The 144,179-nt window shown below is 41.0% G+C and overlaps 1 protein-coding gene and 1 long non-coding RNA gene across 2 annotated transcripts; both read right to left on the reverse strand.

Moving 5' to 3' along the window:
* Positions 1 to 35,374: 35,374 nt before the first annotated feature.
* Positions 35,375 to 90,439, reverse strand: LOC132656654 (uncharacterized). Its single transcript, XR_009594374.1, has 5 exons — positions 90,322 to 90,439; positions 56,731 to 57,012; positions 55,887 to 55,939; positions 36,266 to 36,359; positions 35,375 to 35,660 (listed from the first exon to the last, which is right to left on the reverse strand). It is a non-coding gene; the product is annotated as an uncharacterized LOC132656654 (long non-coding RNA).
* Positions 90,440 to 116,879: 26,440 nt separating this feature from the next.
* Positions 116,880 to 121,206, reverse strand: Spry2 (sprouty RTK signaling antagonist 2). The gene is made up of 2 exons (XM_021645692.2): positions 120,695 to 121,206; positions 116,880 to 117,939 (listed from the first exon to the last, which is right to left on the reverse strand). Exon 2 carries the CDS (start codon positions 117,886 to 117,888, stop codon positions 116,941 to 116,943), a length of 948 nt encoding a protein of 315 aa, XP_021501367.1. The 5' UTR covers positions 117,889 to 117,939; positions 120,695 to 121,206; the 3' UTR covers positions 116,880 to 116,940.
* Positions 121,207 to 144,179: the final 22,973 nt, after the last annotated feature.

Genomic DNA, 144,179 nt, shown 5'->3' on the forward strand with positions numbered 1-144,179 from the left:
ACTGAAGTCTGGTAGGCCCAACAGTAGCTATACGATTAACAGTGTATGTACACAGAGTGGTCCCTTCTTCCAGAATCTCTCAGAGGTGAAGGGCAGGGCCTCGAGAGACGCTTCCCCTTCTGTGACTTAGGGTTGCTAGAGCTGGTCTTATCTGTAGGTAGCTGTCATTACTGAGATTTAATGATTTTTTTTTTTGGCAATAGTTGTGTCACAACTGAAAAATCGGAAAAGCAGATGGGCGCAGGGCACACGCCTGTAATCCCAGCACTTGGGGAGGCATAGGCAGGCAGATCTCTCTGAGTTCAAGGACAGCCTGGTCTACAAACTGAGTCCAGGACAATAAAAGATACAGGAAGAAACCCTGTCTCAACCCCCCCCCCCAAAAAAAGACGTTTATTCATATTCTCCCTCTCGTTCACAAAATATTTTCTGTGTATTTACTGTCTCTTGTTGTCCGGTATTAATTCAGCCTGGCATTCAGATACCACAGTGAATGAGCACCAGACATTCTGCAGACTTGTAGAAACTGTCTAGCAGATATGTCACACACCTATATCTGTGAAAAAAAAACATATGGGCATAGATAAAAATAAAAGAAAAACTTCCAAATGAAAATCAGCCTTGAGGTGGAAATGGGTGAGGAGGTAGCAGTACATCTGAGAGGGTTAGGGGTGAATGTGATCAAATGCATTGTATTAACCCCCCAAGTATTGATATATATATATATATATATATATATATATATATATATATATATATAGTGTGTTTTTATATATGTTTATATATATTAAACAGAATGCTTTTAGGGAGAGGGAACAGGCAAAACAAAAGAATCAAAGAAAGAGAAGACTTTGTCTCTCATATTCTCACTGTAGAAGCTGGTATAAAATAATACCCCCCACCGCATTTCCAAGCAGCCAAACCTGGGTATGCTCTATCTTGGGAATGAGTTTTCAGAGTGTGTGACAACAGTTCAGAAGCACAAATATTGCATGGGCAGGCTGTTTTCAGGCCACCTCCCTACTGTTCTACAGATGACAGTTTCTTATAGTCTTTTGTCTCGTGGCCCTGACTGGTTGTCCAGCGTTTTACCACCTCAAACTCTTAACATCCAGCAATGTGGCCATGCTTGCTGTTCTCACATACTGGGTTTGTCCGTGCTTTTGTGCCTTCCTCACATACTGGGACCTTCCCTTCTGACATCCCTGTTCTCTCCTAAATAGTTTTAACTCAACATTAATGTGTGAACTCTGATGTCAGCTTTGTTTTCAAACACTTTCCTTGATTGGATGAGGCGCAGCAATGGCAAGTTTATATATTGTTATCATAACACTATACTGTGTTAGCATTTTCTCTTAATGTCTTAGTCTTACCCATTAAAGTATTAGTCCTTTGGAAAAAAATCTGCACCTTATTTATTTTGATATCTCGAGCACTCAGCAAAGTTCCAGCCAAAATTCAAACTCTTAAAAATGTTGAATTGAATTATGTAGATGATGTTCTCATTGGCATCAGTTATTAGATTATAAGATATGCCTTTGCTGAGGAACTTGGATTAGGTAACATTTATTTCTGCAAATCTGGATCTTCTAACCTTATTTTGATAATCTTAATAATCAATAAGATCTTACCAGAAAAAAATGACAAGACATCATTAGATGTGTTAGAGAAAACAGCAAGATAAGAAAAAAAAAATACAAGGGAATGAGGCTTTAGAAAAGATGAGTCACAGGCAGCCATTTGTGGCAGGAAGAAGGACATAGGAGGCTGAGTTCTAGGGCATGATTCAGCCACAGCTTACACTGTCCCATTTTACTTCTAGTTCCTTCGCTTCTGTTTACACTGTGAAAATCTGGTTTTCTGGGGTAATTGATTTCCAGCAATGTATCAGGTCCTGATGTGTGTGATTCCTGTCACAGAGCACAGCATCCTGTAACAGGGCTGAAGAAGCACGTCCTAGACACAGTGCTTTTCAGGGGCATCAGCCTGGTCCCCCTCTCCATAACTCTGCTGTTCCCCTGTGTCTTCAACAGAAGAAAGAGAAGGAGGAGGAAGAAGAAAAAAAAAAGGATTAAAAAACTTTAAAACTGGAAGGTTCTGATGCTAGGCCATCCTAGGTTAACCCCTTCTGTGCCCTTAGTTTGTGCAGCCTTGAGTGCATTGCTTAACTATTCCAAGCTTGATTCCCTTTTCTACAACACGGGTAAGCTTAATGCCTAACTTCCAAAAGCTTGGGAGAAAGGAAATGTTCATGCATTTGTGATGTCCTTAGCACTCTATCAGTAACAATAAATGATACATGCTGATTAAATCTTACCAGCTGCAGGACGTCAACCTGGCCCGTGATCACTCAGTAGGTCATATAGTGTGAAAACAGACATCCGTCTCCTTTAAGCCTTCTAGATATCTTCCAAGTAAGCAAGTGTTCAGCAAGATCCTCCACAGGGCCTTAGTCATACTCTTGGGAGATCATGACTCTCTGGCCTGCCACATCACTTTCTTCCTAGAACGCTGGAATGGTCCTGTTACCAATCCAGAAAATGACTCTTTGTAACATTTCCTACCTCCTACCTTTGAGAGGGAACATATGAGTGTTGCTATGTGGCTGGTGTGCTCCTCAGCCAGTGAATAAGCCAGCCTGATTGATATTTAGCCGCTACAACTCAGGACTTGTGAACTTAGGGTTTCTGCAAAGTCTCAAGATGTTTCCTTTGCAAATGTCAAGGGAACCATATATAGAGTACAGGTTTCAAGAAAAGTGTCATGAGTCAAATACAACCAGATGTATCTTAACCAAATGCAGCTGACAGGGTCCCGAATGAGGTGTCCACAAATATTCTGTGGACGTAGTCACTTTAAGCACATCTCAAGTGCCATTCCTGTAAAGTTTTCTCAGATTTTTCTCAAACAGTATTTGGTATCTCTCCCTCTGTGCTTCCTTCCACACACTGCCTTATAGCACACACTCCCTATTCTCCGGTCAGGTAGGGCTACAGTAATACATTCCACGGGCTAGGAAGTTCCCCAAAAGCAGAAATCTATTTCTCATAGCTCTGGAAGCCAGATATCTAAGATAAGATGCCGGCATGCTTGGACTCTGGTCAGGGCAGTTGCAAAATGAAGACTTTTCATTTATTCTCACACAGGGGACAGAAAGCTAGAGTCTTCTCTGGGGCTCCTTGTATAAAGACACTAATCTCATTTGTGAGGTCTTAACCTTTGTGACCTAATTACCTCCTTAAAGGCCCCATCTTCTAATCAGATCACACTGGAGATCATGATTTCAACACACAAATATGGGGGGAAGGTGCAATTAATCTTTATGTGTCCTTAACTGACATTATTTACTTGAGAAGCAGCTTTGTGTCCCCACTGCACAACTATGGTTCTGGAAGAGTTATTTCTTAGTAATTACCCCACTACTGGAATGAATGAAAGATATTAGTAATCTTGTTTTCTCCAACTCATTCACCAGTGGAATTGGGCAGTGCTTGCTATATTCCACTAAAGAGAAGGTGAATTGATTGCTTGTCCATATTACAGTTGCAGAGTGCTTTCTGGGCTCTTCTGTTCTTTTAAGTACAACTGCATTCACAGCCTACTCTGATATGCTGTAAGCTAACATCTTCCAACATTTTAATTTTTCTTATAAAATCTTTCCCCGAGTCATTACAGTTTTAGGCCTTGTTGCTTTTGGTAGATACATAAACTTAGCAAATAGCCAAGGAACACATGACCTTGGCTGCCAGGAAAGGATCTATTTGGCTGTATTCTCAAGAATGGAAGAAAGGGCAAGTACACCAATATCCCAAAGCCTGTAGCATCCTTGGAGAGTACACAGGGACTCCTAAATTCTGGATACAAGTCTCCAGAATAGATTCCTCAGGGCTGCCAATGGAGACATAGGATCCTAGCCCTTTCCTTATACCATCAGGGGTTAAGTCTAGAAGCCATATGACAGATGCGGACATAGAACTGGTTCTAAGTGCCAAGGCAAGTGCCACGGCTAGGGAAATAATCATTTTAGGGTCCAAACTATATAACGGCAACTACCTAGGCTGAGCGATCAGTGGCGTAGTTTGTACCTCAGCACTCAGAGTTGTAGGAAGAGCAGCCCCTTTCCTCTCACAGCCAGGGCACTTGAGGTCACAGCTTACACGGCCTGGTGGGTAGTGACTGTGCTTCAGCACTTCAGGCTGTCAGGATTCACTTCATGAATTGATCAGCTCCTGGAAGAAGGAAATCCTGCTGCTAATTAGCGCTACGACAGGCAACCCCGGCTCTCTCCATTTTGTCACTGCTCCTGCAAACTAAACCTCCGGCCTGGTGCATGCAGGTCAAGCACCACCACCGAGTTACAGCCCCCAGTGATTCAAACCTTGATCTGTGAGTGGACTCAATCAGTCTACATGTTGCCCTAATGCATTAGCATCTAGAAGTGGGTCAGTTCAATCAGACCGAATTACTTCATGTAGACAACATTCTTCCTTCTGAAACTGAGAATGGCCATTGAGCACAGGAAGGCAAGTACCCCTAACAGCCATCACATCCCAAGTGCATGTGCTACTGCACTTGTTGAGTGGATGAAGGAATGAATCTTTAATTATAGAAATTAGACTTTTATCCTGTTGACATTACGTGAGGCTCAAATGTGTTTGTTTTCTAAAATCATGATCCTGACATAGCTACAATAAAGACTATCATTTTAAAGGATCACCCTTTCTTTATAGCAACCCTGTATTCATCCCCTCACCCAATACTTCAATGTTTACTTTCTGTCATATTGAAAGTTTTTCTATAATAAATGGTCATGGCTTTAATGATCCCAGAAGTTCATGAGCAAGAATGAACAGGTAAACACACACACACACACACACACACACCATTGATTGATCAAGAATGGAAGTTACCAGTCTTGAAAATTTAGTTTGTTCTTCTTAACTATGTCCTTATCTCCTAGTAAGAACAAAAGCAAGAAAAGGAAGAGGAAGGGGAAGAGGAGAGGGAAATGGATGAGATAGGAGGCAGAAGTAAGGAAGAAACCATTCCTTTCAGACTGGGTCACAGTGTCATCCTTCATTATTAGATACCATTATTGGCTTAGCACAGCCAGGAGAAGGTCCTGTCCATCTACATACAGGGATATAGGCTTTAACTTTTTAGGCTTTAACTTTCCCTTGTTGGCATTTGTTTTCCTGTAATATTTCCACTGCATTTCAGCATGCTACTGACCTTAAGAATTGGCTCAGAGAACCAGAGTAGAGAAAGCATGTTAACCTGGAACCTGGGAGCTCTAAGTTCCAGTCTCATCCTGTCACTAAGCAATGATGTGGGAAACCTTTCCAACTTGAGAACTCTAGCCTTTATTCAGATGGAAACCGTTCTAAGCTTTATGCTAGAGTTGTATATTGTTCAAAACACTCCTCTACCTTAATATTCTTCCTCACATTAACATCATTCTGAAACAGAACAGGGATCAATCTGGTGCCTTTTGTTTCTAACTAGTGGGGATGAGGTAGAAGTGAAGCTTTGCTATTGCTTCTGCTGCCATTTCGTCACATGGGTTTGGTTTATTGAATTATAAATATGGTGTATATCCAGCCCTACTTCTTCTAATGCCATAAAAATGTGAGAATCAATATGTAAACTAATTAGTAGAATGAATCATACACAGTGAGAAGTCCACTTATTATTTCAATATTTAAAATATTAGCTGATCTAATAAAGAATTTACAAATAGAAACCACATGACAGAGATTTTTCCCATATTTACTTTATTCTTTATTCCATTCAGAAATTAGGAGAGGGAGTGATGGTAAAGATTGTAGTAATTCTGAAGATTCAAATGTGGTTTGTATTTACAAAGATTTCTTTTGGTAAGACTAATACATTAACAAAAGTTTCTCCACTGATCTTTCTAAATTGTTCAAATAATAAGCAATATTCCCTTTGAATGTCTAACCAAACATTCATTAATTCTTTGCTAACTGTTCAGGAAGAAACTTGTCCTTAAATTATCTTAAGAGCATTTAGCAATAGAGGGAGAAAAAAAAATCTTTCTTTGCTTTACTTCCACTTTCAAAGCCAATTCCCCCCTCATAAAGGACATCATCCAAAAGCAGAATTCTCAAAAACAGAGGGTTTTTGAGAATTACACTGATCTCTAGTTCCTTCGCTTTTGGGTCCCATTCTTGAGCAGAAGGAGCCAATGCGTACTGAGAAACTGATTAAATAAAAAGCTACAGCGGGAACTATGCCAGGTGAGTCTACAGCATCCGCTAGGCTAAAACATAATGGAGGAAAAAAAGATGGGGTCGTTTCATAGAACAGAGGAGCAGGGTGACATGTGATGTCAAGTGCTTATAATTCCACTGTGAGTTCCAAGCCAGCTTCAACTCTACAGTAAGCCTCTGTTTTTAAAAATTAGAAAGTGAAACTCACAGACCAATTTAGAAGTTTCCCATGGCCAAAGCTCTAAGATATCTAGCTTAAAGTACAGAGTAAGTATACAGTAGTTCTTATAACTAATCAACTAAAGGTTAAAAATAAGAGAAAAGACACGTATTCCTTACAGAAGAATTTTAAATAGTTGAATAGTGGACAATGACTACTTTAAAAAATGGTATTAATGATCCTCTCATTCCACCCTCTTGAGTAGCATGTACTCAAGAGGGTGGAATGAGAGGATCATTAATACCATTTTTGGTATTAATACCACTATTTCTGAGTTACTTTTCTGTTGCTGTGACAATACACCATGACAAAAGCTCTGAATAGAAGGAAGTGTTTATTAGGGCTTACGGTTTTAGATGTTAAGTCTGTGACCATCCTTGTGGTAGTATGTTAGCCCCCATGACACACCTCCTCCACCAAGCCCATACTTCCTAATCCTTCACAAATAGTTTCACCAATTACAGACCAAGTATTCAAGCATTAGGGCCCTTCTCATTGAAATTATCATAAATTATCATTAAATTATCAAAGGGTGCAAAATGCACCAAGTATTCAAGCATTAGGGCCCTTCTCATTGAAATTATCATAAATTATCATTAAATTATCAAAGGGTGCAAAATGCACCCTTTCCTATTTTAAAAGTCCCCATAGTCTTTCAGTCTCAAGACTGTTTAAAAACCCAAAGTCTCTTCTGAGACTCAAGGCAGTCTCTTTTTTTTTAATGTTCACTTTTTTTAATTTAACTTTTATTAATTACACTTTATTCATTTTGTATCCCCAGATAAGCCCCTCCCTCCTCCCCTCCCGGCCCCACCCTCCCCCCCCCCCTTTTCTGCATGCATGCCCCTCCCCATGTCCACTGATTGGGGAGGTCCTCCTCTCCTTCTTTCTGATCTTAGTCTATCAGTTCTCATCAGAAGTGGCTACATTGTCAGGGTTCTAGGTTATCTCCATGAATAGTCCTTGGTTGGAGTATGAGTCTCTGGGAAGTTCCCTGTGTTCAAATTTTCTTGTTCTGTTGCTCTCCTTGTGGAGTTCCTGTCCTCTCCAGCTCTTACTATTTCCCACTTCTTACATAAAATTCCATTCACTCTGCCCGTCAGTTGGCCATCAGGCTCAGCATCTGCTTTCACAGTCTGCATGGCAGAGGCTTTCAGAGGCCCTCTGTGGCAGGTTCCGAGATTGTTTCCTGTTTTCTTCTTCTGGCTTTCAGAGGCCCTTTGTAGAAGGTTCCTAGGTTGTTTCCTGTTTTCTTTTTCTTCTGATGTCCATCCTCTTTGCCTTTCAGGATGGGGATTGAGCATTTTAGTTAGGGTCCTCTCTTTTGCTTAGTATGTTTAGATGTACAGATTTTAGTGGGTTTATTCTATGTTGTATCTTTATATGGGTGAGTATATACCGTGTGTGTCTTTTTGCTTCTGGGACAACTCACTCAGGATGATCCTTTCCAGGTCCCACCATTTACCTACATATTTCATGATTTCCTTATTTTTCATTGCTGAGTAACATTCCATTGTATAGATGTACCACAGTTTCTGCATCCATTCTTCAGTTGAGGGGCATCTGGGCTGTTTCCAGCTTCTGGCTATTACAAATAAAGCTGCTACAAACATGGTTGAGCAAATGTCCTTTTTGTGTACTTGAGCCTCTTTTGGGTATATGCCTAGGAGTGGTATGGCTGGATCTTGAGGAAGCGCTATTCCTAGTTGTCTGAGAAAGCACCAGATTGATTTCCAGAGTGGTTGTACAAATTTACACTTCCACCAGCAGTGGAGAAGGGTTCCCCTTTCTCCACAACCTCTCCAGCATGTGTTGTCACTTGAGTTTTTGATCTTGGCCATTCTCATGGGTGTAAGGTGAAATCTCAGGGTTGTTTTGATTTGCATTTCCCTAATGGCTAATGACGCTGAGCATTTCTTTAAGTGCTTGTCTGCCATTCAATATTCCTCTACAGAGAATTCTCTGTTTAGCTCTGTTCCCCATTTTTTAAGTGGATTACTTGGTTTGCTGCTTTTCAGCTTCTTTAGTTCTTTATATATCCTGGATATGAGTCCTCTGTCAGATAAAGGGTTGATGAAGATTCTTTCCCAATCTGTAGGCAGTCGCTTTGTTTTGATGACAGTGTCCTTTGCTTTACAGAAGCTTTTCAGTTTCATGTGGTCCCATTTATTGATTGTTGCTCTTAGAGCCTGTGCTGTTGGTGTTCTGTTCAGAAAGTTTTCTCCTGTACCAATGAGTTCTAGGGTATTCCCCACTTTTTTTTTTCTAGCCAATTTAATGTGTCTGGTTTTATGTTGAGGTCTTTGATCCACTTGGACTTCAGTTTTGTGCAGGGTGATAAATATGGACCTATTTTCATTTTTCTGCGTGTAGACATCCAGTTGGACCAGCACCATTTGTTGAAGATGCTATCTTTTTTTCATTGTATGGTTTTGGCATCTTTGTCAAAAATCAAGTGTTCATAGGTGTGTGGGTTTATTTCTAGGTCTTCTGTTCGGTTCCATTGATCCACCATTCTGTTTCTATGCCAGTACCATGCAATTTTTATAACTGTTGCTCTATAGTACAGCTTGAGATCAGGGATGGAGATACCTCCAGAAGATCTTTTATTGTAGAGGATTGTTTTAGTAATTCTGGGTTTCTTGTTATTCCATACGAAGTCGAAAATTTTTCTTTCCAGGTCTGTGAAGAATTGTGTTGGCAATTTGATGGGAATTGCATTAAATCTGTAGATTGCTTTTGGTAAGATGGCCATATTTACTATGTTAATCCTGCCAAGCCATGAGCATGGGAGATCTTTCCATCTTCTGATATCTTCTTCTAATTCTTTCTTCAGAGACTTGAAATTTTTTTCATACAAGTCTTTGCCTTGCTTGGTTAGGGTTACACCAAGGTACTTTATGTCATTTGTGGCTATTGTGAAGGGTGTTGTTTCTCTAATTTCTTTCTCATCCCTTTTGTCTTTTGTATACAGGAGTGCTACTGATTTTTTTTTTTTTATTGAGTTAATTTTGTATCCGGCCACTTTGCTGAAGGTGTTTATCAGCTGTAGGAGTTCCCTGGTAGAGTTTTTGGGGCTCCTCATGTATACCATCATATCACCTGCAAATAGTGATAATTTGACTTCTTCCTTTCCCATCTGTATCCCCTTGGTCTCCTTCAACTGTCTTCTTGCTCTAGCAAGGACTTCCAGCACTATGTTGAAGAGATATGGAGAGAGTGGGCAGCCTTGTCTTGTCCCTGATTTCAGTGGGATTGCTTTATGTTTCTCTCCGTTCAGTTTGATGTTGGCTATAGGCTTGCTGTATATCGCCTTTACTATGTTTAGATATGTGTCAAGGCAGTCTCTTAATTGTAATCTCTTAACCTCTCCCCAATAAAATCCAAAAGGAAATAATATATACTTTCATCACACAATGTCACAAAATACATATTACCATTCCAAAAAGAAGAAATAGGAACATACAGTAAAAATACTGGACCAAAGCAAGATCAAAACCCAGCAGGCAAGTTCCAAGTCCTGTAGCTCTATGCCTAACACCAAAAGACTTAGGTGGCTCAGCCCCTGCAGTTTTGCAACACATTTTTCTCTCTTGGGTTGGCTCTACTCCCTGTCTGCAGCTCTCCTTAAGAGGTGTTCTTTGACTATGGCATCTTCAACATCTTGGAGCCTCTAAGACACTGCAAGGTTCACTTTCAAAGCTTCACATGTGACCTTTTTGGCCACACACCCTGACCTCAATGGCCCTCCTTAACCCTGGAGGAAGATTCCTCAACCCCTTTACTCCTGCATCCTTCAGACCCTAAAGCCAGACCTTGTGGGTGATGACAAAAAGTTCTGGCACCTCCTTAGGATGCAACTTGGTCCTCTTTTTGAATTAATTTTGCATTAAGTTTTTATTTATTGTTGCTCTTAATTCTTTATGCCTTTCCTTTTCACAAGTTGCAAGGTTAGTTGGGTGAGATCTCCCCCAGAGTGCACCGCTCACATTGTTTCATTTCTCCTTATCTCTTTCAGCACATGCCAGGGCTCCAATGTTAAACTTTGTGTCCACATTTCTCCAAACAGCATGGCTAGTCTGTTCACAGCAATGGCTCGCTTCCCTGCTGCTCCAGTGGTATGCCTGTCTGCTGCCATGTTCCCTGCCACGATGGGCATGTATTCATACTCAGAAACTGAAAGCCCTAATAAACACTTCCATCTGCTTTGGTCATGGTGTAGCGCCATGGCAATAGAAAAGTAACTCAAATGTTTAATGAATAATATTAGTTTAATTGAATAAACATTTAGTCAATATAATAATTTAAAAAGACATTAGCTTCACAGCAGAGAAGCCTGGAAGCATTACTGTGGGGCCTGGAGGAAGACTTGAACGATTGTGTATTGTTGAGATGAGAATATACTTGTCAAAGGCCCCAGCACTTCAGACCCACAGCAAAAACAAAGCCTTTCTCAGGTCCATGTACAGATGTCCCAAATGATTGACATTTAGCTAAAATAAGTGTATGCTGAAACTATTAACCACAGCTTCCTTATCTTGGATGACTGCATCCTGAAACTGCTACCATAAAAAGCTAAAATGTTACGCTCAGGATGCGAGGCTAAGCACTGCACTCAGGGTCAGCCGCTTTGGACCCAGAGAAGAGCATGTCTGGTTGCATGCAGGTTGATGCCCCAGGTCCCACCTCTGAGAAAAAGGTATCAGACGGGTCTGATGCTCTTTGGGTGGATGACACCTAAACGAACATCGGTACAAAGTCCCAACTTATTTCTAATATCAGAGATCAGACCTCTACTCTTGCCTGATGCATCTAAAACAAAAAGGGGGAACTGTAGAGAGCTGCGGAATGCTATGCCTTAAAGATGGAGCTGGTTTCCGCCTTCCACCTTCCCGATGGTGAGTGCTCTCTGTCACGAACAATTCCACATTTGGCTAAGGCCGAGGATCTGGCTTGCTTCCATGTATGTGGACCTATCTGCATTGCCCACGTGGCACGCCTGGGTTGGCTACCCAGAGGCTATTTAAGCTGTGGGCTGGCTTTCCCCAGGGTCCGAGGATTGTTCAAGGTTTCTGAATAAACTGCATTAAAAAATAAAAATAAAAAAATAAAATAAAATAAAATAAGAGTTTGTTGAATCTTAAAATATTAAATTGTAGTTGATACTACTCAAGGAGAGAAAAAAATGTTTTCATTTACTAAAATTTTCCAAAAGATATTTAAACCAGAGATAATTTCAGGAAATTTGCAGAGGGGCTGGCATATGCAATCAGTTAGAGGGCGTCCCAGCCAAACGGAACATTGCTGTAAGGGAAAATGGAGAAGATCTAATTAAAAGTAGGTGTGTTTTCTTTTGTGAAATTTAAAAATGGATACCATCTCTTTTCCATCTCTTGTTTGTGGTGGTCATCCGGTCTTCTTGTTTTCATTTCCACAGTATACTGTTTTCCTTGTGGTCTTTCTCACACTTCCTTTTATTTTCTTTCTTACACGTCTGATGATCTTCTGTCCTTCCTGTCTACTTTGTAGGATCTGGCAGCCCCAGACTCAAGGTTGATCGGTGTTCACATCAAATGCTCAGCAACTTTTTATCCGTCCTTCCACCTAGCCCTGAGCAGGCCATCAGATCTCAGCATTTTCCTCCGGACTCTTGAATGCATTTATGAAATACTTGGTGATTCAGTCCACGTGTGCTGGCTACATCAGCAAACACATGCATCTCATCACCATCGTTAATTCACAAATGTGGAAAACATCATAGACTTCCATGGCAGAGCTTATTTCCTATGAACAAAGTGATAAAACACTAATTTTTAAAATCCCGAGAACAGAATTTTGTAGGAAAAAAAGATTACTGTGCCAGACATTTTTTTTTTAAATTCCCATGGAACCCTCTAGATTTTGAATGTTATTTTATTAGCTTCTGGTGTTCTACCTGGAGGATTCTAGACAAATTAGTTAATCCCTCATGCCTTCAGGTATATCATTGTAAAAATGGAAATATTCTATAATACCTCACATCATCCAAGAAATAATCAACTCCAGTTGCACCCACATGACCCTCTCAGGAAGCCAGTGTGTTTTCAGTTTAAATTACTGTGCTTAAGTGATCTATAAAACAAAATGCTTCTAACCTGTAAGCCCCATTTCCCTTAGGTCAGATAACTTCTGGAATGCTGGGGGTTGTTGTTTATGCCAAACAACAAGCCACATGTTTTCACTTTTGTAAACAAAGTTGGTTGCCAAGACTGGGCAGGATGTGCTGGGTCGGCTGGAAGGTGGGAGGTAAGCGGGCCGGAAGCACATTGGGATGTATGCTGGCCCCTGATTGGACGAAGGCGGGAGGTCTGTAGTCTTGTGGGATTTGCCTTCATCAGCTCCTGACTAATGTAGTTTGTTGTCATACTCTGGGACTTTCAGGTATGGACCTGGCCACTGTCCACCATCCTGGTCAGTATTTCATAAAGCTTGCTTCAAATTTGGCTCAAAAACTGTAGAATTGTTATTATTCTCACTCAGTGGGATCAACAAAGCTTACAATTCTAAATTTAAATCTGTATTCAAGGGACAAATTTTAGGCATGTTTTATTAGAGCATTGAAGAAAAATAGAAATACAAGACATAATCTCTGCCTTCTAGGAGTTTTTTTGTTTGGCTTAGTAAATAAGGCGCTCAACATCAAGTACCTCGATCTATAACTGATTGACTGTAGATACACTACAGAGTAAAGGTTACAAAGCTTCAAGAAGAGATCAGTGGAATGGTTCCTGAGAATATCCAGAAGTTGAACAGATTCGCTAGTACGCAAAATATGTATGACCTTCACTCCCAGGTAGAATTTATTTCAGATATTAGTATCTGAAATGTCAAATGACCCATGTGTGGAGTTCGGCTAATTACACTTTTCCTTACAGTCATGAAAGCTGTGATAACATCTTACTTTGTCATAAACACTAAGAAATACTGTGATAGACTAAGAATTGTTTATCAAAAGAGTTGACAAACATTCTCTAGTTAAAAGTAGAGGATGAGCCAGCTATGGTGACATACACCCAGCCACAGTATTGGGAGGCAGGAGATAGACAAAAAAAAAAAAGAAAGAAAGAAGAAGAAGCCATCAGGATCTACATAGTGAGTTCCAGGTCAGCCAGAGCAACATATTGAGACCGGTTAAAATAAACAGATAAAGTGAAACGTACAAGAAACAATCAAAAGACCAAGCAGAATGGTTCGCACTGCTACTCCAAGGCAGGGCCTTGGAGACGTTTGGCTAACTGGTATTTATAAACTGAAAACCAAACCAACCACATTTTTCTTAATGGGAACTTATAATCACTTTTTCCAGTATTCTATTCTCTCTTCATATCTCACCTCTCCTTTCCCTCTCTTCCTTCTCACTGAGTTGAGCATGTTGTCACTGTCACCTTTCTCGGCTCATTTTTCCTGAAGCATCCCTAAGAACCTCCAATGAGATGGAGTCTAACCCAGAGGAAAGAGCATCTGTCTCTGAAAACAAGAGGTACAAGGGGTTCAAGCCCACCCCACCCTGTTCATCGCCCTTAGATCATTACCTTCTATTCCAATCATACTTTCTCACAAAGGTTTACTTCACACCAAGTGCAAACAATGCACACATAGGCTTTAGCATCCCAGCCCTTGGGAGGCTGAAACAGGAGGATGAGAAATCACAAACCAACCTGTGCTTCACAGTGAGACACTGCCTCAAAAAATGAAGAGAAAGCAAAATAAACTAAAAAAAATAAACAAAAACCAAAAACGGTCATTTCTTTGGGTCTTCACTTTTTTATGAAAGTCCTTGTGTTATGCTTTGTATTGTTGATATGTGTTTCTTTTATTGATCTAATTTTTGCATGCATGTCTCAGCAATGAACCTTGATCGCTGAGAGCAAGGCGTTTGCAAACTCCTGTACTTACTTCCCATTTTCTTTAAGAAAACATTTATTAGAAAGGAAGATGTCTGTCTTACTCCTGGCATGATCTTACACATGTCAAGCCCTGAACAAATTCTTCTGAAAAAATAACTCAATGGTTTAAAATGCAGACATATATGCAAAAAGTTGGAAATTTCAGCAAGCAGGAAATACGAGACCCTAGGCCCTGGTGGCGCAGAGATATCTGAGCAGATGGCACCCACTGTCTGGAAGTGCAGAGGACCTATGCTGTTTCTAGTAGAAACAGGGGAAGCCTTGCCCTGGGAGACGGAGCAGAAAACCCGAGCTTGCTTCAGAAAAAGATGGGAAATGAGCAAACACCTTGCCTTGGCATGCAGGATGGCACATTCCGGAAGATATAATCAAGTCAGTGAAACTGGAAATGAGTCAGAAAGCAGGCAGATGAACTGGCTGAAAGACTCAGAGATCAGGAGATACTGCGCCCCAGGAAACAGCCCGCTAACTCCGTACCTTTGTTTTCAAGGACGGGGAAAAAAGCCAGACCTTGGTTTTAGTAGCAAACTAAAACCAGGGCCACGGACCACACAGTAACAGTGGAACCCACAACAAATCTTTCTATCTGTCCAGTCTCCAAATATGTAGAATGAGGACAGTGGTGAAGTCAGAGATACGGAGAACTCAACCGATCAGATAGGACCAAGACCCCGAAGCAGCAATTCAGAGAATGTCCTTGCTGGGGGCCAAAAAGGCCGGATAAGAGCGCTGTCTCCTTTGTCTTTGTTATCTCCTAATGGGCACCCCTGCCTAAAAGGCTGTCTGTGACTAAACGACTGAAACTAAAAGGAGACGCCTAGACGTGTGGTTGGGCCTAATGGACTGACCATTATACGCTCTCTCCCTACCTCAGCCTACGTACTGGCATAAGTCCTTTAAAAAGATAGCAACTCAGTAGCACCCTATTTCCTGGGGACTCTGGGACTCTGCTGCTGCTGCTACAACTCTCTCTCTCTCTCTCTGTCTCTCTCTGTCTCTCTCTGTCTCTCTCTCTCTCTCTGTGTGTGTGTGTCTTTCTCCCCCTTTATTCTTCTATCTCTCTTTAATTCCTATGTATGCAGTCACAACAAACTTCTTTCTAAAACTCAGCATGTCGCCTATGAGTTTCATCAAAGACCACTGGCTCAGAGAAAGTTCTGGGTGATTGTCTAGCACCACAACTCCTGAGCAAAGCCTACCCAAAGGGCAAGAAGAGCACTGTCCCCCCTCAAAGCCACTCCAATAGTCCCATTATCAATAATACTTTGCAAACTTGTAAAAATTAAATTAGTCCTTGTAAGACACTCAGAAGATGGCCTGGTATGATATTACCACTATATAGAAGATTATTTTAAACACATACACATATATATACACAAATCTATGTAATCATATATTTTTAAATACTTATGAATACAAAGTAATTATTCTTAATAAGGAAAGGATATCATCAGATTTTTACTTTAAAGAGACTATTCTGGAAAAAGATGTACGAGCATACATCAGTAATCCCATTAGTGGGAAGGCTAAGGCAAAAGGATCATGAGCTCAAAACCAGCCTGAGTTACACTGAAGGACCCCCACCAAGTAAATAAAAACCTGTGACTACACTTGAGAGGATGCAAGCCAGACAAGCATCTACTGTAGAGGTTTTTCTGGAAGGGTGCTGAGACTAGCACAGTGGGATAGAGAAAACCAGGAGAAAGCTTTGAGAGGAAAACAGGAAGGAGTAAATGGTTGATTTATGTACTGTAGGGAAAAGTGAAATCATAGGGAAATGTCAAAAGAAAAATGGTCTCAAGCTACTGTGTGTTGTCATTCTTCTGGTGGTATAAGAGGAATCATAAAATTGAGGATAAGGTTATGAGTTCAGTTGGTAATGGAGGTGATTAATAAACAGGAGTTACACTTGACTGGACCTTAGAAGAAATGGGAAAGGTAAAGATGTGATTTGGAAACCACTAAACACATCAGATATACTTGGAACTCGAGCCTTGAACAGAGTACAGGACTGTAAGGAAAGGTGAAAAATGAGAAGAGGACCTTTGTCTTGTGGGACTCTTGCTACCAATGGTCCAAGAGAGGAGAGGGGTTCAGATATGGTGTGTCAGTAAAGACATCGAAATCCCCAGCAGTTCAGAGTAAGCTAAACATAACAATGAAAAAACCATTGGTCACACAACATGCACCAAATTGTGGGACTGTGCCTTTGCTCCGACTGAAAGCACTATAGCTTTCTCGAGGCACCCAAATGCAAACTGCAGCTAGAACTTTAAATTGAAGGCAAGATAACGCCCCAGGTGAATTAGCTACACACCATTTGAGTTTGTTGATAACAGACTTCTGTACTCCCTGTTCCACAAATGTTCCTACAAGCAGAAACCTGTTGTTGCTGGTTGAAAACTGGCTGAAACCTAACTCCAATCATATCATTTTCAACTCAATTCATACATTTATGTCTCCCTCCAATTAGAACGAATCCTTGATTTCATGGCTTCTGTTAGTGAGAAACAGTTGCAAAGGTGAAACCATTTTCTCTACCAATCTATGATCTCATCTGTTACTCAGAAATATAAATGTGTGGTGTAACTCAAGACCCACAGCCATAAAGCAACTTCAACCAGTATATGTTTATAACATTACTATTTTCAGCACGTTGCATCCCAAATGATAACTGAGTGTTTCATGCATTCTTTAAGTTTCCTTCCCTTCTTTCCATGAGAGTCTATACATACTATGGAGGACTGAAAGACAGGTTATATGAAAGTTTTGTGTTCTAAATATTTACCAGTGACTCTCTTACTAGTTAGACAAGTAGGCATATAAAGGAACCACTATTCAGTAAGAGCAAAAGCAGAGAAGAGAGAAGACTGCCTGAGGCTATGAGAGAAGACTTCCCAGGGCTGGGTCTCTAAATCTGAGTATGCAAACAAGAGGGGAAAAACATTCTGTAGATAAGCATCTCTAATGAAAAGGCACTGAGAAGAAAGGGTGTAGTGACTTATTCGGGGAAACAAGAGAAAGTTTGTTGCAGGTGTAATCAAAGAGAGATAGGCAACAAAAGGCTTAGAGGAGGAGTAATTTGCCAAAGGCTTCACAGACGGTCTTTAACTTGCTGTTATTGTCTTTCAGTGGAGGGCTACTGTTGTTTAAAGTGGTTGGTGTCCAAAATGAATTTACCCTGTTTGTGTTCAGAACTAGAACCTGAGCAGTATGTAGGAGAAATAATGAAAGAGAAAGGAAAGAAAGAGAATGAAAGGGAGAATGGGGGAGCAAGAAGGAAGAAAGACAGAGAATGAGTTCAGAGAGGAACTACTTAGGAAACTTGCAACAGCCTACTGAAGTGTTATTGTAGGCTTTTCTAAAACAGTGGTACAGCTGACACACGCACATACACGCATTACATATGTATGTGTATGTGTATATATATGTGTGTGTTTGTGTGTATGTGGAAATGGTTGGCTTTTATGCCCAATTAGCAAATAAGGAGGCTTTATTCATAAGTATATACATATATACATAAGCCCATGACCTTCAGGGCACCAGTATTCACATTTGTTGACTTAAAGGAAGATGCAGACATTAAGTCCCATTCTCCCTGGTCCATAGTGCTGCTCTGTGGCTGAATGCAGAGTCCAATCTCAAGGAACGAATTGAAACCTGTGGTTGATTATTCCATTATGTTGCTGATCCTGCATGGCCACGATTCACTGCCTACTCCCAGAAACCAGACAAGGCATTTTCATCTTCGCAGAGGGAAATGCCACTGAGAATATGAACGAAGGAGAGAAACTTGAGAGGCTGTGAGTGTTAGAAGACGAGAGGCACTCTGTTACTCCTGTGACGTTCTCCAATTAGCCGTACCAATAACATAGTTCAAACAGTCAGTGGGTATGACCTGCCAGGTAATGCAGACAAGTAAGATCAGAAACCGTTAAATCTATGTGTAGGAAGGAAAATCTCCAATCATCCCTCTACTCTTGTGAGTAATTCGCATCAAGGTTTTAGAGAAGACCTCAATGTGCATTAGTTGGTGTTAATTTAGTTTTGGCCATGCAGTTTATTACTGCTAAGATTTATGTCTAAATAGGCTGGCTGGCAATTCATCCATTTAATGTATGCTTAGAAGGAGTGGAACCTTAGGTATTTGTTGTCCCTAGTACAAGAAAAAGAACAAGTTCAGTAAAAACATTAATCCTAAGCAAAATAGACTCGTTTATTTTCACAGAAAAGTGATAGCTCTCGCTTTATTTTCCTTCTGTTTCCCGTACTCCAATTACACTCTGTAGTGGAGATTGCAAGGAAGCATTATGTACTTATAGATTAGGCTGGAAGTTTTACTCTGTAGCTTTATGATAACTTTGAGCTTGAGATCTTTCTGTCTCAGCCTCTCATGTGCTGGATTATAGTCCCGGACCCCCACATCCAGCCACATAGAAAAACCCAGGACTCTCTGTCTGTGGAATAAAGTGTAAGTAAGATCACAACAGCATAGCACAAAGTGACTATGCCATTCTACCACTGAGTCAAATTTCCTTCTAAACGGTAAATGATAGAAACACATTGCTTCCCCACATTGTATTTGCTCAAGAATATTTTAGTCATTCTCTACACAATGCTCATCTTAGGGCAAGAGAACCAATGCCTTCACCTCCATTCAACGAAAAAGAAAGAGTTTTGCGGAGAAGTAAATGACTGATGAAAAGTTGTAACCAACATGAACTTTTTAACTTAAAGGAGTCGGCAAGTCTTTGTTAGAACGCCACGGTCATCAGCGAGTAGTCCATGGGGGTGGGGGGAGCTAGTAGGGGCCTCAGCAGGCAAAAGTGTGTGGCTTGTGAGCCTGGAGGACCTGAGTTCTGTCCCTGGAACCTACGAAAAGGTAGAGAGAGCAAAATGATTCTACAAAGTTGTCCTCTGATGTCCATTTGAATGCCATGGCACATCTGTGCACCCCCTCATACAAATAATGATGATGATGATGATGATGATGATAACAGAGTAGTACATAGAAATATAGTTGTGACTAATGACTGCACTGATATGACAAGATGTTTCCAATATAATGCTGAGAAAAGAGAAGATTATGAAATTAGGTTTCAAGCAATCAGTCTTCTACTCTCTCCCTTTTGGTAATGAGCCAGTTTTCTTTTTATTTATTGCTTATTTTTATCCAGGGACTCACTAAGTTACCAAGGCTGGCCTCTAACTTATTTCTATTGATCAGGTAGGCTTTTGAACCTACTGTAACCTCTTGCATAGATGGAATTACAGCCCTTTACCTGCTAGACATGACAGGATGCTCTGTTTTCAAAATACTTATTTATGCAGGGGCATATATGTCTAAAATAATGATGTGACTTGCAACAGCAACAAAAAGAGACAGTACGGAAAATGGGCTTGCTTTGAAAGAGATGGAACTATAATCTCCTGGTCTCACTACATAATCATTGTCTACATCATTTTGAGGCAATTAGTTGTCTCTCTAAGCCTAGGTCCTGCTCTATAAAACACAGATAGGCTAATGCTATTTGGGACCAAGTGAGGTAATGCATGTAAAACCCTGATAGTTTTTGCATATCGCAGTCATTCAATAAACTTTGCTGTGCTGACACATGTCCCTGAGTCACTAGGGATGATTTTTCTTCTTATTCCTTAAGGTGATTTACCACTTCTAATTTATCTTGTTTTGACCAAGATAAGAATGAGGCCTGAGGTATCTCTCTGACCTCTGGCTGCAATTTTGTTTCTGTTTCGTCCTATGTACTCAGTTATAAAGGTGACTACAGCATTGGGTCAGCAAAAGCTTGGAGCCTTGGGTTTAGCCCAGTGGTAAAGCACTTGTCTCGCATGCACACGGGAGGCCCTAGTTTCCATCTTTAGTATGAGAGAAGAAGAGAACTTCAGCTCTGCAGCCACCTTTCCTTGATTTTATAACTTGCTTAATTATAATTACGTCATTTCCATTTCCTTTTCTTCCTCCAATCCTTTACATATACTCTTACCTTGCTGTCTGTCTTAGACTTATGGCCTCTTTTTCTTTAATTAATCTCATATGTGTGTGTGTGTGTGTGTGTGTGTGTGTATACATATACATACATGTATACATATACAATACATATAAACATATACATACATGTACAGAACTGTGTGTATGATTATACATTGCATACTCAGAAGTTGAGAGTTAGATTTCTCTGAATGTTCCATGAACCCCTAAAGTAATAAAAATCATAGATCTAAATAATAATGTTCATATAACAATGATATAAATCCCTGCCTCTTACCATTTTGAGGTACTCAGTCAAGCACAGCTACATTCTATAATACTCAAAACTACAGACTCCTGGGGAAATTTAATCGAAAGGAAATAAAGAAAAAATGAAACTCATTGTTTAATCTTTGCATCATGTCAGCTACTTGTAGGCTCTGGGTAGCTGTCTGTGCAGACATGCTGCCGTTTTGGGGGACTCCTCATTTCTTATTGCTTGGTTCCGTCTGTTCTGAAAGTTTCCTTTGGCTATAATAGCTGCAGATCTCATAGAGGTCCAAAGTGCTTTCAGAGCCTTTGCCTGTGAAGTTTTATTTAATTTCAAATATTATGTAATTCAGGGCTAAAATAGCTCTCACTCTGATTCCAAAATATGCCTAAAATCTTTTGAGTATTGTAACATTATGTTAGCCGCTGGTGGAAAAATACAAATTAAAAAATTATGGCTTATATAGCTTCTTGCCCGTGGGTTGGATACTCCCTTCTGTCCTGCTCTTGAACTGGTCTTGGTTTTCCCAGGCTTGTACTTAAAACCAGAAATTTAGAGACATTTCAGATATTTAAGTGAGCTAGAAATACTTAAATAAACCCCCACACACTCACACACAACACATACATCATGAGCACACATGTTCTCCCCCCTCTCCCATGGACACACTCAGGAAGTTTTCTGCTTTGACTAAAGCTATGTGACATAGTTCTTATGAGGAACTTCTTCATTTCATCTGTCACTACTGTGCCACGTTCAGGCCATCATAGCTCTACCTGCCTCCACTATCCTCCAGAAAAAATAAAAGAAATCTGGGAGTAAGCTGAAGAGTGACTCCACGTCCCTTTGCTTCAGGGCAGTGCCTCAACTTAAAGAAAAGTGAGGGACACGGTCTTTTTCTTTCCAGGTCCCACTGAGAGTATCTAGATAATTATTTATGCATTATTGGCAATGGTTAGAAATGTCACACTTTTACCCCATCTGTAACTTGTTTTCTTTCTATGAAAATTTATGAATTAAGTGTTGGTAACCCAAAATGGTTCTGTGCTGATATATTAACTAAGGAAAGAGTAGACTAAAGGTCTGTTCATTCTGTTAGTGCTTGCTCTAGACATAACCCTAACAAGTTTGGTTTCCTGGATTCTCTGCTCACAGCACTTAGAAATCACAAATATGAAATGAAAACAGAAGATGAAATAAGCTTGCTGAAATGTAAAATTACAGCCTGCCTAAAGGAAAGGGATACATCACAGTTAGAAGTTTAGTTGGGCGTGGTAGCACATGCCTTTCCTCCCCACACTTGGGAGGATTTATGAGTTTGAGACTACCTTGGTCTACAAGGTGAGTTCCAGGACAGCCAGGGCTATACAGAGAAACCTTAACACACACACACACACACACACACACACACACACACAACCAAGCACACAAACAAATAGAAGTTTAATGTCATTTTATGCCAGGACTATGACTTCTCTCAAATAATGATGAGATCTTGAAAGTATCATAGAGCAACTCAGTAAGCTATCCTATTAGGGATTGATTCCCTTAGAGGAGACAGGTGAGTTTGAAATGTGCTGGAGGCTATGTCAGCCTCTCTCCTGCCTGTAACCTCTGCTTCCTGCAACCAGAGGCCCACTTCTGAGATTAAGTTCCTCTCCTCAGCACTGATCTAAACTGCTTAGCCTGCTGCACAAAGCTACTGACAGACTACAACTGATGTTTCTGCATTAGGCTCTCACCTCTCCGGATCCTGGCCCATCCCACTATGTTCCAGATTTAAGGTCTAGAGAAGGCTCTGGGAATAATATTTATCATATTTCCACCCACTGAGCACTTGCCATGTTTCAATCAGGACACAGAACTTTTGGCATACTATATTCTTTATGTAGTTATTGGCCCTGAGGGAAGACCCCACATATCGTGTTATATTCAAGCTCACTGGCTAGCACATTATTTTGCATCTAATCAATAGCAGAAGTCAAGGTTAAAGCCTAGTAGGCAGAAGCCTCAGGTCTTACCTGAGAACCTCATGTAGTCATCCCCTGATACACTCCTGCTAACTCTGACAGGGATGTTTGTCTATATGTGTGTGTGTGTGTGTGTGTGTGTGTGTGTGTGAAAGTTCTAGCTTTAAGGAAACTTGCAAATGCCTTTCTGAACTGAGTCATGCATTAATTTCAAATGTAACAGAACATCCTCATGAGAGGATGGCCTCCACCCTTGTCAATTGTGTTTGGAAAGAGAGAGAGAGAGAGAGAGAGAGAGAGAGAGAGAGAGAGAGAGAGAGAAAGAGAGAGAGAGAGAATGTGTTTCTTTAAAACACATTTTATTACTGTGTGTTGTGTGTTCTGCACACTCGAATGCATGTGTGTGCATGTATGCTGATATGTGCTCTGGCACATGTGTAGAGATCAGAACAACTTTCTGGTATTGTCTTCTTCCACTATGAGGGTCTTGGGGATCAAACTCAGGTCATCAGGTGTGGTGGCAAACACCTTCACTCATGCCCCACCCCAAAATTTTCAAGTATTTATTATACATCTGAGTGCTCTGTCTTCAGAAAAGACAGTCAAATCCCATCACAGATAGTTGTAAGCCACCATGTAGGTGCTGGGAATTGAACTCTGGACCTCTGGAAGGCACTGCTCTTAACTGCTGAGCTATCTCTTCAGCGACTCCTCCCCCCCCTAATATTTCTATAGGTGAGATTAAGGTAATTCTTCATTTTTCACCTGCCTGATGAAAATTTTAAATTCCAAGAGTATTAGGCAAATGTGCACCAACATTTGAGGGAAGAGGAAAAGAAAGGTCCTGGTGCACCTCTCGTAATTAAAAACTCCATGGCACAGCTTAAAAATGGAAAAGCAAGAATTCCAGTGCCCTGACAAAACTCCAACCTACAAAATTATACATCCCACTTTTTAACTAATTTTTTGTACAGTTTTGTTTACCCTGGAAAACATTACTGCCTTTAATGTACCTTGTGAACTGTTGTTTCCTTAAGGTAAGTGACAGTTTTGTGTAATGGAGGGTACTCTCCCTAAAATGCTTTTAAACCGAATTACAGAAACCCTTGATAGAATCAATTAACACCAAAACATTTTGCCTTCTTTCTTCGGGCTGCATTTCTCACCAATAATCAGTCAATAACACTATTATCACTAGCATTATATTACATCACTATTATCAATAACATTATCATCACTATTATCATTCATTTTTGTCAATACAACAACAAAAAAAGCTTCATTTTCTCTGAATTCCTATTATAATCCTTTTTCAGTTGATACTTTCTGATAGAAAGATGCTGATTTTATTAACTCTCCACTTTGCCAAACATGGTCTTTTTGTTTTTTTAATAGAATTGTGGTTTGCACATTTTTTTATTTATTTATAGCATAACTGAGACAAGGCGCATACACCAAAACTTTGATAGAAAACTTGCTATCTGCTCTTTCATCTTACTCAGCCTCCTGCGTGGCACCTGGGTCTTGAACCACTTTAGAAAGAGCATGATAAGCACTAAATCATATCCAGAGACAAGTCTAGGAGGTCTGGGTTACAACCAAGATGTGTGGCTTACATTTCTCCCAGAATTTGCTATGGTGTTCCACCCATTCATGTTAGTCCATCAGATTTCATATTCCCAAGCAAAGGCATCTGTCTCTGCTATGATGCTAACCACACAGGCAATTCTTTACAGTGTGTGCCCTCCTCTTCAGATTATGACCCACAGAGCAGGGACTTGATCTCACAAAACTATCTCCCGAAGTGCTAGGTAATATCTGTACATTGTGTGTGTGTGTGTCTGTGTGTGTGTGTGTGTGTGTGTGAAGTGCTGCGTATCACAGTGATAAAGTGTTTGTTTGGTGTTCATAAGGCCGTAAGGTTCAATCCTCAGCATTGTAGAAGATAAGACAAAAAAGAACAGCGAGAAGTGAAAGGTTTGTAAAGACCCCTGATCAAAGGTGCTGTTTACCTTAACCAGTTTCCTCACCGCTTCCATTTCTGTTCTTCTGGTCTACAGCAGGTCTATATACAGCTGGAGAACGGCAGAAATAAAGCACAGAAAAGCCTCATGTCTCCAGGTGATGCAGGAAGGGCGGGACTTAACAGCCATTCCTTGAGCCCCTTAAATGAGAGTAGTCTGCGCCAGCTTGCTAAAGCTGCTTTAGGATTTTGACCAGATTCCTGAACTTTACCTGAATAGCCAGAATGGCAATATTTTGCCTTTTTAAATAAACCTCAAGGGCCTAGGATGTAATCTTCAGTGTTTGTTCACATAGCATGTTTGGAATCTCTAATCTGTCCCCTGCTCTTCCTGCATTTAAAATTTGTAAAGAAATCTTTCTTAGCAATCAATCACTGTTTCCACTGGCTATCACGAAATTTAAGGCTATAAACATTTATGCAGTGTTCCTTTCCGGTACTTTGGCTCTTTGGTTCCGTCTTTAAGGCCAGCCTTCTCTCATTTTTCTCCCCGTTTTATCTTTTCTCATTTGTTCATGTTTTGTTCTGTGGACAATAAAGTGCTGTGTAGAGTTCCAGGTGGAGTCACAGCTGGACCCTTGACCTGTCTTAAAATCAGTGTGGAGGACCCGCCTCTTTTCATGATGTGTAAAGAATGTCCTCAGTGGCCTGGTCTTCAGCTTGTTACTGCTGGACGATGGCAGGACGTTTAAAAGATGGCACGGAGACAGGAGAGGGAGCTCAGCTGCTGATGGGCTTGTTCTGTGAGCATCAGCATCTGAGTTTGATCCCTAGCTCTCTGCCGTGCCCCCCCCCCCCACACACGTATAAGGATCCACGCAAAGTGGGCTATGCTTGTAATTCTGGGAGGATGTAGACAGGAGATGACTTGGTGCTTACTGGCCAGCCTAAATGGTAAATTCCAAATGAAGTGCAGAGTGCTGTTACAAAAGGAAAAAAAAAAAAAAAAAAGAATAAAAACAAAGACAGGTGTGGTCTAGAAAGATGTTGTATGTAGTTATACAGTGATGTAATCCCAGAATCAATTATCTTATTAATTTGGGCTTCATAAATTTATTTATTTAAAAGATTTTTATCTTCCTTTCATAAGTGAGATTCACTCTAGCAAGAGATGGAATCTTTGATAAAATGGACAACTATTCCAATTTGCTGGGACATGGATGTTCCCTGGCACAAAACTGATATGGTCATGGAGAAAGTAGAATGCTTGGTCATTTACTGTCAAGGAGATTATTTACAGAACACAGTTGCACAGGATATAGGCAAATCTTCATAAAGCCTCAAAAAAAAAATCAGCCCATCTATATACCACCATATGTGAACTCCATACCTTCTGTCCACTCACAGGCTTCCTTCTGTTCATTTCTGCTCCTGTTCCCATAACTTCAATTACTACTAAAATGTAGACATCATAATCATAGCCTGTCTTTAGAGTCAGGCTATAAATTTTAATTCCAGGAGAATTTTGAATCAGCCATAGCCAATGAACATAGGAAAGTAACCAAACCCTGAGACTTTTGTAGAGCAGAGGCTGTAACTTCAGTCTTACCCATAAATGAGACCCATGCTTGGCTTTCCAATCCAAATCTGGCCCACCATTCTCCCTCCCAGTTACTATTTCAGTCATCAGAGTTCAGGCTCACTCTTAGAGACGAGCTCGTGAACAAGTATGAAATACAAGCACAGGACTTCTTACGCTGTAGCCAGATGCCCTTCAAGTTATCTTTTCACAGCAAAGCTCCAAAAGGCCAGGATGGAGCATCTGCAGCCTTCACCAGGTCTCTAGCCATCTGCTTCCTAACTTCATCATCTGCTCTTTGAGGCGTCCAAACTGCCCTTTTAGAAAGGAAATATTGCAGTCTGTCTGGAGTTTTCCCAATCCATTCACAAGACTTTCTGCTCTTTCACCAATGGGTTGATATATATATCTCAATGTTCTGATTTTATCATCTACAAGGACTTTGTTTCCAAATACTTCATGAAAAATGCAACATTGCTTTCAACATTTAAGCTTAAAACCTCACATTCCTCAAATTATCTATACAAAATGCCTAACTCATAGCATAAATATTTTAGGGTAAGTGGTTTTTAAGAATCCACAACTAAACCTTGTGATTTAGCAGCCACTTCTATATCTGAACTTCACAATGAAGCCAATCATTTCTCTTCTTAAAGCACTCTGTCTTTCAGCCAGGCAGTGGTGGTACACGCCTTTAATCTTCAGCACTCAAGAGGCAGAGGCAGGGGAATGTCTGAGTTCTAGGCCAGCCTAATCTACATAGTGAATTCCAGGACAGTCATAGCTACACAGAGAGACCTGTCTTAAAAACCAAGAGGGAAAAAAAGAGAATCCTGTCTCTCTTTTGCTTTCATCAAGTAATGCTAATACTCGTCCATGTTAGTCTTTAATCTCAGGACTTTAATTTGTTTATATTATTATTTTGATTAATCTTGAAAATAAAAATTTAATGATTATTATTATTTAGGGAGGAGTCTCACGCATCTTAGATTGTTGTCAGACTTGTTACATAGCTGTGGATGAGTTTAAACTTCTGATCTTCCTGCCATCATCCCTTGAGGGCTGAGGTTACAGCCATATACCACCACGCAGAAGAAAGGCAGAGCTGTGGGTCAAAAACACAGCTTTGTGAATGCTAGGTGAAAAGGTTTTAATAGAAATGCATTTCCATTGTATATAGAAAACTTTAGTAAAAAACATTTTTCCTGTATATTTTTAATTAAAATCTTATATTTTATACTTACAAAACCAATATATTTGTTTTCCAAAGAAATCCTTTGGACCAATTCTAACAAGCAAATATATTTCTACACAATAGTCTGAGTCCTTGAATACTTAGTGTAAATGATAACTTGCTGCAATTTTGCTACTCTAAGACAGTCACAGTAACCTTAATAAAACTCATGACTTATATTCTGGCATGCAATTAGAATACATTAAACCAAATGAGCGGAGATGACTCACTGATTCACAGAAAATGCCCTCTGACACATTCAGCCTTCAGATGTGCTCGTCCTCAGTCCCTGTCAAAGGACGTAAGTGAAGAGGAGCCTTCCCTTTACTGGCAGAATACACCACTCTCTGCAAACTCCTGATAGACTTTACAGACTCAAACCCACAATCCATAGCTTTTAAAAAGGATTTCTGAGCTCTAAATGAGAGTCTCCTGTCAATATTGATTTTACCACATAGCCATCCTTATTCGGTTGAAATTCAGTTTAGCTACAGAGTTAATATGTATACATTTCTCATACTTTTCTAATGGTTAACCTTTCCAAATTACCCTAGTGTGATTTTTCTTTACTCTCAATGAAATTATTTCCTCTATACAGATTAAATTTTCCTATAATCTCTTTCTCCACAATCCACATAATTTTCTCCATATTGAACTTTTTAACCTTGATTTTATTATACTATAATAACTCTGTTACCAACAGCCTCTAATTTTATGCCAAAAACAATTTTTTTTCTCTTCAAAAACAATTTTTTAAAAGTCTGAAAATAGTGGAATTATGACAATGACAGGTTAGAAGGAATCCTAGAGATATTTAGACTTTCTTCTAAAGCATTCACTCCATGTGACATCAAGCATACAAATGTTTATTGTGCATCTATTGTACTGTAGTTGTTGGGTAAACCTTAAACAGAATAGTGATATGCAAAGCAAAGCATAGTTCTGTCTTCAAATTTATCTTTCAAGTTAAGGCTGGGTGGGGGGTGGGGAGAGCTGAATGGAAAAAAAAAAGGAAAAATGAGACAATGAGAAGTATATTATGAAAACACAGTGTGCTGGTGTCTTCTTAGCTGCTCTAGAACAGGTGATCAGAAAAAGTATTAGTTTCCTAGGGCTGGCAAAGTAAATTATCATCTACCTGTGGGAGCTCAAACCAGAATAAATTTATTGAGTCATAGCTCTGGAGGCCAGAACCCAAAGTCAAGTTACCAATGGGCTCCCCTAAAACCCTGACCTTCTCTCTTCATGAGTTTCCTCTGTGGATTAAAGGGACATTTGGTGATTTAGAGCCATCCCAACATGTCTAATTGCTTCCTCAAGTATTTCTTCCGGGTAGGGTTATTATTACAATTTTCAAGAGGTAGGAAATGGACTTAATTTCTGTGGAGAATCAGTGCACATGGCACAAAGGGACCCTCTAAAAAGATGGAAAAGGGATGAGCAACATGACCCAGCAGCTGCAATCCCTTCCTTACAATCCTGACAACCTGAGTTTGATCCCCCAGAACTCATGAAAAGGAAAAGGAGAGACCCAGTTCCACAAAGCTGTCCTATGACCTTCACACACAAATTGTGTCCTCCTCCACAACACACACACGATGAATACACACATAAAAAGAACAATAAAATGATAGGCCCGTCAACATATGTAGAGGAATTTTAATCCAGCAACATGGCTACTCTGGCAAGGGATCACATCCAAAGACCTAAGTCTATGTGATCTGGCCAGAATAAGTACACACCTTTAATTCCTCTAGCTGGAATACAGACATGCCTTTCCTACACACCTTTCATCCCAAACAATGATGTCTAACTGAGGGGCAAACAATGCCCTAAATCTGAGAAAGATTTTACAGAATGAGTTAGAGGTAGGATGTGCCCAACTCTCACAAGAACAGACTAGAAAGAAAGGCTACTTGAAAGCAGGGAGACAGAATGAGTTGAATACAGTGCAGTTCCATTGAAGAACGTTGAGCTCAGTTGAGTTCATACAGTTCTATTCAATTTTTGCTATCAGTGCACTTCAGTTTGTGGAGTTCTTATGCAGTTTTTCCAAGCAGAGCAATTCAATGAGAAGCCAAGAGAAGCCATATTGAATTAGTCAGTTTGGAGAGGAGTTTGAGCCAGACAGATGAGTTGGACCATCAAGCCAGAGTTCACAAAGAGCTAGAAAGGGTGAGCTTATTTATCAGTACATCTCAGAGGCTGAAAACATTCTAGGCCTAGGCTAGCAAATGAAGGCTGGAATATGAAGCCTCAAGATCCCAACGTACAGAAGCTTCAATTGTACAGAGGCTAGAGGCTTCCAAGCCTAGGCCTAGGGATAGAGAGAACAAAGATGGAAATGCTTTGAGCTCAACCAAAGTCATGGATTTGTGAAGTTTGAGTTTGGCTCTCATCTCATCCTACCATCTGAGGAAATAAAAACGACAGTTGCAAACATATTTCAGAAAGAAGCCAGACCTGTGAAGATCAGAGAAAGATTAGCCAACACAGGTTTTCAGAAGTAAGTGAAAGTATGGTATAGTAGAAAGAATCCTACAAAATGAATAAAAAGTGCTAGGTTGGTCCTAACAATTTGGGCAGGTATTTAAACTTGTGCCAATATGGGGTATACAGTTTGTACATTTTAGTGAGAAAAGAGTCACTGTACAGTTGCAAGCAGAATGATATGATCTAAATTTTCATCCAGGCTTCTGTGTAGAGTACATATTACATGGATCCAGAAAAAAATGCAGAGACAAGTTTAAATAAATTTAAATTGTTTAAATAAATAGACTGAACAAGAGACAAATGTGGATTCTAGTAGGTTTGGTAGATATATATACAATATATATATATATATCATATACATATTATATAAATATATATCTACATAGGTGTTACAAGTAGGATTTGTAGCATTTGCTGGTTGACTGCATATAAAAAGATAAAGACATGAGCCAAACTTGACCTTTGTGATTTTAGTAGAATGTGTTGCTGTTTCCTAAAATGAAAGCCTGGGAAAGGAGCTTTTTTGAGATATAAAAATCAAGGGTTTGATTTTGGCAGTCATTCACACAGAAATGTCAATTAGTTGGATATGGGAATGTAGTGTCAGAGACAAATGTCAGAGATGTGCCCTATCTCAGGCAGTTCCCAGGTCTCTCCTTAGACAGTGCTGCTGAGGGCCTAACTTTCAGGAAGCTGGTTGTATCGCTAGAGTTGTAATTGGAGCCCATCTATGCCCGAGTACTCACTGCTTTGGTGACTGCATGACCCCTATGTTATACTGTCATCATCAACAAGAACAACAAAACTATATTAAATTCCTGTATATAATTTATTCACTTTCTTCCCTTAGCTCAATTTCCTCTTAAATAGCAATTGTGAAACTCCGAAAGTCGGACCTGCAGAAATAGTATGATAAACTACGAAGCACGTAGTTTCTCAAGGCGTGAACATACTCTGATATTACTCATTTTAACATGTCAATTTGTGAGATTTCTTTTTAGGTCTTTCTATGGTCATATCTTATAGGGGGTTGAGTCTACATATTTACAAATATGCAAACACATATGTTCATGTAATATAAGAAAGGAGATGACCTCCTCACTTCGGTGATCAAAGGTGTGTCACCATACCCCTAATTGATTTTTATCTTGGATTAAATCATTTCCTTTTCCAGGCTGAAGTGATCATTGTTAGACAGGTTGTATCTCCCTATCCTTAAAAATGTTAGTGATTCTTTTCTTGAGTGGCAAAAACATTGCTACCAATGAAATAATGAGGAGGAAAAAAAAAAGTGTTTTTTAGGGGAATTCATGAGTTAAGGTTTTGACATACTGGGCTTGAATTTAAGTGAGTGTGATAGCCAGGTAAATTTATTTATGTCTTTACTCATATACGGAACTTAACTGAGAATCTAAAGCTGGCAAACGACATGGAGCTTGTTACTTGCAGAGTGTTTTAAACTTTTCCATGATCGCCTGCTTTCTTTAGACTAACTCTTATTTATAACATGAAATGTAAAGCTACCTACATGCTCAGCCTCCATTCTCCATGTGGAAGGCTGTTCTGGTACGGTATGCCCTCTGCCTGCTGGAGATTAGAGCACAAAACAAATAATACTCAGATCCACACAGGCAAACAAACTGAAGTAAAAATGTTCTTGGGAATTCAAAAGAGCAGCCTGGGGGTTCTCTCATCCCTTTAGAACAATGAAATAATTTCATACTTGACATAGAAGAATCTTCCATGTCCAGTGTATGTAACTTATAATCCTTCCAGTTGCAAAGCATTCCTAGGGTTGCATCTAAACCCCCTGCTTTGGGATAGGCTTCTTCCCTGATATACTTAATTCAGTAAGAAAGAAGTGAATTAAATCTATTTAAATAACAGTTTAGCAATGCAACATTTTAAAAATATTTTAGTAGAAGCTTTTAAAAAATATTTATTTATTTAGTTAGTTAGTTAGTTATTTTTACCTGAACTTTCCATCAAATTCTAAGTAGTTCTCAATGGAGTCTAAAAGGTCCAGTGTCCTAGGAATGGAGGGTCGCTATCAACAGCAGAGTGGTTGAGACAGGGGAAAGGAGTACCAAATCGTAGTTATTCAATCAGACGCTCTTGAGAGCTAGTGGGCAGCATAGTGATGATAGTTAATAAAAATGTATTATGGTTAAGCATGGTGGCCGACACCTGTAACCCAACACTTGGGAGGCAGAAGCAGATTAGTGCATGTTCAAAGACAGCTCTCTCTCGCGCGAGCTCTCTCGCTCTCACTCCCACCTCCTCCCGTAACAAGACTATATTATGCTTGAAATGCCTTAAAAGAACTCACGCACTCACTGTATCAACAACAAAATCAAATGTTGCAACAGAATAGCTAACACCTTAAATTTTTAATTTTAATTTGTCAGCTATACGTTAGTAAAGCTGAAGGGCAAAGTAAGTTCTATTTTACTAAAACTGGACATCACATATTACAGGAATAAAGAATAAATGAAAACATATCTTTGTCTAAGTAACAACTACCTTCCATTATGTAAAACAATGTGCTAGAGAAGATTCATGATGGCATTATGTATTTTTCATCTGCGGTGCTATGTTTATTCGAATCCTGCCTTTGAGTTAACTACCAAGTGTGTATGCTTTTCTTTTATAACATATTCTTTACACATTTTAAGAAAATATTCTCTGGCCTTATTTTGAAGTCTTGGTCTTTGTAGCATTCAAATACTGGTGCCAAGGGCATGTGTAACAATCTCATGAAGGTTATTTTTGTTATTTAAAAATCATGTTATTTTAAAATCCATTGTGAGATTTTCATGTACAGGTTATGAAAACAGTGGTATCTTTTCTGACAAGAATCTCTTTGTTTTCATCTGTTAATGACAGAAATTTGACCAGATCAATTCAGTAGCTGTGGAAATGTATTTGTGTGTGTGTGTGTGTGTGTGCGCGCTGTGCGTATTTCATCATTCCTTTGACATTGCAGGCATCTATATCTACCCTGAATTTATTTTCAAACTGACTTCTATCACAACACATTCATTATTGTTATTATTATTTATTTTTATTTTTGACCTGGTATAGGGCATTCTTTATGGTGGCACAAATCAATAAGGAAAGGCAAGTTAGGAAAAGCTACCATGAGGCCCAATTGTCTCAGGGACAATATGTGATATGGTGAGCTTCCGGCTTTTGCTTATGTGGACTTCTGGGAGCCCAGGAGTTTGCCCTGAGGCAAATGAATCCCAAGCCAAGGAGGGATGCACCCTTCATATTCTGTTAATTGATTGAAAGGGCAAATGATCTATAGGAAAAGTTGCATCATTAACTTAATTGAAGGCAAAGCCTAATTAGAGGGGAAATGAAGTAGACGGAGCCAGAGACACAGCAGGCCTTCATCTGGGATGTCAACAAACAGACCTTGTAACTAGAACCAGACAGAGACTGCAGGCCTTCATTTACAGCTTCAGTTTCAATGTGAAACTCTCTCTCTCTCTCTCTCTCTCTCTCTCTGTGTGTGTGTGTGTGTTCAAGGGAAAAGTAAAAGTTTACATACTTAGATAAAAATCAGTTTTTTCAAGGTGGGGCTGCTCAGTGGGAATCAATTTTTTTTTTTAAACAAGTTAACTGAATTGTATATATTTGAAGGCATAATCTGAAACACATTTAAGCTGCAAATTTGGGAAGCATCTGGGCTGATTCCATTCTCATTTATAGACAGGGTTTAGAAGTAAACCAACCAAATAAAACATATTTTACTCTAGTGTAGCATCAGCACTGTGGGGCTTTCTTTGGGCTTCAATTAAATCATTAGAAAGAAAAGTGAAGCATTTGAGCACACTCAAGTCACCACTCTATTTTATTCCCCCTCCCCCTCCCCCTCCCTCTCCTCCTCCATGAAATACGTCATTCTGAACTAGGTATAAAATTATGCCTGATTCTCCTGCAGTGATGGTTGGCCCATCCTCTGTAAGTGAATTGTTCTGTAGCAACTTCCAGCTTCCCAGATGTCCTTTTAGAATCGGGAGCTGCTGTGTCATAAGCAGCAAATTAAAATGCTTTGTGTCTCAAACTTCAGGTTGAATTCTGAGCTAAGACTGCAGTGTTGGTTAGAGAGTGTGCTTTTATTCTCTCAGAAAAACTGTCAATGTCCAACTTACCTTTGAGTGCATTCTTCTCTGATTGTAGCAACACAAACAAAACCTTTCACAAGAAATGCCGCTTAGGAGAAATGAAGAATGTGAGCCGACATGTTTTGGCTACAGCACTGGCTGTTAACACACATGGCTATTCTTTCATCGTTCACTGTAGTCACTGACTTTATAAAACCTCAGCTTTATTTCTTACGTCTGATGCTTACACAGACTTCTAAACTCAAATAAGGAAACTATAACAATGTTAACAAATGGAACAGTTGGCTAATAAAAGATTTCACTAGAAAAGACAGAAGTCACCTGTCAATTAAAATTTTATTCAGCATATCAGCTAGGTGCTATATTTGAGTAGTAAATCAACAGTTTTGGAAGGAAGGGCACTTCTGAAGACATTGCAAAGCAAACAAGTAACCCTTGGGTTTTCTAAGAGTTTGTAATGTGTCAAAGTTATCTCATTAGAAATTTGGCTTTCCACATTGAGTTAGGAAATTTTCTCTTTCTTCTACCATTTATTTCTCAGAATATTTATATTCTTAGTTTTTAAATTTGATTTATGTGCAAGCTGCTAAATATTTTCTACGTGATTTTATTTTATGTGTACTGGTGGTTTGCTTGCATGTGTGTCTGTGCAACACATTTGTGCAGTAAGAGAGGAGGTCAGAAGAGGGTGTTAAATTCCCTGGGACTTTAGTACTAGGAACCCATCCCTGGTCTGTGTGTTAGTATTTAGGCACCCTGCTTCTGGGTTGCCTAGTAACCTAGGATGTCATCATGTGTCTCCCAACAGGTAGTAACATCTGGCAAGCACGGTTCAGTTGGTCCATAAAAGAACGACCCCACCATGTTACCATTGACTTACTTTTTTCACTCTCTTGCTCTCCTCTTCTCTTCCTTTCTCTTCCCTTTCTCTGTCAGGGGATACCTCCCACCCCCGTGTCTCTCTCTTTCACTCTCTTTTCTTCTCTCTCTCCATCTCCATCCAATAAACCTCATTGGATTTAATATTGGTTGTGTGAGTGGCATTTTTATATAAATACTAACACTCTGGAAAAGCAGTCACTACTCTTAATTGTTGAGCCATCTCTCTAGCCTCTGATAAATATTTTTGAACAGCCCAGCCATATTGTCAAAACCTTGGTAGGAGAAATAAAAATAATCACAAAATTTCTATCTTGTGGTCATGTAATAATCCTGAGGAAGATATAGAGTTGCAGCCATCAATATTCTGAAGAAATATAGAAGCTTTATCTTCCAGAGAAATTCTTCACAAATTCTAAGATTATCAACTTCCTCAAAAAAAAAAAAAATAGTAACTTGGTGATCAATAGCATATAATTTATTTTCCTTCAACCAGGAGACTGAGGGGCATCTAGACTCATTGGGTAAATAGTAAATAATCTCTTCATTTCTGAAAAGAAATGATTAGTGAAAACAGCATGTAGCCTTTACTATATAAAACATATTCATTTTCTCCATGCAAAGTCCAAGGAATGGTTGACTTGTTGTGTGTAACAGTTTTCTTACTGTTTTATAAAAGGAAAATGTGACAGGTTCAAGGGCAGCCTGGTTTACATATTTTCCGGACAGTCAGAGCCACATAGACAGATCCTGTAAAAAAAAAAATAATAATAATAATAAATATAATAAATAATAATAATAAAAGAATGAAAGAAAGAGGGGGGAGAAAGAGAAAGAAAAGAGAAGACAGACAGACAGGGCATAAGAAAGAAAAAAGGACTATTCATGGAGATAACCTAGAACCCTTGCACAAATGTAGTCCATGGCAGTTCAGGTCCAAGTGGGTTCTATAGTAATAAGAACAGGGACTGTCTCTGACATAATCTGATTGGCCTGCTCTTTAATCACCTCCCCCTGAGGGGGGAGCAGCCTTACCAGGCCACAGAAGAAGACAAGGCAGCCACTCCTGATGAGACCTGATAGACTAGGATCAGAAAGAAGGAAAGGAGGACCTCCCCTATCAGTGGACTTGAGGAGGGGCATGTGTGGAGAAGGGGGAGGGCGGGGGGTAAGAGGGAGGGAGCTACAGGGGGGATACAAAGTGAATAAAGGGTAATTAATAAAAATTTTAAAAAAGAGAGAGAGAAAGAAAGAAAAGAAAGAAAGAAAAGAAAAGAAAGAAAATTCTGGTAACTTTCAGCATTAATTCACCAGGTAGTTTTGTTATGACTAACTTTGATTCTATATTTACATACATCATACATTTGATTGGAGAAAACAGGGCTGAGGGCTTTGTCCAGAGGATCCTCAAGAGGAATGGAAACTTCTGGTCTCTTTGAGGTCCAGATGCTGAAAGCAGAACAAGTCATGAACACTGGCCAGAACTACTGATAAAGGGAGAATACACAACACCGTGTGTTCGAGGCTTAGGACCTAAACCCCTCCATGTCACAAAACTCAAACACCATCAACAGTACTCCAAAACAAAACTTTCATTACCTTTTAAAACGCTAGAGAGTAATTTTAGTAATTTGTCTATATAGTTTCAAGATCCGTATGACTGACAATTTATTTTCTCTTAAGTACTTATCATGTTCGTTCTCAAATTGTGTCTCCAATCATCAGTTCGGATTTGGAGTTGTTTGTTTTAATCGTCAAAAACCTGGATTTGAGTATTGGTGTTAATTGCTTACTAGTTATGTGGCCTGAAACTTTCCCTTTTTCTTTTCATATGTAAACCTGGAATATTTGTCTTCTTCGTTTGAAAAATTTTAACAGTTAATGCAAATTCAATGAGACAAAAGTGGGAGGATGGGGGGGGCTAATGTTTTATTTTAAACTCAAATATATCTCTCATGAGTCACAACCCTGCCCTCCCCCACAGCACACTGAAAAAGCTGAAAGGAAGTAAAGAGGGATAAGCTGATAACAATGAAAGGAAGGTAGAAAAGGGTGTAGGCCACGGCCTGATAAGAGATCCCTACACATTCCTGCCAGGAGCGTCTGAAAGGGGCTGACCCGGAGGCGTCCACATTCCACAGATGTCCACTTAGGCCAGTCTCCCGACGCGTCGCGGATCGACGGGGGGAGGGGAGCAGAAAAAGGAGCTAAAGTGGAGAGAGAAAAACAACTTCGGCCTAAAGCCTTCTCCACTTCACAGGCTCCACCGCCCATCCCACCAGCAGGCAGAAAAACTGGAATTGCAAGCCCGCGTTTACCTCCAGGCTAACCACTGTAGGGCTTTATCTTGAAAAAGTGAGCAAGCTTCCTGTTTGAAGCCGGTGCTTCCAGTACGGAAGAGGATAAACCTCAGTCACCCTGGCATCTGAGAGCCCAGCTGACCTCTGGCTTTCTGCCTGCCTGGTGTTGTAAAGTCAGCCAGGTGAGCTACTTAATGCTTCGGTGTTCCCAGCCGCCCTCCTCTCTGTGGGAAGAGGCACTGTGAAAACGCTTGCAGTAGCTGTGGTCGCTTTTAGCACCTGAAATTAAGAAGGCTTTCTTCCTCCTCAAGGAAGAGCATGCAACCACATGAATAACCGCAATAATACGCAGCAGATACTGCTTTGTGTCTTTACTTTTTTTTTTTTTTTTTTAATGTATTTCATCTTGTGGGATTTAAATCTCCCTCAGGGAGGTAGGTACTATTATAGTCACTGTTTTACAACTCAGGAAACTAAGGGACATAGAAATTTAACTACTTCTTCAAAACCATCTGGTTAATAAGTGTTGGAGCGGAGACTGAAAGCCAAAAATCTGCATTCCTAAAAGCTGGGCAACACAACTTTGTTACCTTAAAAAAAAAAAAAAATCAGTTAAAGGTAGGAAAGACCATTGAACTTTTAGTTGTTTTATCAGGGCTTCTTTCTGAAACTATGAAAATAGGAGCATCCCAAGAAAAAGAAACATGAGTTCTTAGAGGTTAAAAATAGGATTCATACATATGTAGATCCAACAGCTAGTACTGGTGACTCATGACTCATATAAATACAGGGTGGCAGAGGGAGGAGAAGCAAAAGGTCAAAGTCATCTGTTACAGAATAAGTTGCAGGACAGCCTGGGCCACATGAGACCCTGTCTCAACAATACAACACAATAAAAATAATGAGTAGTTTGAAAAGAAGACAAGGCAGAGCCGAATCTTTCAAAATGTAGCACTATGAATACTGTCATTGAAAGTAAGTATAAATGACACAGAGGAGCCTGCCAGAAAGCTCAAAATTCCGGCTTTATGCACAGTAGGTCAGTATGACTACCACCAGAGTACATGCCTATCCCTAGACAGCTGAGCAGCCGCAGTCACAAAAAGTTAGAAAGAAGGCTGCAGAGATGACTCGAGAGGGTGAAGAACACTTATTGTTACTATAGAAAACCCAGGTTTGGTTCCCAGCAACCACAGAGGGCACTTCACGGGAGCCTATAACTCCAGTTCTGGGGAATCTGGTTCTCTCTTCCTCCCTTCTCATAGGAAATGGGCCAAAAAAAAAAAATTACAATATATGTGTTAAAATTCCCAAGTAGCAAATATACAACTCTAGGTTGAAAGAGTTCATCATATCTTCCAGGACACAAGGGAACAAAAACCTAGAACCAAACAAGCATCCTTGTGAAATTCTCAAGATATCACCGATGAAGACAAAAGCTAAGGATTCCCAGCAAAAGTGGGAAAATATTAGCTTATTAGGGATGGAAAGCTACACGTCAGAAAAAAAGAATTTTCATTTGTTATACCCAATGCCAGGAAGTCCTTGGATCTAGACCTTCATGCAAAGAGGAAGAGGTCCTAAGGCAGAAATGCACTAGAGTTCAACTGCAGTCTAGCCTGAGCATAAGAGAGGCATTTTCACACAAAACTTGAGCAAGGTCTAGCACTATAAATCTATTTATGTATGCATCTATGCGCAAAATGGGAATGTATTTTAAATGAATGTATTTAATTCTGTGAGCATAAAGCATGAATCAGAAAACTTTATTTTTATACCATGCCGCTTTGAACCCTGCATCAGTCGTTTCTGCGTTGCTATGGCAAAGCGTCTGAGAGAAACTAGGGAGCCAATCACACACAAGCCTACAGCTTTTTTGCCCCTACAGTAACATATTTAGAACTTCCTGGGGCCAGAGACATGCCTTAGAAGGTAGAGGTACAGCAAGGCATGGTGGTACACAATGCTGGTACTCTGGGAGGCAGAGGCAGGCAGATCTCTGTGAGTTCAAGGCCAGCCTGGTCTACAAAGTGAGTGCACGACAGCCAAGGCTACACAGAGAAACCCTGTCCTGTCTGATGGATTGGGGGGAGGGAGGTAAAGGTGCTTGCTAAGCAAGCCTAGAGACCTGGGTTCAATCCTTGAAACCCATATGAAAGTGGAAGGAGAGAATCAAATCCACAAGTTTTCTTCTAATCTCCACCTGTGCTCTGTGGCATATGTGCCCACATACAGTGTGCATACACAATAATGCAAAAACATTTTTAATTAAAAATAAAAGCTCTGGGATAAAGACATGGGTGTGTTTGGGAAGACATTTGGTGCCACACTGAGCTACGGAATTTAAACCAATGTTATAATAACCTAAGCATGAAAAATATCCTTGAAAGAAAATGGTATATTTAAACAAAATTAATAAGCCAATGATACACAATGAAGCTGCTTTTTGCTATGGCTAACACCAAGAAGAATTAAAAACCCAACTTGACATCCAGCTATTACATTTGATTGGCACAGTGACTCAGGAGTTCACATTTTCAAAAGTGCTTTCACCTCAAGGCGCACCCTCATGGGTTCAGCATATCCATGACTACGTGGGAAAGGGGAGGGCGAGGAAGCTGGGGAAGAAGAGACTAGAGCACAAGTCATTTCTCATTTTGTATCAAAATGACTCATGAAAGGCATACACTAGAAATTTTGCTCTCCATTGAATTAGATGTGCACAATCCAAAGTAAAGGTCAAAAAAGCATTTTCCCCCCTAAAGATTCTTATTTTATTTTTGAGAAAGCAGTTTGTTGTTTTGATTTTTCGAGACAGGGTCTCTCAAGATAGCCTTGGTTGTTCTAGAACTCACTTTGTAGGCCAGGCTGACCTCACACTCACAGATATCTCCCTGCTTTCTCCCCCTAACACTGGGGTGAAAGGTGTGTACACTGTAGCACATTGGGAAAGCAGATTTTTAACAATATATAGTACCAAAGGAAACCTTGGATTGAAGCTCCATCTTTTAGCACATGTCCTTACATAAATAACCTAATCTGTGCAAGTATGATATATTTCTATAAAGTGGAGTAGTAATTTTTGCCTCATAGGCTGTAAGGGGTTGCTAGACTCCTGTCAATCTCACAGTAAACAAACGGTCATAGATAGTCACTTCAGAGTCTGTGAACACACCAATCTTTGAAGTCTCATACAGAGGTCCAGACTTACAGTCACAACTCACATTTGCGCATAAGTTACTAGACAACTTCAGTGCAGGAGATTCTGGAAAGTGACGGCACTTTTTAAATCGTGCCGTTGATTTTCTGCAGAAATTTCTGAGGTAAAGGCTAATCAATTGCTCTCCCAAGATGAACGTAACAGCCCAGTGCGGATGGGACTTTCTATGTTTCTGTCTGCACTGGTTACATGCAGACTTAGGGATAAGTAATTTTAAGGATCTGACTGTCAGTTCCCAGTCTCCCTGTAATCCTCTAGTTTACCTCCATACTTATGCTAACAAGATTATATATATACATATAATCTAACATGTACACTCTCTACAGAGAATCAGTTATCCTTCTTAACTTTGCAACTGTGTATTTCCCTTCTATATTCCACAACTGATATTGGGTGGTCTATATCACTGATCCAGACTCCTCCATCTCAACCAGATATTCAAAAACATAAATTCATATGAAAATAGAATTGACATTAGAAGGGCCATTGGCAGCCACCCAGTCCACCTTCTCAGGAGCATTTAAATTCTCTATGTTGCAGTGATATAAGAAGAGTACCCATTTCCCTCAGAGATGCTTGGACTCAGACTGGCTGCAGACAAGACCTTCTGTAATAACATTTTAAAATTCACACACAACCGATCTGGTATGAAGAGATTTATTGTATGGAGGTGGAGAGACAGAGAGACAGAGGGAGAAACGGCGGGCCGCCCAGGGAAGGGGAGAGAAACAAAAGCAAAAGAGAGTACAGTGATGGGCCAGTCCTTTATATCTAGAGTGAACACACCTGGTGATGACTGATGACGTCAGGTTGCTAAGCAACCTACTAGTGGACTAGTGCTTCAACTTGTATCCTAACATTCCTCCCTTTTCCTATAATTAAAAAAATAATAGTAATAAGGAGGTAGGGAGGGGTGACGAGGCAGGAATGAGGACTAGGACACTGGACTGCTTCTCATGCAAGGCAAGTTAAAGCATATAAATGCAGGTTCATTGGAAGCAGCTCTTGTTTGCCACACAAGGGGGGAGAGAGAAAAAGAAAGAGAGAGAGAAAGAGAGAGAGGGAGCACCAAAATGCTCAGATTTTATGATGAAGGGGAAGGGAAAGCCCTTGTCCTAGGAAGTTGAGGGCAGAGGGCAGGGGTATGTCAGCGATGCTCTGCAGCAGGTGGGGAGGAAAGAATGCTGGGGAACGTGCATCTGTCTGTGCCAGGTCTGAAGCACACCACCTTCCAGCTCCATCATCTCACACACATGAAAGTGAACAACTTCTTAGAAATTAACAGGTAATATATTATCTGTATGCACATTCAAATCACAATTGTGATTCAAAATAATCTTCAGTTGATGTGTGCACACATCCGTGGTGGCCAGAGGTCCACGCCCCTCAGCTATTCATCTAATATTTCTTTTAAAATTATACAGTGTTTCTTGCTCAACTGATGATCGTCAGGTAGGTTAGGCTGGTGGGCTGGTGTGTCCCTGGGATCCAGCTGTCTCTGCCTCTTTAATGTTAGGAGTAAGTGTGGGTACTCAGGGTTAAATTCAGGTCTCCATGTGTACAGATAAGCAATTTGTCAACCTTGATCTCTCCCCAGCCCACACCTCTATAACTGTCTTCAAGAAACAACAACAAAAAGACTTGAAAATAAGAGTTGGCTCAACCATGTCATAGTACCTGAAATGATAAACCTTCATATCATAAACCTTCAGACATGGGACTCTGATCCATAAAGTGTGGTGGACGGCTCTTAACTGCCAGTGAGAAGGTAGCAAGTACTTGCGTGGGTTAAAGGAAAACTGATGAATGATCGAGGTTTAAATAATTTTGTCATCAATCATTTTATACACATACACACACACACACACACACACACACACACTGACGTGCACACATGCACATACACACATGTACGCACACATATATTTTTCTTTTCATTCTGACCAGGAATAATATTTCATTCAGTCTAGTGACTCTTCTAACCTTCTGCTGAAAAAGTAATTAACTCCACCATTACATAGGATTTTTTAAAATTGAAAATGGTCAAGACATTCAACATGAAACTCACTGCAATTATTTTTTCCTTGAGGATTAATTTAAATGTATTTAAGGGAGAAATGTATAGGAGAGTTTCTTCATGAGTTTAAAATCATAGCAGTTCTTTAGTGAATGATCCAAAGACAACCACAATCAGAAGGCCAACAGTGCTTGCTCAGAAAGGGCCTGAGGGTGCTATCCAATATATTAGAGCAGATTAGAGCAGCTGGGGGTAAAATAGAATTCTATTTTATTTTATTCAACTTTTCTTTTGAGACAGAACCTTGCTACAGTGCCTACTTGCCTACACTGACCTTGAACTCTTAAACCACAAACAGGAGGCACAGAGCAAACTGAGAAGGTCTCAAGATTATTGTTTTGGTTTGGTTTTTTTTTTGGTTTTTGCTGTTTGTTTGTTTTTAATTTTTAATTTTTTATATTAATTACCATTTATTTACTTTTTATTCCAGCTATTGTCCCCTCTCTAATTCCCTCCCAATCCCACCCTCCCACCCCATCTCCTCCCTGCCCCTCTCTAAGTCCTCTTCCCCTTCCATCCAACCTTAGCTTATCAGGTATCTTCAGGACTGGCTGCAGTGTCCTGCTCTGTGGCCTAGCAAAGCTGCTCCTCCCTCGGAGGTAAGGAGGTTAAAGAGCCAGCCACTGAATTCATGTCAGAGACAATCCCTGTTCCACTTACTAGGCTACCCACTTGGATTCTGAGCTGCCATGGGCTCCATCCAAGCAGAGGTTCTAGGTTATATCCATGCATGGTCCTTGGTTGGAGAAGGCTCAAGGTTTTTGAAACCTCAAAAACACTCAGTGACACTCCTTCTCCAACAAGACCATACCTCCTGATTCCTCCCCAAAGTATTCTACTGGTGGTAAATTATTCAAACATAGGTACCTATGGGAACCATTCGAGCAATTCCAAAATTGCAAAGTCAAACAGAAACTTATAATTTAATGAAGTCAGCCTGACAAAAGCTAACATAATTTTAATCCAAGTAAACTTAAGCTGCTTGATATCTTCCCCTTTGTGTCAGAGGTTAGAACAAAAAGCAAGACTTCAGTGACCAAACAATTGTTGGCATCAATACCTGATAATGACATTTCATAATCAGACCAAGCTGTTCAGTTATTTCAGAAAATACATTTTATAGTTATAACAATGGTGATTAAAATTTTTTTTCTCCACTTACTTTTTTTTTAAAATAAACTCATGAGAAATGTCTTAAACCCAAAACAGGGAGTGGGTAGGGGTAGCCATCTTATAGCAAAGGCACAGGAAAGTTCCAGTTCCCCTGTGCAATAACTAGGCCACCCTGGGCAATTGAGAACTCACTTGCTTGGGAAATGGTTTAGTCCTTATTAATATCCTTAATCACCTCGTAAAGACCCAACTTCCCAACATCACAACGACAGCAGCCAACTTTCAACATGAGGTTTGGAAAGGATTAACCACATCCAAACCACATCCCCAGTGTCAAGAGATGCTCACATACTGCAGTGTCTTTGGATTTGCAATGTCTCCCCAATGCCCATGTGTTAACGGCTCAGCCCCTAACTCAGTGCTAACCGGGGGTGTGATTTGCAAGGGGTCCTTGCCTCTCCTCTTTGCCTCTTTCCTTTCTTGTCTATGAGGTGAACACTTTATTCCCTACACCAAGGCTCTCAGGCCTCAAAGTGATGAGGCCAACAGGTCCTAGACTACAACCTATAAAGCCATGAGCTGAATAAACCCCTGTCTATATAAGTTGGTCATCTGGGGTATTTGCTGTAGTAGTGGAAAGTCAAATACCTACCCTCAGGTTCACACTGTTTGCATCTTTGGAACACAACCAGTGGTTCCAGATTTTTTTCTCATTTTTAAATTAAAAAATAGTATGTTAGGCATTATGGAGCAGTTTCCACAGAATATCCAGAGAGATGAGGTATACACTATCTTATGAATTTATAATACACAAGAATAAAAGTCTTACAGAAAATGAAGAGTTTACTGACACCTTAATAAATACTCTTTATGGGCCTACCCTGCCCTCACATACATACACCCTTAATCCTTTGTTTTAATGAGTTATTTAACATAGTAAATGATCAATGCTCTGTAGAGGAAAAAGCACCAATACCAAACTAGATTTAAGGCAAAGACCTTCTTTTCTGTTTTGTCACTTCTCAGATATTCATGGATGGGCATCCTTTTCCTGCTGGCATGGAGCTCTCCAAAATGTCTCTGAACATCTACAAGATGTCCAGAGGGTTTCTTTTAACAATTCTGTTCTGTATATGCTGTCTGATACTTGCCGTTTTCATTCAATAAATTATTACCAATACCCAATGTGGTGCTTTGAATAAAATTGGCCCCCATAGACTCATAGGAAGTGGCTCTATTGGGAGGTGTGGCCCTGTTTGAGTGGGTGTGGTCTTGTTGGAGGTAGTGTGTCACTTGAGATGGGCTTTGTGGTTTTAGATGCTCAATCCAGGCCCAATGGACTATTCTCTCTTCCTTCTGCCTGCCAATCCAGATGTTGAACTCTCAGCTCTGCTTCTAGCACCACATCTGTCTGTGTGTCACCATGCTTCCTGCCATGACAATAATGGGCCAAACCTCTGAGCCTGTAAGCCAGCCCCAATTAACTCTTTTCCTTTGTAAGAGTGGCCTTGTGTCTTTTCACAGCAATAGAAACCCTTGCTAAGACACCCATGCATCTTCACCTCCTCTTTCCTTCTCCTGTTTTTCCTTTAAACTATGACTATGTGGTTGTCTTAGTTGCTTTTCTATTGGGGTGACGAAACACCATGACCAAGGCAACTTATAAAATAGAGCATTTACTTAGGTTTATGGTTCTTACAGGGTTAGATTCAACCGTGGCAGAGCAAAGGAAGGGTGGCAGGAACAATACATCTATGAGCCCACATTGTGGTCCACAAACAGGAGGAAGACTGGGCACACTAAGAATGGCCCAAGGCTTTTGAAGCCCCAGAGCCTGCCCTTCTAGTGACACACCTGTTCTAACAATGCCACAGCTCTCAAACAATACACCAAGTGGAGAATAAGTATCCAAATTTATGAGCATATGGGGAGCCATTCTCATCAAATTACCATATTCCACTGTCTGGCCCCCATAAGCTTTTGGCCATATCATAATGCAAAATGTACTTAGTCCAACCTCAAACGTTTCCATAGTCTGTCACAGTTTCAGCACTGTTTTAAAGTTTAAAGTATCTTCTTGGACTCAGGGCAATCTCATAGTTATCACCCCTTATAAAATCAAAAAGTGAATTGCATACTTCCAACATAATACAATGGTACCAACTAAACCATTCCAAAAAAGAGGAATCAGAACATAGTGAGGAAATCCAGGATGTAAACAAAACTGAAACCCAGCAAGGCAAACTCCAAAGCATGTAGCTCCATGTCTGATATCAAAGGGCTTAGATGGCTCTGATCTAGCTTTGCTGACTGCAGCACATTTCTCTCTCTTGAGAAGGGGCTGACTTCACTCCCTGGGTGCAGCTCTACTTGGCAGATGCCTCATGGCTCTGGTGTCTCCAAAATCCTAGAGTCTCTGAAGTAGTCCAAAGTAATCCATGCTTCCCTTCCACAGCTTTGCCCAATGTCTTCTTAGAGAAGCCATGAAGCCATGAAGCCATGCCAGACCTCCCCTGACACACATCCAGGCTCAGTGGCTATCATTAGTCACAGAAGAGGATTCCATGACCTTTTCCTCCTGTATCGATCAGGACTCTAACGTCAGAGCATGTGGATGACACTGGCACATTTGGTTACCAAGCTGCGGTGGACCTTGGCACCCACTGAATCACACTCATAGAAGCTTTGATTTGCTTTCCTTTCTAGGAACAGGAAATTTTAGTCCTTTCCCATTTAAGAGTTTAGACGTTTAGGTGAGTGGGGTCTTGCCCTGAGGGCACCTCTCCTTTCATTTTAATACCAGGCCTCTCTTCTGTGTTAGTTACCTTTCTATAGCTTTGACAAAACATGATGATCAGGGCAACCTATACAAGAAAGTATTTAATTGAGCTTATGGTTTCCTAGGGTTAGAACTCATGATGGCAGAGCAAAGGCTTGATGTCAACATAGCTGAGTGCTCACAACTTAATCTATAAGCAGGAAAAAAAAAGAGGGCACACTGGGAATGGCACAAGTCTTTTGAATCCTCAAAGCCTTTTCCCAGTGACACACCTCCTCTAACAAGGCCAAACCTCCTGAACCTTCCCAAATAGTTCCACCTAGAGAGAATCAAGTATTCAAGCATATGAGCCTGCAAAGGCCATTCTTATTACAACCACTACCGTAGTATTTCATGGTTTGGTTAATATAACAAATTTATCTCTCCATACTAACATCTATTTTAAAATATAAATTCGTCTGAGCATGACATATATCAGAACATCTGTGTGTCTCTAGATGAGCATTTCTTATAGGACTTACTGTACAAAAAAAAGTCAGAACAAACAACATTTACAATTGATGTAAGATTTTCAAAGACTTTCATAATAATGCTTTATGTGAGTATTAGAAAAAAATCTGTTAGAAATTTAAAGTCTATAAGGTTCACGGCTGTGAATATTCATAGATATATTCTGATAGAGTTTTGAAACAGAAGCCAATAGCACAGGTGTGTATATGAAATCATTTGAAACAAAGCAATGGAATATATAAAATGAAATAGTCTCTACCATTATCTTATTTTTATTTATAAGAATTTCTTAGCTCTTAAAATAATAATTTTTACAATTCAATGTTTAAATTTGAAAATACTCTTAAATATGGTGGTTATATTATATATAATAGTACCACAATGTAAACCATTATAACATATTTAACAATTTAGAATAGTATACATTTTATTAAAGAGACAATGTTTGTGTTAATTTTACTTAAAGAAAAAGTTGTATTTAAGATGACACCAAATTTGGTTAGAAGGCTCAAAAGCTATTCTAGGAAACTCTCCATTGGATTTTGTAGGGAATATTAATTTTTCCCATGGCTACTTGACCAGTTTGCACATCACATTTGTTTAAAGTTGTTGTTAAAGCATAAATTCTTTCTTTGGGTTTCTGTCTCATTTATTTATTTTTAGCATTCCCATCTTTAATCATAGGATGAGATGAAGGCATCAAATAGAGTCCTATATATCTTGGAGAGGAAGAACAATAGAACTTGGATAAAATTAATAGGTTTTTATCTACTATTTGGAAAGGAAATGGAATTGTGTTGTTTATTCTTTAAGTGCATGCTTGTAAGTACACACAGACACATGCACTCACGTACACACACACACACACACACACACAGTTGGGGTTAAAAGGAGAGAAAAAAAAGAGTAAAAGTTCACTGGAACCTGGTGATTTATTGGGGAAGGCTCAGCAAGCTCACATAAAAACTGAAGGGGGAAGTGGTCGGACATTGGGTCAAATCCCCATTCACATGTTGTGTAATAAAAGGCTGACTGTAGCCTTTCAGCCTTGCTTCTACTCATAGACAATGGCAGCTGCAGAGCAAGACTAATAACGGGATTTAGCATAAATCCACCACAGGAAGTGAACAGTGGTAGTGGCAAATAATTAGCCAGGAAACATTCTACAGCAGCTTCAGGGTGCATCCCTGAACTCTCTAACTCTCAATGTGTTTGTAATCATGAAAATATAATTAGGTCTTGGTGACTGTAATTTTTGTGTGTTTGTTGTGAGGTGGCTCTTCCCCCTTTTCTCTTTTCACAAGCAGGCTTTATTTTTCCTGTCCTAATTTAGCAGCCACATCGAGGCCTTTAGAGTATCGGTGGAGGGGTTTAGAATGTTCTCTTTTTTTCTCCTGCTGATGCTTTTTTTTCAAGGTGGATGGTGTTTATTTTGCACAGCTAATGAGTGAGTTCAAAGCAATACGTTCCTCTTGAACTCCTGTCCTGTCAGAATCCCAAAGCTGCAGGCTCCCCTGCATGGCAGAGCCGACCTGTACTATCAAAGCCTGATTAATTTGCAGAGGAATGTCAAAATGACGGGTGCACACCGCATTTCCCAACACCTGCTTCATTTGGCACTTAGAGGGAAAGCTACGTGGGAGTGTAAAAGGAAGGGAATGCGCTCAGGGCGGCCTGCCTGGGTGTGCACTGATTTCCGAGACACGGGAAGCGCACTGAAGAGTGCTTCCATTCCCACCTCCCGAGCCCTTAATTTCTGTCCTGTTTTAGAAAGTGCTAATAACCATTCACACCATCACGTTTGGGCCACTAGATGTGGCTCTGAAATTTCTTCAGTCAAACAGCTACTTGACGTGAAATCATCTGATTGTGTCATCACAGAGCAGCCCTTGAGAGACAGCCATGGACAATAATTTTCTTATTTTAACAGTTAAAAACAAAACAAAACAAAAACCCTTTCTCAAAAATCAAGAGAGTTGCATTGACGAACAAACATGAAATGTGGTTGTAGACCGACTGGCATATCAAAGTCCTAAACTGAACATTAAAAAGTATAATTCTGGATGTTCACTCTGGCTCACCTGAGAGGTGTTGCCGTTAAATGGAGTCACGAAGTCAGGGAAGACCAGATAGGAGACTTGAGCGTCATACTGACAGTTTCAATTTGTGCCCTGATTTAAGTTTAGACTCATGAACTTTGTTTAAGATCTTTTTTGAAAATATAACACTGGAGCTGGGTATGGTGGCCTGTACTTGTAAGCCATCGTACAAGCCTATACAAGCTCCCAGAACTTGGGGAGCTGAGGCAGAACTTGAGGATATAAGAAACCCAAGTGTAAGTTCAGCTTGAGTCACATAGCAGACTACTGTCTCAAAAAAGAATTGCTTAAGTGACACTGATATGTTCCTTACAGTAAGTCATCTACAAGTCAGATCCCTGGTCTTTGACCCTAGATCTTTTAATATTACTTCCAAATGCTTTCCCAAGAAACTTGTTGTGTCTTATGTATGTTAACATCTTCATTCCCCAGGGAACAGGAATCTCATCTTCAAACACTGTCTTTTTCTGACTATCCATGTGTTTAATGTTACTCTCCAACACTGAAGTTCATAATTCAACATACTATTGGGTATTGAAAGGACACGTTATATGTAGAGATTTTAATCTAGCTGGAATACAGACACATCCTTAGTACACATCTTTAGTTTCAAACAATGAAGATAAAGTTAGTGTGTAGAAGGAAACACCCATGTTTGACATTGGCATCTAATTGAGAGGCAGGCAAAGTGACAAATCAGAGAAAGATCAGTCAGGATAGGATGCGTCCAATTCTCACTAAAAAAGAGAGGAAAAGAGGACTTAAGGGAGCATCACAGGTGGAGGGCAGTTTTACCAGAACATTTGTACAGAGACAGGTTGAAGAGAAAACAAGCTAGATACAGGTGAAGACAGATAAGCCAGAGAATGAGAAGGGGCCAGAAGATTAGAGCAGATTGCTTCAGGCCAAGCAGAGCAAAAAGTAAGAAGCTGAGGGAAGCTGTATTGAATCAATCATTTTTGAAAGAGTATTGAGCCAGGACAGCTGAGCTGAACCAGCCAGCCAGGGTTCAGAAAGAGCTAGAAAGGGTGAGCTGATTCAGCAGTGTCAGAGGTTGGAAACATTCTAGGCCTAGCTTAAATGGTACAGAGGTTAGTAGCTTCCAGGACTAGCCCTAGTTAGCAGATAGCGGCAGTAAACTTCTGAGATGACAATTATATCAGGTGAATAAAAGTTACTTTTACACTTATAACTGCTACTTTAATATGGAGGGGACTGGAGAGATGGATCAGTGGTTAAAAGCATTTATTTCTCTATCAGAGGATCTGAGCTGAGTTCTTAATACCCACATCTATCGGCCTACAGTTGCCTGTAACCCTAGTTCTGGGGAACCTTACACACTCTTCTGGCCTCCATGGGGACTTGCACAAAGACACAGACACAGACACACAGACACACACACACACACACACACACACACACACACACACGGCACGTGCACGCACGCAAATAAAATAAATACTTTTAAAAATGAAGTGGAATGAGGGTTTAGCTTAGTGGCTAGACCGTGCATAGCATGAGTAAGCTCTGGGTACAACTCCAGCACCAAAACTGGAAGAAAGAGATAAAGGAGAGAGGACAAAGAGATGGAAGAGTCAAAGCAACGGCAGTAGGACTCTGACAATGCCTCAGTTAGTGAGGAAGTCACACATAGCTGTCTAAAAGCTGACTCAGTCAAACTCAGCCCTGCGGATGCTGAAGGCTGGGGGCTAGAGCCAGGGAAATCCACGTTTGGCTGACAACTGGAGCTTTCACCACTATTCAGCCACTACTAATTAATGAACCTTTAAAGGCTTCGCCTCTTCTTGTGTACAGTGAAGACAATACTGGTGCCTCATTTATTCTTTGTTACATGTTGTCTGTAACATGGCTGTCGCACAGTCATGTTAGCTATCACAAAAATCAAAACGGTTGGGAAATGATACCCAGCAGGAAAGCGGAATCCTACAAAATAGTTTCACGCATCAGCAACACCTTGTTTGATGGGACAGAAATCTGGAATGATGTGATCTTTGTCTTTCAGTGTTCCTTGTCCTCTTTTCTAGGTTACATTTGTCTTCAGGCTGGTTCCTCTCATGTTTGCAAAACAGACACAAGTCGCAGCTGAGACAAGCAACTTCTTTGTTCAGGTCTTGCAGAAAAGAAGAGAGGAAAATACTTCTTTAACTGTGAAATGACCTGACTGGGACAACTTAAGCTTTGTAGCCATCACATGCTATATAATGGTCAGCAGAAACATATTTTGTCCTGACTGTCCTCAGCCTAAATTCTAGTAATGGTTTCTAATATGCAAGAAGAAAGTGTCTATAATAGTGGGAACCAGATACTAGTTACATTACACCAGCCACCTTTCCCTGAGTCACACATGTGGATACAGAAGAGTCAGTACCTAGAGAGATGAGGTTCTCTTAGGAAGGCTGGAAGGACTGTTAGGGTCTACCAAGGTCACAAAGGACAGAAATGGTGTATAAATTTGATGGTTTCAGTATCATACCAATTACCAGGATAAGGGCAGCAACATTCAGGAGCTGCTAACCACCTCCTGGAACTGGAATGGACAGAAAACAAGGAAAGAGAAAGAAATTGTAAATAGGGATAGTTGATGAGAAGTATGACTTTTATCAAGGGACTCAGACAATACTTGCTCTTCAGTATTTATGGAAAGACAGGCTGGGGAGATGGCTCAGAACTACAGATTGCCTGGTGCTTTTCCAGAAGCCCCAGTGGGGTTCCTAGCTCACACATCAGACAGTTCACAGCAGCCTGTAATTCCAGTTTCAGTGGATCCCGTGTCCCCTTCTGACCTCCATGGACTCCTGCACGTATGCAGCTCACAAAAATTCATGCAGATGCACACAAGAACGCTAAATAAATATAAGAGTACTTCTAAAATTCATAGTGGATCAATGGTGTAGAAAGGTTGTTTTGAAAATGGACAAAATAGGTGGGTTACTAAAGTTTGAAGTGAGATTATGTTGGTATTTTAAACTAGATAAATGGGTGATGAAGATTTATATAGATTCAAGCAATTTGGGAAGCAGAAAAAAGTCAATATTTTGGTAACAGAATGGATAATAATGGGAAAAGAAGGAGTTAAAAGTGAGGAAAGAACAGGTTTGAGAAGAATATCAAAACACTGGTTTTGAGCATGTAGAGTTTAGATGTCTTTGGAAACTGAGAAGATAACAAATAGTTGGGGATGATAGCAAATAGATAAATATGAAATGAAGAGAAGAGGTTTAAATCATAAATAAGTACTCATGGCTTAACTGGATAGTTGGAAGTTAACTTCTTAATGCAAAGATTAAATAGTCAAATTGTGCAGAGAAGAGGAATCCACCTCCATAGATGAATTCAAACATTCAAGGGAAAGCAAAGGGGGATGAGCTTACACAGGGTTTGGAAAAAGGTCAACTGGGCAGCCATGAGAAAGACCAGGAGAGATTGAGGCATATGTGGACAGTCAGACAAAGCTAAGAAACCATTACAGAAAAGCTGTGGAGAATATCAAGAGAAAGAGCCTGAAAAGCAATTGAAAGTGGCACAAGAGGACTTAGAGAAAAATATTCTGGAAAGCAAGAAAAGAGATACTTTCAAAAGAAACCAACTGTCCCAGGGGTTTTAAATAGGGATGTTAGAGATGACTTATGTGGTAAAGTGACTGCTGCAAAAGCATTAGGACCCGAGCTCAGATCGCCATCACCTGCTTCCACAAAAGCCCAGCACTGTGGAGCACCCTTAACCCCATTACTGAGAGGACAGGAGGGTAAGGACAAGGAAATACCTGAGCTCATTGGCCACCATGCTTAGCAGAGCAGGTGACCTTCGGGTTCAGTGGGAGACCTTATCTCAAAAACAAAGATGTAACTAAATTTATAAATTACTTAATAAGGTGAAGAGCAAAAGAGGGAAAGATCGAACACTGACCTCCACATGAACAAACACAGGTACACACATCCACACAACAATGTGTCTATAATACAAACAGAAATATACACCCCTACATATATACCAAAATTTAAAAAAAAATAGTTTTCTAAAAGTAGGCCATACAGACCATATGCCCAAAGCCCTGGTTCTAGCACTAATGGTACCATCCAACAATAATAAGACTCTACTCCTGATGGCTATTATTTGAAGCTTTTTAAATGCACAGTTCACCTGATTCTTCAGCAATCCTGTGTGTGTTACATCTGTAAACACAAGTCTCATTTCAGAGGTTAAAAAAATAAATCATGGAAAACTGAAATCTTGCTTCTAAATGTGAAGGACAGAATTTGCACCCAAATGCACTTAATTTTAAAATTGTCATTTTTCTGAAGTTGGAAAGAGTCCTCTTATTTTCATTATTAAAAGGTCATTGTTGCTGAGTGGATCCTTTGGAATGTTCTAAACAGAGGCCTAGAATATGACTCCACAGTGTCTTGTGCAAGGAACAAAGACAGGAAGCAATCTCAATAGAAACAAATAGAAACAAAACAAATGTTCAGAGTAAGGCAAGGATTAAACATGACTTGAAGTGATAGTGCAATTAAAGATTGCAGAGCCATTAGAATTTACAAAGAATGTTTCCTGATTCAACATACTTATTATAACAGAAAATGCAAAAGTTAACATATACTATCTAAGTCTCACCATTTAAAACAAATACACAAAGATTTCCCAGTAAAGGAAATTAATTACTCTAGATGGTATAGTTTGGTGTCTTTTCTTATTATCTTAATTTTTTTTAAGTTCTGGCAATTGAACCCAGAGCCTCATACATATCAGGCAGCATCCTGCCCCTAGGCTACATTCTTTGGATATAGATCTCATCACCTTTAGACACATTTGAAATTTCTAATTTTCTTCTAATAAATATAAATGATGTATAACCAGAGAAAGTAATGAAAGTTACTCTGCAGAAACTGCTTGTGTTTTTGAACTTTTGTTCATTTTTCTATAAAGTTATATGTGTATGCACATGCTAAGGTATATTTAATACCTACAAGGTTTATGTTTATGCACTGTATTACAACAATCAGTTTCTGGTACTTTTCTAAGGAATATTGATTTCAGGAAATGGTAAATAACACTATAAAATGCAGTACCATTTTATTCTCAATTACATTTCAAATTCATGTAGGTACAGTGGCTCATCTTCAGGATGAAAGATGATATAACTGTGGATAAAAACTATAACATAATTCCATAAGCTCACATAAATTAATTTTACTTGGTTCAATTTCACTCAATAATAAAGATATTTCTTTCCACTCTGGTCTGGTTACTTCTCTTTCCTTTCACAACTGCAAGACTTGATAGGATTAACATTTCTGCATGGGCATCTAATAACTGGACAGGGGTTTAAATTTCTCTCCTCAGAGTCAAGTGTCTAATTCAGTGACTTTTTCCATCTATATTCATGTGAAGAATTTTCCTGAATACATAACTGCCTTATTCAAATCATTTGTGAACAAATGTAAAAATAAAAGCATATGTGTACACACAACACACACACACACACACACACACACACATATACTGCTGAATTGGGAATGGGGTGAGAATTCGGGAGTTAGGGAAAATTCCAAAACACAGAATGGCATTTGAGTGGCACTCAAAAGCTAGGTAGCAGCTTACTGTGCAAACAAGGTAAGGAGGAATAAAACAGTCTAATGTGCCAAGAGCTTGAGCCATGACATAGGGCGGGGAAATGCATTGTGTGTGCAGGACATGGCAGCAGGCTTGGCAAGAACATGGGCAGACAGAAAGGTATAATTTGGGATGGGTTCCATTTCCTTTCAGGTTATACAATAAGCAGTGAGGTACACAGCAAGTTTTTAATCTCCAAATCAATTGGTTGCAGGTTAGATTTTTGTCAGAATCATGAATTTTGGGCAGTGCCAGAGAAGGAAACTGGGAGCCAAGAGAGTTGTCAGAAGGGCCTTAGAGATAAAAAGCTCTAATGAGAAAGCTGACATGGATAAATGCAAGACCTATTGGAAAAATGTTTCCTGATAAACAGATTCATTGACCATAAGCCAGGGATAGTGGGTCCTGCCTATAACCCCCACATTCAGAACGCTGAGGGAAGACCATCACTTTGAGTTCAAGGTCAGCCATTACTACAGACCAAGCTCCAAGAAAGGGCAAGGATCACACTTTTTACTCTTTCTCTGGACCCACATGTCTCAAGAGATCTCATCCACTCCTGAAATCAGCTGTTTCATACTGTGTAATCTTCAGGAGAGACACATATCATATGTCAATTACCACAAACACTTGAAAGGCTACAAGTTAGAAACATAAAATATTAAATTTCCTCTCCAATACATTTCTTGTATATTCTGTTGCTCAAAATGTCATCTTTAGGCAGGCATGGTAATATGCTCTTTTGATCTTGGCACTCAGAATACAAATTCAGGTGGATCTATTGAGTTTGAGGCCAGCCTGGTCTGTATATGAGTTCCAGGTCATCCAGGGCTACATAGTGAGACCTTGTCTCAAAAAGAAAAAAGAATGCTGTCATGTATTCTAATTTATTTTTCTTCTTTGTGGAGTGATCCTTGGGTATTTTCACTTCCACCCATCTACTTAGTCACCAAGTCTATTTTCCATTTTACCTTTGAATTTTTTTTTAGCCAGATATGCTTTCCACTCCCTCTTTCTCTCTCTCTTAATGCTGTCATTTCTTCTGGATGATCTGTTTTCCCAAATGATGCCTTTCCTCCATGCAATTCATCAAAAACATCTGCTAATTTTATTTCCTGAAGATTTATTTCGGTCCACAGTGATCCCGGTCATCACCATTTCTGAGTTTTAGCATTTTATTGCTTTGTAGTCACCACCCAGTTCAGTTTCTCAGGATTCTCACTGGCATATTAAAGCATCCTTACCTGGCTTGGCCGATTCACTGAGGTCATCTTCCACCTGTTCCTCCAAGCAGACACTGAAAGAAGCAAGCCACACCCTTGCTTAAAACTTTCATTGTCTTTTACCCAGAGGATAAAAGCCAAGATCTTTAGCAAGACTGACAATGAATGTTTCCTAAGCGTCCACTCTCTCTCCCCTCGTCCATTCCCACCACTCTAGGTTCCACTAAGTAGTTTCTAATTACATATAGTAACATAACCATAAATACAAGTTACCCAAATCAAGGCTATTTAGTCATTTCCTGGTCTTTTATGCACAACCTGTGGTTCTTCAATACCTCTAATTATTGAATTAGAATATATTACAACATTCTCCAAAGGGCACACAGTAGTCAGGCAGTCCTGAATGATGATAATTACAAATGTACTTCTAGACATTTATATTAAGACATTGAAACCCTAATAGCATTTACAACATTGAATTACAAAACGATTACTATAACTCAAACCTACCTTTAATCCTAGTAAATAATAGTAACAATGCTATTGCTGCTGCTAGGCACCATGCACTGGCAATAATAATACTGTCCGCTGTTGATAGCTACCTCACCTCAGTAGTCTTCTAAGTGTGCATTACTGCTCCATTTTACGCATGAATAGACCGAGTCTCAATAGGAATGAGACATAAATTCTTCACCGAAACAGTAAGCTAAAGTGGAGAATCCACTCAGACCTCCATTATCCAAAGGCTCATTCTCTTGGCCACTGTAATACAGTACTTAACAAAACTTTATTAGATGTATCAATAACTATATTTCATGGTGTAATGATCAGTGTTAATTGTCAACATAACTGGATATAGAATTACCTGCAAGACTGGCCTCTGGCTATGCTTATGGAGCATTGTCTTGTTCATATTAACTGATGTACAAAGATCCATCTTCACTATGAGCAAGACTGTTTTCTCTTCAGGGTACCCTTGACTGTACAAACAGACCGAGGGAGCTGAGCACTAGGAAGCAGTCTTTGCTCTGATCCTGTGTGTGGATGTGCTGGGGAGCTTCAAGATCTTCCTGCCTTGACTTTCTCACCATGATGAACTCGAACTCGAACTGCAAGCCCGGATAAACCATCTGTTCCCTTAGATTTGCTTTTGTCAAGGTATTTTATTGTAGCATCAGGAAAGGAAACAAAAAGACATACCATGAAAACGTATATAAGGTTATATTGAATTCTATGCTTACATTCTTACGTTATGTTTACTTAGTTGAGGGAAGCAGTTGGTCAAAGTTTACAGCACCTGCAGTCATGCTCAAAGGTAGTGATATAAATATTGTTAACTTTGGACCTGGCTGTAGAAACTGCTATCTAAATCAATTTCCTATAGAAGCAGTCTTAGGAATGACTGTGCGTCTACTCTTAGACCAAGATCCATGAAAACCACAGGCAACTAATTACTCATTCTGGGAAGATGCTGGTACATTTATTGTCTGCCTGTACGTAAGATCAGATACGCTTTTCTGGTCAACACTACAACACTCCGTCCTCATTTGTACAATTTTGTAGCAATTTAACATAAATTTCAACTCTCAGCTCTTCAAGAACACCTTCCACAGAAAAGTTCTAAAGCCCTTTAGGAGGTCTGAGCTCCCCTGTGATTTTCTAGTCGTGTAGAGAAAGTTTTAGCTCATCTCTTGTCATCTAGCCCTGTGCTCAGTACAGTATGTATACTTTACACCCATCTGGTAAATGAATGAACGCTGGGAAGCAAGGGCTACAACTAAGCAGAAAGACTTTCAGATTAGGAATCGCCATGTGTGGACCACAGGATCCGAGGATTTGAAACCGTTGAGAGATTCCAGGCTCCAAGGCTTAGAAAATATTTTCGAGAAAATCAGAAGAAAATTTCCCCAACCTAAAGAAAGAGATACCCATACACATACAAGAGGCCTATAGAACACCAAATAGACTAGACCAGAAAAGAAACTCCTCACGTCACATCATAGTCAAAACACTACAGAAAAAAGAAAAAAATATTAAAAGCAGCAAGGGAAAAAAGGCCAAGGAATATATAAAAGCAAACCTATCAGAATCATACAAGACTTTTCAACAGAGACTATGAAAGCCAGGAGGGCCTGGGCAGATGTCATGCAAAAGCTTAGAGATCACAGATGCCAACCAAGACTACTATATCCAGCAAAGCCTTCAATTAACGTAGATGGAGAAGGCATATTTGAATACCACGTTCCAGCTAGGAAACAACTTCTTGAAGATTATATAATTATTCAATAAACAAAATGTGTAAATTAAAAAACTTTTTAAAATATGGTATAAAGTTACAAAATCTGATCTGCCGGACTCAGATACTATCTGATAACATTCTTGGATATCTGTTGGTGTAAACTGTTGATCTTTTAATACTTTCTAAATAATTTTTCCAACAGATTCAAGGATGTTAGCATGAATATAAACCTGGATAATGGATGCTACTAAGGGGCTAAAGGTAATTGAAAAGTAGTTGACTTTATACGTGTAACCTTCCAATTTCCCATACATTCTAATACACCAACATTCTTCACAGAATATTCAACATGCATGTGGAAATTTTTAAGTCATGATATCAATCTCTGGAAATGTTTTTAATCTGGATGGAAGAAGGCAAGTATTTGTCCTTTATGGTAGAAAGCTATGAACTTATTTTTTCTATGTTATTTTAATTGGGTTGTAAGTTTTAATATTTTTGATGTTTTAATTACTTATTTGCCTTATAATTAATATGCCTCTGGTATATATATTCTTGACTTATGAATGAAGGCATATTGAAACATGTTAGTAAAATAATGTGTGTGCATATGTGTGTACATATATAATATATATTTACACATGTGTGACATGTCAATATATATTTAAAAATTCATGAGAAGCAAAATTGTGTGAGCTCAAATTGAAATTACTTGCCAGTTCCAAAAATCAGTGGATGATGCTACAGCATTTTAAACACTCATTATCAGGAAATACACCTGTGATCCCAGCGCTAGGATCACAGGCACAAGGTTGAGGCCACACAGCAAGTTCCAGACCACCCAATGGCAGCAGAGCGAAAGCTTGTATCAAAGGAACAGCATAACATGTTGGGGGGGTAGTGGCTCATGCCTTTAATCACAGTCCTCAGGAGGCACAGGCAAAGGCAAAGGGGTCTCTGAGTCCCAGGCCAGCCGGGTCTACAGAATGAGTTTAAAACAGCCAGGGCTACACAGAAAAAAAAAAAAAAAAAAAAACTGGCTAAAAAACAAACAATCAAACAAACAAACAAACAAAAAAAACAAAACAGCAACAAAAAACTTAAAAGAAACATGACAAAGCAAACCACACAGTTTGATTACTTTAAGTTCTCAATTTTAAGTTAGGAAGTAGCTTCACTAAAGAATTTATAAAATTATTTTCCTGTCACTTGCCATAAATGTCTCCACTTATGCTTTGTAATTTAAAATGTTCATATATTGGAGCTCATGGTAAAACACTATTCACATTGCTCTTTCCACTGACTTTCTCGGACTCCATACTTACAAGATAAAAGGCTCTGCAGTCACCTTTTTTGTCTAATGATTTCTGGTTTGGCTGTATATGACAACACTAAGGAAAAGAGTGTGATCAAGAATCAGGCAGGAAACAGTCAGGACGCCAAGGTAGGAAGGTTGTGGATTTTAGGCTAGTCTGGACTACAGAGCAAGACTCTGCCTCCAAGTGCCCATGTAGAGAGCATTGCAACCACTAGATGTATGACTGATGGGAACGGGTCCCGTACACTCCACTGCATTTTCTTTAGTTCAAAAACTAGAGTCGGGAAGCAAAGGCTGGAAGTAGATCCTTCTTGAATTCTAAGCCAGCCTGATCTACAACGTGAGTTCCAGGCCAACAAGAAGTATAGAGTGAGAGCCCATCTAAAAGAAGAGAGAGAGAGAGAGTCATGAATTAAAAAAAGCAATTTGGGGAATTTACTAACAAAAAACCTCTGATTTAATTTGTTGTTACAGTGGTGGAATTGGTGATTATAGAAAACATACTTTGAAGAACATGACCTTATGGCATAGCAGGTAATTTATTGCAAATTCAAATCACTGAATTATATGCATGATAGACAGCAATCAGTTGCTTCCCAGATTTACAGTTTACTTATCCTTGTACTCCCTGATTGTCATTTGTAAAACCCAGACTCTTAAGTGGCTTTTAATGATCTTTTTCTTTTGATGTCTGTGTCCTTATTTGGTCTCCTCCCACATTGTACCATGGTGGTCTATTCACAGATCAGTGACGTACCTCAGAAGTAATGGCTTGTCACTTTGGGATTAGGCCATGAAAAGGCATGCTTATGCTTTGGATTTCTTTTTGTCTGTTTCTTCCTCCTCATCATTGTCATCCTCCCCCACACTCACCTACAACTACTTCCTATCTCTCTCCCTCCTTTTTTTTCTTCCCTCACTCCCCTCCTACCCTTTCTCTGATGTATTCCCCACCCCATATATACATATCTATAGTCATACAGACATCAGTGCTACCAGCCAATGTGAGATACACATGGCAAATAACTGTACATACAACAGACAATGAGAAAATGTAGAGCATTAGTAACTAACTAGACCCCTGGATTTGCAAGCAGATCCTCTATCTCCATTAAATCTTGACATAACTATGACCCTTATGATATCTTGACTGTAACCTCTTTAGAGACCATAAGCCAGAACTAACCAACGAGATGTTTCCAACTTCCTGACTCTAGGAAGCTGTGGAATAACAGACATTTGAAGTTAATTAATTAAGTGATAATTTTCAACAGACAGAACATCTACCTAAGGAAATTATTAAAAGGGAAAACAAAAAAGTTGAGAAAAAAATGTTGTTTTGATTTTTTTTAAAGTACTCTACAAAGGTCAGCTTACTAAGAATCTTTCCAGTGTTTAAAAAGGGACTTCACCACAATAAATTTAGCTATGAAAATATTATTTTCAAATTCCGGTAAAGTTTAGGATCTCAAAGAGAGGTGTACACACACACACAAACACACAGTGATTACATATGTGAATAAATGCAGTTTTTTAAAAAAGAGCCCTCTGAAATATCATAATCCATAGCCATTACTATGGACAGCTCAATGAGAGTTAGACTAATAGTAAACTACATTACAAATTTAAAAAATTGTAAAGAAATTATATATTTTCCCTGACAACAAAGGTCTTTAACTTAACCACTAAGAAGGTAATGATCCTGCTGACACAGAAATGGTTGATGGTAATTTATAATTTCAGTACCCAGTTTAAAGTAGATCTAGAATGTGAGTCTCACACATGTAGAGCCAGAAATAGCTTTTAAAGCAGCCAACATCTTAGTTTGGTGACTGGTAATACCTTTAACAATTACTCCATGGGAAATCCAAATCAAAAACATGTCATGATTAAATCCAATTTTAAGAAGAAAAGCTATAGAAACAGTTTGCCCTCTGCAGCTTGCAACTGCTGCATTAATATATTTCAGAAGGGATTCAAACTTCAGGATTAATATGGTTGTGAAAATAGAAGAAAAGCATTTCCGGTAACAGTCTACAACAATATATGCCTCATTCGCTGCTGATTTTCACATGAAAAGAAGTTGACAAATACATTCAGAAGAAACAAAATGTAATAAATAAACCAAAGAAGTGGAAGTGCTTTATAAAGCTGTAAAACATCATATAAATTACAGGTATTATAATTCTGGCACTCTTAATAGGAAAGCAAACCATAAAATGGCATTTGAGGAAAACTATGAACAATGACAGAATAAAGGCTACAAGAAAGAGTGAGGGAGGAAATTAGGACTCAAAAACGTCAAGAGCAATGTCCTTCATAATCACCGAAAAACAACATTTCCATTAAAAAGAGTAAGTAGTTTAACATTGGAACATGACAGTCTTCCAAAAGAAAGAAAATCTATGAAAAACAGATCTGTGAATAATAAAGGAAAAGAAACTAGAAAAGGGGTGGAGGGAGAATGAAGAAGTAAAAACAGAGTCCAAAGATGCCTCTTCTAACAATATGATTTGAATTTAAAACCATAACATCTGCTTTTTATAACTCTTTGTGTGTGTTAGCTCACAGAAAGGGCCATGTTGATGTGTATTGTAAGAAAGAAATAAGAAGCTTATTAAGGGAAGAAAAAAACCCACCGTCTCCAGGATAATAAAGTTTTCTTTCACTGAAGAAGGAGACTTTTTATAGAGCAGTAGCAGCTGTACATACATTGTTCAAAGGCCTTTCTTGTAAGAGAATTTAAATCACTTAGTTCATTCATCTTTAGTAACATAAAATTGACTTTATCTGTTAAATGATGTTTGGTCTATATTTGATCTCATTTTTTAATCCTCCTGTTATTTAAGAACTTCATACAACAAAAAGGGCTCTTGGCATTTGAAGTTAATTTTTTAATTAGGTTCCCTCTCCAAATGAGTTACCAGGAATAGTAGGTACACTTAATACACTGAAGAAGAAAAATCTAGATTCCGAAGTTGGAACTGGCAGGGAGGCACACGCCTGCCTGTGATCCCCGGGGCTGAAGAAGCTTAGCTGGAGGACTGCAAGATTCCGTCTATGTTTTTCTGGATCTGAGTTACCTCACTTAGTGTGATCTTTTCTAGTTCTATCCATTTGACTGAAAATTTGATGAATTCTTTGTTTTTAATAGCTGAGTAGTATTCCATTGTGTAAATGTACTACAATTTTCGTATCCATTCTTTGATTGAGTAACATCTAGATTGTTTCCAGATTTTGGCTATTATGAATGAAGCCACTATGAACACAGTTGAGCAAATGTCCTTGTTGTATGGTAGAGTATCTTTTGGGTATATGCCCAGGAGTGGCATAGCTGAGTCTTGAGGAAGAACTATTCTCAATTTCCTGAGAAAGCGCCAGATTGTTTTCCAGAGAGGTAGCGCAAGTTTTTCCTCCCACTCTCAGCAATGGGGGAGGGCTCCCCTTTCTCCACATCCTCATCAGCAAGTGTTGTCACTTGAGGTTTTTATCTTAGCCATTCTGACTAGCGTTAAGATGGAATCTTAGAGTTGTTTTGATTTGCATTTCTCTGATGGCTAAGGACATTGAGCCATTTCTTTTAAGTGCTTCTTGGCTATTCGAGATTCCTCTATTGTGAATTCTTTGTTTAGTTTAAAAATGTACCCCATTTTTAACTGGATTACTTGATTTATTGACGTTTAATTTCTTAAGTTCTTCGTATATTTTAGATATTAGCCCTCTGAACAAGGATGGGGATCAGATGTGGGGAGAAAGGGTGGGGAGAGGTGAGAGGTCTGGAAACAAAAAGGGAAACCGAGGAGGGACATCTCTTTGTCAAGCTGGAGGCCTGTGACAGGGTAGGCTCCTGGGAAGACATGGGTGTGATTCTAGCTGTGACCCCTAACTGAGGAAGGTATGAAAACTGAAGTGACCACCTCCTAGCCAGGTAGGACTACTGAACCTGTGGTCGAAAAATTACCCTGCCTACAAGAAGTGCAGAAATAACAGGGGAACAAAGATTGAGGGAACGTCCAACCAGTGATTGGCCCACCTGAGACCCACCCCACAGTAGAGAGCCAGCCCCTGACACTCACGATGATGCTCTGCTGTGCTGGCAGACAGGAGCCTAACATGACTGTCTGGGAGGCTCCAGCCAGCAGTGGATAGATGGAGACAGATGCTGGGACTTGCAGACAAGCATGGAGTAGAGCTCCGGAGGTACTGTGGAGGTGTTGGGGTAAAGATGGAAGGACCTGGAGGGGACAGGAACCTCACAAGAAGACCAACAGAGACAACTAACCCAGTCCCATGGGGGCTTTCAGAGACTGAGACATCAACTAAGAAGCATGCATGATCTGGACCTACGCCTCCTGCACGCATGTAGTCTATGGGCTGCTTGGTCTTCATATGGGTCACCTAGCAAATGAGGCGGGGGAGGGAGGGGTTGTTTCTAACATGGACTGTATTGCATGCTTTTGGATCACTTCCCCCTGGCAGGGCTGCCTTGCCTGGCCTCAGGGAAAGATACACTTAGTCCTGATGTGACTTGATGTACTGGGGAAGGTTGATGGGGGTAGGGGGGAGCCGGAGCTCTCCTTTCCTGGGATGAAAGGAAGAGGAGAAGGGAGAAAGAGGGGACTAAGAGGAGAGAAGGGAGGGGGCACCCTTGGGATGCAAAGTAAATTTAAAAAATAAAAATAAATTTATAAAAAGAAAAAAAAACTGCTAAAAAAACAAAACAAATAAAAAACCTTTTTTCTTTTCAGTTAAAGTGCAATGATTAAGCTACATTTACTGAGAATTGCTAACTTATTTTTATGAGTTCCTGTGGAATAGATACATTTCTATAAACTTGAGATTTGGAGAAGAATTTCCTGCTGTAATGTTTATTCCCTGAGAATGTGGTTCCCCCTCCCCCTTCTCAATGGAGCAGAATTCTATTGTCTCAAATACTGACTGGTTTTCCTACATCTGGTTATATTTATGTTTGATTTTTGCATGTAGCAACGTTATTATTTTCAAATTTGTTTTAACAAATCACTGTTTATATTACATTTGTATCCTCTCTCATATCTCACGTCGCTCAGAAGAAGTTTCCTGGGCTATGAGTAACCGCATTACACCTCATGTTCCACAGGTTCTCAGCAGCTGAAAGAAAAAAAAATGATCTTCCTAGGAAGCAGTGCGCAGAAGGAAGCAGTTAAACGGAGTGATGGAACTCACCAATTGCAGGTGCATAGGAGACTGACCGAGCTTTGCTGGCAACATTCCAGCCTGGCCTGCCCACTCCCCAGATAACCCAAGCACTAGGGACGACTTGAAATGTCTATTTTACTGTCCGAATGGTTGGCAACTTTCCAAACTACAGCTTTGCTTTAGAAAGAACATCTCAAGTTAAATGGAGAGTTAAGACAAGTATGGAGATAATTCAGCCTAACACAAGTACATTGAGAAAAACTTTGCTTGTTGAACTCTCTCTGGAGTGGTAATGTGTGCGCAGACGACATTCTCTGTGTCTTTCTTTGTGTATGATAGAACTGACTTTCGTCCTGCTGTCAGGTGATGAGCATTTCTCAGCTTCATTGCCTCCCAACAGACGTTTTTCTGAGGCTTGTCTGTGAAGAGAGATGGCATTTCAATTGTTGCTACAATTTCCTGTGACGTATTTGATGGAACTGTTTGTTTGTTTATTTGTTTCTACTTTAAGGGAATCTCATACTGCAGACTAGCCTCAAACTCACTCTGTGTATTTGAACATGACCTTGAACTTGTGATCTTTCTGTTTTCTCTTGTGTCGTTCTCCTGAGTGCTGGGATTAAAAAGCGTGTGTTGCCATGCCTGCTTTACATAGTTGAGGCAACTATCCTACCAACTGAGCTGCATCCTCAGCCCCAGCAGCCAGTTTTCAACATAGCTGCAATCTCAGAGTAATCCTTTTTAAATGAAAATGGCATTGCATCCCCTATTTGCTTCAATCCCTTAGCTCTTCCTATTTTACCAAATAGTCACAGTTCCTAAGGGCCCTGCATAAACAGAAACATGGTACATAGCCTGCTGACCTTTGGTCCTCAAAACCCACAATGTACATTCATTAAAAACATGTTGATTGGATATATAATATATATTATATATATATATTACATGTTTTTTTTTTTTTTAATTTCCAGTCAGCCTTCGGCATCTTAATTCTATAGATTTCAAGCTTCATTATCAATTTTTTGTTTGACCCGATTTGGGTTCTTCACTCAGAGAATCAATTTCATTTTCTTTCTTTTAATCTTTTATTTCCGAAAAACATCTACAAATATTTCTAAACACCGATTATTACATTTTCTTAATTTTTTATTTAGGGTACAATATTTTCTACTCCTTATCTTCTATTGAGATATACTGAATTACTTACAAATGTAAGTATATTGTGGTTATAGATCTGCATGAATAACAACATGGCGGGGAGCACCAGGAGAACTGGCTCAGAAATCAAGAGTGTTCCTCTTCCAGAGGACCCGAGTTTGCTTCCCAGCCATCAAATTCAGCATCTAACAACTATGTAAATCTCCCACTCCAAAGGCTCCAACATCTCTCCTCTGGCCTCTTTGGGTACCAGCATACAAGTGGTATACATCTACACACACACATATAAATAAAAATAAAAAAATAAGTCACAATAATAATAATAATATGAGAGGAAGCAAAAGAAGCATTGCAACGTAAAAAGCAAGATCAACCACGTGGCAGCTGAGGCACAGGAGTATGGCTTATGCTACCAATTTTTATATGTGTTTGAGATTTATTATAATCCTATTTTTGTATTATTTTGAAAATTTTAATTTGCATTTGATAATTTAATAAAGTTATTTGGCATGAAAATTTGTCTTTGATGGTCACATTATATTCATATGCCAGACTTTTCAGCTACTGCTACTCTCTGTGCCTATGTATTTATATTTTCCTAACTCTTTCTACATTACATATCTTTAATTAAGACTCTCCCTATTAGCTTTCTAACAGCAGATCATTTTAAAGGAAAATTCTGTTTCTCACAAAATTTGAAGAAATAAATTCAGACCTGGACCGTTTCTTAGACTGAGGTGTTGACATTTCATTCAAGCAGCATTTGTTAATGGGAGAGCAGAGACGAGAAAACCAGAAATTTGCACCTAAAATAAAACATGTCTTGAGATATTTCAGTTAGTTGGCACACAGATAAAGGAAACGGTTTAGCTCTCTTGCAACAAGGAATGCTGTATACTTCATTAGATTTTAAAAATTACATCAGGTAGCTGTTTTAATGGCACACAACAGAACCAACCCAAACCATGTGAAGCAGGATCAAACACAGCCAGTCTCCACCTTCAATCTGAACTCAGATCCCCTCTAGGGAAAACCCATCAGCATGGGACAGGGCATGTAGCAAGGCGGTAGAGGATGTGCTTAGCATTTGTGAAGACCTAGGTTTATTCCCTATGACAAAGTGAAAAAGAAAAGAATAAAAGAGGAGGAGGCAGAAGAGGCCATCAAAAATTTCTTAATATTCTTTTAGAAAGTATCATTATGTCATTATCTTTTTTACTGATAAAATGCAAATGTTTTGTCCATTTATTTTTGTATTAAATGTTTGAAAACTCATCCATATTCACTAGATCAACCTTTTCTTTCATTGCTTCTAAATGTGGGAGATCTTGTTTCAAAGCATTTTTTTTTAATTTAAAATAAGTGGATGACTTCTTAAAAATACTTTTATTACTGTAAGTTTATAATACTTACAGTAATAATAAATACTGAATATTATTACTTACAGTAATAATAAAATACTGAAGCAGGAGACAGCCAGAAAACAGACTCTCCACGTGTATGCATCAGCCCTCACATTTTTACAACATATATACACAAAATAAATACAACAAAAATTTTAAGATAAAATATTGGAACATGAATTTAGTAAAAGAAATTAGTAACCTAACTTTCTTCCCCCACAAGTAACTACTCCAATCTTGTCATAATTTTACCTTTGTTGCTATGATAAACACCCTAACCAAAATCACCTGGGGAGAAAAGGGATTACTTGGCTAACCCTTTCAGTTCACAGCCCATCATTGATGGAAGTCAGTACAGCAACTCAAGACAGGAACCTGAAAGCAGGAACGTTTGAGGACATCTACTTACTGGCTCAGTTCTTAGCTTGGCTCACCGGCTCATGCTCAGCTGTCTTTCTACAGCTCAAGCCCATCTCCCTAGAGACAGCAATGCCCATGGTAGGGTAGCCCCTCCCACATCAGTTATTAATCAAAACAATTTCACACAGACATGGCCCAGGGTCAATCAGGTGGAGGCAATCCTTCAACTGAGGTTCCCATTTCCTAGGTGACTCTACTTTGTGTCAAATGGAGAATGAAAACTAATCAGGTCAATTCAAAACAATGCTTGTTATGCTCATTCATCCCCATTTCAGACAAGACAAAATGCATTCAGAAATTTTATGTGCCTTACTCAAGTACAGAAGTTAGTACTCGAATAAAATAACTACACTAAATTACAGATCTGCCTCAATGTGCCACACTCTTGGCCCTTTACCATCCTGTCTTCCAAAGTCATGACTGTATATTCCAGCTCTAAACAAGGAAGAAATTTTCAAAGTTATTCAAAAAGAAAACTGACAGATCAAAGACTAACAAGGTCTTTGTTGATGGCCTAATTCAAGACTACATGTCACAAATACGAATGAACTGTTTAATGCACTAAAGTGGACTACATCATCACTAAAGCTACTTCCTGTCCTATAAGACTCAGTGTAAGGTAGCTCCTCAGAACAACGTAACTAGCATATTGATAGGTTTTTTTTAATTTAATATTTTATGATGCAGCTCTCTAATGTACACACAGCCTTATTTTATACTCCAATTGCTTCCAACTTGGCCATTCCAATTTTGCTTTTAGACCAAAATTTTGGTCATAGTGCCAGTAACTGCAGATTAGAGGTATATCATTTCTTTTTATCCAAGCTTTGCAAAATGTATTTAAGCTAGTACACATAGAGTATATGTGTTTCAATAATTTTCTGTAGTCTATAAATGTAAGTGAAAAAGAAACAAATAGAATTCTACTGCACTTTGGAACATGTGTTTATTTCCTACAACTTTTAAGTGGCTGCACCATTGTCTATTTTCTCTGACTAGTTTACACTTGTTTAAATAGGAATGCTCACTGCATAATTTAAGAATTACATTTTACAGATTATACTCTGAATTATTTTTCCCTTTTCAGTAACTACATACAGTGCCAGATTATATCATATCATCATTTGTCCTCAAAAACTATCTACTAAATTGTGGCCACACTTTCTTCAGATAGTACTCGGCTCCCTTAAGTACTCTGAAAGGGAAACACTATGTAGTCTGGTTTCCATACAATTTTCTCAGAATATTCTATATCATAATTTTGTCTGGACAAATTCCAATTTTGTAAATTATATCTGGTTACTGGTTCCAGTGATTTTTTTTTTTTTTTTTTTGCCATTCAGGAACAAGGATTCAGTACTTCAGATCATCTAAATATAAGTTACTTAAATATTTTCAGGAACTCCAAGCTAAAATGCTGAGCCTCTAGAGCTCTGAGCTCAACAAGTGTGAAGTCGATGGGGTAAAAATGGATAGTTTTGTGAAACTCTAATTAATATATACATATACCATGAAAGTGCTCCTCCAACAAGGGTTTGCTCTTACAGTGGCCACTGACTGTCAGCTCCTAAGAACTTCCCTGTCTTCTAATGAGCTTTAGCACCCTTTCTATGAGTATTGCCTATATTCCCCCACTATTTTGGATCATTTCTACTTCTAAGTTTTCAAAGAATTTTTTTTAATCAAAAAAAAAAAAAAACAAAAAACTGTGTAAGCTCAGATTGCAAAACTAGTGAGGAAATTCTGACCTGCGGATCTACATATTGAGTTTCAGGACAGCCAGAGCTACTTAGTGAAACCCTGTCTCAAAAGCAATAAACAAACAATAGTGTTTTTAGGACCAGAGACTTAGTTTAGTATTGAAGAGCACTCATGGCTCTATTGAAGGACCTGGGTTTGATTCCCAGCACTCACATGGAGACTTGAAACTATCTGTAACTCCAGTCCCAGGGGATCCAAAGAACTTTTCTGACCTTGAGCACCAGGCACACATATCACACATATACAAACATGCAGGCAAAAGGGTGTATACGCATAAAATAAATTTTAATAGATTCTTATTACACATACATACTTATCGTGTTTGTATGTGGGCACACACGCCACTGCACATATGTAGAGGTCAGAGGGAAAACTTTTAGGAATCTTTTCTCTTTCCATTGTGTAGATTTTAGGTATCAAAATCAGACCATCAGATTTGGCAGCAAGCTCCTTAGCCCACTGAGCCGTCTCACCAGGCCTGTAAAAGAGGCTCTTTAAGAATAGTTCTGAAAACCAGAATTACTATCTCAAAGACTGTGATCATTTAACGGGATGTCTGTGAGCTGTCTTCCAGAAAAGTGGCATTATTTTTTGCTTTGTTTATTTCACTTTCACTCTTACCTTCCTCGACCTAAGGAACCATAAGCAGTTAATGAGAACGTCTGCTTCCCATATCCTTAGAGATGCTGCTATAATGATTATTGCTGTTGCCAATCTGATCTGAGTGGAAAGTGTCTTCTTGTGATTTGATTTACACTTGAATCTAGTGATATCCAGTTTTATGCACACACATATGTATTTGCATACCATCTAACATGACTTGCTTGTTCATCCCTTGACTTTCTAAAAGATATTTTTGAGATTATAACATATCTACATCATTTCTCCCTTCCCTTTCCTCCCTCCAAATTCTCCCACATACACCACCCCACCCAGCTCTTTCAAATTCATGGCCTCTTTTCCTTCACTGTAGATATATATATACATAATGTGTGTGTGAATGTGTGTTTAAATAATACCTACTCGGTCTGTATTTTACTTGTAGGTATGTTTCCTGGGCTGACCTTATGACATTGGATAAAACTGGTGTTCTTTTTCATGGGAATGTCTATTTCTCCTGCTCTCAGCATCCCTTAGTTGCCTACACTTCCTTGCGTAGAGCTGAAGCTCTGCAAGCTTTCTCCTGTCCATATTACCATGTGTGTTGGTATTGTCTTAGTCCAGGTCATGTTTAGGCAGCCATAGGTGTGGCTTCTGGAATTTCTAGGAAACACAAATTTGCAGAAAACTTCTTGTACTTCTGATCCTCTGGCTTTTCCAGCTTTTCTATCACATTTTGGTGTGTATTAGCTGTTATGGTACTAAAAGTTGCCATGCAAGCTTCCAGCGGAGGGATGCAACCAACAATCCTGCACAGCTCTGATGTTTATGAACCACAAGAATGTCTGGTATGGCAAGACATCCATAAGGGTGCAGGAGCGACACACACCTGTAACTAACAGCTCTAATTGGACTCTAGACCCACTCAACATGACGGAAAACACATCTGGTAAAAAAAACCCAGACAACTCCCTAGGGCTAGTGAAGTTACAGATTTTCAACTGTCACCTTACTAAACCAGCATTATCTCTAACCAGATTCTAAATACTTGTCCTTAGACCCAAGATAAGAGCAGTCCTCATTTATTGCGGAGTAATTATTCCATTGTGTAGATGTACCACAATTTCTGTATCCATTCCTCAGTTGAGGGGCATCTGGGTTGTTTCCAGCTTCTGGCTATTACAAATAAAGCTGCTACAAACATGGTTGAGCAAATGTCCTTATTGTGTACTTGCACATCTTTTTGGATATATGCCTAGGAGTGATATAGCTGGATCTTGAGGAAGCAAGGAAATCATGAAATTTGCAGGTAAATGGTGGGAACTGGAAAAGATCATCCTGAGTGAGGTATCCCAGAAGCAAAAAGACACACAGGGTATATACTCACTCATAAGTGGTTATTAAACATCTAATATAAGATAAACCTACTAAAATCTGTACACCTAAAGAAACTAATCAAGGAGGAAGACTCTAGCTAAATGCTCAAACCCCATACAGAAAGGCAAAGAGGATGGACATCAGAAGAAGGAGAAAAGAGGGAACAAGTCGGGAGCGTGACACAGAGGACCTCTGAAAGGCTCTACCCTGCAGGGTATCAAAGCAGATGCTGAGACTTATGGCCAACCTTTGGGCAGAGTGCAGGGAATTTCATGAAAGAGGCAGGAAATAATAAGACCTGGAGAGCTCCACAAGGAGAGCAACAGAACCAAAAAGTCTGGCCACAGGAGTCTTTTCTGAGACTGATACTCCAATCAAGGACCATTCATGGAGATAAACTAGAATCCCTGCACAGATGTTGCCAGTAGCAGTTCAGTGCCCAAGTGGATTCCATAGTAATGGGAACAGGGACTGTCTCTGACATGAACTGACTGGCCTGCTCTTTGATCACCTGAGGGGAACAAACTTACCAGGCCACAGAGGAAGACAGTGCAGCTACTCCTGCTGAGACCTGATAGACTAAAATCAGAAGGAAGGAGAGGAAGACCTACCCTATCAGTTGACTTGGAGAGGGGCATTCGTGGAGAAAGGGAAGGGAGGGTGGGATTGGGAGGGAAGGAAGGAGGGGATCATGGGGGGTATACAAAGTGAATAAAGTGTAATTAATAAAAATTAAAATAAAAATGGAAAAAAAAGAGTAGTCCTCATCCATCATCAAGGAAACTTCTTTGCAACAAATGAAGAGCACAACTAATGCAAATGCAAAGTTGTGGAGCCCAGTCCAAACTGATACATTTTTGACTATTTAAAAGGAAACTATATTTTTTAGCACTTTCATTTTGTTCTAAAGGTATAGATATCTAGTCTTATGATGGATATAAATTTCAACTTTGTTACTACTCTTCTGGATTTTTTGATGTTGTTTTTTTTCATCTTGTACTTTTTTTTTTCTTTTTTAATCTAGCCAAGTGTATCTTTCTTTGTGTGACTGGTACTAGTTTTGAGGCATGTATATTTTTATACATTCCATTTATAAAATTTCCTCACAGTCTCATGATTTCCCTTCATTTATCAAGAACAATTTTATACTGATTAAATTATAAACTGCAGTATCTAGATGTACATACAATTTTCTAGGACTTACCCAGCTTCTGGATAATCGTGTAGTCATGTACTTTTATCTGCCTTTTTGGTTAATTGGAGAGAATGATAGACCATAAATCACAAGCTCATATTGGTTGGCATTAGTGTGCTTGTGCTCATATAATTGTCCCTTATTAAGTATAAGATTAATTTATGCCTTAGAAAAATGTTTCACTCATATTTATGATAAAAGTGGATTGATGAAAACAGTAGAACTTTCTTATGAATTGTTGTTTTCTGCCAAGAACGGCACAACAAAAATAAAATATTAACATATTTGTACTTTCTTTCAAATATGAATAAATAAAGCCTTAACACATTATTAAAGTCAGTCTCTGGGCTGGGCTATAACTCAGTTTGTAGAAAGCTTTCCTGGAATGTACAAGGTCATGAGTTCAATCTACAGTCCTGTAACAAAAAAATTGCAAAAGCCAGTCTTTTAAGTAAAGATTATTTTGTGCACAATACCTTAATGATATAAGCAAAGCTTAATGTGTTTTACTTAAGCCTATAAACCTTAATGTGTTGGTTATTCTACAGCAATATCACTTACTTTCCCAAGAAGCTATTGTCTGCAACGCTTCATGCATAGTCACTTTGTTCTCCTGCAAATTCCAAACCTGGAAATTTTTTAACAGAACGATGGTGCTCATGCAGACCTGATAATAAAGTGGAACAAACTGACATGTCTGTTCTCGAAAAACAAAGGGCGTGCAATACTTAATATTTGTGGTCTTTTCCAATATCCTTTTTAATGGATTCTAATTGATTGTGCATCACCAAAGAGGTCTTTAATGTGTATTGAAGATTATTTCAAAAGACAAAAGAAAATTGCACTGTAAATAAGATAGCTCCCAAATGATAGCTGTTTTGCTATTTGGGTATTCTCCCTACCTCCAGGCCTTGGACAGCCATTGCTACTTTTCTTGGGCTTTTGCCAAGGTAGTTACCTAGGGAAAGCTCATCGTCTTACAAAACATTTACAGAAACATCTGTTTTCTCTAGTCTTTTAAAATTATAGAGCAATACTAATGATGAGACATATGGTGAGATCTTAGTGTACTAACTGTATCAAGAAATGCTCTATACTGTTTTAGATTTAAATGCTTTGCTTTAGGGTGATGAATTTATCTATTTAGAGACAAGATCTCTCTATGTAGCCCTGTCTGAACTGGAGTTCCCTAGGCTGACCTCAGACTACATCTGGAGTGCTAGGGCTAAAAGCATAGCATTGGGAAGCATGGCTTTGGGAAGATTTCTATATCTTAATTACAAGTGTTTGCTTATGCTTACTTTTCATAGAAACTAGGAGGAAAAGTTGATTTCATTGAAGGTTCATGGTTCCTTAGCAACCTGTTTCCAAAGTGGTCTTGAGCATTATCTCTAGACTGATGAAAGAGTCTGCTGCATCATGATAAATAGGTCATTTAAAGGTAGGTTTTGGTTTGGGTTTTTTGTTGGTTTGTTTGTTTATGTTGTTGCTTGTCTTCCTCTTCTGTCACTCCAACTACACCTAGGTTAGACTCTTTTATAATAATCATTAGTCATTGTTGTTTTTCTTGTTTTCTGTCTTCGTTTTCAAATACTGAATCAGATTTCTTTTCCCAGGACAAATCCCATTTAGTCATGATATATACTTCTTTTTACAGCTGGATTCCATTTTATTGAAAATTATTGCATGGCCTTCAGTGAAAAATACTAATTAATAGTTGGGTTTTTGTTTGTTTTCTGGAAAGCTTTTGGTGGTTTTTCACTTAGGGTAATATTGGATTCATAGACCAAACCAGAAAGCATCCCTTCTCTTCCTGTTTTCTGAAATTCCAGAGAAAGGCTATTATTTCTTCTTTCAATGATCAGTAGAAATTACCAGGCCAGCCTAGCCATGTCTGCTGTTTTCTGACTTAGACTCTCACTGTCTTAGTTAGGGTTTCTATTGTTGTGAAAAATACTATGAACAAAAGCAACTTATTTCAGCTTACATTTCCATATCACAGTCCATCACTGAGAGAAGTCAGAGCAGGAACTCAAATAGTGTAGGAACTTGGAGGCAGGAGCTGATGCAGAGGCCAGGGAGGGGTGCTGTTACTAGCTTGCTCCCCATGGCTTGCTCAATGTGATTCCTTTTAACAGCCCAGGGATGGGCTACCCACGATGGCCTGTTCCCTCTCAACATGAATTATTAATTAAGACAATGTCCTACAGGCTTGCCTACAGCCTCATCTGGTAGGTATTTTCTAAGTTGAGGTGCCCTCCTCTCAGATGACTCTGGCCTGTGTCAAACTGATGGAAAACTAGCCACAGATTCATTACTCTTAACAGGTATAGTGTTATTCATGTAGTATTTTCATTTTATGTGAATCTAGGCAGATTTGTCTTTTAAATAATTTATTTTACTATTGTTCATTGCACTTCTTTATTGTTCTACTAATAGTATCTATAGTAATATACCTAGTTTTACTTCCAACGTTAGCAAATTTGTCATCAGTTGTTTTCTTAGTATAGCTAAAAACATTTATTTCATTGATCTTTTTTAAAAAATAGCTTTGGGTTTTATTTTTCTCTATGGACTCTATAGTTTTAAGTATTTATTATTTACTTTGAACTTGGCATTTTATCTTGTTCTTACCTTAATAGCTTAATTAACTCATTTTTAGATCTTTCTTTTTCTAATATGTACATATTAAATATATAATATATATATACCTTAAATACTACAGATTTCCATCTCAACACTGATTTTATCACAACCTAAAAACACTGATAAGCTGTATTCTTCTATTTGTTTAAAATGTTCCAACTTGCCTTCAGACATTTGTCTAACCTATGTGCTATTTAGAAGTGTGTTATTTAATCTATTTGTGTGTTTTTCCATTTTTTTTCCCTTGCTACCAATTTCTGGCTTACTTGCCTGAGAGCGGTCATTGTTTGAGTTCTGCCTTTTAAAATTTTGTGTAGCCTTTCTCAGAGAATATCCCAAACACACCTGAAAAGAATGCCCTGTTGTTTGGTGAAATATTCTATAAATGTCAATTATATTCATCATGCACAATTTGAATAGTTGGTTAATAGTGGACAGAAAAGAGAGAGGGGAACAGACTGAGGTCAGAATATAACCTTCAAAGTCATATCCCTAACAAGCTATTTTCTTCAACCAAGCCTTGCCTCTGGAGGTTTCTATAATACCACAAAATAGTGTCACCAGATGAGAACAAAGCATTCAAAGATGGGTCTATAGAAGACACTTCACATTAAGACCATAACATTTGCTCCTCACCTCAAAGGCTCATATAAGTGAAAAATGTGTTTGGGTCATCACCAAGGTCACTATAATGTTATCAGTTCCAGCAACTGCTCAAAAGCCTAGCTCAAAATATGTTATGAGTCTCGCTGTGACTTTCTATATATTAAAATCAAATTACATATTTTAAAGACATAATGCCACAGAAAAAAAAAAATCCCCTTTCCAAAACTGACCAGTGGGGCTATGGGGTGAGTGTGGAGGGAAGAAGACTAAAATCAATAGGCCAAATAAGCCCTGCATCCAGAACACAGCGAGCCCCGGTGGAGACCATGTGGCCTCTCTTGAACTGGTTTCACTTGCTGCCTGAAACTTTCCAAGCCAGATATTCAGCATTCTGGCATCGTCAACGTTCTGTGATCTCTGCCGTGGCTTGAGCAACACCTTTACAGGATCATAGAGGTCCTTTCTAGCCACCTGTCACCGGGAATATGACTCTGCCACACATTGCCTGCCCTCCTCTACCTTCCTTTGAAATCTCTAGGGATGTCATGATTGTTGTAGGTAGACGATTAATATTTACTATTGGTTTATCTTCTGGTTATGTTGCTCTTAATCCTCAGAAGCTATATAACCAAATCACCACACAGAGACTGGGTTTTTAGTTAACCTAGAACACAATTCTGGGCAATATTTACCCCCTCCTAAACCTCCAAGCCCTCAGTTTCCTAACATTTAGATTTCCCACATTATACTTGCTTTTTGTGAAATCTTAGGTCTGGTTCATGCTCCATGTCCTCCAAGATCTCTCCTCCAGCTCTGCTCTCCTCACAATCCTCTCGCCCCTTTTCCTTCCACTAATCTCCTGCTTTCTGGCTCCTCCCCTCTTTCCTGTCCTCTGGCTCCTCCCTGCTCAACAATGTGTCTAGTTGTTTTATTTTTTCCTGTTTACACAAGAGTTGAGACAGGATGCTTAGAATGAGTATCACAATGCAATATCCGGATTGAAACCAGAGAGTTAGGGGTGGGGTGGGGGAGAAATCAGTATTTGAATGAACAAGGGTAAGGTGTATACATTAAAAAAAAAAAATTATACCAACACATGATCATCCTCAAATTCTTGCATTCCACATGCTTGCAAGCCCAGAAAGATCTTGTGCAAGCTTGAGTGATAGCTAGGCTTTCCTCACAGTGGCCTTAGAGTGGGCAGGTGCCTGTACCCAGAAAAGCATTTCCCCAGGCAGCAGTGATCAGACTATCCCTGTGGTTCTCACATCTCAAGGGAAAAGATGTCAAAGTGAGTTTACAGTTTTACTCACAGTAACCTGTGGTACCTGGGTATGACAGAGTCCTGAAATGCCCTCAAGACATTACTTCTATTATTTCCTTTCAAGATAATCGATGCCTTTTATTTTTGCCCCAATCATTTTAGCAGCCGTATCTTCCCTTTCCACAACCTCAACCATGTTTCTTTCTTGCCCAAATTTTGTTTCTCAACTCTTTATACTCTCCTTTGCCTCTGAGCTCTGTAAAACTTGCTAGAAGAAGCCAGTTTAGCTGGGCGGTGGCAACACATGCCACTCGGGAGACAGAGGTAAAGCCAGCCTGTTTTATAGAGTGAGTTCCAAGACACAGAGAAACCCTGTCAAAACAATAAACACACACACACACACACACACAAACCAGTGTTGACTATGCAGTTTGAATGTTTTGTTATTTTGAAAATTCTTCTGTCAAATTAATTAATCTGTCATCTTTAAACTTCTGCTGTCATAAAGCTCCAGAATATGAACAAAATGTAGATAAATTGTTTTGTATGATTTAACACAAATTATGTCTTGTCTAATGCTCAGTAGCATCCTTGAGTCCATGTGAGACCTCATGAACTCAATATTTATTGTCCACATTTCTGTTAGAATTCTGGTATTTTGAGCTTTCACTAGAACTGCCCACTGGCTATGCTTCTAGTGTTCTAAACCTTATGTTAACAGCAACTCCAAATTCTTCTAATTTACTTCCATAAGTCAGTTATAAAGACCTAAAAACAACGTGGTCAGGTTTCCTCATCGTGATAACCCTATTTTTCTATTGCCAACTTTCTATTTTAGCATATTGAATAGTTGGGCTTTTGCGTCACTGTTGATAAATGCCAAAGAAAGCAACTTTAAGGAGGAAAGATGTAGTTGATTCATGTGTTTAAAGGTTTCAGTCCATGGTTAATTGGTCCCATGTACCTGGCCAGAGCAACAGTGCAGCAGGAACACATAGCATGGCAGTTCATTAATGCTTCCTGCATAGGAAGCAGAGAGAGAACAGACTGGAGACCCAGCAGAACCTTCGAAGCCACACCTACCAGTACCCACCTACTCCAGCTTACTCCCACCTCCCAAAGTCCTTGTGAGATGAAAACAAGATTTAGGCTTTATAAGGCACAGTTTAAGACAGGACAAACATGAGAACTTTAGGTATCTGTTGAACTGGAATGGAAGAGTTGTTTGATGACACTGCTATGTCCCTCAGTTGAACCAGTTACTTAGAATCTGTCAGTGATATGGAAGTTCTGCTCAGTGCTGAGTGTCTCTTTCAAGAGGGTCTCACTGTGAAGCCCTGGATGGCCTTAAGCCCACAAAGGTTCACCTACCTCTGTCTCTTGAAGACTGGGATTAAAGGCATATGTTGACACACTTGGCATGAATGTAACTAATGGTAATTTTTGTTTCTGTAGCTAGGCTGGATTCAAGAGGAACAGATTTGGTAGAACGGAGTTTATTGGATTGATGTCCATGCTAGGGGCTGGGTGATGCCAGAGTTAATTGCCAGCTCGACAGAATCTACAGAACTTGGAAGATGGGCCCTTTGGGCATGTCTGTGGGAAATCCTCTTGATTGTGTTCGTTGAGATGGGAAATGCCAGCCCACTGTGGATGGCACATTCCCTGGTTGGATGCTGGGACCATGCGTGGAGGTGGAGAGTTGAGAAGCCATGCATATTCCCAATTGTGTGCTTCCTGACTATGAGTGTGATGTGACCAGATGAATCAGTCTCTTGCTATACCTGGCACTGGGAGCCAGAACAGACCTTTTCATCCTTAAGTTGATTTTGTCAGGCTTTTTTATCACAGCAACAGGGAAATGTATTAATATACTATCTACACCAGTGGAAAGGCTGACGATTTAGTATCTACTCAGTCCATGAAACTGGGTTCTTCAGTGATTCCAATCAGGTGCCACAGATTTGGAAGCTTCCTTGGGCCTCAGTGGTTGTTACTGCCTGTTGGGAGGCCTAAGAATTGTCGTCTGACATAAGCTGAGGGTGCCAGCAGCTGCAGGTACAGGTGCCACATACTCAGAAGAGAAAGAGGAAAGGAAGCAGTGCTTATTTCTCATACTGCTCTCTATTTCTCTCTCTCTCTCCCCTCTCTCTCTTTTTCTCTCTCTCCAGAGCACCCCTTTTGGAAAGTGCCTCCCACTTCATTCAACTAATACCTCACAGGCTCACCCAGAGGTGTTTCTCCTGGTTGATTCTAAATCCCATCAAACTGGCAATGAAGACCAACAGACCACCAAAGTCAGAGCTGCCCACATGTCCTAATTTTATCTCATGGGCTTGGCGTGGCAAAAGTCAGAGAAAGTTCTAGTATTTGGACAAGATATTTCACATTGTTAATGATTATGGATGAGTTCTCTGAGAACCTTGGAAAAACCATTTGGTTGAGTTAAAATACTCTTTGGATTATATTTGTCCCCCTTCCAATCTGAGGACTTCAGATGCAGTGTAGTTTTCTTAGAAAAAAAAGTAGGGTGGATTGGCTTAGCTTTACCCAATCCTCTTACCAGAGCAAAACCTTGTATCACGTGAAAAGAGGTTCTGTTCTTTCTTAGGAGTGGAGGATTCCTCAGCTCTCCCATCAATAGCATAGAACATTTCCTTTTGTTTTATTTTTTATTTTTTTCCCTGTCACAGAGTACCTAGATAAGTGGGTCATGGCTTTGAGCAAATGTGTGTGCGGGGGGCGGGGAGGGGTAATCCCTGGGTGTACAGCCTGAGAATGAGGGAATTTTAGATCTACCAACACCATGAGAAAAGTGTTTGTTCCAAGGGTCTTGTTTAACAGAGCAAGATACTGAATTGAACGCGTGAACTCGGGAACCAGATCAGAGCTCTCTGGAGTCCCAGACTAACTATTCCTCTCTATTTTTGTCACCTAAAACTTCAGATGAGAGGATACTGACAAAAAACTGTGGAGGAAGAAATCTATCTTTTCTTACAGGCTTCAATTCTCTGGAAATTTTTCTCTTTTTGATTCCTGCAGGCTGCAGGGTTTTACATTGACTCTTCCCCAGGGGGAGAACCTAAAACTGAATATAAAAGAAAAAGAGAGAGAGAGAGATGACCTTCACCCAAAGGGGTAATTTTACGTAAAGAATTCTGAGTTCTGTAACAATGCAGCTTTGGCACAGTATCTTCTAGGGTTTAAGGTCTTCCAGGACCCCCATATATATCACAGCACAAGGTACTGCCTAAGTCTCTCCCACCCTTAAAGATTTACTGGTCTCCCAACCCCAGTAAGAAGCTCACCCAGAGCCCAACTTTGCATTCTAGGTAACTACAAGGAGCAGGATGAAGCTTCTTCATGTTCTTAATTAACTAATGGGATTAAAGCTGAGCACCACCACGCCTGGCTAGTAAGGAGAAGATTCCGAGTGAGCAAGTACTAACCATCCCAATATGTCCAACTCAGGCCTGTGCTAGACCAGAGTTTTTTGTTGTTTTTGTTTTTTAATTTTTTTATTAATTACACTTTATTCACTTTGTATCCCCCTATAACCCCCTCTCTCCTCCCCTCCCGATCTCACCCTTCCTCCCCCTTCTTCACGCATGCCCCTCCCCAAGTCCACTGATGGGGGAGGTCCTCCTCTCCTTCCTTCTGATCTTAGTCTATCAGATCACATCAGGAGTGGCTGCATTGTCATCTTCTGTGGCCTGGTAAGGCTGCTCCCCCCTCAGGGGGAGATGATCAAAGAGCAGGCCAATCAGATTATTAGACCAGAGTTTCTTAAGCTTCTCCACTGGTGACCTCTTTTCATCCAAAAACTTGTTATGCATCCCTGGGTATATAGAGAATAGATATAACAATCAAACATTTACTACAACAAACCATTACAAAATTATTTTAAAACAATTCTTTGACACACATGTAATTTACCACTTACTAGAGATGAAAGTAAATCTGCATACTAATGAAGATGGATGGGCTTGATTACTCTTTCATAAAGAATTAAATCCTGGCTGAATGTTTGATGCTGCAGGATACAGAACATCTTCAGCATTCTCAGAGTTGATTGACATTTTGATTCTATCATCATTAATTAGTACTGAGAACTCTCCTTTATATAAGCATATAGTACAAGAACGCAGGTCACTATTTAGGGCTGTATTAAAACTTTCAGAGATAGTGTCCACATACCAAGTCAAAGTTCATTTAATAACTTTTTACAAAGCTCAAATCAACAGCTCAAATAACTGTTTTTAAAGCCAAGTATCCTAACACAATACAATCCCAAAACGCACTAATTTGTTCTTTACTTGTTAAGGGAGGTTGGGAGTTGGGAGTCTTTTGCTTCCTGTAATGAAACCCTTGTTTCTTTAAAAGCAGAATATGCTGGGTATCCACCAAAAACGCTGGAGCTCAGAACATGCAATAGTGTAGAATCCTGTTCAAGGTATTTCAAGCAGCCGTTACTGTGCGGCCTGAAGGAAGTGCAGTGCAAAGCGTGTGTGCTGCATGGTCAGAAATAAGGGTGCAGTGACTGTTCACCCCAACATGGAGGCTGTCAGAAACACCGCACAGTTTGGAATTAATGTTGTTCACTGCACATCCAGAAATGTTTGGTTGATAAAATACTGAGCTCTTGCCACTCTTGGGAGTACCGAAATCATCAAGGGATGGCAGTGTGCTCACAATCCCTAGACATGGGAGCTGCAGCATCCCTGCCTCCACAGCAAAGTCAAGGCCAGCCTGGGCTCTCTGAGTTGCTTCTTAAAAGAAGAGGTGGAGAAGCAGGAAGAGGAAGAGGGGAAGGAGGACGCGAGAGGCAGAGAGACAGAGAGAGAAGTAATCCCAGTTCATACACCAATCCAGGCTTAGGCTTGCTCTTTTTTTTTTTCTTTCACTTTTTTCCACTTCTACTAGATTTCATATTTAAAATAATAAAGGTGTGAGACATCAGTCTTGTTTTAGAAGTAAAATTGTTTAGTCACCTATGGTAATACATGCTCGTAATACAAGCGCTCCAGATGGTGAGGCCAGAAGATCATAAATTCAATTCCTGACTCAACTAAACAGAAAGTGCCAGAGTAACCTGGACTACATAGCAAGGCATTATTTCAAAAGAGGAAAGAAAAGCGAAAAGGAAACTTATCCGTGATAAATTTATTATTTTGACTCAGTCATCGTAGCTTTTATTTTGCTCCCTTTCTTATCATGGTTAATCGTTTTATTTGATGTCATTTTTCCCTCTGAATATTAATGTTGTTTATTAGGATAATATATTTTTCTAAATACATCTTTCTGTATTGGATTAGCCACATAACCATACGAAATACAGTATTGTCCTCACGCTATTTGTTCAAAATGAAGAAAGAAAAACAAGTTCAGAGGGGAACGGACGCATGGGCACAGAGCGGCTGAAGCCATCACTTAGAACTGCTGGCTGGTTTTGAGCATTATTAGTGAAATGGAACATTTACTGTTCCCTATTTTCACGATTCAGACATAGAGAAAGCCTAACACATTGCCACACACTGGCTGCAGTTTCAAATGTATAGTCTCACACCCTCCTATATTTTTCTGTTGAAAAATGGGTACCTGAATCTGAGCCATGAAAAGATGCCCTCCGACTGCACAAAATGAGTGCAAACCCAAGAGCCAGCTTCCATCCGTCCCGCCCCCTTCCCCAGTGACCACCAGAAGGAGAAGGGGAAAAAAAGAAAAAGAAAAAGAAAACCCACAGAGCTGTTTGATTGCTTAAGCCGGGTGGTCAGACAATAGGACCAGAAAGAATGGCGGCTTCCTTCCTTCCTGTTGAGTGTTCTGCCTGAGTGAGCAAATTCAATAGCACTTTGCTTTGCAGCAGAACTAGACTCTAGTATGAGGGAAAATCAACAAAGAGCCATTCTAGGGCATTTCCAACCCCACCTAAGGCAAGCCTCTGAGCTATAGAAGCAGGGGAGTGAGCTCCTGATTCAGGCCCTCCAAGGGGAGTGTGCATAGAAGCACACAAACATCCACATTATTGTTTATATTAAGGGCTGTTGTTTATGCTGCTCCTTGCATTTGAAGTTGCCCAATTCAGTTACCTCTTTCTACTCTCTAATGTACAGTTCTCTAACATGCTTTAAACTTTTTTTATATCTGCCTATTCTGTGGCGATTAACAAGTCAACACTGGTACGGTCAACTGTGACGCCTTGTATTCAGGATCAGCATAAACGTTCTTCCAATTAATTATCTTCCTTGCTGGCTTTTAGACCTGAGCTGAGGAGACACAGAGATTTGGCCATCTGGCAGTTAAGAGTAGAAACCAAAGATGGGATGAAAGAGACAAAATATTAATTTAAGTGATACCATATTATGTTACCTGTAGAAAAATCTATACATTGGGAGAGAGTTATTTCAAATGTCTTTAGAACACCTTGCGCTTAATACATAAGAGAAATATGGTCAGAGACATTCTTTATTTAGTTCAGTGTTTTTCTTAACTCAAAATTTGTGCAGATATGCCTCGATTACAAACATTACAAAAAAATATACCTTCACAATTTACAAAAACCTTACTGAAGCACATTGTTAGTTTTTCATACTGTATGTGACACATACTTAAAACTAATTGTGTGAACCTAAGACTCTTTGGGATGGTTCCCAATATGTCAACAGTCTGTTCCTTAGAACTTGTGATAACATGTCACCCCTTAGTTATGCTAAATGGAACCATTGACCTTAGAAAGGGCAGATTATCTTAGAAGGCCTTAACTAATTACACACGTTCTTCAAAAGCAAAGCACTTTCTCCAAAGGAGGCAGAAGAGGAATTAAGAGAGAGTCAAAGTGTGCAGAGGATTTGACCCTGGGTTCTTGGTTTGAAGATGGAAGGGGCTTTGTGGGATGAAGGGTGTGTAGTCTGGTCTTGAACTAAAAGTCACCTCCAGACAACAGCCAAAGAAACACAGACCTCAGCCCTGTGTCCGAAAGGAATAGCACCCTGCAGGCAGTCTGTAAGAGTCTGGAAGGGCCAGCTCTCCTTACAAGTAGAAACGTAGCCAGCGAATTACCTTATTTTAGTCTCTTGAGACCCAGGGCTCAGAGAAGAGCTGAGCCCACCCAGACTTCTGCCCCCTAGAGCTGTGAGACAAGCAATGGATGTGGCTTTAAGATGCTACAAGTTATGCAGCTGTGTCATGGCAACAGTTCAAAACGATGCCTCATCTGCCTTTTTTCTTCACCGTAATGAATCTCCTCAATGGCAACTGCAACCTCATGCATATGAAAATTTGTTATTTGTTGTTGGTGATTACGTGACATGGTCTCTGTCACTGTGACATCCATAATGTTTAACTATTTCTGCCAGTGAAAATGGCAGAAAGTACGCAAATGCTTCTATAGACAGAACTTGATGACACCAAATATTGTTAGAGGCATTAGTCTACATAGTGTGCTTTCAATATGTTATTCTTGGATGCATTTTAATAAGAACAAACTTCAGATTCAATATAGATATGGTAAGTCGATAATAGTATCAAATGATTAAAGGGCTACTTCATCTGTCAGTATAAAAAAAATCCATCTCTATATGCATTCGTTCTACTTTGTGGTCATTTATATGTGAACGAATTAGGCATTTTATTATAGTTAGAAATAAAAAACAACAAGAAATGAGAAAAGAAACTGCCCTCTAATAAAACTTTCTAGTAGCTGAAAATTATGTGAAATTTTTAAAAATATTTTTTCATTTTCGTTTATTATTTGTGCTTGTGTATGTGTGTGTGTGTGTGTGTGTGTGTGTGTGAGATGTTTGTAGGATGTGTTTGTGATGTGTTTGCCATATGTGCTATGGCACTTGTGTGAAGGTTTACAGACAACTTTGTGGCATCAGCTCTTCCTCCCCTCCTACTTTTTCATAAGCCCAGAAATGGAACTTAGGTTAACAACCCTGGCGAGTGATGTTACTCACTGAGCCATCTCTTTGGCTCATGAAGTTCTGTTTTATTTAACATTTGAAATATCTTTGTTGGTTGTTATCACCACCATTAGGTCTTCTACAGGGGACTAGGAGCGGGTCAGTGAGGTTGTAGAACTCACGCTACCTTACTCAGAGAGAGCTGCGGGAGTTTGAATAGAGGCACAGCAAGAGATCCTCAGGTGTAAATTATGACCTGGGACAGGGGATGGAGATTAGCGGTGCACTACATGAAGCCTTTGGTCTGATCTCCAGAATGACAAAATGAGTAAATAAAGTGTTATTCTACCTTTGAAGGATCTCAAAACATGGGAGAGTGGCCAGAACAAAAGACTGTCTCTGTGAGTGTCTGTGGTTGCTGCTGCTTTCCTGAGCCTTCTGAGAGTGGTTTACTTCCTTTTTGTCTGGTAGGACAGAACATCATAGATTGAGTGATTTATAAATACATGAGATTTGTTTCTTATAGTTTCTAGTGTTGGGAAGACCATGATCAAGGCACTGGCGTCTCACGAGGCTCCTATATTTTGCCGTATGATTAGAGGCAGAGGAAGGGTAAGAGACTGCATGAGCAAGCAAGAGAGCACCACTTCCTGAGAGAGCTCACTCTCAAAAATGAGCCCACTCCTGCAATAGCACTGAGCTGCCCTTACTGCCCTTAAAGTTTCTGCCCTTCACACTGTTGGGTTAATGATTAAGTTCACCACAGGAACCATAGCAGCACTAATTTGATAGCCCATAACTGCCACACACATGTTCATTTCATATGAGTAAAGACACTCATTCAAGTAGACATGATATAAGCATTAAGGTAGAAAGTTAACCTTACTCTCTCATCAACTGAGTCTTAGATCTCATTCAAATTTTGCTCACTGGAACAAAAATGTTTAATTTTCAACTTCTTTTTTTTTTCTGTTTTTTTTCTGTTTTTTGAGACAGAGTTTCTGTACTTTGCTCTGGCCATCTTGGAATTTGCTATATAAATCAGACTGGCCTTGGACTCACATAGATCTTCCTGCCTCTGCTTCCTAAAAACTTTTAGCTGTGAACTCCTATAAATTCAGAAAGCAAGCAATAAGTTTCAAAGGTGCTATAACACATATTAAACATTCTCCTTCCTCTGTTTTGGATATCAATATCAAGGAAGGATCAGAACCAAGAACAAAGTCCACCAGGGCAAACATGAAGCACTATAGACCCTTGTCCAGCCTCCGCTGCATACACATACATCAAGAAGGGAACTTGAATGTATGAGGACAGTTCTGTCGTTGCTGCTGGCATCCCACATGCCCTCCCCCACCTCTCCTCAGCAAACATCCATGTCCCTGGCATTGCCAACTTCCTGATGTCTCTACTGCAGCTAAGGCTTCATTCTCACAGCTTCACTGGTTAGCCTCCCCACTTTCCACAAACATCTTCTGATTATCTGTTTCCTGAAGGCCAGACCATAGAGATGCTTGAGAAGAGCTTGTGCTATGTGGGTTCAATTCTGACCAAGAGGAAGTCTCTGAATGACTAAATATTACTCAGTTTCCTGAATATTCTCTTAGGACTATTATTATTATTTTATTATCATTATTAGATACAGGTTTTTTCTGTGCAGCCCTGGCTTTCCTGGACTCTTTGTAAACCAGGCTGGCCTTGAACTTGACAGAAGACAAACAATGAACAGGGGCAGCTCTGAGACAAGCTGGAGATCCAGGACAGGGTAGGCTCCTGGGAGGATATGGGCGTGACTGTTGCCGAGACCCCTAGTAGCAGTTCATAGGGACTGAAAATGACACCCTCTGACTAGACAGGACTCTAGTGGAGGAGGGAACACCAGCTCACCCACAGAAATGTCAACCCAGCCTAGGCCCCCTACACATACTTACCCTATGGGCATCTTGGTCTTCATGATTTTTGATTACTTCCTCCAGTTGGGGCTGCCTTGCCAGACTACCATGGAAGAGGAAGTGCTCAATCCTGATATGGCTTGTTGTGCTCAGATGAGTTAGTGGGGTGAGGTGAAGGGGGTCCCCTTTTCTAAGGGGTAAGGAAAGGAGGATAGGTGGGTGAGGGAGAGAGGAACAAGGAAGAGATGAGGGAGGGGGCTACAATGAAAAGTGAATAACTAAAAAAGAAAAAGTTAAATGGTCCATCTTAGTGAGACAGAGGAACAAAGGCCAGACCCGGGGCTTTAGTCAGAAGCACACAAAAGTCAGCTTAGTGTCCTGTCACTTAAGTGTCACAAGTCACCTCACAGACAGGGAGGACCAAAAAAGAAAGGATGCTTTTGCAGGTGTGGGCAAGGGCTGCCGCTGAGCGGTAAATCCTCAACCTCATTCGGTACTCTCCTGGACTGCAGCGTCACAGGAGACTCCAGCCTTCCATACTGTTCTCTCCAGTGAAAATTTCCCATTTTGTTTGTTTTTGTTTTTGTTTTACGTACAATTCACTTGCATTTTAAAATGAACTTATCAAGTATATTCTTAGGATGAAAATAAACAATTTAGGAGGACAGATAGTGTATGTTAGGTTAGTAATTGGTTTCAAACCTGGGACAAAGGGCTGAAGTGCCTGTTTAACACATCAAATCGGACCTGGCCCAGGTTCTCCCTGCATCCCTCAGTCTCTACCTGATACAGGACCCCCCTGGCTGGCATACACTGTCCCCTAAGCTTGAACTCTCCACCCAGGGAGCTGAATGCTCTTTCCTATATAATTCAACCATTGTGGTTACCGGCTGTCTTTGTACCTTGGGGCCTCCCCCCCCCATCTGCCCTTCCACCCTGCCCAGCTCAGGGTCATCGACACTGAGGACTCTTCCAAGTCCCTGCCTCTGGCTACACTCTCCCACCTTTCTCTCAGGCACTTTCTCCTCCTCCATACATAGGAATGGTAACGTTTCTTTTCTTTTCTTTTCCCATTCATTTGGTGCTGAAACCCGAGACTAGTCATGTTCCTTTCCTTCTTCTCGTCCAGTAATATTGAGAAGAACTGGAAGTAAATTAATCAATTTTTTTAATTAAGCACTTTTTTTGTGCTAGTAATAACAGACAATAATTCCTCTCCCTTTTAAAAGAAAAATTAAAATTACTTAAGACACTTAAAAAGTTCATCACTATATATCTTAGAAATACGAGTATTAGAAACAGAAGAACTGAGCCGGAGTTTATCTGAGTCTTCTGTACCTGAGTGGGTGGATACAGAGTTTAAACAATGCCCTCAGATTTCTGACCTTTCGTTTTAGTATCCCTTGTTGATGGGCATCGTCCTGAATGAGTGCCAGTTTTTCCTTCACTCTCTATCAGAACTCAAAGGAGTTGGCACCTTAAGCAGTCTCTGAGGATTATAGCAGGTCAACAGACAGCTACTGCCAGGCAACGCCACTGATAGTTTGTCATTCATTAGAAGGTTGAATTTGAATTAAGCTTGGAGAAAACAATAAAATTTCCTGCAGCTCTCATGGCTGTCTTTTTGCCAACAGGTCTTGGGCAGTCTCTTAAAGGACAGACTACAGCTACCTTCTAAAATGCTGCTAATTAATGGGCCTGCCTTCTTTGCACTGCTCTTTACTTGATGACTATAAAAACACATTGTATTTCTCCTTACAAAGGGAAGGTTGGAAATATTTTGTTGGATTGAGTTGTGTACCCTGACAAAGAACAGCACAGTGCAGTGGAAAAAAATCAAGATCGAAAAAAAAAAAAAAAAAACCTACAAGGATTCCCTGATAAATAAGATTGTTGCAATTAAAATAATTTTCTACGAACATCTTTGTTTCACAAATTCTATTAATAATGGAGGAAAGAACACTCTATTTTGATAAAAATATTTGGCTTTTCTCCCTTTCCCTTCTCCAGTCCTAAACACAGAAAATTTGTTTCAGTGTGTGTGTGTGTGTGTGTGTGTGTGTGTGTGTGTGTGTGTGTGCTGGGGATGGAACTCAATACCTAACTCGTTAGGCAGACACGCTATCACAAATCACAGATCTAAGTTTTCACAGATTGTCTTATTTCTCATTATCAGAAAGTCTTTCCAGATGTTCTGCAAAGGTCATTCAAAGTTAAAACTCAGCAAGTTTGCCTCAGTTGACCTTTTACCCAGATCCCCACCCAGGGGGAGTTTCCTTTCCCTCTCCCCTCCGGAGCAGGAAGCTTGTCAACATTAGCACACAGGTGCAAGATAACCAGGTAAGCTGCTTCTAGGAGTGTAAATCAGGTAGTGGAAAGCTTAGAAAGATGAAGTCCAGTTCAAGCAAAGGATGAGAAACGAGTGAAAGTGAGAGGGCGTGTTCCGCTTTTGTCATTTAAAATGACGTCTTTCACCCTTTACCCTCTATGTACTATCGCTTTTATTAAGACACAAATATAGCAGAGACTTTGTGACGCTGAATAATTTATGAGCTCTTTTCTTTTAAGGAAATTCACATTAACCTCTATCGCATTTCCTTCTTTCTTTTAGTCTTGGATTTAAACTATGTGCAAACCTGGGTTTCCAATGATTCTATTTGTTTGAGTTTTGGCTTGGGCAATTTGCCTGGAAGCTTCAACCTTGTTTTCTAATTAGGTTTATTTTAACAGTGTTCAACAACCTAGCCTTAACTTATCTTTTACTAGTAGTGTTGACATCAATGGCCAAATATCACGGATTGCTGAAGCTTTGGATACTCAGTTTGGAAACCCATGAATTAATATTGGAGTCAGATAAGGTGTGAGGTGATACACCATTTGAAGCCAAAATAAGAACATTTAATGATGACCCGTGGTTAAAAAGGGAAGCTCAAAGGAAGATGCCTCCTTGTAATACAATAGAGGAACAGGGAAACACACGAGTACAAACTGAATTAAAAGGTCCAAGTGAGGAGCAGAGGAGACAAACCGCACAGTCAGTTTAGGGATGCATTTGTGTCCATCGCCAGAAACTGAAAATGCACTTTGTTCTGTCCTGGCTGGAGGCAAAAATGCCAGGAGTGTTTAAATTCTGGCTCTTAAATGATTTTAGGGCCTCCGTTCCCGTTCTTGAGAGAGGAATGTTAGACTAGCCTTGAGGATGAACCCCTGCTCTGGGTAGGCTTTTGACCACACTTCCTGCTTCCCTGGTAATCCTAGCAAGGTAAAACTCGGCTTTGCCACTCCCTATAAACCTTTGGTCTGAAAGAATACACTTCCTCTGGCCCAGAGTGGAAACAAAACATTCCGATCTGCTCCAAAGATTAAAATACTATATACCATTGTCTCCCAGCGCATCTGGGTGTGTCAGTCACCTGGTCACGGGTCCGAGCCACCAAGAGAGATGACTCACCTGAACGACTGCTGAGGAGATGCAATGAGTAACTGTTGACTTACTGAGCTAGTGTGAGGACCTTCCCCGGAAACGCTGTCCCAGTGCAGGTGTTTGCAGAACTTGCATCCTGAAGCAGCGAGGAGCCTGAAACAAAACTTCCCTTTCCTTGTTTTCTGTCTCTCTCTCTCTCTCTCTTTTTTGTCCCCCTTTTGGGATACTGGCCAAAGTCTGGGCATGCTTTTTCTGACACTCTGAGCTTTTTCACTCATTCTCCAAGGCTTTCCCCACCCCCACTGTCTTTTTCCATGCAGCTGCCATGTGGCTGTTTGCCAGCTTAACTCTATTGCGCGGCCTGCCTGCTTTCTTGGACCCTAACTCAAAAGAAATGGCTTTCTTTTCCTCCTCTTTCCCTTCGCCTAGATTTTGCCAAGATTAGCAGCTTTCCTGTCCTGTTGTTTTTCTTGAAAATTTTAATAATAAAATTGTCCCTGAGCTTCCTTTTGAGTCTATTTCTAAATTCTTTTACTAACAAAACTAAGAACTCCAAAGAGAAAACTCCAATTTCCCCACTAACACAAGGCTTCTGCTATAACAGTATATTTTATTAGACCGCAAACTTTCACATGATACAGCGGTGAACATTTACATCTTGGTCTTGTGCATGCTAGGCAAGTTGTCTGCCTGTGAGCTACCTCTCTAGCCCTTGATTTGCCTTTTTTTTTTTTGTTGTTCTTCCCAAGGTGCATTTCTATTTTATTGCAAGTAAGTACTTTTTAAATTTATTTTTTATAAATTTTCACTTTATATCCCGATTATAGCCCCCTCCCTCATCTCCTCCTGGTCCCACTCTTCCTTTCTCTTCCCTGCCATCCCCCTTTCCTAGTTCTCAGAAAGGTGGAGCCCTCCTCCCCTACTGTCTGATTCCAGCCTATCAAGTCTCATTCTCTTCCACTGCATCCTCTTCTACTGTGGCCTGCCAAGGCCCTCTCACCATGGGGAAATGATCTAAGAGCTGGCAACAGAGTCTATGTCAGAGACAGCTCTCCTTACTAGGAACCCACATGGAGACTGAGCTGCCTATCTGAGCAGGCAGTCTAGTCTAGGTCCTTTCCATGCACCATGTAATTGGTGCATCAGTCTCTTTAGGACCTCTTGGGCCCAGATTTCTTGGCTTTGTTGGTCTTCTTGTAGAGCTCCTGTCCCCTGTGGGTCCTTCTATTTCCTGACTCTTTCCCTACTCTGAAAATTGGGAATAGCTCTACCTTAAGACCCAGCTATACCACTCCTGGGCATGTACCCCAAAGATGTTCCACCATGCAACAAGGACCCTTGTTCAACTTGGTTAATAGCAGCTTTATTTGTAATAGCCAGAATCTGGAAACAACCTAGACATCCCTCAACTGAAGAATGGCTACGGAAATTGTGGTACATTTACACAATGGAATACTACTCAGCTATTAAAAACAAGGAAATCTGTAGGTAAATGGATGGAACTAGAAAAGATCATCCTGAGTGAGGTATCCCAGAAGCAAAAGGACACGCATGGAATATTACTTATAAGCAGATATTAACCATCTAATACAGGATATATATACTATAATCCACAGACCTAAAGTAGATAAGCAAAAAGGAAGACCTTAGGGAGGATACTTAATTCTCATTCAGACGAGCAAATAGAATAGATACCAGAAGCAGGTGAAGAGAAAAAACAGGATGGGAATCTACCACAGAATCCTTTGAAAGACTCCACCAGCAGAGAATCAAAGCAGATGCAGAGACTCACAGCTTTTCTTTTCTTTTTTCTTTTTTTTCTCTTTTCTTTTCTTTTTTTTTCTCTTTTCTTTTCTTTTCTTTTCTTTTCATTTCATTTTTTAGTAAGAGTTCAGTTTCCAGCCTGCTGTTCTAGCATTTCTGAAGTCTGAGATAGACGGGTCATTTGAACCCAGGAATTTGAGACCATTTTGGGAAATACAGCAAGACTACTACCCCAAAGCTGGGAAGGCAGGTGGGCCAAAAAACTCCATTTTTTAATTTAGAAAAACCAAAGACCTACCTTCCATTTACCCTTCAACCTTCCTTCTCTTTAAGTTTTTGGCACAACTAGTTTGGACAAATTGTAGTTGCTGAAGAAAATATGACAATATTAAAGCAGAGAAAGGATGTGTGTGGGAAGTAAGTTCTAAAACCTCCAAAGTTGTCACTTACCTGATGGTATTAAGATGCAGAGAGTGAGGAGATGGGCAAGATTTGAAAGATATTAGCAGCTCTGTGTATAGCACATGTGGTACTTGTTTGTGAGGCAGGGTTTCTCTGTGTAGCCTTGGCTCTCCTGGACTGGCTTTTAGACCAGGCTGTCCTCGAACTCACAGAAATCCGCCTGCCTCTGCCTACTTGAGTGCTGGGATTACAGGCGTGCGCCCCTGTGCCTGACTGCACAGCAGATGTTTACCCATATATGGCATTATAGTATTTCCGTTGTGGCCACAGTGTGTGGTTTTTGCTTTGTTTCTTTATGAGTCGCTTCTAACTTTAATCAACACATAGTCTTGAATGCCTTTTTCTTATTTCTCTAGTTAGACACTATTTTTAAGGACAAATAACTGTGGTTTCAGTTGTATTGTTTAGAATATTAGTGAATATAGAATTCCTTACTGATTTAGGAACATCGTAACCTACTTGTGTGCTCCTGATCTGTGACAGAATAGTTTTTATCTAACATGTGCCAGCTTTGATTCGTCACACAGGTAATATAAACAAGTTTGTACCCTGAAATCTATCAACAATCTATCTATGTTCCCAGAGGAGGCAGTCATTAATATCAGCAGTCAGACAACTTCTCTGAATGTTCTCTTGTTCAAGGAACTCCTGAGACTATTCATTAAGTCTTTTCTCCATGATAACATGAGAAAAGTAGAAATTTCCCACATCCTTTGTTTTATTCATTTTTTTTAACATTTGCCTCAAAAACAACCAGACATGGTAGCTCACACCTTTAATGTCAGCACTCAGAGCCAGAGGCAGACTGATCTCTGAGTTCAAGGCTAGCCTACTCTACAGAGTGAGAACTGGGACAGCCAAGGCTACCCAGAGAAACCTCTGTCTAAAAAAAAATCAAAACAAAACAAAAACAAACAAAACTAAGACACCTATAAAATTACGGCAAATATAGAGGCAGAAGGATGGAAATACCTTGGCTGTAAATACATGATAATTATACCTGGCCACTGTGAGAATTCAATGGGATCCTTTTTGCAAAGGGAAAGCAGGACTGTGACCATGTTTATAGCAGCCACTCAATCTGTGGAGACTTACCGTCTCCCTTAATTTAGCAGAATTTGCTTATTTTGTAGTGGGTTATTCACAAGGAGGATGGCTTGAGTTGAGGAGCTCAGCCTGGTATCAGTGAGATAATAAATTGGATTCTGAAGAGGAAAGCCTCCCAGCCGAGTGAGGCCTTGAAAGACATGGATAAATTAGTGTAAGAGGCTTGCTGTGGTTACTACATTCCCCTTCCGAATACCCACGTCTGCTTTGCTGCAGGAACACACATAGAGGATTGTCCTTCATATCTGGATCCTGACTTCACCTGGATGTCACACATATGTGTCTAGCCTGTCATGTCAAAAACTGTATGAAACGTAAACGAACTTCTCTGTCCAAACCCACCAGGCATCTTGCATTTCCTAGTTTCCTGACTGTTGTTACTATCTACCCTGAAACCTGGTTTGTTTTATTTGCTTTGTTCTTCGTGGACATCAAAGGGTCATGTGAGCTCATCCCAAAGTCATTTCTTTATCTCTAACACTTGTGGTTTCCCTTAAATTCAGGTTTTGATCCTCCCCTTCTCCTAGACACAATTCTGACCTGAAATGCCACTGTCCCTCACCACCCAGGGCTGTTAGTTTGCAAGAGGCAACTCTCCTGTGCCCCTTGGAGAGGCTTTTTTAGCCTTTAGAGGACAATAGTTCCCACAATACTGCCTTGTCTTCCCTATTAGTTTTTCTTAGGTAAGTACATTGGATAGGATCTTTAGGACAGTTCTTTGTAAGTGTGCCATTGGCAGCACTCAAGAGGGTGTATACGGTCCAAGCATGATACTGCGTTGCTGGCCTTCCAGCCTCATTTAGACAGATCTACAAGAACAAAAGGTAACAAGGGAAGCTCCGGGGCCCTGTGTGTTCTGAGGAAGGCCCTGTTGACACTCAGTCTAAACACAACAGCTTCGGAGACTAGGGAAGAGTGTCATCCTGCTGCTCTTAGTCCTCGTTCTGGCCTTGACCACAGGGTGTTTACAATTCCCATCTTCTTCATTTTTCAGATTCTAATTCTCAAATAAATATGTGAGAACCTTTTATAATCCCATCTCTTCCCATACCTTATTTCCTAGAACTACCTCATCTGCCCTTGGGGATCCCTCAACCTCAGTCATTACATGTTCTAAAAATCTATCCTTACCCTTGTGTTTCCTGAGAACACAATAAGTGTGGCTCTTTTCTTTCTCTCCTATACCCCTGTTAGCAGCAGGCTAAGCAGTAGATTCACATCCCATCTCTGAAATACTTTTAAAAACATAACATTTATGATTTTTCTGTGACTTTCGTATTTAGAATATCTCAAGTATATCAATAGCTGAATTCTCCCAGACATAGATGTTTGGCATTTTTCAGTTGTTTTATGATCATTCATTTATGTATGTCACCTCGCCTTTAATAATCCTTTTTCATGTATATGTGGAAGAGAAGAGAGAAGGGAGGGTAACGGGTAACGTGCGTGTAAATGCAGGTATCCGAAGGAGCCAGAAGAGGGCTTCATGCCTCTTAGAGCTGGAGCTACAGGAGGTTGTGTGTCTCTTGATGTGCATCCTGGGAACCAAACTCAGGTCCTCAGAAATATCAGCAGTGTTCTTAGTCGCTAGCCATGATTTCAGCCCTCCTGAATAAATCTTGATTCTATTTTCTTAGGAAAGGCTGTATTTTCAAACTTTAAAAAAGAATAATGTATGTATGTTTGAGTGCATGTGTGTGTGTGTGTGTGTGTGTGTGTGTGTGTGTGTGTGTTGATGTGGTCCTCTCCGTCTACCTTTACATGGTTTCTGCAGACAGGTCATCAGACTTGCACAGCCAGGCTTTTGCCTGCTGAGCTCTCTCACTTGTGCTGAAGCACTAATAAACAACTCTGACTCAGAAAAGGAAGTGACCTGTTAGTAACATCACTGTCTTTCTCTTGCACTTAAATCAAAGCAAATGAAGCCACTCCAAAATCCATCATGTATTTAAAAAAAGTCTGCTGAGGTCCTTGAAGGAATATTTCTGAGGGAAGGGATTATGGTCTTTCCTTTCCGCTGGCTCAATTATACATGTTAGATACCCTGAACTCTGATCAAGAAGGAAATGATTCCTCTGTCTGTGCCAGAGTGGGCTTTGATGTCTCTTATGCTCTACATCAAAAGAGTCCTAAAAGCGGTCCCTCACTTACTTCCTTTATCCTCTCCCTGGCAAATGCCACGAGTAGGTCTGTGTATCTGTTTAAATACTGGACAAAGGGCTGAAAATATGGCTGAGGAGCTTGCTGCACAGGTGTGAGGACCCGGGTTCTGATCTTCAGCATGGCCTTTGAAGATTAGCTGGTGGTCCATGGGTATGGCCCCAGCCCCAGGGGGGAGGAGAAGGATGGATCTTATCCTGCCAGGCCAGGCCAGCTGAAACTTTAAATTCCAGTTTTAAGAAAAGACACTGTCTCAAAAACTAAATTGTAGTAGGGACTAAGAAAGATGCCTTTTTTTTTTAAGACCAGGCTGGCCTTGAACTCACCGGAGATCTGCCTGCCTCTGCCTCCCTGAGTGCTGAGATTACAGACATGTGTTTATGTGCTTAAGGAAGACATCTTAACAGCAGTAGCCAGCCACCAGGTGTGCCAGTATGGGTGAACACACAGACAGACAGACAGATAGGTGAGCACGCGCGCACACACACACACAGAGCTTTGTCCATGTCAAACTCATGCTCTGCCTACAACTGAGCAACACTCACAACCTGATAGGATCTGTAATAAATAAAGTACACATCAGAGTTAAAAAAGAAAGGTACATGGGTGAAGAAATCAGTATAGCTCAAATTAAGAAAATAGATGATAAATTTAGAAAATAATAAGAGTTCATGCAAAACCAGTTAAGATTTTAGTTGGACATTCAGAGGTGTGGTTGGAACTGAAACTATGTATTTTGTAGTTAGTTTCATTTCAGCGATCTGTAAACCCGTTTGTGGAGGTGACCTTGTATAGAGGAAGGATATAAGGAGAAGCCAAGCAAAGAAGAGCGGGGCTAGAGTGAGGGCAGAGCTCATGGAGCACTTGTTGCTCTTTCAGAGGATGTGGATTTGATTCCCAGTACCTACATGATGGCTCATCACTATCCGTAACTCCAGTTCCACAATGTCTGGTATCTTCTGTCTTCTGTGGACCCTGGGCGGTGCACACACATACCTGCAGGCAAAACAGTCATACACATAAAATAGAAAGAAACAAATCTCAATAAATACATAAAGGAAGGGAAAGAAAGAAAGAAAGAAAGAAAGAAAGAAAGAGAAAGGAAGGAAGGAAGGAAGGAAGGAAGGAAGGAAGGAAGGAAGGAAGGAAGGAAGGATAGGAAACAGGCTAGAACTGTGCTAACCTGGGTAATACTGAACTGCTGAGCATCTTGCCAGGGAGAGAGACAGTGCTGGCAAGACCATGCCTCCTTGAGGATTACAGGTGGTTAATGCTTGCTGGATGAAGGAGACATCTTCAAAAGTGTGGCCACTCGTAAGGAATCCATGTTCCTATAAATAACCCCTAACCCATGCTCTGGAATAACCCCAATAAAACTCTAGTTTAAAGAAGGAAGGTGGGGGAGGAGTGGGAGAAAGAGCACTGCAGAGTAGAATGGGAAGGGACCAATGAAAAGAGGAAGGATCCATGGGAGGAGGACAAGAGAGGATGACAGGAGCGGGGGACATGATCAAAATACATTACATACATGTACAAAATGTCATTATGAAACTTATTATGTATGATTAATATATACTAATACTAATATGAGATTAATTTTTTTTTTTTTTTAAGAAATGGAATGGCTGTAGTTATAGCTCAGGGACAGAATGCTTGCCTTGTATGTATTGTTTGGAAAAGGCTGTCGGTTCAATCACAGTATGGCAAAACACAAAAATAATGAGAGAGAGAGAGACAGAGAGACAGAGAGAGAAAGAGAATGATAAATGGATGCTGGAATTCTGGGAAAATCTTATGTGGAGCAAAGGCAAGTTGGCACTGTGAGCCGCTAGGGCAGCCAGCTGCGGCAGCCAGGCTGAGGAAACTGGGAAGGTCTCTCCCAGAGAGCCAGCTTCACGGAGGAGTTTAAATGCACACATCTGGGAAGCGCAGTAAGATGAAATTCCAAGCTGAGAAGAGTTTGACTAACAGCTGAGTAGTGTTGCTCCAGGAAGTTATGGGGAGGAAAGGAGTGATGGGCAGTTGTGTTTCAAGAGGTCAGCTAACGGAACACATGTACTCCTTGGGGAGAATTCTGTGCAGCCAAGTTTCAAATAGCAGTTGTGAGTTTGAGGGAGAAAGCTTGCAGAAGCTCTCTGTGGAAAAGGGAGAGGCTCCGTCCTTTTCCAGGTCAGGTCTCCAAATGACGGCCATGTTAGGGACCTGGCGAGCAATGACTACATCTTGCCTGGGAGAGGGAGATGGGGGTACGGTTTCTTTCTCACAAACCCTAGGAAATCTTTAACTCAGACCCCTATCTGACCCGTAAGCTAAAGAAACACTCATTAATCATCTAATTATGAAAACTCTGGCTTCTAACTTGAACAAATTTATATAAACTAGTTATGACAGCTTTTCAGAAGAAAAAAAATACCTTTCCTCATCCTGTAAATTAAAGAGAAGCCTTAAGTTATAGGTATTTACAATGAGAAAAACTTGGAAATTGTTCAAAAACTTAACTTGGAGGAAGAAATTAGTTGTGACTTTATAATTATTTGCGTTTCAAATATGATTTTTTTTACAAGTAGATAAATTTAAAAATGGTATTTTTCTTCCAAAGGAATTTCTGATGCTTCCTTTATTTACACATCTCAGTGATTTGTGAGACACATTTTTATGCTCTTGTTTTTTTTTTTAAGGCAAAAATAAAAAAAAAAATGTTTAAGAATTGTTATTCTTGGAAATAGTTCTGCTCACTAGAGTAGTGAGCCTTTTCAAAAATGCTTAACCATGTTCTTCCACTAAACTTTGCTTCTGATTTATTAAACAGTTTTTCCAAGAAACATTAATGATGAAATTCTTTTGGTTGTAAAAACAAACAGACAAACAAGCAGAAAAATTCAAGTAATGCTTTCAATCAGAATGCTGAAAGTTCTTCCGTGTCTTTTGCTCTTTGCAGGAAGGGTTAAAAGTTGTCCTAAAAAAATGTTGACAATTGCTTAGAAAAGTTTTATAGGTCAGTGAAAGGGCTTTCTCATGAGATGGGCAGTGGGATTCCATGTGCCATTGTTGGAGTGAGGCACCAATGTTGAACATGAAGTACTTTGCAGTTTTACCCTGGAAAATCTGTCAGTACATGTGTGCACAGCAGCGTTCATATTTGATCCATGCTCAATAAAAGGCAGATCAAGGAATGTTAACATTTATGTTAATAGTCTAAGAAGTTGAGTCCAGGGGGATAAGAACACCCTCTCACATCTTCATGCCTCCATACCCGACTTTTCCCCACTTTTTAAAAAGCTTCTATGCCCCAGTTTAAACAGTATATGAGATAAATAAGGAGAGATGCCAAGACTCATCTCAAAATTTCTGTATTAAGCACAGGTTTTTCTTTCTGCAGGAACCTAAACCACAGGATTTCCATCACCCAACTCTGACTTTGATCATCATGTACAGGCAGAAGAATTTTACTAATGAAGATGAACTTTATCACAAAGATACTTCAATATGTTTTGAAATATTTCACGTTCTTCAGAGAAAATATAACGTTCCCATTAAAATAAATTTTATTGAAAGAAAATATGAAAAGTTCGTAAGATTTTGGATTCCATATTACACCTTAGGAAACTATCACAGTGAAACATGGCAATGCATGATTTCTATCCCAGCATTGAGGATGAGGAGACAGGTGAATCTCTGAGTTTCAGGACAACCTGGACTATACAGTAAGACCCTGCCTTTAAAAAGAACAAAAGAAAGAAAAGGAAAAGAAAAAAAGAAACTACCAGACATATAATTTTGGCATAGTATTGTAGAAAAACCACAATTTTCAAAATGTATTTTAAAAAACTCCTAATATTTTAAACTATGTATCTTAATATAAGGCCTAGAACAAATAAAAAACTTTGAACTTAAACATTTAACAATAGACTATTTGAATCAAGCTACTAATAAGATAGATTTTAAAGACATTTACAAAAAAAAAAAAAAAAAGATAAAAAGACCACTTTTCTTCCTGTTAATATGTACAGTATGTCTGTGTACCATGTGTGTGCAATGTCCTTGGAGGTCAGAAGAGGGTATCAAATCCCCTGGAACTGGGGTTATAGAGAGCTTTGAATCATCATGTGGGTGCCGTGACTAGAACTCAGCTCCTTGGGAAGAGCAACCAGTGCCCTCGCTCCAGTTCAAGGCCAATTTTCCTGATTGGGCTGGAGTTGGTGAAAATTGTTTTCATTTAAAAAATTATTGCTGATGTTTAATGGGGTTGTTACAGCTATTTAAATTAAATTAGATAGTTTGTAAAGTCAAAATTATGGTTGGGGTCAAGTGTATTAAGAAGGGATTAAGTAAAGTTGAGCAAGATCCTTTACTTTGAGAAGCCTCAAAACTCTTGGGACAGCAGTTAATTTTGCAACTGCTCAAGAAAAGATAGTGTAGCGTTACTCAAATGTACACAGACACTTTTTCAGAAAACTACTGGAGCAAAGTGTGGGGATTGCAGTGACAGTCACAACCAACAGATCAATGAAACCTGGCAGACAGGGGCCAGTGAGATGGCTGGTAAAAGCATCCAACCTGAGTTCAGTCTCCAGGATTCACGTGTTAGCAGGAGAGGCCCAACTTCTGCAGCTATCCTCTGACCAATACGTGTACAAGCATGCATTCACACACACACACACACACACACACACACACACACAATTTTACAAATATCACATTAGTTTTCGGTATTTTCATCCATAATATTCAGGAGAAGAAACCCAGTGTAGGTTTCCAACACCTCATTTGCAGTAATGCTTCCTCCAGTCAAGTTCTAACATTTCCTCTAACCGAGTGATAATTAAATGTATTTCTTTATGAGTCTGTCATTGCAAGTTTAGAGTGTAGTGTGTCATAAAGTATAAATGTGCAAATGCTGTTACATTAACATATTGTCTCTACAATAGATATAGCAACGTAAAAAAATGAAAATAGAATGGGATATATTTAAAAATAATTCTTTATTGTGTTATTAATACTACAAGACAAATATGGTTCTCCCCCCCTTTCTTTTGAGACAAGCTCTCACTGTGTAGGCCAGGCAGCCCTTAAACTCATGATTCTCTTGACTGGATTACAGGAATTTGGAATGCTGGATTACAGGTATGCTGTTATTCCCGGGTTAAATCTGTTCTTCCTATAGATAGTACCAATGAATAGAGTTAATTTTAATTCTAATCTGACGTTTTCTGGTGCAATGATTTAAAAATCTGATTCTAGGTTCAATTCATATTGATGGTTAAATATTTCTAAGTCTGGAGAGAAGGGCAAACCCCATAAAACAATCTTTTAGATGTGTTTCACATTGCTAATGATAATGAATGGATCCGCATTTCCCATAAACTTTTCAAGCTTGAAGCCCCTGATTTTTTCTCAGACTCTCCTTTGTTCTCCTTTTTCAATACAGGTATTTCATTTTCTTACTGCTTACCTGGACTTACATCATGATAATTAAGTGTTTCAGTCATTGTTCAGCTGTGAGTCTCGGGTTAGGTCAGCTCTAAAATTTCAGTCCGTGCGGCAGGCAAAGCTCTCTTGAGAGAGGCCATGACATTGACCTGAGGTGACACAGGTTTCAAGTGGCAGAGCAGCGCTCCGGGGAGAGAATCAGCCACGTCAGGGCTTGTGTGCTGTCTAGAACACTGCATCAGTGAATAAGTACAATAAATAAATAAATGGGATGGTTTATTTTTGTAGGAAATTACTCCCTTAGTAAAACAAACAAATGTACCAATAAATGAAATGACTCAGAGGTGTCCTTGTTATAGGGAGGGCTCCCACGGAGCGTGTGCACTTCTCGCAAAAAAAGTATGTTCGCAAAAGATGCTCTGAGCATGTGTGACAAGGTGGTAATGTGATTGGTTCTTACTCCCTGTGGAGGAACTGGAGAGGACTAACTCACTGAGGAGATGGAGGGAAGTGGGCATCTGTCCTTTCCTTCCTAGCTACCTTTTTAAGGACAGGGGAAAGTACACCATGGACTCTCACGACCTCATCATGTTCAAAGCAATGACTCCCTCCTGCAGGGGTATTTTCCTGTTTGTCCCAGAAATTTATTTCACTTTTAAAATACTTTTCCCTGTCTTAGTTAAAACTGTTCTTTCAGCCATAGTTGCACAGCGTAAACAACGGATAGACTTCTTTTTCTTACATTAAATATCTTGTGATTTTATATTTGTAGAACAAAGAATGGTGACAATTTCAGGCAGTCAGTTGGAAAAAAACCATATATATTATGTATTATTTATTATATATCAAGGGCAAAAAAGGATTTTGTAATGATCTAAATGTTAAAATTTACCTCCACCTTCTGAGATCTATCTATCTATCTATCTATCTATCTATCTATTTATCTATCTATCTATCTCTATCTTGGGAGGTGGAAGTGAATTTTAACACTTACTTTACTTCAAAATTCTTTTTTGCCCTTCTTATAGAATAACAGACAAAAACAAACAAACAAACAAAACACCTCCGTCTCTTCACTGAGTTAGTCCTCTCCAGTTTCTCCACAAGGAATAAGAACCAATCACACTGCCATGTTGTCACACACGAGCATCATTTGCCTACGCAGATCCATTTTGAGAAGTACACGTGCTGCCTGGGAACACTCCTATCACAGGGTCACCCTTTTCTCCTTATAATTCAGTGAACTGTGCAATTAAACGCTGCATTGGTGAGAGTGACCTTCTGTAAGCTAAGTCCGTTATTTAGCATTTCTGCCCCAATTTTCTTCTCTGCTTTTGAGTGATGGTTGTCAGGCTGCAGGGCGGGCAAACTCTGAGCGCAGAAGAGAGCATAAAAGAAGAGGAAAGAGAGCCCACTCCCAGCTCTTCTGAGGCTCATCTAAGAAGCACTGGGTGGCAGGAATTTGAATTCTGCGATTCTATAACAAGGGCTGAGATCAGCCTTTCTGTGTGTCTAAACAAGAGATAAATTATTGTTAACTGAAAATAGAACATGGTGATTTCACATGGCTCTAATTGGATTAGGGCTATAAGAGTACCTTTTGCTACTAAAAAAAGAAATTCAAAATTTGAAAATGGGGGTTATACAGCTCTGTATGGCAAAAGAGCCGTGTTTTGAAAGGTTGTCATTCCCACAATAGAAGCTGATTTTATATTCCTAATGAGGCATGGGAGACAAAAATCTATTCTTGAAACGTTCCGGCTCTCTCCACTGTTCTCTATTTAATTAGAATCACTCCCTATACTAATCTCCCCAGCTAGCAATCTAATAGCCATTAGCAGAATTTATTTACTCTTTAACTTGCTACTTAAAGTTTAGGCTTCATTCCAAGGCTTTAGGCAGGTAACCAAGAGATTCGGCCTTTCAAGTAAAATCTGTGCCTCATCTTTTTAATACGTGTATGAGAATTCCCTTGGAAGGAAAAAGGGAATAAATACGTACGTAAATTCAAAGGAGCCTTTTTCGGAATGGCAAGCCAGGTGACTGGGAAAACAAGCAGATAATTACACCTACCCCAGTCACCTGCAAATCTATTGAACCTGGAAGTTTAAGCAGGTCCTTTTTTGCAAGAAAAAAACATTCATGATGTGAATCATTGGGCTTAATAGCATACAAGGAAGATAAAGGCATGCAAATAAAATAAAATAAGATAAAATAAAAACAGATCTGCCATAGCTTTTTTTTTTTTCTTTTTTCCTATATAGAAGGAAAGAACACGGAAGGAGTTAATGTCATGGTCTGTTTTGGATAGCTGTGACAATACCTAAACAAGGTACTTTATAAAGAAAACCGGCTTTTGACCCACAGTTTTGGATGCTATGCAGCATGACAGCAGATGAAATCTCGTAGCAGGACCATATTAGGGAATAGCACTGTGGAAAAGGCCACATAGTAAGAAAAGCAGGGTAGCAAACAAGGTACAGCCTTGGATAAAAGCAACCTTCCCTCAAAGTAAAGCAGTGCCGTCTGGAGAGACCCAGGCCACTCTCCTGAGACTCCCGAACCCCTGCCATGATGGGAGCCCCAAAGGACCTAATTACCTCCTGCTTCTTACGGTCTTTCCACCGCACAGGATCCTGACCTTGAACACTAAGCTTCCGTCCCGTGAGCCTTTGGAGTGTAAACCAGATCTAAGCCCTAGCAGTGAACAGCTTGGTGTTCAGGAGCTCACTATCATAACTTCAGACTGTTCCTTAGACAAGCTCACATACAGTCCTGTCAAATTTCAATACAATATGAAATTTAGTTGAGTGTCTTTCACGCTCACAATTCTTTTTCTGCTTTTAAGTCTGCCCAACCAGAATTACTAGAAAATAATTACATTATTTTTGGAATAATAATATAATATGATAAAACAGAAACTAATGCATTAGAATTGGACAGAACCAAAAAAAAGAAGAAAAAGAGCCCAAGAAAAGGCACAAGACACAGAGAGCCACTCATTCATATGCTCAGGACTCCCATAAAAGCATCTGGTTGATATCCCGGGGCGGAAGGTCCTTTTCTGAAGGAAAATGGAGGAGGAGTGGATCTGGAGAATGGGGGAGGGGTGCTGGGATGAGGAGAGGGAGGTGAGACTGCAGTTTGGACGTAATATATGAAAGAAAAATAAAAAAAAAATACTAAACTGGAAGTCATAATATATCAGTGACTTGCCTGGCCATCATCAGAGAAGCCTCCTGCAGCAGATAGAAAACAAAAAACAACAAAAAACCAGGGATCCACAACCAGACAGGGCCTGCAGAGGTCTGGCCAGGTCCTTTGCATATACATTCCATCCTTTTTTAAGATCAGAACCCTCAAGTACTTTCTCAGGTCTGGTTCAATAAAATAAAACACACTCGGGGCACAGGAAATATGTTTTCATGGCTTTCTCTTTAAATACGTTTCCAAGCTAAGTAATTTATCTATAAACTATGGAGATTCTAAGTTGTTATGCAATTAAAATTGCAGAGAAGCGCTAGGGTGAGACCTGCTTCCGTTGAAGGAACAGCATAGGTAGTAATGAGCTACCACAGAGCAGCGTCAGAGTTTGTACGGTAGTGCGGAAAGCCTCACTCAGGGAAGAGTTTGCTGTCCAGGAGTGAAGCTGCCAGAGCACAGACATCAGTGCAGAAGCCTTCAAGAGATGTGCTGAGAGTTGAAAGCATTAGTGACAAGAAGTAACATTGGCACCATAAGCATGTGATTTGGGAACAAAGGGCTGAGGTTCAGTCAAGGTATTGACCTTTGCTTTCTGCACAACTGAAGAAATCCTCTCACCTGTAGCAACTGTGAAAAATAGGGATGCTATTATCTGCCCTACAGAACCTCTCTGGGCTGCCTACAAGACCACAATTGAATTGGGATCAATACGTGAAAGGACTCCTTCCCAGCAATAGGACAATCCCCAAAACGTGAAGTTCAGATTTGCATAGATGTAACTCCAAATTAGCAGGTCTGTAGCTCATGGGAAAAAACAACCACCACCTCCATTTTTTTCCCTACAAACAAACAAACAAAAAACAGAAACAAAAACCATAAAACCAAAACAAAAGAGACAGGGCACCATCATGAATAATTAGTCTGAGATGGTATTGCTTCTATCCTGCTCCATGTGACAATGGAAAGAAACCAGCTGAAGCCAGTTTCCACCTTTTTGTGCTTTTTACTGGTGTGTTATTAGGCCAGTAATCTGAGGCATGTATTAGAAGGCAGGATTCAGGGAATTGTAAGAACCAATGTAAGGAAGACAGTGGCAATACAGCATAGTTTTAATTATGAAGCAACCCACGGGGGTGGGGAGGTGGGGGAGTAGTGTTAATCCCTTCTTTATGTGAGAGTAAATTGATGCCCAGAGACGTTAAGTAATCATACCACAGGCCATTCAGCCAGGAAATGGTGGCGCCATTGAGAGATGCTATCTTTATGTTAACAAACGCAGTGATTCTGGATATTTATATTGCATCAAAATTATTCTTTTTTGTGTGTTTTTCCCATTAAAGCTTCTTCTAGGTAGCTTAAGATAATGAAATTATTCTTTTATAAAGTTATAGAAACATATGTACTGATGAAGGTATCAGTTTTCATAATAGAAGTATAGATTCTATAAGCTTTACTATGACTTTCTGCTTAATAAGGAAATTTAATATCCCAACTGTTGAAATCCCATACAGTTGTCACCAATTAACTTATAATACGTTGACAAACCCCTAAAGACAGGACAAACAAAATATAGCCGTTCGAAGAACTGCATGGTTTCTTTCATTCTTGCTGCTCCAGCTGGCTGATTTTTTAAAATGATTTATTCATTTTTGTTTCATATGCATTGGTGTTTTGTCTGCACATATGTGAGTGTGTGAAATCCCCTGGAGCTGGAGTTACAGACAGTTGTGAGCTGCCAGGTGGATACTGGGAATTGAACCCAGGTCCTCTGAAAGAGTAGCCATTGTGCTTAACTGCTGAGCCATCATCTCTCCAGCCCCAGCTGCTGGCTAACTTTATGTGACAAGTGGAATCGGTCACTTTGGATGTTTTTATAAGAATGAAGTAAAATTAATATTTAAATTGGCAAGTTTCTTTAAAGCAGATTGCACACTATATGTGGGCACTATTTAATCAAAGCCTATAAAGAAATAAAGATTGTCTTCCTCTGAGCAAATAGCAATTCTGAGTCTTAAATTGGCATATTGGCTCTTCCTGGGTCTCCAGCCATCCCATCCACTCTGCAGATTTTGAACCTGCTGGACTCCATATGTAATAACATGAACCTAAAAATAAAGCCATTCTCTCCCTCCCTCACTGGAATGATCATTGCTCGAGCTCCAGGCTGTGATGTGCTGTCCAAACTCTGCGTGTCAGCTGCAGTGACTATTGTGCCTGAGAAATGTAGAAGAGTTGTACCCGGCATGACCGGTTCAAGGTGGGTTTCCCTCTTTCCCCTCCCTTTTATGTTTATAAGTAGATTTTTTTTTTAACTTTGTGTCCATCTTCCTAGTGCTTGCAGATCCCCGGGTTGCAAGCTACATAAGTGTTCTCTGGCAGGGAAGAAGTTCAGGAGGATTTCACAACCACCAAATGTTCAGACAACTTTTAATTCTGTCGCTTAATTTATTATCAGCAGGGACCGCTAGTCCACATGTCTTGATTTTGTTTGTTTATTCGAAGGTTCTTGTTTTGTTTTGTTAACGTGAGGCTAGATCTGACTATATAACCCATGCTGTCCTAGAACTGATGAATTTCTTGTCTCCCAAATGCTTGTGATGACAGGCACAAGCCACCATTCCTGGCAATCTAGTTCATGTTTCTGACTGAAATGATTAAACAGGTATAGAGTGCTGGTCAACCTAAGAGGGGAAAAAAAATTTAAGAGTCATGGGTATGTAAGATAAAAGAATACATATGAAATGGAAGTTGGCCAATCTAGATAACGGCTGTGTTGTGATCAATGATACTCCATTCGTTCAAATGACATTTAGGGAGTATCGAATGTCTGCCAGGCATTGAGCTATTAAGAAATCTTCATTCCTTCCGTAACACTCTTATAATCGGATAAGATAGATGAGTAATCCGTTACTATTCTAAATCGGCACATGTTAAATGACTGTTTGAGCTTTCTAAACTAGTCACGTCTTCATGTTCTTGCTTTCTAAGATGCTGTCAGGATAGCTTCACTTGGATTGACCTTGTTCATCCAGTCCTAAATTTCAGCTCTGTGCTAGATGATAGGCAGAATCCAGAGAATCCAAATGTAAACCAAATACAAAAGTTTTAATTTTGAAAAAGACACTAAACTAATAATCACACAAATGGGTGTGCAATGCATGCTTTGACCTAAAATGTCTGAGCAGTGTGAGAGTAAACCATTGGGAGACCGCATGTATACTAGGGGTTTAAGAAGGGCTTCCCAGGGGCTGTGAAGTTATTTCAGTTGTAGAGTGCTTACCTAGTGCATGCAAGGCCCTGGCCTCAGTTCCTGGCACACACACACACACACACATATATACACACACACACACACACACACACACGGGGCAGGGAGCAAAGGCTTTTCATTGAAGAGACAATTTTAAAAGATATATAAATATCTTCTGGGTAAATGGGTGAGGAAAACGTTGGGGGACACCCCACCTAAAGACAAAATGCTCATTAAAGATGGGTATAGGAAAGAAAGACTGGCTGACACCAGGAAAAGAAGCAAAAGGCAGATACGCTGGGGACACAGGTGTTGGGTAGAGAAGATCCTGTCTGTCAAGACTCTTGACAAAAATGGAACTCTGCTCAGGAGATGAAGGAATGTATTAAATAAGTTTTTAAATATAATTTGGTTGTTACGATAAGGTACAGGCCTTTTAGTTCTGGGAACTGAAGTTCTACCTTTCTTCCCAGTGTTCTTCTTAATTTCTCCCTTAAACAAATAAGCATCTCGGATGGCCTGGTCAATCCAGTCTCCTGAATAGGATTTTGCTTAATCTTGACTTGGCTTTCCCAATATCACTATCTACTCTTCAGGATCCTGGCGAGTTTCATGTCTTTTGACTATCCAAACAACTCTTACTTTAGAACATCTGAAATACAACAGCGGTCTTAGGAAACAACTGACCAGTTAAGAGCACTCACTATTCTGATGTAGGACCAGGATTCAGTTCCAAGTACTTGCGCTATTATGCTTGAACCATGAGAAAAGTAAAAGCATTGCTGATAAATTTGTGAAAAAATATCGTTTGGTTCTTGCTGTGTAGCCCTGGCTGGCTTGGAACTTGCTATGTAGAGCAAGCTGGTCTCTGACTCACAGAGATCCACCTGCCTCTGCTCTTGAGTGCTGGGATTATAGCCTTGTGCCACCATGCCAGAATTTTCTTAGGTCTTATAAAGTAGTTGTTTTGTTTGTTTGTTTAAAAGAGAACTGGACTGTAATAATTTCTCCAACAACTAATTTTCCTATTAAACTTAAACCCAATAATATATTTTTGGTTTTAGCGTCTTTTCATTTATACTAACAGTTAAATTTAAAATACAAAACTGCATATATGCTCAGTTGAAGTAGGACATTACGAATAACTGTGATCCAGTTCAAGAACAGCAGACAATGCCAAGTATGTTATGGCTACTGTCTAACCAGTGGCAACTGTAAAACACTGCTGATTGTGAAATGCTCTCTGCCTTTAGAAATAAATAAATAAGTGAATATCTTAGAATAAGATAATCCTTTCTATGTGAACAACACCCCAGCTCTACTGTTGCTTCCTTAACAGAGTGAGTTCCAGGAAAGCCAGGGCTTCACAGAGAAGCCCTTGAAAACAAACAAACAAACAAACAAACAAACAAACAACAAGCCCCAGTAAACCCCCACCCCCACCCCCACCCCCAGGCACACCAGTAAATTATACTAACCAGATTCAGGATTGGACTTTCGTAAACACAGAATACTTTTTATTTAAGAATTCCAGATACTCACAACTAGAACGAAAATTCCGAAGTTAAGATCACAGTCGTTACCGAGTGTTTGAACTCTCACTCACCAGGCCGCCTTCCTTGCCGTGTGTAGGAAAGACAGGCAGCCTTCTCTTCACTGGTCTCTCAGCTTCCTCTGTTGCCAGAAGGGTTACTTAAACATGACTTACTGGCAATGGCAGGCTGGGAAATTCTTGGTTATTGGGGGAGGTCCTAGGCTATGCGGCATCATCCCTGGCCTCCCCCTTCCTACTGCCAGTAATGAAGTCCAAAAATGTTCAAGATCTTGCCAACTGGACCCTGAGGGGAAGGGGCTAGACACCCAAGAAGGAATCAGATAACGCTATCTGCTCTCTTTTAAGACTCAGCACCTAAGTCTTAGATTATCAGCTTTGAAAAGCCAACGAAAATTTTTTTCTCTCCTTTGTGGTGACATCATTTACAACTGAAAGCCAACAATCAGGTGTGCAGAAGAACTTAGTGACCAGCAGTTGTACTCTGAGCCTGAAGGCTTTTCTGTTCCACAGTTCTGGAGACCCAACCCAGGGCCTCCAGCATGCCAGCCGGTGTTCTCTGTCTGAAATACATGCTTCTGCTCTTCTTAGACAGTTCTCTTGTTCACAGGGTGGGGCGAAGACTCAGAAGGCCTACTTCCAGGCTCATCGCGTGACTTCACAGATGAGAAATAATAAATCGTGCTTTGTGAAAGAACTGGTTATTTTCAGTGTTTTAAAACCTTTATTCAATAGTTAGAGTGCAACAAAATGAAACCAGGTAGGCTTTATCCTAACCTTGTAAGTCAGACTCCACAAGACATCTCAGCTAAACTCAAGTGTTGAGGGTGTGGCTGTCTCCTATTCCTGGAGTCAGGGCCTTCCTAGTGAGTCAGGAGCAATTCTCCTTAAGGCAGTGGTTATCAACCTCGGTAATTCTGCCACCCTTCCAATACAATTCCTTATGCTGTGCTGACTCCAAATGCAAAAGTATCTTCATTACTACCCAACAGTAGTAATCTCGCTACTGTTATGAATCATAATGTAAATGCCTGTGTTTTCCGATGGTCATGGATACTTTGACTCCTATGGGGGTCTCGACCCACATGTTGAGAAACTTGCCATAAGCTATTTTGGAGAAGATACTGGCCGTCTTCTGAGGCTCTGTATGCACTACTGCTGGCTGCATGCAAAGTCCCCAAGCTTTGTAACATTCACAGGGACCATTATTAGATAGGCATTCTTTCTAAACTTTTTAATTCTTTGGGAACCTGAGGCATTGCATTTTTATCATATTCACCCTCCACTCCCACCTAACTCCTCCCAGATTCACCCTTCACTTCCGAATCCCCGCCCAACACCACATCCTTTTCTCTTGTCTTGTTTTTAAATAACCCGCGGAGCTGGATTTGTACTGCCTATATACTGATGGGTGTAAGGCCGTTCTCCGGTGTGCCGTTGATCTGCATCCTGAAATGCTGTTCTGAACACAGAAAGATGACTTTCTAACAGGATCTCAGAGTATTTTCAGCGTCAGCAGCCAGTATTAAAGGTGCCTATTGTTTAGAGTGGATCAGCAAAGCTGGAGTTAGGCCAAGCTGGGGCCACAGAGTAAGAACCTAGAGGGATGAGAATTGATACAAATATGTTTAGCAGAAGGTTGCTGGAGGGCCAGAGCCACGGATGGATACAAGTCAGTATGCCGGATGTTACTGGGAGTGCAAAAACACTTCAAAACCAGAAAATATTTTGCTTAAGTCCTAGGGGTGGGCACCTGCTTTTGAGAACCACACTTTTTTTATTTTTAATTTTTTTTTTCCATCAAGGTAGAACTGCATCAAAGGTCAGTCACTTCATTTCTTTTTCATGTTTAGTCTGTCCTCATTTAAGCGACAAACAAGATAAAATAATGGGCTGTTGGCAAGAGATAAATTTCAACGAGAACTGGAAAAGAGGTAATGAGTGGGTCTTTTCAACTTAATTATGTCTCTTCCAGTGTCTTTTAATTTATATTTTGGTGTGTATGCTTGCTCATGTGCACACATGTACACATGAGCACATCCACACATATGTGTGTGCATGTCAGGGTCAGAGAACAGCCTTGGGCATTAATCTTTCAGGTGTCATCCATCTTTAATTTTTTATTTTTTTGCCAGTAGGCTACGCTATTAAATAGCTCTGGATTAAATGCTACCATCAAGCCTAGCATATTTGGGTTCTAGGGACCAAGCTCAGGTCTTTGTTCCTGCAAGGCATTTTCCTGACTGAGCTGATTTGTTTATTTGTAAAGAAGGTTTTTGTGAATTGTCTTTGAGAATTAAGAATAAATACAGCAGGGCTATAGATGAAGTTCAGAGCGGAAACAACACAACACAACAAAACAAACAAACAAAAAACCCACTGAAGAAACAAGCCTCTAAGAGGCAAACCTGGGCTACACAGTAGGTTCCAGGCCAGCCTGGGCTGTATTAAGTAAAGAAAGAAGCAAGCCAGCAAGCACAGGAAATAGTTAGCCAAATATTTATCAGATTCCTGCACATTTGAGTTAGGATATAAGATCTGACCCTGGTAAGTTGTATTACCTAACGAGTAATGTGAATTCTGTTGCAATTCCTGTAGCAGAACCTGCGGTCATGGCACAGATGTGCAGGGTGGACACCAGCCCTCTTTGAGAATGCACTTGGGCTTTCTGATCCTGTACTCCCACAGCACAAGGCCTGAGCCTCTGAGCTCCAGCTGGCACTGCAGTTGCCAGCTCTGCCCCTTTGCATCAGGTTAACCAGCCCTGTGACTCCCATACAGTAAGCATTCAGAAATTAACTGACCAGACTGCAGCTTCTAAGTCCAGCCTCAGAATCTGAGGCCAGTTTGCGGTATGCCTCCATGAATGGATGAATAAATAAAATTTAAATTGAGGTGCCATGTGGGTATTTTGCCCATCTTCCATGCTGACAGGATGTTTTACTAATCACACAATTCTTATGCGTATTAGCAACAGTTTTGAGAAATAAACCCCTGTAGGTATGCTAAAGCCATAAATGTCCCCATCCAGCCCAGAGGCCACAGCTCCATTCTAATTTCATTTTCTTTTAAAAAGGAGTTACCAAGATAGACTTAAAAACAATAATTGTAAATCAATCAAAAAGCAGTATTAAATAAAAATGTGTAATATCTGTTCCCCATTGATAGACGTTTAGGTACTATTCCATCTCCACTATTTTTTTGTCATTGTTGCTTTTTCTTGGGCTACACAGGATGAGCCCATTATGAAGCCTAGGCTAGCTTCACAGTAGCAATCTTCCTTCTGAGATTAAAGTCGTGTGCCATGATGGTAGGTCTGGTATGTGTGTGTGTTTGGCATACACATGTGTACACGCAGGCACCTGTGAGGGCTGAAGTGACTGTTGAGTATCTTCCTTAATGACCCTTCACCTTATGTACTGAGACAGACCTCTGGCTGAACGAGAGCTTGTGGATTAAGTTTATGGTAGTTGGCCAGATTGACCTAGGGGTGTCCCATCTCTGCATCACTCAGTCTGGGGATTACAGGCAGCGGCCATGCCTTCCTTGCTTGGCTTCTGGGTATCCGAATCCCAGTCCTCACATGAGTGGATCACTTTCTCTATTGAGCCACCTCCTCATTCCTCTTGGTCTTTTTGGACTCCTGGTTAATGAATGACTAGTTATTCTGATCAGATGCATAGTGCTATTGATGAAGTATATGCGCTATTCCCACCGTCCTCAAGTGATTGTAGCAAGTCCATAGTGTCTAAGTCATTTCATAGTGCTGAGTGGAAGCAATCTAACTGCCTTTCCTTTGATGAACAGTGATGAAATCTTCGGATCTGTATGTTTACCATGAAGACCAGTGTTGAGCCAAATCAGGTAGGCCTTTATAAACTTCTGAGCTGGTTTTCTCAGGAGAAAAATGTATTCATCCAAATTAAAGTAGAAATTAATATGCTGCTAGTCTTAATGAATACAATCAGTAGATTAGACACTGATAAGCTGACAAACATGCTGCTAACTGACTTTCACATTAGTTTTGGTTGATGTTGGGGTTTCATGTATGATGGACGGGTTTGCACTGAGTATGTAGCCACCCGTTGAACCGCCGAGCCTCGGGTCTCAACCTATCAAGTGCAGGAATTACAAGCTCGGAGTTCCCTGCCTCCTTTGTGTTGTGCTAGAGATCGAACCCAGGGCTCCTTGCAGGGTACCAAGTACCCTGTCAACTGAGCTACACCTCTTGAGTTTTCTTTACTAAATAGTCCAAAACCTCACAATGAAAACGTGCTTTCTTCTGTGTAGAAGTAAGTGCTAGGGATTGTATCCTGGGCCTCTCACACGCTAAGCACTCTGTCCTTGGGCCGTATCTCCAGTTCAAAACAAAAGGCTCTTTGCTGTTGAATGTAATTAACCAGGGCCCAAACTGAGACTGTACATTCATGCTGTGGTCCTTTTGTACATTAGGAGAGGAAGGTAAATGGCTACTTGTGGATTAACCTAAACTGAAACTGTAAATCCAGAAAAATGTTGATAATGCATACAAAAGCTCATAAACAGCAAACCTGTGGGCTACTTGGCCCTGTTCAATGAGCAAACCCATTTTTCTGACATTACCACCAATACCTCAGGTGTTCTAGAGTTAAGAAGTCTTTGGGACAGACACATACATACTGGAGAAAGAAGTTATGCCAAAAGTTGGGTTGGAATTACATCCCTGGGTTTGGCTTTCGTCTTTCAGACAATCCCTAGAGCATGCTCCAACATGGCAGAAATTTGGCAAGGTCTTCAAATCTCCCCCTCAAAACACATACACCAATGTTTCAAGTAACAACAATCAAGTTGTCTTAGGTAAATGAATCTCAAATACAGAGTATGCACAGGCTTAAGAAAAATTTAACAAAGTTTCTGAAAACCTGAGCACTCAGTAGTTACTTTTGCCTGTATCATTACCTCTAATCAATTACACCAAAATGTGGTCATTGGATCATCAACTCACTGTATTTTACCAGCATTGTCAACTTTCAATAGGAAATGACACTTTGAGATTATTATTTCTCCATATTTGTTCCCAAGTGAGGTGATTACATTTAACTTTTAGCATAGGGAATGTGTGAGATCGAACTCTTACTCATAAGGATTTAATTTTCATGTTAAAAGCGAATTCTATACAGGTATGGATAAATCCAACACTGAATAGGTCAGTTAGAAACTCCTTGAGGAATCCAACTTCCCTATTTACTTTAAACAAATTATTTCCGCTGGCACTTAGTGTATTTATACACCAAGTCCTCTATTCTAATGTCAGTTGACCATCATTTGATATCCAAATCAGTGAGTATGCCTGACATCCAAGCTCATTAAAAACACACTCAAGAAAAACACAATCCCTAGGTCAGCAGCCCCAGACTGCAGATAACTTGCTGTGGAAAGACGGCAAATGCAAATCCATGGGCCACACTAGAGATTCCAATTTGGTAACTATGAAGGTTTTTAATCTGACTTCATTAAACACTCAATGGCATCTGCTGCAATTTGTGTACAGATTACTCTGAAAACTGCTTACACAGTCCCAAGGAAAATTTGACTTTAACAATTTTTACACTCCCACAAAAAAGCTCTATCGATGTGTAAAGCACTATGATGCACAATGCCAACTACTCAGAATTACTGTGCTTTACAAAATCTTTAAGATTGCCATGAATAAGAAACCCTGCTTCATTTTCCAACTTTCTGATTCTTGCTTAAATCACCAGTGAGAAATTTAAGAATGCACATTAAACCCAACATTCCATGAACGTTCAGTATCTCCGAGTTGAAGCTGAAAGTAAACAAGCTCTAAATTAATTGAGTCTTGTGTTGTTTGGAGGAAGTTCAGAGGACTGAAGGTCCTCAGAAGGTCCATAGAGTTCCTTGAAAGCCCATTAAAAAAACAAAACAAAACAGAAGACAGCCTGCACCAAGACCTCTTCACACAAGAACAGGAAACAAGAGATTAAACTATAATGGCAGGTAAATAATTTCCTAGACTTCCGGGGATTCTTGGCAGCAAAATGTTATGCTTTTGGGAAAAAAAAAAAAAATCAGCGACAAAGTGACTAATATTTGCCAAGATGGGCTTGTAGCAGCTTGAGGTGTCTTTGTTCTCACAGGACAGCTCTGAGCAGTGTTTGCCTTGCATCCTTTACACGGGGGTAAAGCTAACTTTCTGTATCATTTGATTCGGGCCAGAGATATGACTGGCATACTTGGATTTTAATTACTTGACCAACAATGAAAAGTCCTACCAAATATCTGAAACAAAACAGAATTTCTTTTTAAACGCTTTTTTCCAACAAAGAATATGGTATGATGTCGAATGCAGAGTCTAACCCAAATATACACTAAAAAAAAAAAAAAAAAAAAAAAAAAAAAAAAAAAAAAAACCGCCGGGACCAGCTTAGGTCAAGAAAACATCTTTGATTTTCCTTCTGTAAGGATCCTGGGCATAAATATGTTCCACATTTGACAGACAGACAGCACTCCGTGTTTGTTGAGCAAACTCGTTCCTCTAGTTTTGAATATCCTTGATATACATGTTTAATATTGTATATTAGGAAAAAATTCTAACCTTAAATTTTTTTCTTAATTTCTTCTAAATAAGCAAGCTCAGAACAACAGAAGCGAATTGCCCCATAGAAGCAAGGCAAGCCAGGAGGTCTGCAGACTGGGAAGAATGGGACAGACAGAGCCAAAGGACAGTCTCGTAAACTAAAGCAACTCACACTCCAATACTCTGTTGACTTCTGTCCTGACAGGTGCCATCATCTCTGAAAGCAACTGAACTTGCTCTACTGTAAAGCAGCTGTCATGAAAGGAGTCTTATCCAAACAAATGAAATAACAGATTAGAATGCCTTGACAAAATTCGGCTTCTTAAATTAGAAACAAAATAAAATAAAACCAGGTAAAGTAAGATAAAACAAGCTCAGTTTAATTTCAAACGTTAATATATTTTCTATTTTATATTGAACATAGCATCTGTAACCCCTCTTTTGCAGCAACCATCACGTCCTCATAAAAGGGGCAAAATTTATGATGCCTCTTAAAATAAATATTCTTTTTATAAAATAATAAAACTTCAAATAAATATTCTTTACACTAAACAATATGTTGAAAAAATTAGAAAATAAAGGTTGAATTTTACTGTAACTGTACAATATACATCAAGTCCAAAGGGAAATCAGAGTCTTACAATGAAGGCTTCCTGTAAGGCAAAATACAATCTAAAAACATACTGATTGATTCACATTCTTCCGAATGTACAACATATTAGTATAATATTTTGTGACTGTGCCATGGAGTATAGCACAACTTGGTTTTTCACAGTTGCAAATATTATTGTATATACAAAAATATAGCACATTATCTCTGGAGAAAACAATGAAGAGGGGGAAGTCATTTGCTAATTTACAGATTTTGCAAGGACTATTCACAAATGAAAAACTTTGCCTAGGAGTGTTCCTCGCTTTAGCTTATGCAATATGTGGGCCATCAATTCCTGTTGCCTTTCCTTGGAGCTCCATTAGCTGAGTTCTAGCAAGCATATCAGTTAAAATGGCACATGGGGGGGGGGGGGGAGAAAAAGAAGCATCTCACTGCAAACCACAAATCCCCTTAACCCTCTATTAACAGTGCCAAGATTACAACTGTTTAGTTGGTTGCATATGTGTGTTAAAAAAAAAAAAAGAGGGTGGGGAAACAAATCTTATTACTGCAGTATTCCTGATTAATAATGCTATGTTGGTTTTTCAAAGTTCCTGGGGGGGACCGTGGGAACTTTGCAGCAAACCGTATTTGAGTTTTTACAACGACACCCAGGCCTGTTCACTCGATCATAACACCCCTGGCACAATTTAAGGCAACCCTTGGCTGGAAGGTAACACCATAAACACGGCAAAAAGAGAGACATGACACCCATGGCCGACCATCGCGTACAACAGTGAGACTGGCTGCACGAACACGGGTTGTCAGCACAATTGTCCTCGTCGTCATTGGAGCAGTGATAGAAGAGACCCTTCACACAGCACACGCAGGTCCCATAGTCAATCACGTTCTGGGCCGAGCAAAGGCACTGCTTGTCACAGATCCAGTCTGACGGCAGGGGCCTCGGGTAGGTGCACTCTTTGCATTTGCACTTGCCACAGTCCTCACACCTGTAGGCATGCAGACCCAAATCGTCCTTGCCCAGAGGCTTGAGCTCACCCGGCTTGAGCTCAGATTTAGGCTGCACCCGGATTATCCCATCAGCGGCAGGCCCGGGGGAGAAGGAGGACCCTAACAGTCTCTGTTCCGAGGAGCTGCTGCTGGTACTTGTCCTTGTACTGCTCCGAGACCCTGAGCTGACGGTGCTGATGGACCTGGACAGAGGGGCCCGTGAAGAATGGACCTGCGAGGGCTGGAGCCTGGGAGGCTGGCGGTGCTCGGGCAGGCCGTGGAGTCTCTCATGTTTGTGCTGAGTGGAGGGGCGAGGAGCAGGCTTGAGCCCGGGTCTTGGGACCACAGTGGGCCCCTCTGTGTACTCATTGGTGTTTCGGATGGCTCTGATCTGATCCAGAGACAAGACATGTACCTGCTGGGTAAGGGCGTCTCTGGGGTCCGGCTCCCCACGCTGCCTGCCACTGTCACGGGGTGCCTGCAGCAAAGGCTGCTGCGACCCGCTGCCACTCTGAGCTCTGGCCTCCATCAGGTCTTGGCAGTGTGTTCACTCCAGCAGGCTTAGAACACATCTGAACTCCTGGGGAAACCAAGAGGAAAGAAAATGGTTTACACTCGAAGACTTCCCACTCTCCACCCACCAGAGTTGACTCTTCGCTCTCCACAGCCTATGGAGAAACGGCCCTGGAAATGCGCTGGTCGTGGTGGTATGGACTCAAAGCCGAAAGTTACGGCTAGACACTGACAGTTCTGCCATCTCCAGACGTGCAGGGACGCAAAGCAATGTCTACGGAGTCTCTAAAGCAGGACTCCTTTACTCAAATAAGCCCCTTAGAAGGCTCAGGTTCAGTGTGAAAACTGGAAGGAAGCAAAGGCCGGGGCACCAGAGTGCTACCGACATCTTCGGAGGTGTGCCTTCCAGGTCTGAACTAGGTTTCAATTTGCCACGAGCACTTTTACATTAAACACTAGTAAATAGCTTCAACACTGGGTTTCAGGCAGCTTTTCACATCACACTTGCACTTTTAAGTTGTCCTATCAGTGCTCTTTTCCAGTCCCACAGGATGACCACGACATAAAAAAGTACATTTCAAGAGCAATTAAGGCTGCACTTTAATGAAATATACTAGCACAAAGCTACAGAATTAAGAACAAATCATTTCGATTCCCATTAGCTATTCCACGAGAACAATCTCTTAAGACAAACAAACCCAGAACGCATTTTCCAAAAACTTGTGAATCAAATACTCTACAGCCCTAAAGCCTATGAATCTAGCTTTGGATTCTGAACCAAGTCATTCTTGCTTTATGAATAAAGAGCATGCAAAAAAAAAAAAAAAAAAAAAAAAAAAAAGTATTTTCTAGTTTTGAAAAACACCCGAGAACACAAAGCAAAAAACAGCAACAGGAAAAGTTTTAGAAATCTGAAATGTCACGGTTGGAACCTACCATTTTGTCAAGTAATCACTTAAATTACAGTCATTCTTCGGTTTAAAAAGTACCATCCCCTCTCCCCAAAATAAGCAAAAGCGGACTTATAATCCAACCCCTGCTTTTTGGAAAAGGACAGTGAACAAGGCAGGTGACGACCGCCTCCTCCTCCTAATTCAGGACCAGGCTGAGCTGGAAACCGGATCTGCTCACCTCCAATAGCAAGGTACACAGGCTGCTCTTCGCTTTCACCCCGCTTATCGGCTCTCTCTGCGCCCCCACACAGTCCCCAGCAGGTGGGACTCAGCCAGAACCCCGGGGGACTGACGCTATCCGGGGGCCAGCCCGGCCCCTCCTGTGTACAACCCACAGAAGCTCAGCAGGCAGGGGGCGCGGGCGCCTCCGAAGGGGACGTGTCGTGAAAGGCACCAGCACGCTTCCCCCTCCTCCACCCCCGCCGCTAAAATCCCCCCCAACCCAAGAGAACTGCCATCCAGCCTAGAGGGGGAGCCACTCCAACACGCCCACCCCCGCCGCAAGGTCACCACAAGGTGCTCCCGCGAAGGCCTCGGGACGCCCTCCCCACAAGTTTCCCTCCCCACAAGTTTCCAAATCCGACGCCCGGAGGAAGAGAGCCCGGCTCCGGACGCACAGCCTGCACCCAGGTCTCTGCACCCACGCTCCCGGCGCCAACCCACGGTGCGGCGACCGAAGCCTGCCATCCCCACACGCCTACCTCCCTGTAGACCAGGAAGAAAAAGACAGGTTCCTTAAAACGAAAGAAAAAAAAAATAGCATTATCCAGAGCCCCAACTGCACACGCCAGGCGTGCAGGGCTCCGACCCCTGGGATTGGAAACTTTTCCGTGAGGGTTTGCTTGCCATGGAAAGTAGCATCTTTTGGAAGGAAGAAAAAAAAAAAAAAAAAAAAAAAAAAAAAAAAAAAAAAACAAAACAAAACCAAACCCACAAGTGATCCCTCCCGATCCCTGGCCGCCTTCTTCCCGGGGCCCCCTCCCTCCCCCTTTGAGAGTGCTTTGAAACCCCCATTAAGAACAGTGTGTGATCAGACTGAGGATTAGGGGGGAAAGGACTTCAGCACTAGGGTGGGGCAAACCGACACAGAAACCCCTTTGTAAAAAAGGCGTTAAGACTCCAAATCTTAAAAACAGTAACACAAAAGAGGGGGGGTAACAGCCTTTCCTTTTTTTTTTTTTTTTTTTTTTTTTTTTAATTTTGCCACCTACTTTCAGGTAATGGAAAACGACCGAGACCACTTGATAACACGCTTCCTGTGGTTAGGTCAGCCCAAGCGTCCAAATATATATATATTAAAAAAATAAAAGGCGTGACCCAGGCCGACCACGAAGAACGGAAAAAGAGAGAGATTGAGAGAGAGAGAAAGCTGCACTTCCGAACCGCAGAGACGCGGCGCCAGGCTGGGCGACGCTCCCACCCGCACCGGGCTAGACTGTCCACACCGGGCAGAGGCGGGGACTCCCTCCGCCTGGCACTCTAGCCTCTGCTCGCCTGCGGGTCTTCTGCCCGGGCGAGGTGGCGAGAGGGGAAACCCGGTCCCCCGGCCCCGCCGCGGGGCAGCTCTCCCACCGAGAGGAGGAACAGGTTAGCGATGCAAGAGCCTGCACCGCGCCCTGGAATACACTGCTCTCCCTCCCGCTGAGGCTCCCGGAGACCAAGTGGCCGCCGGGGCCGGGTCGCAGCCGCAGGCAGCGGAGCGGTCCTCCGCCCCCAGCCCCCCGGAGAGCGCGGTGTCGCTGCCTGCAGCCCGGCCGCGGCCGAGGCAGACCCGCGGGGCGGTCCTCCCGGGGAGCCTGCGAGGGGGAACCCGGCCCCCACTCGCGGCCGGCCGTGGCTCTAGCAGGGGAAAAGCCAAACGCTCCTCACCGTGATCGCGGCTTTGCACCAACCCCTCTCCCTCGGATTCCCTTCTTCCTGCGATGTGCAAATAAATCCAGTCCCCGATGCAAACTTTCTCCTTCTTCCCGAGCTCCTGCTTCAGTCCAACTTCCGAGTAATCGGTGGGAGGATTAAAACCACGGGGAAACTTGGGAGCCCAAATCCTCCACCGTTGGAACCTCCCCGGATTCCGGGCTAGGAGAGATGACCTCCCTTCCAGAAGCGCACGCGGAGTATTTCCTCTCGCTCCCTCTCTCTTTTTTCTCAATGAACAAGAGGCCGAAGAGCCGACGTTGGCGAGTCTCTCTTTCTCTCTTTTTTTTGCTGCCCGGTCGACGAGAGAAAGAGAGGCGAACACGGCCTTTACAAAGAACCCTAGGCCAGCTCGCCAAGTCCCCGGGGTCCCGGGGCTGCTCGGGAGCGGAGGCTGGCGCGGGGCCGCGGGCCGGGCCGGGCGCGCGCGGGGGCCTGGGCGCTGCGCGCTCCGCCGGCCCCTCTCCTGCGCTGGCGCTGCGGCGCGCAGCTCTCGCCCGTGCAGACTGGGCGTTGCGGAGGCGCGGCGGCGAGGCCGAGGCGGGGGTGGGTGGGGGTGCGGAGGGGGGGAGGAGGCGGGGGAGGGGGAGGAGGAGGAGGAGGGTCTGGGGCCCGGCCGGGGACGGACGGGAGGACGAGAGGGAGGAGAAGGAGGGGGGGGGCGCGCCGCTGGCCTGCGCCCTCGCCTTTCCGGAGGAGGCAGGGAGCTCTGCGGCGGCCGCGGCAGCAGTAAATGGCGTCATGTGGATCCGAGGCGGAACAGAGCAGTTGTTGTCCCAGAGGATATATCGCATCCGGTCCCAGCTCATTGGCTCGGCGGGGCTACATTCACTCGCGCCCCGGCGCCCGCCGGCGCTCCGAGCCGCAGGAGGCATTCAAAAGGGCAACCGCGCCGCCCCGCGCGTCCCCGGCCGCTCCTGCCAGCCCGGGGGCCCGTGCCGGCCGCCGCGAGCTCGGGGTACCCAGTTCCGAGCAAACACTGACCTTAAGGGGTCCCCCCCACCCCACCCCGGAGGCCGCCGGCCGCGGGCCAGGCTCGCTTAGGGAACTTTTTCCTTCTCGCGCTGCACACTAGAACCCGGCCGCCGCACGCTGGGGTTCGGGTTTGGAATCCATTTCGGGCTCGACCTCACCTCTCCCGACACCCCAACCTCCCCCGACCGGGGCCCAGGGGGCGAGGAGGGTGGGGGGAGCGGGAGAGGGAGGGAGAGGGGAGCGGGAAGTGAGCTGGGAGGGCTATTGGTTTATTCTTTGTCTACTGGATTAACCCGATTATACACCGGGCACCAGCGCGGCCCGCCTCCCCCACCCCCGAGCCTTGTACGGCAGCAACGGAATGTAGATTCGGGTTTCAAGTCCTCTCTGCTCCGGCCGGGATTGGCTTCTGATTGTGTAGACTTGTAGTTTGTTAGAATTTTATTTTTTTTAAGAGGGATTATCTATAGATGGGGGCCTTTTGAAGACCTTTATTTATTTAATTTATTTATTTTTTTGTTACTGTTTTGCTCGACGCAAAAGCCTTTTTAAACTGATTCTGTAATGCCCACGCGATTACTCAGGGCGACATCATGGACTTCCGAAACAGGGAGGGGGCGGGGAGACTCCCCCCCCCCGCAGGATCCCTCCTTCGCGCAGCCATAAATAAAAGGAGAGTCATCTTCCAAACACCACCGTTGGTCACCCGGGACGTCCTCCCGAGCCCCCGTCCGCGTTGGTAGCGGACTGCAGCGAGCCACTTAAAAATGCAGAAACGCACACACACTCGGGCCGCTGCCGCTGTGCTCAGGTGCCTGCACGTGGAAGCGAGCACCCGGCCGGGTCCCCGCAGTGTAGCCACAGCACTCCAGTTACAACTCCGACCCAAAGTTTGCAGAATGTTTCTCTTTCTCCGGAAAGTACCTGCCGAAAGGTCACACTTCCCTCCCGGCACCTGTGACCTTGCGCCCGCCGAGGTTACAGAGAGCCCGGGGTTGGCTCCCCTCGCTCCAGCCCCCGCCCGTGCGCGCCTGCCCTGGCCTCCAGCCGCCGTCTGGCGATGTGTCCCTCTGGACGGTCCCCGGCACGTCGACGGCCTCGCTTGCGCTCTCGCCCTGCCCTCCCTGGGTTTGGAGCGAGGAGCGGCGGGGGAAGTGGCAAGCGTTATTTCCGGGCGAGGGGTTACGTCCCCCCGCGCCCCCCCGGCTGAGGGTGGGAGAGGTCCCGTCGGCCGCATCCCTGGCGTCCCGGGGACTTCGGGCAGCTGGGCCTCCCGGGCCACCGCGGCTCGCGCGGCGCCTGAATCCGTGGAGCCCCGAGCGGGCGAGCGCGGGAGCCGCTGCGCTTCCCCGAGCGGCCACCAGGGGGCGCGCGCCGGGCGCGGGGCTCCAGCTGCTCTCTCCTGTGGGATCCAGCGCGGGTTGGAGGGGTGTCTTTCCAAGTGGGTCTGGCTGGCCCCCGGGGTTTTGAGATGTGTAATAAACGTCACGTAAGGTGGCATTTCTTGCCATCGCCTTAGCCACGTTTCCTTTGAGACGGGGCTGGTTCGATTCCGAAGAATCTCAAGTTGTGTGTGTGTGTGTGTGTTCTTATCCAGGAGCTAGGCGGTCAAAGGCAGGTTGTGCAAGGCTTTCAGGAAGAAGCCGCTGGTGTGGGACCAGCCAGCAGCTGAAGCAGAGCTGGCGAGGGAGGCACCTCCTCCCCTCATACCCTTGCACCCGGTGGCTGCTTCTTGGGACGCATTTGCCCATACCATTTCCTCCATCGCTGCAGGAGCTCTACTAACAGGTCATTAGGAATCAAAGCATAAAATAGAATTTGAGTCAGGAACTTCCGGACACTTGGGGAAGAATCTACGCATTCATATTCGCCTTTCATGAGTTAGAAAGGATTTTAGGAAATAATTACTATTTTCTCTCCCATGCTGCTTAGGAAAACATGCTACCTGTAACTCCAGAATGAAGTAAATGCAAGAATCTGTTGGATGCTATTAAATTATTCTTTTAGTCTTAGTGCGATATTGTTTCTCAGCCCGTCAAGTGTGTAAGCTGTCACGTTGTGCTGTTAATATAGAAAAGACGGGTTGTGTGTGCGCGCAGATTGTGTACGCACAATGAGGTGTGTCCTGTGCCTCCAAACCAGTTATCATGCTCACCAATTTAAGCGGGTTAATCGTGGATGAGAGTCAGGGTAATGGTAGCGCTCAGGCAAACATCAGGAGAAAGCTCCCTGTCAGACGTGCTCTGGAAAGTTCTAGAAAGAGAACCCTGATACAGGCACAGATTTTTACCGCTTGTCAAACACTGTAAAACAAAACCAAAGCAAGTCCACGGGACCGGCTGCTGCTGGATACCCAGCTCCAGGCATCCTCAGATAGGGCGCCGTCTGACTGCCGGCTCTTGAGTAGAATCTGTTGTGTACGAGCGGGTTCTCAACTCTGGCTTTTTTTTTTTTTTTTTCTGAATTCATTTATTTGTACCTCATTTCTTAACTATAGTCTTCCTCATTCGTTGTTTCTAATGAGGCCGAATAGAAACAACCGTGAGTTTCATCTGCTCCATCTGTGATAGAAGGCTGTGAAGACAACAGTGTGGACATACTTCTTCAGGGCTGTGTTGAGTTAGTTGAAACCTTGTTTAGGACTGTCCTTGCCAGCTGCACAGAGCTGTTTGGTTTTCTTTGCAATGGGAAAGTGTGTCCTTGAACGGCTCTCAATCTTTTGGGTTTGCTTCTGAGGCAAAGAATTAATAAGTATGTAGAATTTTACCGAAGGAGTTGTCTTTGGGTTTGATGTTTTATGTTTGTTTTGTTTTGTTTCATATTTAAAGACAGTACAGAACACAACAGTGCATACTGTTTTGGGGGGGGGGTTACAGTTTGGACCACTCAGCCACCATTTCTTTTTACAGCCTGAGATTGTAAAATTCATTTATGCAAGGCCTCTTCAGGGACCTTCCTACAGCAAAGGGATTTGCGGTGGGGACCTTTTGATTTGGCAGCCTGGACTGTTATCATTTTACATTTTGAATTTCTTTGATTCCTCACATTCTGTTGATATTGCCTCCAGGAAGGGAATTGGGAGTGGCTTCAATAAAGAAGCAAAGGAATTCAAAATAGACCACTTGATGTCTTATCTCGATTGCTTGAAGGGCTGGAAGCAGTTTATCTCTGGATCTAACCTTCTTTGCAGATGTCCTTTACCCCTAACTAGACTCCGTGCAGGAGCTGGGGTTATGCTAGGGTGAAAGGGGTAGTCTCGATGAGTGACCTTGAGCCGTTGGCACCGGCCGTCTCGTCTACAGCTAGAATCCACCTGTGGTTTGTGCTGGTTAATGAATGGATAGCCCCGCTAGATGAGCTAGATGATTGCACATCATTACTACAATTTATGCAAATTCAGAAGGTGGCTGAATCTCTGTAACAAGTGTAACGAGGGAAAGAAAGATTCAACTGCTGGCCTCAGGAGTTTTTCTCGTTGCTTTTTCAATATGTTTGTTCTTTGGCCTAAAGATTAAGCTTCTTTCTCCCTTTGTAGGATTGTAGGATTGCATGTACACGGTTGTAGTCCTCTGTGCTCTCGGCCTTACTTTTACTTTTCTATGTGTTTTCTTTGTTGTTCTAGAAGCTTTTTTTTTTTTTTTAACAGATGCTAGAGCCTCATATAAATGAGACTCAGTAATGGACACTAGTCTTTGGATATCACCGGAAATATTTTAGAAGCAGGCAGATTTGGCTTCTGAATGCACAGCATAATTCAGTTTGATTTTTAGACAAGGTCTCACTATGGAGCCAGGTCTGGACTGCAACTCTGGGCAATCCTCCTGCCTCTGCACCCCAAGTGCAGGGATTACAGGCAGGCATGGGTTTCCACATCCACGGATGTGGAAACTCTATACTTTTCATTGTGTGGGCATTTGATTAAAGGGCACAGTAAGTTCAGACTGTTCTCTAGGGAAGATGTGGTCCAAAATTTTCCACACAGTTCTTATTTTAGTACAGACACCAAAAATATTAAGACCAATAGCCAGTTCCAAATCTCAGTGCACAGGTTATGTCTAAATAGATGAGGCTTGGTGGCTGGAGAATGACTGTATACAGATTTAGGGTATTCTCATGGGTAGAAATTGTTTTAAAATTACAGTCATTGAACTATTGTCAAGTTGGTCTGGAGAGATGGCTCAGAGGGTAAGAGCACTGTCTGTTCTTCCGGAGGTCATGAGTTCAGTTCCCAGCAACCACATGATGGCTCACAACCATCTACAATGAGATCTGGTGCCCTCTTCTGGTGTGCAGGTCTATATTTAGACAGAATATTATATACATAATAAATAAATCTTTTTTAAAAATTAAAAAAAATATTGTCGAGTTATATTAAACAGCTTTCAAAGATACACTTTACAGGCCAGACTATGTCAAAGATCTGCACAGTCTGTATCAGGGCTACCCTGAACTTTTTTGGGGGTGGGGTGGGTGGGGGTCCTGGAACTGAAACAGAAAGCTTCCTGGATTCTAACACTAATACGTCTTTAGAAGCAGTTCTCAATCTCTGGGTTGTGACCCCTCCAGGAGAGGTCAAATGACCTTTTCACTGGGGCTGCCTAAGCCCATGGGAAAACACAGCTATTTACATTATGATTCATAACAGTAGCAAAATTACAGTTATGAAGTAACAACACAAATAATTTTATGGTGGGGGGTGTCACCCCACAACATGAGGAACTGTATTAAGCAGTCTCAATATTGGGAAGGTTGATAACACTGGTCTGTGGGTTAAATGTACGTTAAGTTTTGTGGAGTTTTTACTCTTTTTTTCTTTTCCTTGAAAGCCAAATTTTTGTTTTTATTTTACTGTTTCTTTAAAAAGAAAATATTTCAGTTCTATTTTCAATGAATTAAAGCAAAGACTTTAATTAAGTTAATATTTTTCAAGTCTTTTGTTTTTTTGTTTTGGTTTGGTTTCTCTTGTGTAGCCTTGGCTGTTCTGGACTTGCCTTGTAGACCAGGCCGACCTCAAACTCACAGCAATCCACCTGCCTCTGCCTCCCCGAGTGCTGGGATTACAGGTGTGCACCACCATACCAGGCTCAAGTCTTTAATTTTGTAAAAGCAAAGTACCTGGGAACTGGAAAGATGGCTCCGCGTTAGGAACACTTGCTGCGTCTGCAGAGGTCACGGGCTTGGTTTCCAACACCCACATAGTGGCTCACAACTACCTGTATTCTCTAGTTCCAGGAGATCTGATGCCCTCTGCTGGCCTCTGCGAGAACCAGCTGATGCCCCTATGAGATGCACATGTATAACTGCAGGCAAAATTATACAGGTAAAATAAAAATAAAAATAAACAAATCTTTAAAGACATGTATTTGCCTTCCTTCCTTCCTTCCTTCCTTCCTTCCTTCCTTCCTTCCTTCCCTCCTTCCTTCCCTCTTTCCTTTCTGTTTTTAGAGAGAATCTCAATTGCCCCAAGGCAGCATGGGCCAAAGGATGACCTTGAATATCTGAACCTCTGCCTGTACCTTTGGTGGGCTGGTAAGCCATCACCTCAGGTTTATGCTCAGCGAATCAAACCTCCAGGCAAGGTTTCCTTGTGTAACCCTCGCTGACTTGGAATTCACTGTGCAGACCAGGCTTACCCTGCCTCTTGAGTGCTGGGGTTACATTGCTGCTTCATCACACTCAACTGACTTTTCTTAGGAGAGAACTTAAGTCATTTCGCTACAGTGAAAATATTATTATGTCTTGTGTAAAGTGACTGAAACAAGTTTGATGAAAGCCATGATTTCCTTTCCTTTCTTTCCTTTCCCCCATCTTCTGCCCTCTCCTCTCCCTCCTCCCTCCCCTCCCCTCTTTTCTAAGATGGTCTTTTTATGAAATACAGAATGTTATCAACCTCTTGTGCCGAAATTTTCTTTCTTTTTCTATTCTTTTCTTTTTTTTTCCCTTTTGAGACAGGGTTTCTCTATGTAGTCCTGGATGTCCTGGACTTTGTAGACCAGGCTAGCCTCAAACTCACAGTGATCTGTCTGCCTCTGCCTCCTAAATGCTGGGACTAAAGGCGTGTGCCACGATGCCAGACAAAATAATAATAATATTTTTTTTTTATCCTGGTTTAAAATAGGTTTAGGGAAATTTTATGCTACGGGCTACAGGGAATAAAGAAATTAGCACACAACCTACTGATAGGTAGATGTATGCACATGAACGTGGGTTCATGAAGTTTCTTTTTTGGCAGGCTTTCCCTGCCTCTCTCCATTCCTCCCTCATTATCACCCCCCCATCCTTAACCACGCCCACTGGGCACACACCTGTAGCCCTGGAACTCATCACGAAAGCCAGGATAGCAGGGAACTTGACGTGATCCCCCTGTCTTTGCTTCCTTGAGCGCCAGAATTACACCTATGTGCCACCATACCTGCTTGAATATTTCATTTTGAAAAGTGCATTTGGCAAAAGCGAATGCCTACATCAACATTAACAATTTTCATGGTACAAAGCCGTAACTTGAAATTAAGAAGTAACTGAGAGAAGTATATCATGAGCACTGTTGTAGCTTGGCCAAGTAGAGCCAGAACTGTTTTGTCAGCTTCATGGCCTGTAAGTATGGAAAGGATACAAGAAGCTATTTCATTGGCAGTAAATAATCACATATTCATTCAGATGAATATAGTCGAGACATACAAGGTCACAGACATGTTTACCACCTAGGCTCTTTGCAAAGGAATTGACAGCACATTTAAAAAAAATTCCATTTATCCATCTGTTCATCTGTCTGTCTGCCTGTCTGTCTATAATTGGAGTGGGGAATGATGTGTGAGTGCCACAGCACACCTGTGGAGGGCAAAGGACTTTATTCTGACTTCAACTCTGTGGGTCAGGGACTTGCTGGTGTGTGCAAAAGGGTGGCAGGAACCTTTAACTACTGATCTCACGGGGCCGCAGAATGGAACTTGTGTCTGGCAAAAATCAAGGAGGTATAACATTTGTCACATAATCTGAAGAAAGTGAGATTAGTAGAGAGGCCTCAGTGTGGTGGTGCATGCCTTTAATCCCAGCACACGGGAATCCATCCTGTTCTACACAGCAAGTGCTAGCATAGCCAGGGCTACACACAGAACCCCTGTCTTGACTCCTCCCTCCTCATCCCCCCTCCACACAGAAAAGAATAGCAGAAAGGAGTGGACAGTTTTTGTAGTTTGCATGCTGTGTGAATACCAATTACTAATCTTGAGACATGAACTTCTCACTCTTGTTTTATTATTGCAGAGACACGTTTGCATTATATTCTCCAAGATGTTGAAGTCATCCATGGGCAGGCTAGGAACATAGCTTATAGAGTGTTTGCCTAGCATGTGTTCGGCCCTAGGTACAATCCCCAGCAATGGAAAAAGATCATTCACGAGAAAATTAGCATATTATTTGTTGATTGTAACTTGTAACATTCTCCTCTCACCCCACCCTAAAACCAAAAAACCAAAAACCAAAACAGATCAAACAAAGAGACAAACAAACAAACAACAAAACCCAAAACTTAAAACAAAAACCCACACTTGGTGTTCTGTGTTGAAAGATTTTAAAGGTTAGAGAGGCCAAGAGATTCGGATTTAGATTCAGTTGATGGTACTTTGATTACAAACCTCTGTTGCCTAAGTTACTGAGACGGAAGTGTCTTGTTGCTCTCAATGGAGGCCCAAGCTCTGAGCACACCCTCAGGGCTCTACCACCCAGCACTTTCCCTCGCCAGCCACCGCAGCTCCCTACACACTCCTGCTTTCTGCCCGAAGCCATGGAGACCGTGCCTGAGTTGCTCAAAAGTGTCCCTGTCTTGCAACAGGGCCTTTGAACATGCTATTCTCTGACGTACTTCTCTGGACAAACTTTCTTGTCTTTTAACCCCATTTATCTTTCCAATCCCTGTTGTATTCTCAGGAAGGCTTTCTTTGACCTCTTTGACCAGGTCAATCAATCCCTCAATTTTTGTCTCATGAAAGCATACTTGGGATTGGCCAACCTGTTCATCAATAACTGTATTCACTGTAGTTGAAGGTCCTGAGTCAGTTTTGTATACCACTTTATGCCCAGCTTTGAAGAGCCTGTCGTGAATAAAGACTTGAACATTACTTTTTAGTCAAATGAAGGAGTGGAGCAATGAACCCTGTCCATAGAAGGTGTGTATAGGGTTGCTCTAGTGGTAGTATGACAATATGACTAGAGAGCCTAGCACACATGAACTTTTCAAAAGGGCAATGTGATTGTTTTACTCAAATTGGGTGTGGTAGCTTACTTGGGAAAATTAGCTATTTTTCTAACATATTTTTTTAAAAATATTAACTTTAGTAAGTACAGTTTGATGTGCTGTCCCACCAGAGCTAAGGCGGCTTGTGATCTCTGAGCCTTGCTTTACATATTTGCGTAGTATAAATGGCTGCTGTTTCTCTAGCGTTAGTGTTTGTTGTCACGAGCCCCTCCTCCACCCCACACTAGAGCTACAGTAGTTGGGAATTCGGTTGGTATAAATAACAAGTGCACATTGCCTGCTGGCACATTCATAAGGAAAAGTTTGATGGATGGGTGGATAAGTTAAGATGGTGAGAGACGACGAAGGAAGCCAACTGTCCATGAAACTTTGATTCCCTGTATGACAGTTCTGACCCTCAACTTCATCTGCAGTTGCTAGTGTTAACCAACATAAACACAGGACAATTACATTTCTGATAAACAACAAAATGATGTCCCATACTGCATTTCATTAATTGGTACAAAATTAAAATAAATAAAAAAAAAATAGCAATATGGGAAGGTTTGAAATGAAGCCAAGAAAGTCACTGCAATTTCACTACTGCTTTTTTGTTGTTGTTGAGATTCTCTTATGGCTAGACATGTAGCTCTGTAATACAGCACTTGCTCACAAGGCAGGGGACCCCGAATTTCGTACTCATTACTGTCAAAAGAACAAAACCCAAGAAACAAATTAAAAAACAAAACAACAACAACAACAAAAAACTATTGAGATTATTTCTAAAAACAAACAAACAAAAACTCTTTTATAGCCTAAAAGATGACATACTATCTTAGTTCCTCTTCTATTGCTGGAAAGAGACACCATGATCAAGGCAAGTTATAGAAGAAAGCATTTGGGGGCTGGAGAGATGGGTCAGTGTTTAAGAGCACTGGGTGCTCTTCCAGAGGTCCTGAGTGCAATTCCCAGCAACCGCATGGTGGCTCACAACCAACTATAATGAGATCTGGTGCCCTCTTCTGGTGTGCAGGCATACAAGCAAACACAATACTGTATGCAAAACAAAAAAATAAATCTTAAAAAAAAGTGAGAGAAGAAAGGGGAGAAGGAGGAGGAGGAGGAAGAGGAAGAGAAGAAGAAGAAGAAGAAGAAGAAGAAGAAGAAGAAGAAGAAGAAGAAGAAGAAGAAGAAGAAGAAGAAGAAAGCATTTAACTGGGAGTTTGTCTGCAATTTCAGAAGGTTAGTTCATAATCCTCCTGGCTAGGGCCATGGAAGTAGGTAGGCAAAGCACTGGAGCATCAGCTGAGATCTTACAACTTGATACACAGGGAGAGAGAGAGAACAATGGACCTGGTGTGGGCTTTTGAAACACAATAGCCCACCCACAGTGAAGCATCTTCTCCAACAAGGTCACACTTTCTAAGCCTTCCTAAACAGCCAATCAAGTATGAACCAAAGATTCAAATATATGAGCGTGTGGGGATCATTAGCAGTCAAACCTCCACACACACATTCCCATTCCATCTCTATAGCGGTATTTTTATAGGCTCATATATTTTTATTGTACGTAGATGTGTGTATGTCTGAGTGTATGCCTGTGTAGGCCAGAAGAGGCTGTCAGAAAACCCGGAACTACAACTATAAGTGCTTGTGAACTACCTGATGTGAGTTCTGGAAGCCAAACCTGCGTCCTCTTCAAGAGCATCAAGTGTTCTTAGCAACTGGGTTTGTTTTTAACTTGTGAAAAATAAATCTGTGCAGGTATGAATTTAGCTTTATTCAAAACTTAATATAGATTGATGTAAGATGGGTCCCCTGTAAATTATTTAACCTGATGGCAACTCAGTTTCTTCACTTACAACATGGGAATAAAAATATTTTCACTAGCAGAGCATCTTAGTAAGGACTAAGAAGGAATACATGTGGAGTTGTAGAAGAGTCCTGACTTGTAATAACTCTCTCTTTCCTTTCCAAGACAGGGTTTCCTGGCTGCCCTAGACTTGCTTTGTAGACTAGGCTGGCCTCAAACTCACAGAGATCAGCCTGCCTCTGCCTCCCCAAGTGCTAGGATTACACGAGTGTGTCACCATGCCTGGCTTTGTAATAACTCTTATTAAATTAAGGTCATTATTATGTTCATCATCATTACTATTATTAATCATAATAGGGATTTATAATTCACTGAAAACAAGAATAGAAAATAGAGGAGACAGCAAACAAAGTTTAGGTAGGTGGAGATAGGTGTGAGACTATGTTCATACCTGCTTGTTAGATTATCCAGTTATTTTCTCTGCCTTCTCTGGTTGGCAAATAAGCTACAGGGAGTACCAATAACACAGACACCACTGAATGCTGAAGTCTGCTCTGCCACCCCATCTAAGAGCCAGTCAGTGACATTTATCATTGCCTGAGAGTGTAAGGACAGCTCTCAGAAAGTTTGGAAGGACACCCAAAGCTAACTTTCATCAACTTCATGATTTGGCTATTCTCGGCCAGTGGTAGTATGTGGCGTTCGTGGGTTTATGGCCTGAGCCTCAAGTTCCAAGAAGTCATAAGTGGAGGAGCATGCTATGTCTAAACTGTTTCTGAATATAGAATCGCCAGGATATGGCTAAGTTGTCAACCAATTTTAAGTTAAAGCCATGGAGGAAAGTTATTTAATCCCTTTCTCAAAAACCCAGGGATGTGTAAAGATATGAGAGTATTCAGAGAGTATTCAGTAAGCTACGCGATAAACATGAACCATCAAATTTTATTTCTTTTAATGTGCACACTTGGCACAAATAGCCAAGTAAACGAATAAATAAAATATTAAATACGGCATTCAATACTTACTTTGGATACACTTAGTACTTTCCAGGGATGTGTTCACATGCTTATACCATGTTGAGTATTGAGGTGGAAATGGACAGAAAATACCAGAAAAGCCAGGTGTGCTGCACTTTGCCCTGTCCTATCAGTCCAGCATTTGGGAGGTATGAGTCCGGGAGGGTCGGGAGTTCTAGGTTATCCTCAGTTATGTAGGAAGTTTGAAGCCAGCCTGGGCTACACGAGACCCTACCTCAACAAACAAACAAACAACAAATACCTCTCCCCACCCCTCCAGGAAAGAACAACAATATCGTATGAAAGTACTGGAACCTCTTAGTGCCTCAGTTTCCTCACTGACCAAGCCTAACGGTCATGAGAATGACATGAAACCAAGTGCAGTGGCACACGCCTATCAGTCTTCCCTCACTGGAGGCTGACCAGTAGGATCGGCATTTGAGATCATCGTGGGCTGGATAATGAGACCTTGTCTCATGGGCATGGGCAATTACATGGTGGCCCTTAACCACACGGTAATTGTGACTGGCTCCTGAACTCCAACACAGAAGATCTGAACTCTGACCTCCAGCCTCGGTAGATAGCTCTAGTCACACTGGGCTTGGTGGCACACATCTGTAGTACCAGCACTTGGGAGGCAGAGGCAGGCCAGCTTGGTCTCTGTGAGTTCTAGCACAGCCAGAACTATACAGTACAGAAAGCCTATCTCAAAACAAAACCCACCTCGCCCGTTATAGAAAGCTAATCATTAAAGTCACGTTTTTGCTTGTCATTACCAAAATTAGCATTTTATCCAATTACATGGATAAAAAAAAAAAAGCAGGTAAGCAAGAAACGCGTAAGAATTATTTAGTTCATGAAGGCAAATAAGGAAGGGTGGTTACTCGTTTCTTTCTTTTTTTGGGGGGAAGGCAAGGCAGGGAGAGTCAAGGATGCTGAGAATTTACCTAGAGCTTCTGGCCTGTGGGGCAAGCACCCAACCACTGAACTACGCGTCCTCAGCGTGACATCTCACAATTCTCTACTTAAAAAACAAAAAACCCCAAAAAACGCAGTTTTTCTATTTCAACAATAAAAAGAAATTCCATAACTGTTCAACCAGAAATGTACATTTTTGAGAGCTCTGTTCCTCGGAAACATGGCATATGCAAGATTTCACACAAAAGGCACACAGAAGTGGCAACAGACACCACACATAAGCTTCCTGGAACCCAGACCTGCTTGCCAAGCTAAGGACCCTGGAAGGAAAACCTTTTCCCCCCCAAATATATGAAAGGCACCAAAGGAGAGGGAAAACAGTTTCTTGGGGGGTGGGGGTGGGGGCGGGTTTTTGCCGGAGAATCAGCAGTTAATGAAAAGACTGCTTCCTCTGGAGTCACTCCCACGGTTTCTGTCAACTCTAGCGGGGACCTGAACCCAAAGAGGATGCAGTCCTGTTGGAGACCTTGCCTTCCTCCCTGCTTCTATCTCTTGGAGCGTCTCACCTTTTAAGAACTCGATTTGTATTTGTATACACGTGTGATCCGCCGGCCATTGGCTTTTTACCCGGGCGCTTTCCCCACATCCTCCCCTTCCTCCCTTTGGCAACCGGTGGTGCATCTTCCTGCCTTGAATACCGCATTCCCTAGTTATTCAAGCTCAGTCATTAGCACCCTGTCCCCCTACTAAAATTATGAATGAAAAGCCTTGTTGTTCCTTACAAATAACTCAGGCTGCCTCAGTCAGTCAAATTCGAATGGAAGTGACTGCCAGACAAAGGGGCAGGGTGATGGACAGTCCTCACAGCAAGTCATCAATGCTCACAGGAAGTTTTTTAAGCCACAGTATAGGTAGAGAGGTCTGGGCGCTGCGGCCGGACAAGCCCGCAAAAGGGCCTGGGAGGCGGGTGTGGATCTCAGGAAAAGAAAACTTGCTCCCAAGTTCCGAGACAAGAACGTCCAGAATCTGTTTGTCCTAGCGAGAACTTGAAAACCCGTCCACGGAGGTGCGTACACCTTGCAGCAATTCTGGTTTTGGACTGACACACACAGACAAAAGTGAAGGCACCAACCATTTACTGGGTTTTCAATGCTGAGCTGTGCAAGAGTAGGTTACAAACCCGGAGCTGCACAGCTCCCTGCTGAGAAGTTGCATTGTCCTGGGCCCCTCTTTCACAACAGGGGAAAAGGTAATTGACAGCCCGATTGTTCAGCCGGGACCCCTGCTGTTTTAAAATCCTGGAAGGCCCCAGTCACACGTTGTCAATAATAGCCCTCGGAGGTGAGGAGTGAAGGAGGGCTGTTCAGGAAACAGTTTGAGCCCTTCAAGTGGACAGGCCTCAGTGACTTCTGCGCTCTGCCTGCCACAAGCAGCTCATTCAAAAATAACCTTAAAGTAATAAATCAAACTTGTTTCCTGAACTATACAAGGAACAGCTGCTTATTTTTCCTCACTTTTTTTTCAAAGCAGAGAGGAGAGAGAGAAAGAGAGAGAGAGAGAGAGATTTAATTTTTTTAAACTACTAGGAAACCAAGCATGTCAAAAATTGGCATAGCAATTGGGATGATTTAACAGCTATACACTTCTCTTTTTAATGCTAGGCTTTCATCAGCTTTTTTTTTTTCCTTCTTCTTATTTAAACTTTTCGTTTTGCAATCTGTTTGTTGCAGCAAATGGCCCTTATCTGACTTTAGCAGTGGGGGCAGTTTCTAAAGTATTGCTCATTTGACTCAGTTGATTCTACAGGTAGAGGTTATTTTCTTCTGCTGGGCAGCAATTTGATGGGGGGGGGGGAGCGCGGGGCGGGGGAGGTCTTTGGTTCTGCAGTTGCACACATTTGTTTCTCCTGATAGCCCCAAACTTTGGAGTTCTGACGCATTTTTTCCTTCAGTTTCGTGTTTTAGGAACTCCAAGCTAGCGTATTTGCCACCATAGAAGCGATCTGTTCTCTTCAGAAAGAACAATCTGCAACTTGTCAGTCTCTTTGGGGTCCTCTTTGTGTGTCTCTGTCCCTCCTTAGATACATATGCTCTCCAGATAAGATCAGCCAACCTCTGATTTCTTTGCCAATGCTTGAACATCTGTAGGGACACAGCATATAAAGCCGTTCTCTTCCGTGATGATCATTGCGTGTCTTTGTTTTATAAATGCCTAACACTGAGAAAAGGATCCATTTTTAGTGAAAACCGTAACAGAAGTTATTCTAGGATTAAAAGACATGACAAGATATTTTCTAATAAGTCATAGTATGCCTTCCTAGAAATCAGGTTTTTCATATCTTGTGTACAATACGAGTTAAGAAACATATTTTAGGATCTCTCTGACCTTTTTATATACTATATATTTGAATCAATTTAAACATGAACAGTTAGTCTTAAATTTAATTCTAATGTTATAAAGACATCCCATTGCACAACATATTTTGGTCACTAAAATCTTCTACAAGTGTTGTTGGCCACAATTTAGCAGTAGATGAGAGATGATGGATTGTACTCTGGGATGTCTATTGTCTTATGACTAATGAATTTCTTTCCCTTTTTTGATTTGGTTAGAGGTTGTCCATTTGTAATTAGACAGTTGTGATGAAGGGCCTCTCGACGGGAAAACAGTGAGCTTCCATTTGCGGTGGGATCGTGTCACCGTCGGCGTCACCGCTGTCGCCGTGTGTGCAGGGAAGTACGTTGCCGCAGTAGCACAGACAAGTTTGTGCCACACAGTCAGATCCGTGCACTTTGCACATTTGCAGTGTCTTGGCTGTTTTAACAGTGAGTTCAGCAGTGGGTGTGGTTTCCGTATAAATAGTTCTTCCTTATATGGCCAGTACGCACACTGAACCTGTTTGGATACAACTTTCCTTCACTTTCAACATCTGAAGCTTCAAGCGTGATACGTGACTAGATGGCATTCCTTGAGAACTGTGTTAACATGTTTGAGAGAACTGGATTGACTGAACTCAGTGCTGTGTCAGAGGGTGCCTTGAACATTTGTGCCGTTTACAGACATAGTTTATAAACAATGATATAAATTATCTGCGAGTTATCACACAAAATACTTTGAAATGTCAAGCGCTCAGCTGTGTAGACGGCTCATCTCATCCCCACTGCGTGCCAGCCTTTCCTTTGGCTAGAAGATGCTTAGAAATTGCCTGGGCCAGTGAATTTCAAAGCTGTGGGTGCCCTCCCATAGCTTCAGCACCCCCTCTTTTAGCTATCTGTGGGCTCCGGGCCACATGTAGGGGTGAGGTAGGTGGGGAGTGTAGCGGGAAAGACCTCTGCACACAGACTTGCTTTCTGGCCTCCTGTTCGGCTGCCACTCTCCCAGCTTGCCCCGGGTGTGGACATCCTGTGCTGTCATTTACGCTCAGTGTCTCAGTAAGCACCCCGTCACTCAGCCTCTGAGACAGAAGGGGGCAAGATAACAAATCTAGTCTGCCCGTGTTGACTTTGTGGATAACAGTAAAGGGCTGCAGTCAAGAACTCCACTTCTGCAGCTGCCTTTCCTTTGGCACTGAGCCCCGCTTCTGCCCTCTCGGTCCTTGGGTTTCATCAGCGAGGAGTGAGGATCATGGTGCTGTGTTCTCTTACTTTGTTACAAACTGCAGTTACTAGAATTTTTTTTTTTCCTGAACGTCAAAAGCCCTTAGCAAAGAAAACATAACAAAACACAAATAACAACCACCACAAAAGACAGACTTTTCTCTTCTCAGGAGATGTGAGGGAAACAACAGCTCACTAATTGCTTCACCCCCAGAAACAATGCACTGTAATCGTGTAAATACGGCCTTCCCTCCTGTTACCCTGCAAGTTTCCCCTTTATTTTTACTGTTGTTGCTCCACTTCCATTCTTTTCCTGCAGCATTTCCTTCTTTTCCACAGGGGAGACCTCAGCACTGTGATTTGGGATCAGCCTTCACAGCAGCTGGCAAGGGTGAAGAACACTTGAGTAGTCACAGAGACAAACAGGAAGGGCAACTGGGTGATGGGACTGTGCAGAAAGTCATGGTAAAGCTCTGTTGGCTTCAGCACATTCAGCGGGCTCAGACATGAACTCACAGCAGCAGCTGTTGGTTAGAGAAGTCTCTGGGCTTTGGTGTCTTTGGATCCCAGGACACGCACTTACAGAGAGCTTGTGGGATAGTATTGGGTAGGAGTTGGAATCCAAAGATTCTTCCTGTTGCAGTGGGGAAAAGGCTCATTATCTATAGCTGTGTCCTTTTCTTCATTCAGTTAAATAATGAGCATAAGTTCAGCATACCTGTGAGGGAAACATTGATCATTCAGTTGTGTTAGAATTTATAAAATACCTTCCTCATCAGTCTTAAGAAGGGGCTCGCGTACTTGGCTTTGCATGTTTTTATTCCTGGTCTCCACATTCATTACATGTTTCCATGTGGAAGGCAACATTATCACTTCAGTGCTGTCATCTGGTCTCTACATGTAAGCATTATTTGCCCGAACTTGGTGCTTATTTCACTTTTCCTGCTGAAGGCAGTATTAGCTATTGGACAGGAATTTCTTAGAGACCTTCTACATAGCGACTATAGTTACACATATGTTCATTTTTTATGAACATCAGTCTGTTCATAATATGGATTAGAAGAGAAGATGGATTATTAACTTTTAAAGCATTTTTTTCTGGGCTTGTTTCACTTTTATAGCAGATATGCATTATTTTCTTAAGTAAAACATTAATAAAGAAAATGTTTCAAAACTGGTTCAATAGAAGCAAAATGTTGAGACAATTTACCAGGAGCAAATAACATTTTGTAATTTATGACTTTGTGAATTGTGAGAAAAGATCTGAATATCCAAAAGAAAAGTTTCTCCTTTTTTTTTTTTTTTTCTTTAAAGGCACACATTCAAAAAAACAATGGTTGTGCTCCCTCTGCTGGTTTTGCTGGAACAGTTAGAGGGACAGTTTGGGAAGAGGAAGTAGAGAAGAGGAAATTCTGATTTTTGCTTGTGTTTTACATATTGCTTGTACACAGAATTTTCACATGGGTTGACAGAAAGTATTACCCTAGTTGGGTTTCCCCATAATAGTTAGGAGAGATGCTGAAGTAGGGCCAGATAATTGCAATTTTTTAAATGAATTCCTTCTTTCTTATGTCCTGGAGCAGAACTTAAAATGTACCGTTTATTTTTTCCCCATTTTTTTTTCTTCTTTTTGGGTACAATCTGACTGTATAGCGCATGCTGGTCTCAGCCTCCTAAGTATTGGAATTACAGGTGTAATCGCCATGCCCAGTTAAAAATATAACAGTTTTTATTTTATTGGAAATATTTTGTTAAACATAAATCTTGTATAACTAATTCTTGATAATTAGCTGTGTTTAGGCATTTATTTATTTATTTGTTGTGTGTGTGTGTGTCTGTGTATGGTGTCTAGGTACAGAGGACTGCTTGTAGGAATATATTTTCTTCTTCCACTATGGGTTCCAGCGGGTTTCAGGACTTAAACTCAGGTGGTCAGGCTTAGAGGCAAACACCCTTAGCTTTTGAACTGTCTCACTGGCTTGGCTGACAGGATCTAATGGAGAACCTACCATCAGGTTCACACCAGTGAATAACAAAATGGCTGGTGGGAATGACACTTTCATCCGGTTATTGCATTTTAAAGAGAACACTTTAGTAGATAATCTTAGTCCATATCCTCCTGCCATACAGATATTTGGAAACTGCTCAGGAAATATACTTTTTCATGATATTGAAATTAGAATTAAGGGTTCTCAGTTTTTAACAAATAACCCATACTCTCTCTGGAATGTTGACTTTCACAAATCAGTTAACAAATGCTTGGACTAAGCCACTCAAATCTTTCTGTTGTAGTGTGTTACAATGCTCTGTTCTGTGTCTTAAGAAGTATTTGCTGTGAAGCTTCTCTGTAGTTACTCAGCTCTTTCTGTCAGCTTGTGCGTTAAGTACCAGACAATAAATGAAACAATGAAACAGCCTCACAAGGGGTACGTGCATTCAGTGTGTGTTGGCGTGTGGGTGGGGTTGGGGGTTATGGATTTTCAGAAAGGCTTCTACTAAGGACCAGACTGGGAGGAAAGGGGTAGAGAATGAGGAAGAGGTAGGGGTGCTGTGTAGCAGGGCAGGATGGAAAGTTTTTGTTTTTTTTTTTTACCTGAGACCACCCTCTTCTTAAATATTTATCATTGTGGGGGAATGCTGGAGAATGGTAAAACAGGAAACGTGGTAGAAAGACAGCTCTTTCTTACCAAATCAATCCTATGCGCATCAATGTAAACAAGTTACCTTCTGAAGTTCATTTTCAGACCCTGCAAATCACCAAGGAGTAGGTGTGTCTTGGAGAGAGTTAACATCAGGCAGAAGCAGTTTCAAACAGAAGCGATGCAGCTGTAGCTACCAGAGTTCTGGCATGGTGGGTCACGGCTCTGGAAAGACAGAAGAGAATGGAAGATGTCAGGAACAGACTGAGCAGAGGCAGAGTCTTGGGTTCTAGTGCTATGGACAAAGCCTATCAGGCAGTGGATCAAAGCAAACGTAAGATGCATTCCCTGTGGCTGAGCTCTGAGATCAGATGTGAGCTCTGGAGGTTGGGATGTGACTTGTCATGGTCAAGACTGATTTGATGCTGACCACACTATGTTGCTAAATTCTTTCATCTCTCATCTGGAAAATATTTACACGCATGAGTTAGATTAGGACCCAGGGCTCTCACAGATAACTGCACCAAAAGGATGTCTGGAAATATTATTGGATGGAGATGGGTCATGCATGGCGCTTGCTTCTTAAACCATGCTGTTTGGGCTTGTGTTTACTTAACCTGCCCATGGAGTAATTCTGCATTAAAGATTTGAGATGAAAGAGATGAAATAATTCCACACTCAAGCAGCCTTTTATGTGCACAATCAGTACCACACAACCGCTATTTGTTTGTTTGTTTTTAATCCTGTTTCTTCAGATGATATTTATTAAGTTTCTTGAATGTTTTACTTTTTTGTCTTTTTGCATCACCTCAGGTGGATGGATCTAGAGGAGGGGTCTCTTCTGTCACTGTTCTTCACAGAGTTGTTGGCAGTGTACAAGAGCAATCAAAAGGGGGGGGTGGCAGTGGGAGGGTCCTTGGTTTTACAGGTTTGCTTTTGTGTAATATAGTTACTCTGATAAAAACAAAACAAACCCTTATAAAAATTTCAGGAAGCCATGAGACCATTTTGCTGCTTTGAAGTTGATACACAGGAGCCATTAAATGATGGCTCAAGGGCTGGAGAGTCAGAGGTCAAGAGCACTGGCTGCTCTTCCAGAGGTCCTGAATTCAATTCCCAGCAACCACATGGTGGTTTACAACCATCTATAATGAGATCTGGTGCCCTCTTCTGGCTTGCAGGCATACCTTGTATACATAGTAAATAAATAAATATTTAAAAGAAATGATGGCTCAAAGGGTGCTTGCTGCCAGACTGTCTGAGGTTTGATCCCAGGACCCTGTTCAGTGGAAGGAGAGAACTGATTCCTGTCTGTGTGCATTGCCCCTGATCGTTCTTTACTGAGCACTGGCAATCACATATGCCTATACATGAAATAAATGAGTAAATGTAAGAAAAAATAATAATAATACAAGCAATTCAAAGGACAGAAATTTAACTGAAGGCCTGGTTTCCTAAGGTAAGTTCTTTCTGAATCAGTTTTTTTCTTTTTAATAACATGTTAAATGTTTTATTTATTTATGTTTTGCCTGTGTGTTTGTCTATGCGCCTGTGCATGCCTGATGCCTCAGGAGGATGGAAGAGGGCATCAGATCCCCCAGGACTGGAGTTATAGATAGTTGTAAATTGCCATGTTATTCCTAGGAATAGAACCTCAGTCCTCAGAAAAAGGAGCCAGTGCTCTTAACCACTGATGCATCTCTCCAGCCCCTCATGGATCAGGTTCTTTACAAATTAATTCTTTATGAATAATTTGGTTTTGTGTGAAGCAAATTTTATTTTTAAATTTTACCAGTTTTTTGTTTTTGTTTTTAGACTTAGACAGCCTAGAACTTGTATGTAGACAAAGCTGACCTTAAATTTGAGGCTATTTGCTTGTCTCTGCCTCCCAAATGCTGGGATTATAGGCATCCACCATCACACTTAGAATTTTTTTTAACTTTCCTTTTGTTTAGAACGTCTTGTGTAGTTCATTCCAGCCATGACCTCATTAAATAGCTGGCACTATTCTTGAACTTTTGATCCTGTCCCAGATGCTGTCACCATGCCCACAACAGTTTACACTTTTAGACGGATGCGTGCTTCCCTCATTGTTTGATCATATCACATCTGACACTAAGAAAACATTGATCTACATAGGGTTAAGAAACATGTATGATGTAGTGTATTTTATTTCAGTTACCCTTTAATTAAAATATATAATTAAGTTTTATTTATATTACCTAAGGTTTTTTTGTTTTTTGTTTTTTTAAAGTAAGTTAGGTATCCATATTCCTTTTCCCCACTCTCTTTTCCAGTCCTCCAGCTGTACATCACTGGGCACACTACAGTGGGGCTCTGTAGCTGCAGGCTCTACACCAACGATTTAACTGACCACTAATCAAAAGTATTTGGAAGGGCCAGAGAGGTAGCTCAGCTGTTAAGAGTGCTTGCTGCTCTTGAAGAGGATCTGGGTTTCGTTCCCAGCACACACAGGGTGGCTCACAACTTTCTGTAACTCCAGTTCTAGGGCATACAACACCTTCTTTTGCTCTCCAAAGATACTAGACACACATGCGCTGCACATATATGCACAGAAGCAAGACGTTCATACACATAAAATAAAAATAAATAAGTATTTTTAAAGTATTTGGGGAAAATTATATGTATACCAAACTCAGTAGAGAGATGTTTTCTCCTGGCCATTATCCCCTAAACAATATACTATCACACTGTTACATAGCATATACATTGTTAGAAACAATCTAGAGATGTTTTTACAGTGTAGAAGAGGAATTTCATATGCTGGTGCATGCCAATAATTTCAGCACTAGGGAGACTAAGGCAGGAGAATTGCAAGTTTAAGGCCAACCTGAGTTGCCTTACAAGACCTCTGCCTCAAAGAGAAACACACACACACACATACACATACACACACACACACACACACACACACACACACACACACACACAGAGAGAGAGAGAGAGAGAGAGAGAGAGAGAGATGCTACTGGTGTCATGCAATAGGATGGTGTTTTCCACAAGGAATATAAGTACCCTTAAATTAGGGCACCACTATCTGCCTATTCATTTAAAGCAGAATCTTTCCTTGGAACTCAATTTGTTTTCAGCCAGAAAGCTACTGTCTGTAACTCCTTTGGGAGTTGGGATAATGGGCCTGTGCTGCATTTGCTACATGGGTGTTGGGATCCAATCTCTGCTTCTCACCATAGTGCAGCAGGTTGTCCCAATGCTGAGCTATCTCTGCAGCCCAAAGCAATATGTTTTGGGACTACAGGAGATTAACTCATCTCCCCTTTTAATTCCTAGCTTTAGACATTTCGTGGTTTAGGTACCTCTTTTCATAATCCCTTTTCCTCTGTTGTATGAAAGGAAATGAGAAAAGATACTCGCAAATGGGAGTTACCTAAGGATGTTTTGTTTTCAGAATCCCAGTCACAGCGTTTATTGGATAATAAATCCCCAGTGAAACTCTCTCCTCTTCTCATGCCTGTTTAGATTTTCATAGAGAAGAAATATGAACCTGGTTTGCTCTTGGGATTCCCTTTCCTGACTCCCTAAACATGTTTGGCTGCACGTCTCAGAAAGATGAAGTATCTAAGATGACCCGGAGGAAGCTGGAAGGTGAAACTGCGCTTGAGCCCTGGCTGCCCTTCATCTCCCCTGAAGAGAATATTCCCACATGGCTTCTCATGTGATAGAACAGAGCTGTTTGGCCAGGAGGCTGGGCCAGGAGCCAACGGAAAGAAAGGAAGAGAGGTGAAGAGTCTCGCTAGCCACCTAGATAGATCTTTCTGCCCCAAGGACCCCACAGTGCCTTGGATGTGGAGTAAGAGTGTAGCGTGCGGCCTAATGTTCACATTCCAGGAGGTAGGATGCTAACAATTTGTGGTAAGACTTGATTTCTCCTAAAGCGGATGTCCCTGTGTTTGAGATTAACCAGCAAGTGGACATCAGGCTGCTCCTTCCTTTCTGAGTGTGGGAAAGTGTTGGCATTTCTGGAAGCAGCCAAGTCACTTTCCCACAATGGGAAGTTCAGGCACTGGCTTGGCATTATCATTCTGTGACAGGGAAATGGTATATGCTACCAAAACCCTTTATGGCTGCCAGATGATAGTGGAGAAATCAGGGTCCCCTCCTGTGGTACTTAAACCCTAAGAACAGATTCAAATGAAAGCTGAAGGACAATTTTCCTTAGAATTTCCCAAGGCAAGCAAGCTGTAAAGCTCAGCAGCTGCCTGGAGGAGGAA

Source organism: Meriones unguiculatus, chromosome 9, assembly GCF_030254825.1.
Source record: "Meriones unguiculatus strain TT.TT164.6M chromosome 9, Bangor_MerUng_6.1, whole genome shotgun sequence".
In the NCBI taxonomy this organism is placed as follows: domain Eukaryota; kingdom Metazoa; phylum Chordata; class Mammalia; order Rodentia; family Muridae; genus Meriones; species Meriones unguiculatus.

Excerpts from the sequence above, each read along its gene's own strand:
- Spry2 (XM_021645692.2), bottom strand. The coding sequence starts at position 117,888 with ATGGAGGCCAGAGCTCAGAGTGGCAGCGGGTCGCAGCAGCCTTTGCTG.